The sequence below is a fragment of the Cyclopterus lumpus genome, chromosome 10 (genome assembly GCF_009769545.1).
Source record: "Cyclopterus lumpus isolate fCycLum1 chromosome 10, fCycLum1.pri, whole genome shotgun sequence".
NCBI classification, from domain to species: domain Eukaryota; kingdom Metazoa; phylum Chordata; class Actinopteri; order Perciformes; family Cyclopteridae; genus Cyclopterus; species Cyclopterus lumpus.
Window position 1 is genome coordinate 10,267,210 of NC_046975.1, and position 124,040 is coordinate 10,391,249.

At 42.5% G+C, this 124,040-nt stretch overlaps 12 protein-coding genes across 24 annotated transcripts; 6 read left to right on the forward strand and 6 right to left on the reverse strand.

Moving 5' to 3' along the window:
- The first annotated feature begins 3,512 nt into the window (after positions 1 to 3,512).
- On the forward strand, positions 3,513 to 6,717 carry pcdh20 (protocadherin 20). The gene is given in 3 exon segments (XM_034543565.1): positions 3,513 to 3,563; positions 3,566 to 3,655; positions 4,182 to 6,717. Coding segments are annotated over 3 exon segments (2,673 nt in total). The 3' UTR covers positions 6,714 to 6,717.
- A 2,352-nt stretch (positions 6,718 to 9,069) lies between these two features.
- On the forward strand, positions 9,070 to 15,612 carry plp1a (proteolipid protein 1a). 2 transcript variants are annotated; one of them, XM_034543404.1, is made up of 7 exons: positions 9,070 to 9,439; positions 11,432 to 11,618; positions 11,751 to 11,907; positions 12,222 to 12,390; positions 13,225 to 13,298; positions 13,411 to 13,476; positions 15,308 to 15,612. In XM_034543404.1, the coding sequence occupies exons 1-7, from the start codon at positions 9,436 to 9,438 to the stop codon at positions 15,467 to 15,469; spliced, it is 819 nt and encodes a 272-aa protein (XP_034399295.1). In that variant the 5' UTR covers positions 9,070 to 9,435; the 3' UTR covers positions 15,470 to 15,612. The 2 variants fall into 2 exon arrangements, with proteins under 2 accessions (XP_034399295.1, XP_034399296.1); XM_034543405.1 differs by lacking the exon at positions 15,308 to 15,612 and adding an exon at positions 13,870 to 14,052.
- Positions 15,613 to 16,065: 453 nt separating this feature from the next.
- rab9b (RAB9B, member RAS oncogene family) lies at positions 16,066 to 20,030 on the reverse strand. The gene is made up of 2 exons (XM_034544130.1): positions 19,949 to 20,030; positions 16,066 to 19,123 (listed from the first exon to the last, which is right to left on the reverse strand). The coding sequence occupies exons 1-2, from the start codon at positions 19,994 to 19,996 to the stop codon at positions 18,455 to 18,457; spliced, it is 717 nt and encodes a 238-aa protein (XP_034400021.1). The 5' UTR covers positions 19,997 to 20,030; the 3' UTR covers positions 16,066 to 18,454.
- Positions 20,031 to 20,864: 834 nt separating this feature from the next.
- Positions 20,865 to 24,790, forward strand: fut11 (fucosyltransferase 11 (alpha (1,3) fucosyltransferase)). 2 transcript variants are annotated; one of them, XM_034544118.1, is made up of 5 exons: positions 20,865 to 21,070; positions 21,374 to 21,712; positions 21,849 to 22,229; positions 22,955 to 23,577; positions 23,744 to 24,790. In XM_034544118.1, exons 1-5 carry the CDS (start codon positions 21,068 to 21,070, stop codon positions 23,892 to 23,894), a joined length of 1,497 nt encoding a protein of 498 aa, XP_034400009.1. In that variant the 5' UTR covers positions 20,865 to 21,067; the 3' UTR covers positions 23,895 to 24,790. The 2 variants fall into 2 exon arrangements, with proteins under 2 accessions (XP_034400009.1, XP_034400008.1); XM_034544117.1 differs by having other exon boundaries at positions 20,883 to 21,070; positions 21,374 to 21,775.
- On the reverse strand, positions 24,710 to 37,660 carry znf185 (zinc finger protein 185 with LIM domain). Of its 3 annotated transcripts, XM_034544114.1 has the most exons (36): positions 37,538 to 37,660; positions 37,224 to 37,306; positions 36,429 to 36,494; positions 36,041 to 36,158; positions 35,842 to 35,949; positions 35,725 to 35,751; positions 35,509 to 35,565; positions 35,358 to 35,408; positions 35,193 to 35,264; positions 35,027 to 35,107; positions 34,801 to 34,863; positions 34,606 to 34,713; positions 34,141 to 34,527; positions 33,644 to 34,027; positions 33,148 to 33,546; positions 32,808 to 32,873; positions 32,634 to 32,705; positions 32,319 to 32,387; positions 32,031 to 32,105; positions 31,737 to 31,817; positions 31,330 to 31,386; positions 30,847 to 30,906; positions 30,337 to 30,387; positions 30,185 to 30,229; positions 29,912 to 29,959; positions 29,279 to 29,344; positions 28,909 to 28,980; positions 28,720 to 28,782; positions 28,348 to 28,446; positions 28,038 to 28,079; positions 27,700 to 27,735; positions 26,963 to 27,034; positions 26,781 to 26,855; positions 26,629 to 26,694; positions 25,730 to 25,835; positions 24,710 to 25,231 (listed from the first exon to the last, which is right to left on the reverse strand). In XM_034544114.1, exons 3-36 carry the CDS (start codon positions 36,436 to 36,438, stop codon positions 25,130 to 25,132), a joined length of 3,288 nt encoding a protein of 1,095 aa, XP_034400005.1. In that variant the 5' UTR covers positions 36,439 to 36,494; positions 37,224 to 37,306; positions 37,538 to 37,660; the 3' UTR covers positions 24,710 to 25,129. The 3 variants fall into 3 exon arrangements, with proteins under 3 accessions (XP_034400005.1, XP_034400007.1, XP_034400006.1); XM_034544116.1 differs by lacking the exons at positions 33,148 to 33,546; positions 33,644 to 34,027; positions 37,538 to 37,660 and having other exon boundaries at positions 37,224 to 37,450; XM_034544115.1 differs by lacking the exons at positions 24,710 to 25,231; positions 25,730 to 25,835; positions 26,629 to 26,694; positions 26,781 to 26,855; positions 37,538 to 37,660 and having other exon boundaries at positions 27,030 to 27,117; positions 37,224 to 37,454.
- A 1,482-nt stretch (positions 37,661 to 39,142) lies between these two features.
- On the reverse strand, positions 39,143 to 43,891 carry nsdhl (NAD(P) dependent steroid dehydrogenase-like). Of its 3 annotated transcripts, none has more exons than XM_034544122.1 (8): positions 42,634 to 43,891; positions 42,376 to 42,537; positions 41,887 to 42,033; positions 41,666 to 41,794; positions 41,022 to 41,164; positions 40,449 to 40,551; positions 39,928 to 40,292; positions 39,143 to 39,409 (listed from the first exon to the last, which is right to left on the reverse strand). In XM_034544122.1, exons 1-7 carry the CDS (start codon positions 42,652 to 42,654, stop codon positions 39,960 to 39,962), a joined length of 1,038 nt encoding a protein of 345 aa, XP_034400013.1. In that variant the 5' UTR covers positions 42,655 to 43,891; the 3' UTR covers positions 39,143 to 39,409; positions 39,928 to 39,959. The 3 variants fall into 3 exon arrangements, with proteins under 3 accessions (XP_034400013.1, XP_034400012.1, XP_034400011.1); XM_034544121.1 differs by having other exon boundaries at positions 39,143 to 39,442; XM_034544120.1 differs by having other exon boundaries at positions 39,143 to 40,292.
- Positions 43,892 to 43,942: 51 nt separating this feature from the next.
- Positions 43,943 to 45,661, forward strand: cetn2 (centrin, EF-hand protein, 2). Its single transcript, XM_034544123.1, has 5 exons — positions 43,943 to 44,319; positions 44,531 to 44,695; positions 44,777 to 44,905; positions 45,135 to 45,272; positions 45,457 to 45,661. Exons 1-5 carry the CDS (start codon positions 44,230 to 44,232, stop codon positions 45,544 to 45,546), a joined length of 612 nt encoding a protein of 203 aa, XP_034400014.1. The 5' UTR covers positions 43,943 to 44,229; the 3' UTR covers positions 45,547 to 45,661.
- Positions 45,662 to 46,667: 1,006 nt separating this feature from the next.
- On the reverse strand, positions 46,668 to 48,352 carry LOC117737925 (olfactory receptor 10G4-like). Its single transcript, XM_034544174.1, has 3 exons — positions 48,137 to 48,352; positions 47,938 to 48,039; positions 46,668 to 47,273 (listed from the first exon to the last, which is right to left on the reverse strand). Exons 1-3 carry the CDS (start codon positions 48,350 to 48,352, stop codon positions 46,668 to 46,670), a joined length of 924 nt encoding a protein of 307 aa, XP_034400065.1.
- A 727-nt stretch (positions 48,353 to 49,079) lies between these two features.
- On the reverse strand, positions 49,080 to 53,158 carry gcna (germ cell nuclear acidic peptidase). Of its 3 annotated transcripts, none has more exons than XM_034543257.1 (13): positions 53,049 to 53,158; positions 52,650 to 52,749; positions 51,988 to 52,180; positions 51,816 to 51,888; positions 51,633 to 51,679; positions 51,431 to 51,491; positions 51,259 to 51,323; positions 50,746 to 51,162; positions 50,507 to 50,645; positions 50,254 to 50,398; positions 49,979 to 50,114; positions 49,619 to 49,823; positions 49,080 to 49,492 (listed from the first exon to the last, which is right to left on the reverse strand). In XM_034543257.1, the coding sequence occupies exons 2-13, from the start codon at positions 52,737 to 52,739 to the stop codon at positions 49,261 to 49,263; spliced, it is 1,803 nt and encodes a 600-aa protein (XP_034399148.1). In that variant the 5' UTR covers positions 52,740 to 52,749; positions 53,049 to 53,158; the 3' UTR covers positions 49,080 to 49,260. The 3 variants fall into 3 exon arrangements, with proteins under 3 accessions (XP_034399148.1, XP_034399149.1, XP_034399150.1); XM_034543258.1 differs by having other exon boundaries at positions 52,943 to 53,142; XM_034543259.1 differs by lacking the exons at positions 51,633 to 51,679; positions 51,816 to 51,888.
- A 1,559-nt stretch (positions 53,159 to 54,717) lies between these two features.
- Positions 54,718 to 69,833, reverse strand: ogt.1 (O-linked N-acetylglucosamine (GlcNAc) transferase, tandem duplicate 1). Of its 5 annotated transcripts, none has more exons than XM_034542784.1 (22): positions 69,423 to 69,833; positions 67,358 to 67,538; positions 66,374 to 66,617; positions 65,334 to 65,402; positions 61,938 to 62,054; positions 61,240 to 61,319; positions 60,787 to 60,982; positions 60,516 to 60,656; positions 60,290 to 60,390; positions 59,844 to 59,997; positions 59,400 to 59,501; positions 59,098 to 59,295; positions 58,614 to 58,772; positions 58,369 to 58,458; positions 58,095 to 58,220; positions 57,812 to 57,982; positions 57,568 to 57,684; positions 57,165 to 57,335; positions 56,651 to 56,803; positions 56,321 to 56,573; positions 55,998 to 56,121; positions 54,718 to 55,913 (listed from the first exon to the last, which is right to left on the reverse strand). In XM_034542784.1, the coding sequence occupies exons 1-22, from the start codon at positions 69,457 to 69,459 to the stop codon at positions 55,733 to 55,735; spliced, it is 3,165 nt and encodes a 1,054-aa protein (XP_034398675.1). In that variant the 5' UTR covers positions 69,460 to 69,833; the 3' UTR covers positions 54,718 to 55,732. The 5 variants fall into 5 exon arrangements, with proteins under 5 accessions (XP_034398675.1, XP_034398678.1, XP_034398677.1 ...); XM_034542787.1 differs by having other exon boundaries at positions 59,116 to 59,295; positions 67,358 to 67,508; positions 69,423 to 69,831; XM_034542786.1 differs by having other exon boundaries at positions 67,358 to 67,508; positions 69,423 to 69,831.
- Positions 69,834 to 87,809: 17,976 nt separating this feature from the next.
- On the forward strand, positions 87,810 to 97,598 carry fhdc2 (FH2 domain containing 2). Its single transcript, XM_034543402.1, has 12 exons — positions 87,810 to 87,985; positions 90,448 to 91,029; positions 91,133 to 91,194; positions 92,358 to 92,460; positions 92,727 to 92,812; positions 93,048 to 93,148; positions 93,396 to 93,466; positions 93,671 to 93,778; positions 94,138 to 94,208; positions 94,633 to 94,750; positions 94,831 to 94,995; positions 95,078 to 97,598. Exons 2-12 carry the CDS (start codon positions 90,547 to 90,549, stop codon positions 96,998 to 97,000), a joined length of 3,291 nt encoding a protein of 1,096 aa, XP_034399293.1. The 5' UTR covers positions 87,810 to 87,985; positions 90,448 to 90,546; the 3' UTR covers positions 97,001 to 97,598.
- A 1,768-nt stretch (positions 97,599 to 99,366) lies between these two features.
- On the forward strand, positions 99,367 to 102,884 carry rhogd (ras homolog gene family, member Gd). Its single transcript, XM_034543349.1, has 2 exons — positions 99,367 to 99,450; positions 100,038 to 102,884. Exon 2 carries the CDS (start codon positions 100,067 to 100,069, stop codon positions 100,640 to 100,642), a length of 576 nt encoding a protein of 191 aa, XP_034399240.1. The 5' UTR covers positions 99,367 to 99,450; positions 100,038 to 100,066; the 3' UTR covers positions 100,643 to 102,884.
- The last annotated feature ends 21,156 nt before the right edge of the window (positions 102,885 to 124,040 follow it).

Genomic DNA, 124,040 nt, shown 5'->3' on the forward strand with positions numbered 1-124,040 from the left:
GAGGTTTATGAAACAGAAAAACACAAACTGTTTTAATGAAAATGCTGCAGGCCGACCCAACATAGGGTAGTTAAGACCTTTGAGTTCATACAGCACAGGACGCTGAACGTCGCGGAGAAAATCTGTTTTGTACATATACATTTGTGTATGTGTATATATATATATATATATATATATATATATATATTAGTGCTGGGCAATAATGAAAAAAATTAATCGATTAATCGCATGATTTTTCTGTTATTAACAGCGATTAATCGCATTATGCGCAAAATTCAAGAATGAATTAAAAACTAGTGTATTACACACTTTTATTTTAAAGTAATGTTATCAGAAGTTAACATACAGAATATAAATCTGTTTTAAAAAAAATTCTGAACAGGTCAGGCAAAAAAAAAAAAAAAAACACAGCTGGAATTTACTGTGCAGGAGACTTTTAGTCTGTAAAGCCTCTGAAACAATAAAGCAGTTACACTAACCCCGCCACCATCTTTGTAGTCCGCTCTGTTTCATACAAATCAACGGTGCGTCTTGAGGCTCATACTGCTCTCTCTACTGCTTGCGTGCGTGCCAGAGCACAGCGGGACTGTGCCAGCGCGCAAGCAGTAGAGAGAGGGTGTAGGGAGCAGAGATAAAAGCGTCAGCTAAATGAAATGTAATGTAATGTCATATTATTACATTTGCATTTATAGCATTTATACTATGACTTTTCTTACGACTCTTTCATGGCATACATTGATATTTTATACAACATTTTCTATGGCATATTATATTATGACATTCCTCATGACATTATGATATTTGTGATAACATTTGTATGACACATACAATTATATTCTTATCATATTCTTTTAGATCATTATGGGATTTTCAGATTTTGTTTATGGCATACTATACTTAATCATACTGTAACTATAATGATACTATAATCAAAGTTAAAAGACAACGTTTTGCTTAATGGGTGTTTCCTTAATGTGAGTTCATCCAGCCTGTGCTTGTCTTAGATCTCGTCCACTGAACTGCTTCTGATGAGCCCCCCTGTGGTTCTCCAGCTGCTCCTCCAGCATTGTCATGAGGATACAGACACAAAAAAATACATTGCAGACAAAAAATCTTTCTAATAAAGGAATCATGTCATTTGACTGTTGCAGTTTCCAGCTGTGTTCAGATGGTAAATTACCTATTTCTGTGACATTGTGACTTGGCATCATCTGCCTACAAGGATTTTAGAATAATTTCACACACACACACATGCGAAAGATTATAGCCCACCCAGTCCGTTTTACCTGCTGAAATCCCTCTCAAGGGACAATACATAAAATGTTCCACTTGTCAAATAGTGACTACAAATCCTACCGTGTCACTGAAAGGTTATTTATGCTTCAGTCTAGAAAGTCACTTTAAGGCTCTGTCACTTTGCTTTGCACTGCAGCTTTTTCAACAAGGGCTCCGGTCCGATCGTGTCCCTTTCAGAAGCTTTGTAATTTAATATGGAAGAACAGGGTGTTTTAAAGGAGCTGTATTTAACATTCTGACTATTAATATGGCGGCTAAAAAATTATCTGCCATGTCAGACAATAGGTAATGTCTACCCAAGCAGAGCATGAAGGCACTCTCCGTCTGTGTGTTTTGCTACCAGAGCTTCTCTTGGCTTTGTTTACATATCCTGGCCAGCCGCACCTGCTTATAGTGCATGTTAGTGCATATGAGCGTGTCCACAAATCCGAAGTTGTATTGCCAACTAGGCATGTGTGCGTGACAATGCTGATCTAAGAGGCCACACACAATGGAATATCATAAAATTCACGACTACTATCATGTGGATTTGTGTAGTTTGGGCTTCAACCAAAATAATAAGTAGAATATCGTGTAATAAATAATGTGTGGATTATCCTCAGTGTACTAGGATAATATTGTAAAGCATGCACCAAGGGTGTATTAAGCAATTCATTCATATATATATATATATATATATATATATATATATATATATATATATATATATATATATATATATATATATATATATATATATGTGTGTGTGTGTGTGTGTGTGTGTGATTAAAATAAAAATCTGAGTTTCAATTTCTAGTTTATCTTTATTTATGGTGATATAACCATTTATACCGATTTATACCTGTCATACATATTTTGATTAATGTTTCCTGAAAACAGAGTAACATGATTGTGCATTACAGTGTTGAGGTCACATGCATAATGTGTAATACAAAAAGGAGACAAGGAGGATCAAAAATGGATTTGCATTTATGCAAACGCATAAACGCAAAGTGTGTTTGCATAAAGAAAAACAAATAGCCTCTGTTTCAATATTTTCAGCAAAACACTGTGGAAGGTGATGCTGTTACACTTCCTGTCAGCAACGGCGAGGGAGAATGGTCTTTTCGCAAATGTCCAGGATAAAAAATGAACTAAAAGGATGACACAGACGCCTCAATATGCTGTCACTCATGGTAATTGAATAAGCTCTCATCCGTTGGTTTGACTCTGACGACTTGTTCAATACCTTTTCTTCAAAGAAGTCCAGAAAAAAGACAGTGCTTAGGTCGGAAGATATTTTTCACTGCATTTTTGTACTGTATTCGTATATGGCTCTGTACCATAGACTGCATAGCTCTGTACTTAATTTGATGTTAATTTATGTATTCTTTCACGGTTTGTTTTTGTTTGTTTTATTCAGGTTACGGTTTGTGCTTTCACTCCGAAAGATAAATACTGTGCTGCACACGGCATATAGAGAACAAAACAGGCCGAAAAATGGCAGTAATAAGAAATATCATTTCAAAGTACTAGTTATATTTTATGATGTTATCGCCTTAAAACATGGGGGAAATATGATTTTGTGTTACTGTGGTTATATAAATGTAATTTATTAAGCCGCTATTGTTGCTAGACTGCATCGTTGCGTGCTTCCCTTGGGTTTTTTTAAACTGTTGTTTTTGAAAAGCGCCAGGAAATATGGTCTGAAGCAGAATATTTCAGCAGATGAAATATGTAGTGCATTTTGGAAATGATTTCTATCTTTTGTTTAATACATTTGGACTTTTGATTGAGTTAATTGACTGAGCATTATCTTGTGTGTGAGAAAGAATGAGGCTAACGCGTAATGTTTTAGTAAGTTATAAATAATAACATTATGAATGAAAGTGAGTGCAACAAACATTAAGCATTGTTCACACTGTATTGGTAAGACGTGATTTAGTTCTCTGTGTTTTAGAGGCTTCTGGTAATTTGGACAAAACAAAACAAAAAGCTGATTCAGAGACCACCTGAAGCAGGTGTGCAAATAAAAAACAGGTGTGTTAGCACATTTGGTAATAAAACGTGAATCCTGTCCCGTATAGTTTAGTACCAAGATGTAAACATAAGCCCCCCACACTTGCTCATTGTTTTATTATTGAGTGTGTTCAACTCTTGCAGGTAAACCTGTTGTTCCTCTGACTTCTCCTGTGTCAGTCTGCCTAGCTAGGTAAGTGTTGTAGGCGGGGCATGTAATGAATTCTGCCTTCAGCTGTGCAGGTTTAGGTTGCTGCCTGTCCTCAGCATTCACTCACTGCCGGGGGGAACTCAGGTAGCATGTGTGAGGGCGATGGGCCATGGGACTCCTGATAATATGAACTGGGCTGGACTACTGCAGGTCAGTGAGTCAAAAGCAATGCAAGGATTTTCCATTCTGATGGTTTCTAAATACTGTGTCAGTGCTTCTGAGAAAGGCTGTAACTGGAATGTTATTCCTCTGTGCAATTTGTTTGTGAGTAGCTGAAATGTTTTTCATTTTAAACATTTGACGTTTTTCTTTGTAAACATTAAAAGAAAAACTGATATTATGAATATTTGTGAAAATGCAGATATATATGCTAATGTTATTTTTATTTTTGTGAAGCCAAACTCATGCACATGTGCTGTTTGTGTGTGAGAGTAATTGAATGGAGATAAGTGAGGGATATCACATTACCTTCATTGTACAGTTGCTTGCTTTTAAAAGAGCTCACTGAGGCATTAAGTTTAAACCTTATCACCGCCAAGGAAAGCTTCTATATTCTCCCAGTTTGAAATGCAGCAAAAAGACAAATCAAACAAAGTATGATCAAACCAAAATCAAAAATACTGCTTCTTTTAAAAACAATGAATTACTGCTCACAGTTTGTCTCTTTTCTCGTCAGAATCTGCTGTTTGTGGTCTATCTGCAGCAGGTCATATGTGGTTCAGTCCGATTTTCTATCCCAGAGGAGCAGGAGCCTAATATTCTGGCAGGGTCACTTAGTAAAGACTTTCCACCTCCGTACCAGCTCCTGACCCAGGACTATTTGTGGGTGGACAAAAACACAGGGAATTTCTACACCACTGAGCAAAAGATGGATCGTGAGGCCCTCTGCCCCAAGGAGACAGAAGCTGAGGAATGCCTTATTTTACACAATGCTGTGGTTGGGCCCTCAGGAGACCTTATACAGTTTCTTGTGATCATAGAGGACATCAATGACAATGCACCCCATTTTGAAAACAGTGAAATACACCTGAGGGTGTCTGAGGACATGACTGTGGGGACCAGTTTCTTAGTAGATGACCAGGCTCAGGACAGGGATGCTGGAGAAAACAGCGAGCTGCATTATCACCTAGTAGATTCTGATGGAGTTTTCAGTTTAAAAGTGGAACAAGACGGGCGTCTCATCATGCTGGTTTTGCAAACAGCTTTGGATAGGGAGACTCGTGACATGTATCACATGGCACTTGTGGCCACCGACTGTGGCTCAGGGCCATTGAGTGCGACAGCAACTTTAATAGTCACAGTGACAGATGTTAATGACAACTGTCCAAGCTTTAGCACCGATAGCCCCTGTGATGTTACCATCCTCGGCGACTCCCCGAAGAACATGCTAGTTGCTCAGGTCAGAGCCACAGACCGAGATTCAGGCCTGAATGCTGCCATCGTCTACTCCCTCAGTCCCAAAGTCTCAGAGCGGGCCAAGGAGCTCTTTAGCCTCGACAGCCTCACTGGGTACATCAGACTAACACAGGACCTCCAGAGTGACAAATCCGAGGTGCTGCTGTTAAACGTGTTGGCTAGCGGCCATCACTGCCCCCCAGCAGACACTCAGGTAACCGTATCCATCCTCCCCAAGGCAAACCAAGAGCTGACGATCAAGATTGGGTTCATAGCAGAGCATCACAACCAGACTATGGTGTTACCAGAGAACCAGCCCCCCACCATCTTAGCTGTTTTAGAGCTTGAGGGTGACAGCAGCTTTAAAGGCTCATCTCTTGCCATTGAGAGCGAAGTGCCTTTCACTTTGAGCCCACAGAATGGCAAATATCTGCTTTCCACCATAAAGCCCCTAGACTATGAGATGAAAAGCGAACATTATATTTATGTGGTAGTGCAGGGGAGATCAGCTGAAGGATCTGTGATCATTTCTTCCAGGCGGGTGATCAGGGTGTTAGTGGCAGATGTCAATGATAATGCTCCACATTTCCTCCAGTCTCGCTATCAACTGGAGGTGGAGGAAAACAACCAGCCGGGGAAGTTACTGCTGAGGGTCTCAGCATCAGACGCAGACAGTGGATACAACAGCAGGGTGACCTACAGCCTGGACAAACACACATCTACCATCTTTAACATTGGCCCCGAGACAGGTCAACTGTCCGTGTCAGCCGTTCTGGATAGGGAACAGCAGGGTGTGCACACGCTCACTGTGTTTGCACGAGATAGCGGCTCGCCTCCCTTGGAGTCAGTGGCCACAGTATCCATTCGTGTTCTGGATCAGAATGACAATGCACCTGCGTTTCTAACTCCTCACTTCATCTTTTTTATCCATGAGAATGTACCACCGTTCGCCCAGGTGGGCAGGGTTGGGGTGACGGACCCAGACGAAGGAGAGAATGGGAACACAGAGTTGCATGTTGTAAACAGCAGTGGACCTTTTGTTGTGGATAACACCAAGGGGACACTGCACACCACCAACAACTTGGACCGCGAGACAGACGATCACTATGAACTCTACCTTCTGGCCAGCGATCATGGGCACCCGTTCACTTTGACTTCTGCTGCCAGGGTAACTATCTTTGTGGAGGACATCAATGACAACCAGCCAAAAGTGATCCTTCCAAGCAGCAACTCCTCGTGCCAAACTGTCTCTCCAGCAACCATTGCAGGCACCTTAGTAACAAAGATCTATGCTATCGATGAGGACTTAGGGCTGAATTCGGAGATTACCTACACTGTTGTGGCGCCTGAGTCGGCGCAAAACAGCAGCCCCTTCCGGTTGGATTCAAGGTCAGGGAACATCACCGTAGCTCAGCAACTCCTACAGAAAGACCTTGGAATGCATCACATGTTCATTGTGGTCAGAGATGGGGGGAAACCAGCTCCACTTTATACCACTATCTGGGTTAATCTCTTGGTCAATGAGAGCATGGGACCCTGCAACTTAGACAGAGTGCCCACCTGGACAGGGACATCGGACTTGGATCAAACCCCCTCAAAAGCCCCCATCTGTGAGGTGGAGGACACCAGGTCTGCACAGCTGACGCTGTTAGTAGGCCTGGGCATGATGCTGGTGTCCACATGTTTGCTTATGGTGACAATTGTTTTATACCTGAAACAGAAGAGAAAAAGTCTACAACAAAACAGGGGGGGACACGTTGAGGAGAATGAGATTCCACTCAGGCTGAAAGATAAATATTACTCTGATGATTAACAGAATAAAGCAAGCAATGTGTGTAATCCCCACTCGCACTTTGTCAAGGATGAAATCAGACTGTGAATTGAATACATTCTGAATATTTGTCGAAGGCTTCTTGCATTTTTATAATCAAATGTGTTGAAATGTTCATTCATTGTAAAATACATTGTAAAACTGCAACATTTTGTGGAAATAAAGTTGATCCATTTTCTGATAAGATGCCTGGAAAGCATAACAAGTTGAAGTGCAGTATTTGAAGTTACCAGCAGAGACTTGCAGACAAATGTAAAAGATTTGACATTTGATGTGTACAGTGTGGTCATCGTAAGATGGGGCATATCCCAGTGAGGCATTGCTCAAATACCAGTTATTATTGTCAGGGATTATTCCTCATGACCCCTGCAGTGATGAGAAGACTGAGGTAATGGTTCGCTAAGTTGATTGTGTCTTTCTCAGATTTCCGACTCAAAGTGATGGGGAGTCTAAAGTATTTAGACACACAAAGGGGTTTAATGTTCCAGAAGTGATGAAAGTCTCTCAAGAAGCAGCTCTGAGACCACCAGAGGAGGCGGAGCGTAGCTGTGGACAGGTGAGAGGCGGCAGAGAGAAGGCACACCACCATCTCAAGTCACCACTTCACACCTGTTACCCGATAGCGCTGCTTCTCACCGACAGCACTGGATCGCACCCAAAAGGCAGAAAACCCCTACTGTACTGCACCCAGTAACCCAACAGGCTTGTTGTTTTGATGACAGCTGTTTTGAGTGAAATCACACTGTGTTCAAAGAAATCGTTACAAAAGACAGTTGCTCGCATGTGTGGTATGTGCTGGGGAACAATTGAGATATCAAAACCAGGTTAAGTGATGCATAAAATATAATTGAGTCAGGGTAAAAATGTGTTTACAAATCTGTGAACACGCAATTACATAAAGAGGGTGGAATAATTGTTTTAGCTTTTACAAAAGAAAAATATGTTTTTTTTTATCTTTACGGTATCATAAACTATTGAGCGATGCTTTTAAGATACAGCTGCGTAAGAAGAAAGGAGGAAAGACATGAGTCCATGCCTGTAAAACAATGTACAACAAGCTGGTTAGTGCAGAACAAGGCTTGTATAACATGAGTGGTGTGTCTCTGAGGATTTCTGAGCTAGCAGCTAAAAAATAAATAATCTAATTGGGTTGTACTGTCACACTAACTGTGTTAAATTAGAAGAATTAAAAAGGGCCACATTACAAAGTTACAAATTGAAGAGTCATTTTGACAAAAAGAATTTCAGATCCCATTGGATTTAAAACATGTACAAATTAGTTGGAAACGGTGGTGGTTCAAAAGAGACATTTTTGACCTTGTTGAAAAAAATGTCTAACATCCTTACCGACTGGATTTTAGGACCATCATGTTTATATATGCTTTTTGACTAAACTGAATTTCCTCAAAAAAGAAATAGTATATAGTGGGATAAAACGTGTGTCTGCTAATGGCAAGAGAAAGCCTGCCATCTGCTGGACACAGATGAAGCCAGATCTGGTTCTCTTTATTTCTGGTATTGTGCCAGAGGGTGTAGATGAATCAGAGGGCAGTCTCTCACTCTGCCACAGTCAGGTCACCTGAGATCAGTAATGCTCTCCTGCCGCATGCTACTCTCTACTCACAGCACATCTCATTTTAAACAAATTATTTTTCTTTTACTAAAGCTGAACATTTAATAGTGGGTTATGGGGTTGCATGCGCTGACATGGACAAAGAGCCCCGCTGGCATCGACCCAAAGACCAGTGGATTATTTCCGAGATACACATCAGGGATTTTATGATCACAAATGACATAACAACCCAGTCTAATTAAAATAGCAGTGAGGTTTTTCTTATCAAAGGAACTCTGTAGTGATGATGTGAAATACCCCTCTTTGCCCCTCAACTATCCGGCTTAAAAGGCTTTATCTCAGTTGATTAATCCACATATTCATGGTCTATGAATGCCACTTCAAGCTTTCTTTTAAAAATAAAAAAAGGAACATCCCAGGACTAAATAGACCCATTTAAGAGATAAATGATAAAGCTCATATCAGTTTGGCCAGCTGGGATCTTCTCATGTTCAGTTCTGTATCTCAAACACTGCAGTCAAACTGATAGTATCTGACAATTTCCGAAGCCTGGAGTGCATCGCCTGACCGTCCACGGGCTCATATTGATGGTGTAACTTCAGACAGATCATCCGACCAGACATACAGCATCTCATCATTCCCATAGATCATCTGCATAATCCACAAGCTGTTTCTCATTTAGTTCTCATCAGGCTGAAAACGTTGCTACAGGCTTTTAAAACAGAAGGCCTTGGAGAACCAATGACTGGATGCCCTAGAGTTTGGGATGGTCAACTCACAGAGGAAGAAAAGTGTTTTCAATATGGGGGGAGAGACGTCCCCTCGTCGGTATTTGCATATGCAGTTGCAAGTGGCTCTCTCTATATGCAAATATGCGTCAACAATGAACTAAGGACATTTCAGCAAGCGCAAGAACCTTGACCTCCTCATTATTCTCCGCCTTGAAGTTCATTGAAAAGCGACATTGTTTCTTTAAGATTGCACTCGCAGTCACCAGCGGGTCTGTCCATTGTTGGGGGAACAGAAAGCGAGTCGAGGTTGATATACGGGGGCCGGAGACCAGTTGCGCATATCATCAGTGAACCAGCTGCGGTGCAGTCGCCGACGAGTCTTGAACGCATCCTTCCAGACATGGGTAAGAGCCTCCAGCTCCACTTATTAATTAGCCTTTAACAGACAGAATACGTCACATTATGAAATACTGCATTTTTATTTCACGCGATTGCACGCCGATATATGTGAATGGGGCTGTGGAAGGGCATCAGAAGTTATTAAGTTTCTTTTGTCACTTTTAGAGGTCGGCCACTCAGCGGCTGATGCTCCATTGATATTATGAGATTTATTTCATGCTTGAGGTGGCAGGGCTACTTTCAGAGCAGACTTGTCGCATTTGCTTTCCGTCGCAATCTTTCTCAATTTTTAAAGAGCTGAGCTTGGCCTCGGCTTTGCATTTTCCACCAGAACGAGGCCTGCTTTCACAATCGCGGGACTGCGTGCAGCTCGGGCTCAGAGGGCGCTGTAGCTCTTTGTTTGAACTTGTAATGTCATTAATTAGTTAATTGGCACAAGGTGCGTCTGGGGCTCCTGATGGTGTTTAAAGGGCTGGTCTATGTGCATGCAGAGAGCTACTTGTAGGCTGAACGTTACTCGTGGTGACCCGAGTTCTTTGGGACTTTAATGTCCTTCCTTCCTAATGCAACACTACTAGGGGGGGGGGGGTTGTTAGCTAGTTTTCTGACCTTATCAGTCCGGTTCCCTCGTCCATACCATTGTAAAGTTATGGCATCTGAATGACAGATCAGTTTGTCTCCCACATACTCCGAGCAGTTAAAGAGCCATCTATTTGCCCCTCCTGCCATCTGTGTTTACTGTAATGGTACCAACCACAGTCTGTCTGCCTCCATTGTGCCGGTCTGTGTGGATGCAAGCGTGTAATGGCACACATGCACACAGTAGCATTGTTTGTTTATAGCTTTGCCTTTTTCCATCCTCTTCCAGTACAGACCGCTCCCCACTATCGCGTGTGTGTGTGTGTGTGTGTGTGTGTGTGTGTGTGTGTGTGTGTGTGTGTGTGTGTGTGTGTGTGTAGCATAGAGGTTCCTCTGGCCTTTGTTTGCTTGACATTGGTGGCCCTTGTGCCCCCATGATGCTGCGGGACAAAGACTGTTGTCTCTGCAGTCACAAAAGCTGCCTCTCTCTTTCACTTTGTCTCTCCTCTCCGTCCTCCCCCTTTTCTCACACTCTCCATGCTGGGTAGTGAATGGTGTGAGCTGGGGTCAGAGCAGACAGCCCCATGCCCTTGTGCCTTTGGCATCCATTCAGCGGACACATGACCATTAAAGAGAATGCACCACTTTACCAAAGGAATCAAAGAGTTAACAGCTGCAGCTCTGTCCACAGTGTTGGCGTAGCATCAATTAAGATTTTTAAATGAAATCTTTATGTGGAGAAGGTTTGGGTTTTTTGTGGCCTGTTTTTTTTTTTTTAGACTCATTGATAATATTTCTCCCTCTAGTCCAGTTCAACAGAGTCTGTGTGGCGTTCACATCATTAAAGAATGACGGCGCTCCTCTGGATAATCCAACTCATTGTGCATTACTTGGATCTGTGACTCATCTAGCAAAACAGAAAAAATAAATGGAATAACTGATTTGTGTATAAACAGAAAAGTAATCCCCAATAATTATTCATAATTCCATAACAAGCATCTCTTTGCTTATTTTGAAGATGTCAACATGGGCTCTAAGAAACTCTTGTAGATATTTAATCTAAATGTTTTAGACTAAAGCAACAGATTGGTCAATAATGACAGTACACTTTGGTGAAAACCTGAGGTACAAGCAGCACAAACAAAATTCCCTTCACTGTAACGGGGAGAGAGAGGGGGGGGGTCAGAAAATCACATATCAAATCCATCTGCATGGCCAAAAACTGATGAGCAAATCTTTCTTAAATTTGATTTGGGTGAACTGAACTGAGCACATGTCACAAAAAAGAAAGATTCCGTCTTCACAAAGCACCTCCCCTATATTATGTTGTGCATCATTTGCACATTGGCACAAAGTCAGTCTGTCACGATGTGCTGTTAATGATGTGCCTTTCCCAATGCCATGTCCTGACCATCAAGGTTGCTATGACTGCTGTATGCGCTGTTTGGGTGGAGTGCCGTACTGCTCCTTGGTCGCCACACTGCTGTGTTTTTCTGGCATTGCCCTCTTCTGTGGTTGTGGGCACCAGGCACTCACAGAGACGGAGCGACTCATCGAGACTTACTTTGCCCGTAACCTTCAGGACTACATCACCTTCGCCTACTTGTGAGTGCTAAATTTAAGCATTTCCATCATTAGAGAGACCTTTTTTTAACCCCTGTCAAGGGATTTTCTTTTAGGTTCTTTGTAACCCTGAATTTGTACTGTTTTTTCTTTTCCCTTTTCCCTCCTTCTCAGCATCCAATATTTCCAGTATGTCATCTATGGTTTGGCCTCATTTTTCTTCCTCTACTGCATCATGCTGTTGGCTGAGGGCTTCTACACCACGAGCGCTGCCAAGCAAACCTTTGGAGAGTTCAGGAGCACCATGTGTGGCCGCTGCCTTAGTTCCTCGGTGAGAGAGTAAAAGGGGATTGGATGGGATTAATACACATATCACTCCCTTGTGGGTGCGGAGCAGAAAATCTGAAGGTTGCTAAAAAACCTTTAGGGACATGCAAAGATAAGCATGCAGTGTGTGGTTGGGGGGGGGGGGGGGGGAAGCTAAGTGGTTGGACGAGAACAGAGTGAGATAATAAGTAAAGCTTATCAGAAAAAAAGTGACTGGTCACTAAGTGAGTCACTACTTATAAAAGCCCTCTTTGATTATGTGCATCAGTTTATTATGATGATGCAGCCTAATGTTTATTCTGCTCCCTCCTTGCACAGTTTATAGTGCTGACATATGTACTCGCCGTGCTGTGGCTGTTGGTGTTTGCCTTCTCGGCCCTGCCTGTCTACTTCTTCTACAACATGGATGCCACCTGCCACACCATTGACGTTCTGACTGAGACGCCAGCGAGCATCAACCAGCTCTGTGTTGATGCTCGGCAATACGGTAACGAGACAAGCTTCTATGCCATGTGACACCATTGTTGTCTAAAAAAGACCTCCAGCCATCCCTTAGGCTCAGATGCTAAATGTTGACGTTGGCGTGCATGCAAACGCACTAGCAATGACAAAAACAGAGTAAAGCTGAGACTGATGGGAATGTCAGTAGTTTAAGCAGGTATTTGGTCAAAACTTGGACCAAGATATTGGCCAAATTTAAAATTGTTATGTTTTTGGCAATCCATCCAAGAGCTGAGATGGAAGTCAAAGGATCAACAAAGTTAAATAGGATTCATATTCTGGACACCATCTCTGAAAAAGATCTTTCCGTCTGGACTATGGTGGCGAGCCCGGCCAACAGTGACATCTCTAGAGCTCCTTGAGCCACACAATGACACACAATGCAACACTGTTGCACTGGGTGGCATGTGCTTTCATTACCATGAACATGGGCACGCAGCTGTAGAGTCTATCCCACATTCACTGTACTGATGCCGGAAATATTCACCACCTCTTCAAATGTGTATTAATCCGCAGCTGAAAATATTCCACAAAAAAGGGCACTATTTACTTATGTTTTGCTACATTTGGATAAACTACTGCTTTTTTATTTATGAACCTACAGTGTATGTATAAAAAAAATGCACATCTTCAATAGTAGGAGCTACAGACGAGGCAGGAAAGTCAAATAGTATTGCAAACGAAATGACACATTGATGGTTTTGGTCTTTTCATGGTATTTGTGGAAAGTAAGAAGAATATAGAACAATGCCATCTTCCTTTTTGATGGTCATTGTACTTAAGAGAGTAGACTTGAATGTGGAAATCTTATTTTTAACAGGGCTCCTGCCATGGAACGCTGTGCCAGGGAAGGCTTGTGGTATGACTCTGTCCTCTGTTTGCAAGACCAGAGAAGTAAGAACCACGACATAATTAAAGCTACAGTCACGTTCAACAATTTGCTGCAGTTTTCCTGACACGAAGACGCACGTCATCACCACTAACGCAAATCTCCATCTCCTTTTAGTACCGAATGACCTATGACCTCTACATTGCTGCCTTTGCCGGTGCGGGCATCACTCTCTTGGCTCTGGTGAGTGATTATGCTTCAGATGGGGATAATTTGGCTTCTCTTCCACAGTGGGGCACAGTAGTGGCATGGCTCATGTGACTCAGTGTAGGCGGTGAGGCATCTCAAACCTCCATGACTGATGACTTATTCTATTGCTCTCTGTTCCTCTTTCTCAGCTGACACAAACATCATAATAGTGCCGTAATGTCTGGTGGTTTTCCAGCCAGGCAAATGGTGCACCCATTATACCAGCATGCTCCATTACAGAAGCCGTTATACGGATGGGGATCTTCTGTCAAATGAATGTCATTAGCAGTTAATCACATATCTTTCTTGTTTCTCGAGTTCCTGGATGTTGCAGATTTTTATCCTCTTCTGTTCTGACACTTTCTGTCTCTGCTTGTCCTTCTATAGCTGACCTATACTGTGTCAACCACCTATAACTTTGCGGTTCTTCGGTATCTGGGGAGAAAGGGCATAGGTGCACGGTGTTAGGCTCACCAGCTTCCTGTCCACTCTATCACTACTACTCCACCACCAACATGGGGACGCCAACACTTCTCTCCTTCGACATCCTCTGCACAGAAACCACTTGTGGTCACGGACTTTTAAAAATGTCTTTTTTATATTTTTACTTTTTGGGAAGAATGTTACTTCTTTCTTTAGTGTGGGGTTGTCTACTGTTTTTACATGTTGGTCATCTTATTGGAGTATTTCCTATGCCATGTCACCAAAATATTTGTAAATTATTGTTCTTGTTGCATGCTGAGGTTAATTTCCTAAAATTAATTTCTGGTTCCCGTTGCATACAAATAACATCACTAATTAATTAACATACAGTATGTAAGAAATAACCATCAATTAGCAAAGGTTACAATTGCTACCATCCTTCACATCTGGTTGCCATGGTGGCAGACAAGCATGCATTTGCAGTCTCACGCTGACCTCAGGACTTTTCTCACGGGCTGGAGAAAAGCCTCAACAATGGAGTCATGCCCGTTTTAAAAACAAGCCAATAAGGAGCCAGTTGTAGGGGCCACCTGCGCTACGAGTCTCTGCCAAGGGTTATATTACATGTCAAGGGAGAGGGTCCTCCTGACAAAGAGGGTTAGACTTCTCTAAAGCCTCAATGCAGCTCTTCTGGGACACACACACACACATCATCCACAAGCTGCTGCATGACCCCCCCACCCCTCCCAATAATTGAAGTAATGGATTCAGAGTGAAGGCATTTTTTATGATTTTAAGTTTCTTTCTGACAAAGGGACTTAGGTGTTTAGTTCTGATCTAGAAAGGTCTGAAATTGTTTCTCATAATTTTGAGATGTCAGAAGCACTAGGTGCTAACTTATTGAGGGACCTCACGTTATTAGACCTAAAACGCATTGAGGTGTGACTCCCCCTGCTGTTAATGCATGACTGAGGTACTTTATAGATATAGTACAGCTTTGTTTTGTCTCTAATCCTTTGGGAATTTTGTTGTAGTTATTGTATAACACATCTTTTTACTTACTGTAGCTGTATTTACTTTTCTTTTTTTTACAATTTGGACATTACTAACACTCTTTTGCAGCATAAGTACATTATTCCATTTGGCGTAAACTTTACCAAGCTGTGAATGGATTTGTCAAATGGCAGCTGGCTGTTTGATTGTTGGTAAAATGTGATAATAAAAAGAATATTCTTTTGAAGTATTTTTGCAGTTCCTCTGAAAACATTTGTTCATATTGAAAGTGCCGTGTCTGGTGTTGTGCCACAGCGTATAACTGGAGCTCCAGCTCTGGCTTTCTGCCATATCTAGGGGCCAAGGTATTTTGTAAGGTGTCTTGTATTCTTTCCTCTCGTGTCCACAGGTGCACTGTTCCCTGCACTTGGCTGTGAGCCAGGTGTACCCGAGGAGGCTGGGGCACAGAGAAAAGGAGAGGAGAGACTACGACCTGTATGGGAGGTTGCAGAGGGACAGAGGGGGGACACTGTGCTCTCCGTACCCTGCAAACACATCTGATATCTCCTGACAAGCGCCTTTAGTTTTGCTGCAGGAGCCTCGTGATGACCCTCACGATTGAGCTGGTCATCAACATTATTTTGTTTGGAAAAGTGTACATCTTGATATTATTTTGGTAAATTGATTCCCTTTTATTTTGAAGTGTTTACTAAACAATAGGCTGTGTGTTCATGTCTAATTTTGTAAAATACAGGGAGTCAGAAAATGTTGTGCTTATTTCCTACAATGTGTTTTGTGTATATTTCCTTAAATCAGACATTGTTTTCTTTCTGGCCAGGTCTAAATTTACAGTATGCGGTGCATGCTTGGTTTCCTTTTGTAATGAAGTGGAAATAAACAGTGTTCACTGTCTTCAACACATTCTTGGTCATTCAATGACATTGAGGGAAATTCAAACAAGGTGCATTTTAGGATCAAAATTCAAGACCGGTATTTTACTCACGCTCTTACAGAGAAATATAGTAATGCTTATTACTGCAAATAGTTTTTTTCCCCCTGATGGTAAAATGACTGCTGAAAGGTGGAGTGCTGAGGCATATTGATTAGTGACCTACTTTAGTCATTTTAAAAGGCCCACACGTTCAGGAATTTCAAACGAGATGGTTTCTCCATTTGGTATGTTGCGTGTTTTATTTGTAGCCAAGCACTGGAGAGTATTCACCGCTTTGCCAGCATATTGGCACAACCATTTGTTTCCCCCGTAGTGCAAAAAGAGAGAGGGGGAAGTTGCACATTAGATCGACACATAATCAAGATGAACAGTCTTACTTTCACACGGCTTAAATCACACTCATGGGTTGAGCACTGAGGGTGAGACAGACGTTCAGTGTCATTTTGTACATCACAAAATGAATGCCCTTTGCAATTTACATACACCATTAACATGGACAGCCCAAAGAAATTACTTTTTACATTCATAAATATTACAGCAACATAAAATCTGACATGAAACAGGGTTGCAGTGAAGACGGCATCATGAGACACATGTATGGTTATGCTACCAGCTTCTAAGTACCCACTGGTTCTCATGTAAACACTGATAGGCTACATTATCTTTTTTTGATTATTTCTTTTTAAATGGTTGAGACAAAGTATTCGGCTTAATCCAGAAAACATTAACACTGACAAATGATAAACTAACAGCCCTCATTTTTGCTTTGAATTAATGTAGGCTACCAGCTTGATTTTGTTAAAATGGCCTCAGTTCACAGTTAATTAAGTTTCTCTCGTACTGCTGTGAGTACTAGTACTCAACACCCCTACAGTAACCACATGAACAAGCTATTATGAGCCTACATTAAAGCAAAGAACCATGTAATAAGTAAATATGACAGTACCTGATTAGATTGGGTTCACTTTAACAGTGAAGCGCTTGTAACGTTCACCATTAGTCTGCACACGCATTGAAATATGACACTTTTTACTTGAAAAAGGCAAATCTCAGGCTGAGAGAATACACAAGATCTACAACAACACTCCACAGGTTTGGATGTTTTACTAGATGCAATAAAATACAGATGAGAATGAATTTAGACCATGTTAAACTTAGTTTGCGGCATTGAATATCAGCATATTATTTGTTGGACTACACAGGCTATGGCCCATAGCAATAAAACCCAAGGAAGCCTGTGTGTAAACACATTAAAATGAAGGTAAAGTATCACCACGGTGAGAACAAGTAAACATAGTTAAATTGCTAGAATACTCAGTTGTATGTTTCACTCACACTTTATGAATGGACAGGAGAGGTGATGCCCAATGCATGCATTACTAGTAATGGCCTTTCTCCTTGTGCTCAGGTTAATTCACATTCAGCTGAGACCTAGAATAACCAGACATGTAACGTGTAATGTTATATCAGTACAGCAAAGGAAACTTGCAGAACAGGCAACGCAAAAGGACTGGAATGTAAAGGCAGTCACAGGGTTACGAACATGCCAATATTATGACATTTTTTGATAATTTAGAAAATGATGACCACATCTATGTAGAATAAAATCAACTCTCGATCAAACAGAATATCACACAATGTCTGCAAAAGAAATAACACGTCGGTCTGAGGATCAAAATGTGCTTCACAGAAAAATAAGCAGTTGATCAACAACAGCAGCAAAAGCAGTATTATTTTTGAACTTCGAGTAACACTGAACCGTACTTCGTAAACAGGCCCATGTACATAAATCATGGGAAATGATGAGATAATGCCTAACTTGTACACCTGACTCCTCCAGACAAAGGGATAAGGGCACAACAAAAGCGCATACCCAGTGCTGACAGTAAGAGCTGCAAAAGGTAAAGCTCACAGTTCCCTTCGGACAAGACAAAAAAGGTCATCCTACTTTAGTGAGTAGCAATCATTTTCCTCGTACCTAAAATCATATTGGTCATTTACTGATGTTGGGGGTTCACATGCAGAATATCTGCCTGGGTTAGGAACACTATCTGTGTCCAGAAAATACATTAGCTCTCCACTTCTTCATGGACAGACTGCTGAGCAGATACAAGTTTGACCGTATATTGCTGTGCCAAAGGTAGAGTGTGCTATTCAAGAGAGGAGGGGCGCATTCTCCCGTCCACTGTTTTAACGAGCATATTAATGATTTCATTTAAGATATATGCTCTGAAAGCGCTATTTGATACAACTCCTGCATAGGCAGACCAAGCCGACGCTGGGTGAAAATGTTTTTGTGCAACACAGCCAAAAGTAGATCAGAGTCCAAAGGAAGAGTGTGCCTGTTACAGTGTGCCTGTACCATCGGCCTGTACCTTGGTTACCACAATAATTCAACAACCGTGACTCCAGATGAATCTTTGACACAGCCCTCCACAGAGCAACTGTATCTTATCCACATTATCTTTAGGGGATACCATACTCAGTACCTTGTACCTACAGTACATTTACCATTAAAAATACCTCTCGGTCTTTCAAAACTGCCATGGGCAAGTTTCAGCCAGAGACATTAAGACAAGGTGGAGTCACACCTGACCTGACCAATCAGCAACAAGATGCACGAGAGGTTTTGCGGTTGCCATGGAGATCAATAGTACTACTCAGTAGTGCATGGTCAATCTGGTCCTCAGCAGCCAGAACCTCCCTGACAGCTGCCTCGAATGCAGCGGTGACATTAGTGTCATCCTTAGCACTGGTCTCAAAATAAGGGCAGCAGCCGTTCTCTTCACACCAGGCCCGTGCTTCGTCCTCTCCCACCTCCCTTCGCTCCATGTCTATTTTATTGCCCAGTACCACAAAAGGGAACCGCTCAGGGTCTTTAACATCCGAATAGTACATGAACTCCTTCTTCCAGCAGCCAAGGTTTTGGAAGCTCTGCAGATCGTTCACAGCGAATGTGAGCAGGCAGCAGTCGGCGCCTCGGTAGAAGGGCGTACGCAGAGACTTAAAGCGCTCCTGGCCGGCTGTGTCCCAGATCTGAAGAGTGACCAAGCGCCCGTCCACCTCCAGGTCCCGGTTTAGGAACTCCACGCCAATGGTGTGAAAGGACTGGGAGTCAAAGCGGTCTGTGACATAGCGGTTCATTAGTGAGGACTTGCCCACTCCACCGTCCCCCAGCAGGATCACCTTCAGGAGTAGGCTCTTCCCACTCATCATGTTTCCTTCCACCCAGCAAGGCCTCCACACCAGGTGGCAGACCAGGGTCAATTGAACCTGAAAGAGTAAGAAGCTCAAAAACACTACACATTCAAAAAGGGAAACCAAATCACCATTGGGGTATAGGAAATTAAACATACTGAATTCTCAGGGAACAGTAAACACCCAAACCCATCTATGGGCTTGACTTTGTGGATGATTCAGTAACCTCATCTGGGCGATAATGATGTGTAATGGTTGACTAGTTTCAGGGACACATCAGGGGTGAAGGACCGAGATGTCTGCCTGGGTGAAGATCTGGACTAGTTTACTACATGACACAGTAATACTGACTTGTGATAACCCTACACATGCACTCTGCTAGACAGCCACAGCGTAGGACATGAACATTATCCTACAGCATTTAACACAGTGGTATCCTAGTTATTTTGTTCCTACGCCACAATAACAGAGGCGAGTCCAGATCATGAGCCGACTCTGGAGAAGACCACCGCACATGCGCAGACCACGAGCATGTTGTGACTGGCGGCTAAAACTCTCGATTAAACTGCTTCTCTGTACTTCGAAGGTCCGTGAAGCTGTTCACAGAGTGGTTTAGACCGGAAGTTAACGAGGAACCGAAACGAGTCAGAGGCTTCTCAAAACTGCACCGGAGAGTAACCGTGTGGCGGCTTCGCGAGCATCCCTTCCGCCTAACAAGCTAGCCGGGGCCGGTGGCTTGTTGACATTCCGTCCTGGCCAGGCTAACCATTAGCTTCAGTGCAGACGAGACTCAAAACAAGATGGAAAGCCACAAAAGAACACACGTTGCAACGAGGTGATGCATCTATACGTGAATGCGTCTGATACAAATAGAAACACGGAACATGTACGTGGACTCACCCTGTTCCTAATATTTGATATTGCGTGGTCCTCCCTCCTCCCATACATCGGACCCAGGTTTAGTGTCGTGACGTGCGCGCCCCCATCTAGAAGCTGCACGTGCACATCGCCCACACAAACGAAGGTCCTAAACCCCAAAGATTTCACTTTATTATTTTTATTTGTTTATAAATGATGGCAACAAAGTGTCATTGGGAGGTGTGGTTACTGTACAAAGTGCATGTGGAAGTATTTCACATGAGCATTGTTGTATGATGTGCTACTTTATACATTTCAGATGGAAATATGATTGTACTGTTACTATTCACATTGCAGATTAATAACGGTTTATAGGTCAAATCTACCCAAACACAATTCATAATAATAGGGTACACAACTTACAGAGGCTCATAACAAGTAGCCTACTTTTACTCGTGGTACTTTAAGTATATTTAGCTCCTAATACTTAAGTATGATCCCCACACATGTTTAAAGCAGAGGGAATCTGTCAACTGTGCCTTTTAGAGAAATATAATTGACAATGAAAAAAGGTACCAGAACGCAATTACCGAGTAAAGACATGCAATTGTAATAGTCGAGGATTTTAAAAAAGTATTCGACTGGTATGACATTTATAATTAATACATAAATTAGTCGAACAACTTTCATACATTAACTAATCATATAATTTGCATTATTTGGTTAAAAAAAAAATATTTAAGCAAACAAAGGAACCACATGGATACTTTTTAGAGGCTTTATTCATTTACATGTTGTGAGTCTATCGGTAGTATAAATGTAATTTGAATACATTTAGGGTTGAATGTGTCCAAACTGAACATAAAACAAGGATGTTTGGAGGTTGCAGTGGCCAGACGTGCAGAGAGAAACATGCACTCCGGAGTTGCAGGTGGCGCTGTGCAGCCTGGGTGAGTTCGCCACTCGAAGAAGAAGAAGAAGAAGAAAAAAACTGAAACCTAGAAGAAGAATCCGGCTGTTTTTATTCCCTCTGCACCGTTAGCTCAGCAGACTACACTTTGTCATCACTGCTCCTCAAAACCAACTCATACGGAGACCAGCGGTGTGTTTTCGGTTTGAAGAATCGAGAAAACGCCCCTCCATGTGTTTGCTGCGGCTTCAATGGTAGGAAACAGCGGAGCTGTCATATGTGTCGATATTGGTTCGATAGTTGCTCAGACACCACTGACACGTGTGATTACAATGTTAGAGTCGACATTGCTCATGTTTGGTCACCGACGTCAGCTGCGAGGAGCAATAACTACATGCACAATACTTTAATGTGGGTTGATGAGCACCAAGACAGAGACTTATTGTAAACACATAAACAGCTGGTGGATTCGTTCGTTTGGATGGTGACCTACTTGTATCGGAGTAATGCAAGTCTCTGTAATGTGTGTTGTTTTTTTGATTTTGTCAACCTTGTAGATGGCGGGTAGGGGCAGGCTGGTGCCCTGTGCATGTCTGGGCCTGTTCGGTGTCCTGTGCTGGGTCTGGGTCTCTTTTGCCTCCTTTCCAGATGAACAACTTCCACTGGATGCCTTGGATGCAGTGGACCGAGGAGCCTTTCAGCCTCAGAGTGCTCTGTCCGAGATGGAGTTTGCCTCCATCGGTCCATACAGAGGACCTGGCAACAATGACCGCCGCAACAACAAGGAGCTGCCCATCCTCCTTTGGTGGAGTGGGGGTCTGTTCCCACATTTCCCTGGGGACTCTGAACGCATTGACTGTGCCACATCCTCCTGCCTGGTCACAAGCAACCGCAAGGTACCCAAGATATATGACCTCGTAAAGCCTTTTACGGGAACTCTTGGCTCAGACGGGGAGAAGGTGCATGCTCGCATTAATAATCACGATCTGAAGTTGTTCTGACTGCCAGTAATCTTGAGTTTGATCTTGAAAGGTCCAGCTGTACAAACGGACCGCATCCATCATCTTTTATGGAACAGACTTTCGGGCATATGAGGCGCCACTCCCTCGTCTCCGCCACCAGACCTGGGCACTGTTCCATGAAGAGTCACCTATGAATAACTACTTCCTCTCCCACGGACCGGGAATCAGGCTGTTCAACTACACTGCCACGTTTCGCAGGGAGTCCGACTACCCTCTGACCCTGCAGTGGCTGCCTTCTCTGGATTACTTACTGGAGCCCGTGGTCGTGTCCCTGGAGGAGAAGAACCGGCTGAGGCGGGAGGGCCTGGGTCCTGTGCTCTACATGCAGTCTCACTGCGATGTACCATCAGACAGAAACCGATATGTCCAGGAGCTCATGAAGTATATTCAGGTACAGTACAGAGATGCTCTTGACGGCTATTTTTTACAAAGATGTATTGCTTGAAGAGTGAAGCTGTTTCCAGATAAGTACCTGGTTTGTTAAGACTCGTATATAAAAGCCGTATGCTGCATAGTGAGCAGCAATTTCCCAATTGTTATAACCAAGGAGCATTATAGTTCCACAATTTAAAATTGCTGTACGTAAAATAGTTGGTAGGCACATCTCCTTGGTTATTCCTTCATTAAAAAAGAAGAATGGTACTGAAGTAAACATTGTTAGTATTATTTAAATAACATTTGTTCTCAAATAGAAGACTTTCTCTTCTGTCTTGATTTGCATCTTTCCCTGGAAATGTCAGGAAACATGTCTGCTGTTGAATACCATTTTCAGTAGTGTCCTCAATTATGAACCCTGCCATAGCCATTCTTTACCAGAAAACTCAACTGGTTCACATGCACTGAAAATCTGTAGCTCTACAGTCTTCCTCATTTACACAGGTCGAGAGGTCACAATTATGAGTTCTCACGCATACAACTGCAGTAACACCTTTGTAAATGATTTGTAAATATAGCCTGTGTGTGATGTTTGTGAATCCCCCATCGAGGGATGAAATGTCTCATCAGGATTTGTTTTAAAAATGTAGACCATTAAAAGTGTGAGATTAATAATCTCAAGGTTTCCTGAGTATGGTCCCCATCGCTCCTCTTTCTCACTCATTATTTTTCTCTCTATAGGTGGACTCTTATGGAAAATGCTTGAACAACAAACCTCTGCCTGTTCGTCTGGAGGACACGTCCACAGCTACTGGCGAAGAGGCCAATTTTATGAATTTTGTCGCACGCTATAAATTCCACCTGGCGCTGGAGAACGGCCTGTGTCCAGATTACATGACAGAGAAGCTGTGGCGGCCTCTCCATCAGGGCTGTGTGCCTGTTTATCGAGGCTCCCCCGTGGTGGCCGACTGGATGCCCAACAACCGCTCTGCAATCATCATCGATAACTTCCCCTCACCAAAAGCTCTCGGTGAATTCCTCAAACGTCTTGACGAGAATGATGAGGAGTATGCTAAATATTTAGAGTTCAAAAACCCCGGCCGCATCACTAACCCCCGTTTGTTGGAGGCTCTGGAGACCCGTGAGTGGGGGGTCAATGACATGAGTAAACCCAACTACCTAAATGGATTTGAATGTTACGTGTGTGACCAGGAGAATGCACGACTGGCAGCGGAACGAGCGTATAGGAAATCCCCGAAGAAGAACCAACCGCCTCGGTCTGAAATGGCCAACAACTCTCACATGGGCTGCCCCCTGCCCAGCCCGGGGTACGGAAATGTCAAAGACTTACCAGCAGATGATGGGTGAGTTTGTCTTAAATTATTCCTTGTGCCAGGTGTGAAAGCCTTCTACTTGCTGTGCTTTAATGTGAATAACAACGTCCCAAGGGGAGAGACATCAGTCTATTTTAATGGTCTAATTAAAATATTCTCTGTGATGAGCCTAATCTGTTCGTGTATCTGTCCGCAGATGGTTGCAAATATGGCCTCAGGATTACTGGCAGAGCCTGGACCAAGCAGAGGGGCTGGAGTCTTTGATAAGACATAACGAATCAGACCCTTCGCTGCTGTGGAAGCACATCCAAAACATTGCTGTGAGCAGAGCCAGAGGAAAACACTGACACAGGCCTTGAAACAAACAGGAGGCTGGAGCACTTCCAGGATTAGGGGTTGTGCATCCTCTCTGCTTAAATGAGGGAATGAAGCGGAAATCACAAATACTTTTGCACACGAGCCAACACTTCTTTACCCGTATGAGCAATTTAGTTACACTATAATAGATTTTTATATTTTGTTCAGCTGACATGATACGTTTGTCCTTTATCCCAAGTTCAGTAATGGGAAAATAATGTTCTATATGCTAATATTTTCAAGTCGTTTTATTACTGCCCTTACTCCGCCTTGCATTGTTAACGTTAGCTTCAGCCGTGCAGTTGTTCCACAGAGGCACATTCTCACGGGAGGCCGATTTTCATTGGACTGGGGCAGAGCCAAGGGCACTCTGCCTAACTGTGTGTGAAGACCATCCAGACAATAAAGTGCATGAGTTTCTTTAGTTATTCAGCAGGTAGCTGATGGTTATTAGCGAAAGTCACATTTATGTACACGGCTGTTTTAAGTGTCTATGCAAGGAAAATATTGTTTCACCAAGGAGGGGTGAAAGGCAAAAGGTAAGCTCCCCTGTGGGAATTCACCACTGCTTTCGCAAAGTAGTCCTCAGGAACGGCTCATCTAATGAATTTCTTTGGCAGTTACTTTATAATATTGCCCGAACAGTTTGCTGTTAAATGATGCCAAGATAAGATATTTCTGTGAACGTTTTTTTTAAATGCTTTTCAAAAACATTTAACTGCTCGAGGCTCCATGACAGTCCTGTGTCTGCGTCACATGTTTATAACAGGATTATATAAATCATTATATATTTTTTTAAACAAAGCATCATACATGTGAACACACTATTTTGTATCAAGAGAAAAAGTAAACATTTTTGAATAAAGTCATTTTTTTCCATAACGACTGTGGCTAAATTACATTGTCATTCCCCACTAGCCAGTATTAGTCTGTTCATGACACATATACTTCATAGTTTACAAAGGCAGATACCGCTTTCACCACGAGGGTAAAAAACACAACACAAGCATTTATAACATGATTGATGAATTAGAAATGTAACCTAATTTAAGAATCCACATTCAATAGTCATATTGTTCACTATAACAACCTTTTTGATCAGCCTAAACCACATTATTCCTGAGTTCAAACCAAACAATGAGAAAGATGTGAGTTCCCACTTTATATGCAAATGAACATGAAGGGAACGGTGCGAGGACAAGAGGCTGCAGACGGGCTCTGATAATCAGTCCAAGGCGTTGCTGTAGCAGGTCTCGCAGTGGACTTTCCCACCATGGAGGAACATGCTGTCCAGAAGGTCTCCCATGTGCTTCCCACACACACCGCACTGAAACATTGAGAGAATGTGAAAGAAAATGTACATATGAGAAAGAGCAGTGTTTTAAATCCTTTAAATTCTCTCACACCAATTTACTGCTTCATAATACACAGTATACTGTTACTGCTTTGAAAACACAAAATGGTTATACACTTGATTCATATACTGGAAATATGCAATAGCTAAATATAATTAGTATTTTGGACCGGTAGAGTACTAAACACAACGTAGTACTGATAAATGAAATCCTTGACCAATGGATAGTGTTCACATAAAGTTAGAACTGGCTGTAACATCACATTAACTCGACAGACATTAGAGAGTAGGATCAATCTTCTCATCGAACTCTCAACAAAATAATAAATAAACACATTTACCAAAATGTCAAGCTATTTTTTTTTCAAGGGGAACCAAAGCTCACTTCCTCCAGGTCAGTCCCTTCAAGGACTTGTTATAGTCCAATAAATACCAGATTGCATCTTCAAAAGGAGCAGACAGATGAACTACCTTGAAGCAGTCGGGGTGACAGTTGATATTGAGGTGCTCGATGGTGATCTTGGCATCATTACCCACCGGCTTTTCGCAGAAGTTACAGGTGGATGATGACAGGCCACTGGGGAGACGCAGAGATTGAGACGAGTTACTTTGGCCACCACTCGAGCAGCTCTCATGCAACTGCAGCTCTGGCTGGAAAAATAACCTGTGACCTTTTCTTTCCTGTGCAAGGGAACTGAATAAGTGTAAATAATCCTTTGATGTCCCTGTTCTGCCTCCTAATGTCTGCCCCACAGTGCTGACGCAGAAGTAACAAGGCCGGGGGAGAAAGGGTTTAGGCTTATGGCTGGTTTAAAGCAGGTTGGGGAATTGTGTTGTTACCTGGAGTTAGTGGAGGAGCTGCGTAAGAGAAATGTCAAATAATTTTACTCTGTGCAGAAACACCCTAACAATCTTTTTTAAATGTGTGTATTCTGGCTGAGAATTTGCAGTTGAATTGTGGCAGACAGTCACAATACAAACACTGGAAATAGCTGATTTCACAACAAAAACAAAAGAAATTGAAATGACACTTAAATGTTTGTGCTGAAGAGTAAAGTTTAGTTCACTTTTTATGTTGAAAAGAGCTGAATGTGTCCATGCAAGAAGTGTGGACTTAAGTATAACAGAGCCGTTTAAGTAACTTGTGTATGAACAAAGGCGCTTGTGGAAGTTAGAAGAGTTATTTTTTTTTATTCCAAATGTGAAGATTTAAACAGGTTTGAAGTGCGTATGAAAGTGGAAGCATTAAAAGGAGATAAACTGTCAGTTGATGTGTAATTGGTGAAAGCAGTTGGATTGTCATCTGAAGAGCAAGAGATGAAAGCAGTTGAATGCAGGTATAATAATAATTTAGGGAATTGTGTTATTACCTGGAGTAAGTGGAGGGGCTGCTGTAAGAGTAACTGGCAGAGCTGGATGGAAAATAATCTGACCCTCTATAGAAAAAGGAGCAGTTAGCAAGTCATCACAAGAGCAATTTTTGAATCAATATTGTTATTTGATTGTTCTGCATTGGTCCTACTTATCGGTTGAGTCTCTGGCATTATGCAAGGACAGCTCTGTTGCATTGACATACTCCTTCAAATACACAAAACCCCTTGAGCAGAGAGCAGATTAAAAAGAAAGATTGAGTTATATTATGCATGGTTAAAAAATATTAGCTGTCACTTTCAGTTAAATGTATAGTTTGTTAGAATCTCTCACTTTTTGGCCTCAGGTTCTGGTGTTTGGGCACGCTGGTCTTCTTTTGTCACGCTCCTGGAATAGGTCTCATAACTGGAGACAGTACAGCAGAGTAAGCCTCATCTCTCACTCACTGACGACAGCAGTTGGATGGGTTATACAGAAGGACTCTACATCTGTCAAACGTAACTCAGGAGGTAATCATTTTCTGCCATCGCTTGTTAATGGCGTGCTGTTTAACGGGCTGTGATTTGACAAAAGGACATCCCTAATAGACATCATTAATCTGACATCTGGAGACTGATAATTAGAGGGAAGGAAATGAGGGCAAATTGAAAGACAATAGGAGCACAAATCTTGTCATTTAACTTCAGTAATATTCAGGCGCCTGTCTAAACAGGAATAATGCGGGAGTTGCAGGTAGCATTAGATCCAGACTGCAGTATTAAGCAGATACAGCTGCATTCCCAGAGGGTTTGGCCTAAATCTCTCACTCCCTAACTTACAAACACAAACACAGGGTGGTGAAAGTGTAAAACAAGTCCAGATGGCTAAATATCAGATGGTTCGTGTATTTAAATACAGTTAATGTGCATGCAGTACCACATCCTTGCTTAAACTAAAAGACAAAAAGCTCCGGTCAAAAGAGACTGTCTTTACAAAAGGAGGAAAATCTACAGACCAAAAAGCAGAAAATCACACTCTGGAGAAAGTATCCTCGCAATATGATGTATTTGACATTAAGATCATAAACTTACCGATCCATAGCGAGCTGTTGTTCACTGTGTATCTCCCTGGAAAGTAAAAACTATATTAGACTTAAAGTGTCGGCTGAAGTAGTCAACAAGCTGGACACAATCCAGTAAGCAAGAATTGTGCAGTATGAGGCTGCTCTACTGATCCAGAGGGGTCTGGATTTATTTACCAGGTGTCTTTTCTATTGTACTGCAGCATTGCCTCATTCTGAGCCCTCTCTTCCCCGTGCATTGAACTTGTAAACATCACCCAAATGCTTCTCACGCTGGCAATTCCTTCTTAATTCCCCAATTTTTCATCATAACAAGTGAGTTTTAAGAATCAAATCAATCATTCAAACCTGTTCGTGGTGATGGTTGTGACTGTCTCCGTATACTCTCTGCTACAAAACAGAGGACAATCTTGTTTTATAAACAAGTCTGGCAGTACAGGTAAAGAAGTGACAGTATAAAGTAAAAAAATAACATAAGGAGTTGATTATTCTCAGACTATGCTGTGAAGAAGTTTCAACTTGTATTTAGCTTGCTTTCAATTAAATGGTTGACAGGCCTCGAATATTAAGATGCTGTAATGACTTTCTGCTGAAATTGTGAAAAATAAAGTAATTTAATATGCATTTAATGAGCTCAGCCACCATGGAGATACCTTACCTTTCCTTCTCCTCCTCCTCCTCTTCTTCTTCTTCTGTAGCGAGGGTATAAACAATGGGTGATGTCCACCTGTCCCATGGGGAGTCATTCTCAGAGGACCTTGAGCACAAACAAAGACATCATGTTGTCACATGAGAACATTTAAAATTGACACTCTTTATATTGTGTATAAAAATACAAATAAATAAAAAGCCTTTAGGGGGGCCCATTTACCGAAGTTGTGAAGAAAAGTTGTAACAAATATATGCCTGACCTATTGTCATTGGCACCAGTGCACAATGATTTCTGGCTCAATGAGTAGATGCTGCAAAAGCCTAGTTAGGAGGTTATGGGAATAAAAGAAACAGGCTTTTAATAAAAAAGATGACTTACTTTCTTTCAAACATGACCAGCGTCTCTTGATCTACAGTTTGGCCTCCTGGTACAGCTTCTTGGCTGAGAGGGGACATACATCGAAAGGCTTTTAGCACATAATGAACATGGATGGGTGTGTGTAGATGAATGAAACATAGTGGACCATATTGGGTGGAAGTGTAAGGGCAAATCAATGTGTGTCATCACCTCTCGTCTGAGTTAGCCTGCTGAGGTGGGCTGGTTTCCCATGTGCGTGCCCATGACCGCTCAGTGCCGAGACTGGAGGGAGGGAGGGAGGGAGGGAGGGATGGAGGGAGGGATGGAGGGAGGGAGCAAGGGAGGGAGGGAGGGAGGAAGGGAGGGAGGGAGGGAGGGAGGGATGGAGGGAGGGAGGAAGGGAGGGAGGGAGGGAGGGAGGGAGGGAGGGATGGAGGGAGGGATGGAGGGAGAGGAGAAGTTATGACAGATCAAGCATTTTAGACTGTAATGTGTGCACTTTGAGGGAATCATTTCCATTTCCCTGCATATCTCATTCATACATTCATAACACAAGTATGCACTCAACACAGTTTAATACCTTGTGCTTTCAGTGTTGATAGGGAAGACGTTGTCTGCAAGGGATTCCAACGCATTGCTGCCAATACTGTCAAAAGGGGACAATGCCGTGAAACATTAGAATTTCAGGAAATGGGTTGCCCTGGGCTTTAAGGCACTGACTATGAACCACAATGCCCCGCTGGGGATCTCTGCTGCATGCCATTTCCTGTCATCTCTCAACTCTCTAATTAAAAAGGCATAAAGTGCCCAAACACACTTTAACAAAACGGCAGGTGCACACAGGGAACATGCCATTGCCACACTGAAAATAAAGAAACATTTACTTAGTTGAAGTTATAGTTTACGGTTAGTTGATTAATTAATTAGACAATCAACAGAAAATGAATCACTAGTAATTTAGCTGATTGATTAAAAATGTCAAGTCATTTATCGAGAAAAAAAAACCCCAAAAAAATCTGGGTTACAGATTCCCAAATGTAAGAATGTAATTTGAATACATTTGGGTTTCAGACTGTCAGGCAGACAAAAATAAGCAATTTAAAGAAGTCCCCTTGGCCTTTTTCTTTCTACTTTTTACAATTGTTAGGTGCAGCCCCACTTAACTTAATATTTAGCTGGATCACAGAGAAGGTGTTAGATGAGTGTAACTTACTCGGTTTCTGGACTTGGATCTTTGTTCTCCATGAAAGTAAATGATGCACTGAAGAAATAATAAGAATAAAACAAATGAATCAACATTGGTGTATCAATACGGTGTACCCACAGAGCTCAGTGTGTCTGCTATAACAGCTGCTGATTATGCAATGAACGATAAAGTGAAGCAGTTGTAGTGATTCTAATATCATGTACGCAACGTGATAATATCTGTGCAACAAACAAACATTACGATATAGAAAAGGGGGAATTCTCATTATCATTCCAGTACCTGTTGCTGGAAATACCAGAGTGAGGCTGGAGCAGGTCAGAAGCGCTGCAATAGAGAAAAGTGGCTCATAATCAGAAACTGCTGCATTATGCATGCCGAGATGCTATCTGGCTGTCTGGAAAACAGTCACAGCTCCAAACCAATATGATTACCTGTTAGAGGATGTGGTCCCTATCGGATATGGATCAAACGGATCATCCGAGCTGAAAAACAATTTCACACTGATTTCACTCTCAATTGTCAGCGTGGCCCATCTTGTGTCAGAGGAATTCTGATCACATTGACTCATAATGGAAAGATATTAATGCAGTTAGAATGGTAAACAGAAACACAGAGGAACCCGGGCCAAACGCAATCACAATCAGGATTATGGATGTCTTTGACAAATGGAAAGACGACTCTGCTGCTGAATGGCGAAATCAGTGTCGTTAAGGTTTTCTCCACTCACAGTTTATACCAATTATTGAAAACAAAACTCATTAATAGGATCAAATATGAACAAGAAATGATTTCCTAAACAATTAATTTGGATTAAACCGGTCTTTTTCCACCCAGTGTCAGTAAACTATTCCTAAAATACATTTACATACATATTGCAATCACTTTACCACAGGCATCTAAAAACACCAGCACCATATGTGACATGGCAGTAAATAAACTACCTTGATTCAGTGACTGTGGTCGTCTCACGTGAGCTCCATGGATCTGTGTTGTCCTCTTGGCTGCATGGAGGCGTGACAGAAATGAAAGTGAGTAAGGAGAGTGGTACGGATGAATGGCATGATGGGAAGGGAAAAGAGGGGCAAGTAAAGGTGAGTGTGGTTCTTCTCATACACTATTTACAATGCCAGTCCATTAGAAAAGCTTGGAACCCACTGAACAATTTAACGAGCATGAAAAACATCTGAATATGGGACATAACAGACTTTTTTTCTGTGTGTGTGCGTGTGCGTGTGTGTGCGTGTGTGTGTGTTCTTTTGTCAGTAATGATCACAGTTTTGGTGGTTGTAGTGACTGTCTCTGTGAGGCTGGCGGGAAGAGACACAGCACAGTTGGTATAAATCAGTACAAGAATGCATTTCTTAGTAGGAACAGCTCTGCATAGATAGATAATTGTTTAAGAGCAGCCTGTCATCTCCTTCTACCTTTGTGTTTCTCTGGCTGTTTCATCCGTCTGTTCCTCCTCTCGCTGCATGTTGAGGCTGGTGGAGACAAAACAAAGCAGCAATACTAATCAGTACAGAACATTCTCTTCTATTTCCAGTCGCGCCGCAGATAAGACGTGGCTTTCTGTTTCAAAGCATTGCTCAGTTGCTTCAGGAATCTGCAACTTTGTTTCTGTCTAACACGGTGCATGGGTTAAAATAGAATGCTGGAAGTGGAGGAGCCCTGATTTATGGATCAAACTCGAGGCGGATGGGGTTTATTAAAAATCATACACCTCAGGGAGCTGGTACGCTTGGCTCCTTCATCTGCAGTGATACAAATTAATGGTACACAAGGATGGGAGGGATGGGGAGCATAGGCCATCACAAGCCTGCCTCTTCCTCACCTGCGTGCCTCTGTCTTGATTGGAATGACATCGTCAGCCAGCAGATCCAGGGTGCCACTCGTCTTTGCTGGGATTGACTCACTAAAAATATCAAAACACAGAAGTCATATAAAGAGCAGAGTGTGTGCGCACGCTCCCTTGAAACCGTACCAAACTCTGGCAAAGTAATTTAAGGTAATGCCTCTGCTTGCTACAGACAAGGGACCTATTGATTTTCTACTGATGAAAGGATAACTCTTTGCATAACATCTGTATTTAGGGCTTGGGTGGGAAAGAGCTCTCTTATAGCAATACCTGTTTAGTCCACCTAGCAGATCCTGGCTCCAGCGTCCTGGACTGGGGGGGACGGGGTCTACAGACTCCTCGGGACTGCGGCGGCGGAAGGATGAGAGGAAGAGGAGATTGTGGTGATGAACAAAGGGGGGTTTAGGATACGGGACATTTCAGAGCAAGAACAGGCCAGTTGAGGTAGCGGAGAGGGGGGTCATTAGAAGTACAACAGTGCCACCTTGTGGATAATATTTTAAAACAATGTCTAATGTGAGGCTTTCTTAAAATAGCAAGAAAGTATTTCTAACAAACCCATCGGTGAGAGCCAGGAGATCATCTGTTATTGGTATACAGTTGCTGAGCTCTGCCTCCCGTTCAACACTGCAGACAGGAAGAGGAAACAAATCAGTGCAACTGCTTTGGCACGTACGAGTAAAATGATCTCTAAATGACATTTTTAAGTATCACATTTAAATCAAGTATAATTAGGGAGACCCTCTTGTGGGAGGTAGTTTAAGGCACCTGGATTATTTTGTGATTACTTTAAAGTGAACACAGTGGCAGTTGGCCATTATCTCTTTTCTTGCTTATCCTATGACATGAATGAGGAAGTTGTTTGTTCTATACCCGTTCTCTGTGGTTTGAATGTTTGCTGAACCTGCTTCTTCCTCTGTCATCACTGGCTTATCATCCCAAAAGCTGGAGAGGAAATACACTCATATTATCAGATGCTTGTTGAGGCTGGAATATGATTTTTTCATATTGGTTTCTGCTGCTTTCATCTGTTTCTTTTTCCAGTACCTGGTTGAACTTGAGTCGAAAGCAATGAGAGTGTCGGACAATGTGGCGAGCGTGTCAACACCGGAGCTGTGAAAATAGATGGAGAACAAACACATGACATTCCTGGGGAGCTTTTAATCATACACATGAAAAGAATAAGAGAAAACGCACACAAAGAAAACCACATGAAGGCGAAGCTTGAAGTATTTCCTTAAGAATCATGATATGCATTCATTATAGTATATAAAACATAGCTTAGACATTAAGTTGATGTTTGTATTTATATATATTAATATACAAAGTACTTTATTACTTTCCACCGCTGATACTATGATATGATTTTGTTGAGTGAGAATCTGACCTTGGCTTTAGAGATGGTTTTGGTGCTATTTCTGGTTCGGTCCACACTGGGATCTCTGTTACAGCAGACACTGGGGCAGGTGAAAGAGGGGCAGGTGAAGCCTGGCCAGGGGCTGCTGGAGTTGGTGACACTGGGGCGAGGTCAACCAGAGGGGCGTCAACCAGCCCAGAAATGTCTGAATCCTTGGGTTCTGGCTCCATACAGACTGCTTGAAAACACTTTGGGATGCGCACAGGGAGAGGAGCGGCCAGCTTGGTGCCGCCTGGTTCCATGTCTTCAAATGGGTCATTTACTGTAACAGACACTGGAGGGGGGTCATCCTTCACAGGCTCCACGACCTTTGGTGACACCGGCTCGTTAACAGCAACGTCATAAGATGTCTTAACACTGGTGTTGACTCTGTAAACAACACAGGTAATGAATACGTTTGCACAAAGTACTTGATTACTTTCTACCGCTGATACTATGATATGATTTTGTTGAGTGGAAATCTGACCTTGGCTTTAGAGATGGTTTTGGTGCTATTTCTGGTTCGGTCCACTCTGGGATCTCTGTTACAGCAGACACTGGGGCAGGTGAAAGAGGGGCAGGGGCTGCTGGAGTAGGTGGTAATGGGGTTGGTGATGCTGGGGCGAGGTCAACCAGCCCAGAAATGTCTGAATCCTTGGGTTCTGGCTCCATACAGACTGCTTGAAAACACTTTGGGATGCGCACAGGGAGAGGAGCGGCCAGCTTGGTGCCGCCTGGTTCCATGTCTTCAAATGGGTCATTTACTGTAACAGACACTGGAGGGGGGTCATCCTTCACAGGCTCCACGACCTTTGGTGACACCAGCTCGTTAACAGCAACGTCATAAGCTGTCTTAACACTGGTGTTGACTCTGTAAACAAAACAGGTAATGAATACTTTTGCAGAAAGCACATGGTGCGCTAAGTACTTGATTACTTTCCACCGCTGATACTATGATATGATTTTGTTGAGTGGAAATCTGACCTTGGCTTTAGAGATGGTTTTGGTGCTATTTCTGGTTCGGTCCACTCTGGGATCTCTGTTACAGCAGACACTGGGGCAGGTGAAAGAGGGGCAGGGGCTGCTGGAGTAGGTGGTAATGGGGTTGGTGATGCTGGGGCGAGGTCAACCAGCCCAGAAATGTCTGAATCCTTGGGTTCTGGCTCCATACAGACTGCTTGAAAACACTTTGGGATGCGCACAGGGAGAGGAGCGGCCAGCTTGGTGCCGCCTGGTTCCATGTCTTCAAATGGGTCATTTACTGTAACAGACACTGGAGGGGGGTCATCCTTCACAGGCTCTGGGGCAGGCTCCACGACCGTTGGTGCCACCGGCTCGTTAACCGCAACAGCTTTAACACTGGTGTTGACTCTGTAAACAACACCGGTAATGAATATGTTTGCAGAAGCACTTGTTGCACTGGATGTAGAAATGCGGCACAGGACTTACACTTTGCGTGGTTTGGGCTCGGTTGGGGAGGCAACAACGGGGGAGGGGGGCAGAGCGCTGGCAGGCTCTGGTGTCGCGGCGCTCCCATCGTCATCGATAATCTCCACCCTGCACATTTTTACAGAGTTGACAGACAAAGTTACATTTGAAACTTTGACTCACATGTTTGTCTTTTGGTTTAAAGGGAACATTTACCTTCTAGCCAGAAATGCTGGACTGCTGTTGAGCAAAGAGGGTTCGGGCTCCGCTTCTTGAGACCTGAGGTTTTTCCAACAAACATTTTTCATAAATTCCTCCGTAAAAGCCCAACATTTCATGTGTGAATGAAAAGCACAATTTCTCCACGTCTTTAAAAAAAATGTAACTCACTGCTTTTGAGTGTTAAGATTAACATTGGGAGAATGACATAAGACATACATACTCATATTTCTTAGCAGCAGAAAACACATAAGACCGTTTCCTGACTGAGGATTTCTTCAGAACATTGCTGGCAGCCTCCGTCCTGCAAAATGAGTCATTATGATGTTAGTGTAATCTCTTTTCCGGGGCATGCGAGTTCAAATTGGACGGCGTGGGGACAGTCGTACCGTTTCTCCTGCTCCTCGTTGCTAAGCTGGCTCTCCTGGTTCTCTGAAGTGGGCCTCACAGTGTAGGGGGCTCTAAGGATCAGAAGTGCAAACACACACCTCGTGAAAATACATTCTCACTCATCTGCCAGCAGTCGACAGGGAATCAGATTCATGTGCGCTTACATTTTCTTGTAGCTTTCTGCAGGCTTTTTGGTGAATTGTGTTGTTGATGGACTGTAAAAAAAAAAAGTAAAACACACACACACATCACATTAAAGTGGGACTGTCTAGTCACACAATTAACTTTGCTTGTTCGAGCAGGAGAAGTGCTTACATAACACCGTTAGTTGTTGAAGATGAAGTAGGCTTGTCTAGTTTAGTGAAAATGCCTCTGAAAGAATAACACAAAACGTCACTAAATTAAAAAAAAATGTCATCAATGTGACATACAATTCAATTACAAAACACCCCCTTTGGTCCCATTTGTCAGTGCTCAAAGAAATCTACATTTTGGTTTCCAATTGGATTTCTAAATGTGGAAGAATCTTACCTGATCAGGAATCCTGACGCCGGTGCTCTAAATTCAAAACACAGACTCATTGTCAGCACAGTGGCGCTGTGTTGGGGTAGGTTAGATAACTCGGTGACATTAGAAATCTGTGTTTACCTCTCTGCGTCAGACTTGGTGGGGGGCGGAGTGGATGATGTTGGTGACGATACTGGACTGGTCTCAACAGGGGGTCCGTTCAAACGACAGGCCCTTACTTCCGCTAACCTGCATGTTTTCACAGGAACTTGGTTGTGTCTATTCCAGTGGCAGAGTAATGCATAGCAAGTACAGAACCCGACTTAAACATGTGTCTCACCATGGCTTCTCCTTGTCGGCTTCAGCCTGAGCATCGCTGCTGCGCTGCAACCAGCTGCCGTCTCCCTTCAGCTTGGTCCTCACTTTGGTGGTAATGAACACAGATTCCTTTTCCCCCTCTGAGACACAAACACGTGCATTTCACATACCCACGCACCATCCGAGATATTACACACGCTGCATCTTGAGGACATCTTAATGACTATGCTTGATGGCATGCGCCATAATCAGTCCCCTTTGGGCCTACGCACAAAACATAAACTACTTGTAGTTTTGCATTTACTCAAGGTGACGACAGAAGAGCAGAAATGTCAGTCATCACGCACTCTGCCTTTTATTGGAGGAAACACATCATCTGACATTCAGATCACACCAGTGAGCCTACTCACGTTTTGACATGCTTGTTCCTAGCAGAGTCTCTCTCTCTTCTTTTTTCTGTTATCTCTACAAGCCACCTGAAAAAGATATGGGTAAACCACATTTTTGTAAAAGAAAAATTTTAATTGTGATTTATTGTGACACAGTCCTGTCTCAAAATGGCCCTTCCCACGCCATGAAGGACATGGGCGCTGTAAAGCATTCCTCGGAGTCATCCTTTAGACATGTCGATGATCCTGTCCTACCACCTTCCACAAAAATACTGCCGTTGCCTAAAAACAAATGGACTCACACACCTATATATTTATGATTCTTTGTGTTTGGATACAAAATACATTTACACGGAATGATTTATGTGGTAAAAATAGTTTTAAAAAAGGTAAAAAAGTGAAATACTCAGTGGGAAACCTACTTCCCCTGGGAACTAAAGAAGAAAAGTAGGCACGGACTAGACCTCATGCAAACCAATTTAAAACCAAATACAGAATGCAAATATAACGTGTAAAGCTCCTGCGGTTGTGAATTCACTCTTTCAAAAAAAAAAAAAAGAATAATAAATAAATTGGTGACACTGAGGGCTCAGAAAGCATATTTGGCCCAAATAGGATAAATGATTGAAGAGCAATAGCGTTCAAGACAAACAAGGAGCCTGATAGACAACTCTAATGGCAAGCAATCATGACCGGGAACCACCCAGAGAAAAAGAGAGGGCAAACACCAGTTAAGACTCGCAGCAAACAGTTTATGGTAGCATGATTGATTACTTTTGGTTTGTATGTTCTCACAGCTGTTGAATACTGACGTACCTGCTTATACTTTATATCCAGCAGAGAAATGTCCACCAAGCTCAGCCGAGAGTCTGTGACTAGTGCGTCCCTTTGAGTTTCAGCTGTGAGCAGAGGGAAAGTCTTTTTGTCCGACAGGTGTCTCGGTCACTGTGCTCGCGAACAGGTACGGGCATGAGCACTAACCAGCCAGTCAAGGAAGAGAGGTGTGGGGTGGAGCCGTGTGTGTTCATCTGTGTGTGTGTGCGTGTACGTGTGTGTAATAGAGGTTGCTATGAACTCATTTGTGTTTACTACATGCGCACTTATATTCATGGGAGTTGGCAAGCACATACCTGTCGTACAGGTGTCTGGCATTCAATACTGAGAAGGAGCGAGGCAAAGGGAAGAGGTCGGCGAGGTGCACAGCATGGCAAACAAAGGGAAACTACATCTCCTGTGGGAACACTCCTCTCATGCTCACTGGGTAGGAAAATCCAGGAAGCACACACACACACACACATCATTAAAATTAGATCAAGAACAGCGCACACACATCAATAAAAAAACAAACATCAAAGCCAATCTAATATTGATGGTGTTGAATTTAAGTTTTATACATTTGAAAAAAGGTGTACTTTTATTTGTTTTTGTACAAAGAAAACTGAATCCACCACCTTAAAAGTCAACTATATTACATCATCAGTCTAGTAAAAGTCAATCATTACTTTGTTTAACCTTTTGAAGTTCATAGTCGGGTGAGGACGAGGATTATTACAAACAAAATGCTTGATCAACGTGAGTTTCTATGTTAAGAGAAGGACGAGAAAATGGAGAAGTCTTCACTCCTGCAATTGCCCAACAATTTATTTCATCAAATGCAACAAAAAGGCCACAGTATGCAAACTAGCCGACCATTGTTTCAGTCCAAAAAGCAATCTCACGCACGTACATTCATTCATTTACCAAAATCAGAAAAGAGTGTCAATAGATTTCGCAACATACAAGAGGAGGAGAATTAGCATGTCTGAGAGCCAAAGTTTCACTTGAGCACATTGGCAAGTATAACATCTCAGGTCTACCTGCATCCCTCCCTCCCCAAAACAAGAAACCAGTCAGACGGCCTTGCCTGCGACTGACTCAAGCAGTGAATCATTCGGGTGCTGCTAGCGCGGAATTAAATCGAGAATTCAAACCATCTGAACTTTACCCCCACGTTATCGTCACCACACCAAGACACGGAATGACAACAATGCTTAAATGGAATAGTCAAAATCATCGTGACAGCGAATGAAAATAAGGCACTCTGGTCTTTACAAGTTTGAAAGTTTTATAACTGTGTCATCATTAAAACAAAATGACAGCTGGAATGTAAAAATGAAAGGATTACGGAGGCCTAAGATGCCTTTTCCTTGCCCATCCCATCATTGTATTTGATGACGGTCCTTGAATAGTATTTTAACACAGAGGGTAACTCTGAGAAAAAGCATGCCATTCGGATGATATACAGTATACCAGAGATGCTCCAGTATCGGCGTGGAAGTACAATGCGTTTGGAAAATGTGTGAAAAGAAACACTCAGGACAGAAACCAGTTCCATATGTAAATTGTTAATCACTGCAATCATTCCCTCTGTCCATACCATCAAGGAAGAGACATTGCAATGCAAACACAAGTCCTGATTTAGTCATATCAAGTAGGTAACCTAAACCCTTATTAAAGCGTTTCTTGGAGGGAAAATTATTCACAGAAGGAATGTTGTAATTGTAGGCAGTATGTTTAGATATTACCCGTTGATGCGTGTATCTAAGAAACTACTAATGCCTCATATTAGCTTTGGCTGAACTTTGATATACATTTTTGCATTTAGTGAACGAGGCCTGGATTTGTTGCCCACTTCTTGCATTAGTAATTCCACGAGGAAGAGATCCTTTCATTTTCAGTATGGACAAGAGGAACAGTAACGGTCATCAAAAAAATGTTTTAATGTGAATATATGCATGTATCGTCTTCAGCCAGACTTGAAAAAGGTGAACCTACACTCTAAACTATAAGCAGTAATATCCTGCTCAATATTGCAGCGTCCACTCTTCAAATACGGCTTTCCCCAAGATTTTGAAACCTGGGGAAAAGGCTTGCCTTGTAGTCATCATTCAGATTCATCCTGAGGGTGTTGGATGGGGATGAGGTCAGAGCTTTCTTTATGCATGCAACGGTGGTCACATGTTCTGTTGAAACAATAAAAAAGGGACAACCCCAAACTGTTGCCAAAAGTTGGACAACAATACACACATATTTAGACATAATGTAGAGTCAGTCATTTGAAACAATATTTTCAGGCAAAGTGTTGTGGGAGAATTTTAGTTTAGTGGAATGTATTGAGGCAATTTGATATAAACAGCAGCATCTTAATGTGTACAGCACAAAATGAATACATAAAACAATATTTCTAAGTCTTTACCACTTCCACAGTGTAAGATTAGTATATGTATGTTGTAATAAATGGTGGTTTTAACTGTTCACTCAGTGCTTTAAAACTTTGGATAGGCCATACTGCAGTGTGTGGACTCAAATCAGAATGACTTGCCGCCATCTGCTGGTTGAAAATGGTACATAAACATTGAAAAGGCACAAATATGCTTCACATTGGGAGATTAGGTTAAAGATAAACTTTCCATTCCCTCATATTGAAATTGTCCATTCAGGGTCACCTATTTCTAGAGTGAGTGTAACTGTACAGCCTTACATGTCTCAACAGTCTTCGCCTCCATTCCAGCCTCAAGCTCCTTGTCTGAGGTGAGGGTAGCTCTGCACGGTGCGTTCTATGCCATCCTTCAGACTGACTACCGGTTTATAGCCCAGGTCCCGCTTGGCACGGTCACAGCTGTAGTAGTGATGGGTTCCAGCCAGAGCCACTCTCATTGGTGTAAAGGTGGGTTTAAAGGACACTAGAGGGCGCAGGATCAGGGCCAGTAGCCAGAGGAGCAAGGCCAGGCCATACACCAGAGTGTAGGGGAGGTGGTAGCGGGGGGCGGCATATCCCAGACCCACCAACACCTCAGACATGAAGTCCCAGAATCTAACTGGCTCGTCGTTGGTGATGTGGTATGACTGAAAGTAAAGTGGAAGATACAAGACGTATTAACTCAAAATTTAGTTTGCAATGCATTCACAAATGGAAACTCTAATCCTCAGTAACAAAAGCAACATGATTGTATGGACAGAATTCTTTAAACCGGCTCTGTGTTAGATTTGATTCTGACTCACTTTTCCACATATGGGGGAGTCTGGCCTCAGGCGTTCAGCAGCCAGGATGTGGCCATGAACTACATTCTCCACAAAGGTGAAGTCCACCAGATTGGTCCCATCACTGCAGAAAACAAAGACAGAGCATTAAAGAAAGAAATATACCATTAAGCAGCAGAATACAAATAAATGCCTCAAATACAATTAGTTTCATTCAGCACACTGGTCCATGGGTCTGAGCTCCCGTCTCTAAAGTAATTTTAACATTTTAAGTGGTAGGGAAGAACTGGGTAGACCAGTGAGATAGTGTGGACTCCAGTACAGTGTAAAAACAAACGAATGCAAATATGATTTTAGAGATGTATTATTATGGTAAAAACAAGTTGGCATCAGTAACGCTAGAAAGGTGAGCAGAACAAGCGGCAGCCTCTGAATATTGGTGCCTCACAGGTGGTTGATAAAACTGCAGTGTGCACCACTTAATGCACCTCAATGCATATTTGTATGTCTAACTATTTGATTATTGCTCAAACCAGTCATATATTCTATTTCTATTAGTAGATTTCACTAGTTGGTTAAACCCCTACGACTTACCCAATGATGAACTTCATCTTGCCCCTGCGCGCCGCGTCCACTAGAATAGGAACCAGCTGTGGGTCCCGAGGGCCAAAGATGCCATGAGGCCGGATGGCGACTGTGAGGAAACCCTTCTCCTTGTCACAAGCCTCGAGGACCAGCTGAAACAGAGACAGTGGAAAATATTCAACTTCCTGCAGCACCGTTTGATTATTCTGCTCTTCTTTCTCGTGGGTGTGACTGATTGTGAATTACATGGAGCCGATGGCATGCCAATAACAGAGGAAGTCCTGAAAAGATGTACTCATCACTGCTGGAGGTTATGTTGTGTTGTTGTATGATGCTGATAAAAAAAAAAAAAAAACCTGCTTCTCATGAGTAAGGAGTACATTCCCAAAACTATTAAATCATTGACTTATTCCTTTTCAAACCAGAGCTGAAAACTGTGCCAGCGTCCACTGGGTTCAGTGTATCACAGGGCTAAAACAGACTCAAAATCACAGCTTTGCAATTTAGAGCGCACACTTCAAACGGAATGTGAGGAAGGTCACATATACTAAAGTAGAGAAAACATGCAAACAAATGAACAACCTTCAAACAATCGTGTTTCGGGGAAACAGCATAAACTGGTGAAACCAATATTGAAAAGAGCACTCTGCTACCTTTTCTTGCTCTATCTTGGTCTCTGTGTAATAGTCGATGGGCTTCTTGGCGTATGGTAGATCCTCTCTCCCATTCTTAACATCCTTCCCTTCAAACACCACACTGGCGCTGCTCGTCAGGACCAGTTTCTGGCAACAACAACAATAATCACAAATCAGTTAAGCCACTTCAATTGCATCTTTCATCCGTGATAAAGTTAACAGCAGGCAGGCTGCCTCACCTGTACTCCAGCCTCGAGGCAGGCCTCAATGAGGGTGTGCGTGCCCTGGATGTTGACCCTCTCAAATAGCTTGCGGTCATCGCTGGCAGGAGCTGGGGAGGCACAGTGGAAGACCAGGGACACATCCTTCATAGCCGACAGCAGAGCCTGGAGCAGAATGGGACACATATATACAGTAAATAAACAAACAAACAAACACACACACACACACACACACACACACACACACACACACACACACACACACACACACACACACACACACACACACACACACACACACACACACACACACACACACACACACACACACACACACACACACACACACACACACACACACACACACACACACACACACACACACACACACACACACACACACACACACACACACACACACACACACACACACACACACACACACACACACACACACACACACACACACACACACACACACACACACACACACACACCTTGTCTCACCTGGTTGTCGCAGAGGTCTCCCTGGTGGAAGGTGACACCAGGCAGTTCGTAGCTCTGGCGGATGTCAAACACAGAAACGGAGTAGCCTCGATCCAACAGCTTCTCCACCAGGTGTCTGCCGAGGAAGCCAGACCCCCCGATGACTGCACACCGTTTACTGCTCTGTGTGACACGCAGGCGGGGAATATCGACACATGTCAAGCAAACATCATGACAAGTTCAATCAGATTTGCACCATAGAAAAACGTCTCAACTCACCGGTCGGACGCGCGTGGCCATAGTGATTGAAAAGTGGCAAACAGGTGAGCGAGAGTATCAGGCACCGTGACGAAAATGTTTTTCCTCGCAGGTGAAATAAACGCGGGTCCTAAATGAGACAACTTTTGACATAAGAAGCACGCAATAGGCTCCTGTAGTTATCTGCGGTCGGCGCGTGCAACAAAAACACATATAAACCGTAAACTATCTGAATGAGCCGAGTGAGAAGCGCTCTGTGATTGGTCGAAACAAAGATCAGCACGAAGACGACGTTTAAGACTGGCCAATGGTGTGCAGGGTACGTCAAAGAACGCCACAATTGAAACCAATCGTAGACCGCAAACTAGTTATTTCCGCCTCCTCGCTAAAAGACCACGCCCTCTGGTATGCGTCAGACCAACGATGTGAGAAGTGAGAAACTTGTTTAATGATTAATCTTTTCCCCATAAGCAGCCAACTGATTTTGTTCCGAGAACATTTTCTCTTTCCCTGGCCTTTTTGTTTTAATTTTTGTATTTAGTTTTTTTTTCCAATTGAGGAAAACATTAAGATAATAAACCAATGTCCATATGACAAAATACCAATTGATTTCTACATTAGTTCAAATAGAACCACAGCATTACGGAAAAACGTGTAGGCGAATAGAAGAAAGAAGGGAGAAAGGGATAATAGTAAAATGATAAGAAAAATAAACAGCTATAAAAAGGAAAGAAACAGCTATAGTATCAAACAAGTATTCAAACATATATTTGATAACAGTAATATTTGAGGAGAGTAGCCATAGTACATCTGTACACCGGATCTTACAATAATAGTATGCTTTCTTCAGCAATGACTTGGTCAGAGAAGCCATGGATGTTGGTGAGCAATATTAAGCAATGGACTTTTTGTTTTTTGACTTTACATCATTACATAAAGCCTATATATCGTTAATATGTTGATCCTTTAATTGGCATACTTAGCTATTCCATATGTCTTATTATTATGTCTCAATATCATCTTCTTTGCTGTTAAACGAAGCTCTGATCCGAGGTCTGCTGACACTAGAGGGTGTACTGAGGCAGTGTCACATAGTTGCACGACCAAATGCACCATTTCTACAATGCAAAACGATGTATTTTACAATCAATATGAAACAAATACTTCCCCTTCATATTTTGTCTCCGTGTTTTATATTCCTCCAGAAAATCAAAGGAGTTTTCATTTCAGTCTCCAACAGCTCGGAAATGTTGTCATCGTGCCTTGCGTCACGTGATCTTCCCCAGCCAATCATCGTTTTGCCCGACTGGTGCGTTTGATTTTGACTCCCACTTGTGCCTGACTGTATCCTGCTTTAACTGCTCAACGGAGATAAAATAATCCGCTTGTCCGTTGGCACAAAGGGTGAACAAATCAAACGCACGTGGCTCCATGACGGCAGCTCCTGCACAGCAAACCCTGTGCATGTTAAGCTAGAAACGTACATTCTGCGCGTTTTACCCGCCTGCGAAATAAAAAGAAGGTTTTGAGGAATAGGAGACTATCTTATGGTCAAGATAATTGAACGGGTAATACACGCAACTGATGCCAACCGTTTCATCATCTCCTCCTCCCTAAATGATAGGAAGGCTTCATAGACCCAAAGAAAATATATTGCAAAATAGATCTGCAGCTCCTGTTTGTCAGTTAACTAAACAGCACCTGATGGTGAGTTTAAACGTTTCATTTGAAACTGAAGGTTTGCTATTGTGTTGCATTTGAGTCGCAGGTGATGGGAATATACATGATTCCTTTTTAGGTCTGGGAGGTGCCACTTTTTACCCAGGCGCCTCTCTGATGCTGTTGTCATCTCTTGTGTCTCGTCTGCAACCAGTGAGAATTGTTTCCCCTCTGCCGCCCGTCCTGTGTTCCCCACCAGGCAACCAGTGCCAAGAGACCGTCCCTGCAGGGTCCTGTGCCACCTCCTCGCAAGAAGACAACCCCCAAACCAGAGCTGACCGAGGAGCAGAAGCAGGAGATCCGGGAGGCCTTTGAGCTGTTTGACACCGATGGATCCGGATACATCGATGTCAAGGAGCTCAAGGTAAAAGGTCAACATCTCGTGTGTGTCAGAGATCGTTTTCTACGAGTGCTTCACCCTCTGGCCTTTCTCACTCCGTGCCAGGTTGCAATGAGAGCTCTGGGGTTTGAACCAAAGAAAGAGGAGATCAAGAAGATGATTGGCGACGTGGATAAGGACGGCACAGGGAAAATCTCTTTCGCTGACTTTCTCTCTGTCATGACTCAGAAAATGGTAGATATGTCATGAAATATACTAAATATGCAACCCCAACTGTCTTTAATTGGTCTTTAGTTTTAAAGGAGTCACAGGTTTTCTCCTGCATTATTTACCACATTTAGATTTACTGTTACCTATACTGGTATTGCTTTTCACTGGCCCATTGTCTGTTCTTCGACAACAACATACAACCTGCAGAATGTCCGTTTGTGGCAAAACTACTCTCCATCTTCTCTGATTTTAGGCCGAGAAGGACTCCAAAGAGGAGATCCTGAAAGCTTTCCGCCTGTTTGATGACGACGAAACGGGCAAGATCTCATTCAAGAATCTGAAGAGAGTCGCCAAAGAGCTGGGAGAGAACCTCACAGATGAAGAGCTGCAGGTAAAGCACATCATTATGGAATAAAAACAACATTAAGATATATATGAAGACCCACAGCAGACAACTGTAGCTCACAGGCTGGTTGCGTTTCCAAGACAACGGTTTTGAATCGTATCAACACGCAAGTTTGATTTGCTTCCTACGTTCTTCTCTTCATCCCCTGTTATATTGTGTGTCTCTGAAGGAGATGATAGATGAAGCGGACAGGGATGGAGATGGAGAAGTGAACCAGCAGGAGTTCCTGCGCATTATGAAGAAAACCTGCCTGTACTGAAGGAAGTGCATGACAACGGGTCTGTTCGTGTGGAGGGCTCCACTGGTGGTTTCACATGTAATGCTGCTCATATATCGGTTTTACCTTTCCTTAAATATTATGTTGTGCCATTCACTTCCACATATGAGTCAATCAAAAGGTTTAACTGTCACACATACTGCAGTGAAATAAAGTTGTAAGACTCGTGGTCAGATGCCAAAATATCATCCTTTGACTGACATGATAATCTCCATTGTATTTCCCCAAAAACGAAAGAGAGCACTCTCTTGCTTGGAATGCTGCATATACTTTTATGAAGAATACATTGGTTACATCAATAACATATAGGTTATTCATTGTCCTGAAATCTCAGTGCCTATGTCAATATGGTGACAAACACAGTACATTCCAATGCTTTGATTGATAATACAGTATGCGCATTAAGTTTGGTTTACACTGGGCACTCCAGTGTTTCATGTTTTAGCTCAAGTAACCGCTGACGAGATTATATATATATATATATATATATATATATATATATATATATATATATATATATATATATATATATACATACACACACACACCTGTGGATTTGTGCATGTGCATCTTAAAACTGTTGATCCCACTATCTTTAAAATATGATTGATTGTGTATGTATTTTTATTGTAGCATTGCTTATTTATCCCTCTGTGTATAACTACTGTACAACATACTCTATTCTTGAATGTTTTGTAAGATGCATAGTGACTTTAATGAGTAGATAAACAACATAAGTGTTTACGGTACAAATTAAATATCTTGAAGCAGTTTGTCTTTTATATTTCCTTATTATAAGCATCCCTTATCATTCACGTAGTTATTAGTGTCTGAACAGCGTGACTTTGTTTTTTTTCTTTTTTCGCACATTACTCATTTTACTGCTGCTAAATGGTTGACCTGGAGATGCTACTACGTTACCACAGCATATTGATTCAGCTATCCAACCCTACTATTCCAAACAATCAAGTAAATACAAAGCGCGATGCAATACATGTGGAAAGGCTGCTGTGCTGAACAGGAAGATACGGCTCTTCTCTTTCAGGCAGCACAAATAAAAACAATTACGTATTATTATTCCCAGTTCTGTAAACAAATATTTATTATGACACATTTTGGTTGTGGACTTTGCTCCAGAGTGCAGCTCGTTGTATCCTTTGCTGCAGCTCCCTTGAGCGGTAGCCATAAACAAGAGGGATAAGTGACACCCCGAGGTTGTAGATGATGGTGGCTGCTATATCCAGAGCGTCACTGTGCAGGTATCCAGGGATCAGGTAGCTGTTCATGACCATGGGAACAGAAAAGAGGATGACCTGAGCTACCTGGAGGCTCAGGGTCACGCAGCCTCTCTTGGTGCACAGTGGTCCTGCACGCATGTCCCAGCAAAGCAGACAGAAGCATCCCAGGATGGTCAGCGAGCAGAGAGGCACCAGAACAGCAGTCGCCACCGTGCTGTAAAGTACCAGAGCCGATGTCCCCAACAGGCAGGGTGTAAGGATGAGAGGACGACAGCGGGGAAGGGTGAAATTGATCTGGACCGAGTAGAGGCCGATGCCCAAAGCCACGCTGCTGAGCACAGCCGATAGTGTCCATATGGCTGCAACCGTTGCTCTTTTCCTTTGAGGACACATCAAGAATTCATAGCGCAGGGGCCACTTGACAGCGACAAAGCGGTCAGCAGACAGAGCTGTGGTCAGGAAGAGGTTCACCTACAATAAAAAGTGAGGACATAAAATTAGATGCATTACCTGCCATGTCAAATTTGTTTTGTGTGCAGTTTTCATAATAGGTGAGTCAGAGCAGGAAGACTGTCGGCAGAGCATGAATTTAGGCCACGTGTGTGTCCATCACAGTACTTCTAAAGAGGCCTCCAGGTAAAATGAGTTATGGTCTTCTGTGAATTACCATGCTGCCCTTTGGTCATATATTTTCGCTACTGTGAATAATTCACCCTGTATGGAAATCAAGAAAGAAAAACTCAAAACGAATGCAAATTATTAACTTAAAAGAGAGGGTCATATTTTAAAAACAATAATCACACCATTGTTAAATGTCTTATTGATCGCTGCACACGTGTCTCCTGTCCACACTGGCTATGAGCATCCAAGACGAAGCCACAAAAACACAGCGCTGAAATTTAAATTGACCAGGCAAGACGCCAAGCAGATAAAGCCCGTTCCAAAATGAGGTTGAATCTAGGCTTGTCTTCCACCCGAGGTGAGCCCCTTAACCCTTGTTGAGCCGGGGCCAACTTGTGATTACAAATTCTACTCATTGTGTCTGTAGACCTGAGTACTGCCAATGCATATCCCCATAGCTCAGAGTGAATAAAACAAATATGGATCTCATAAATATAATCAATGTTTTACAAACCAAAGAGCAGGCCTGGATAGCAGAACAGAAGATCATACACTGGGTCAGAGGCATAGCTTCCCTGGATCTTAAGAGAATGGCTTTGATTGTCCAGAGGAGCTGCTGAAAAGGTAATGATAGTGATCATTTAGCTCAAAAGGGCATGTTTTCATCACCGTAGTTTTTTTTTTTTAATGTTAAAACCGAAGTGTAGCTCTACCTGGAGGTTTTCACACAAGAGGAGGTGTGTGAGGAGCAGGAAGCGAGTGTGTCTCAGGAGGGACGGGGAGCGAGTGATGACCAGGAGCAGAGGAACACTGAGTGCCGTGTTCACGGTGCAGCTCACACACATGCTGACCATCTTAACCTGGTGGTAGATGCTGGAGTTTATCCCCGTCTGAGTCTCTATTGAGGTCACATTGCAGGAGATATCCATGACACAAAGCACCCTCTGATCTGCCGCCAGATAGTCTTGTAAAAAAAAAAGTAATACCACAAACAAGTTTTAGCACCTGCTTAGCCTTTAAGACCAAATAACAATCACTCGTACCTCACTTTTCCAGTGCGCGCAGCAGACACATGGTCAACAGTCGGTTTCTTTCTGAGGAATGATTGAGAACGACTCTACCTGTCATGTGCCAGCATCACAGGTGTCCGTTGACTCAGCTCCACCATAGCAACGTGTCAGACCTCAGCCGCACAACCTCACCGCTGTGGACAGTGATGTGTCAACAGCTAGTGTTTGTTACCAGGATCACGTTTGCATATTTACACAAAAGGTCTGGTAATATATCAATGCATTTGTACAGAATTGTATTCTACCTGTCAATATTTGCCCGATTGCAGCGGTAGTCATGGAAAACATAACTCCGACTTCTCTCACATACACATTACCATATTCAGAAAGATGCTTCAAACTTAGACTAGAAAATTAAGAATCTAATTTTAACAACAATCCCTTTTTGTGGAAAGAGCAGAAACTGTCAAGACATAAATGTATTAAGAGTTAATTAAGCAGATTACTATGAACTTCAGAACCAAGGGACTGAATCCGGATTCATAAAATGACGTATTATATCTTCCAAAATCTATAAAGTTTTCTGGGTCAAACAAACAAACAAACAGTTGAGGAAACTAAAAGAAAAATTCAAATGACCATTTAATTCACACATTTCAACTTTATTTATTGAGATCCTAAGAGGAAGATAAAAATAGGGGGAAAGCTCTCTCACTCTCACTCACTCACTCACTCACACTTAGTTGACTGAGGTATTTCAGAATGTGAACAGGTTTTGAACATGTGCATCTCAGTCCATGGCCGCAAGTACAGAGTGTATCAAGATCTCAGCTTTGACTCAGTTTAGTCTTGGAGGCAAAGTCTACACTAAGTTTACGCATCACTTCCCCGTGGCTTTGTCCCGATAGCTCCTGGCGTACGGTCCCATAATTCTCTTTGACAAAGTTGGCAAACGGTGTGGGAGCACGCGGCTTGGCAGCCGTCAGTAAGACAAGTTGCCCGTTGCAGAGGGCACACATGAACCTCTGCGTGTCCAAGGACTTGGAATGCCGTCCGATCCTGTGAATAATCATGCATTATATTACCCAGTGGGAAGTGGAACACAACTCTGTCAATGCAAGGTGGGTAAGTAAAGAACGATAGGCGGTTAATGGTTTGAGTCAATCTGAAAAGAGTCACACGTACAAATTCTGGCAGCGGGTGCACTGGTACTGGAATTTGTACTTGATGTCATAACTGTGGCAGCGGGTGACCATGGGCAGCTCGGGATGCGCCAGAGTGGACTTGCGAGCATACAGCTTCCAGAAGTTCCCGTGCCCGTCCCTCACAGCATTAATCAGCCAGGTCGCAGCGTGACACATCTCATGAATCAGTGTGTCCCTGAGACGATCTAGGGAGGGGCAGCAATTAGACTGTGGTGAAAAGATTAAATCCAATACAAACGGAGGTGACGAGTTCACTATGCACAACATCACATATTTACATTCAGGGACTTTTAAGCAGACAGTTTATTACGTTCATATTTCTGGCTTACTAAAGCATTACCTGCAGAGTCACAGACTTTCTCCGACAGTTCAATGCGGGCGTAGCGGTTCCCTCCACATCGCTCCTGACCCGTGATACAGTAACCGGCGGTTTTCCGCATCTTCTTATTCCAAGTCACTGACATATTAGTGGGCAGCTTGAAGTCATGTCAGACACGGAAAAAGAACATATTCTACATGTTAATGAAGCAATTACACAACGTAAAATATTCAAAATCAAGTGACAATTCTAAGCTATTTGACAGAAAAGGGAGGAAAACACGGTTCTTAAATCACCTTATTGTCAAACACACTGGTATTGTACAGCTGATAAAGTCTAATGGTGAGTGCTTCCTTGTTCTGCTTAAAATTGCGGCCACAGCTGGAGCCGGTGTTTGATAAAGACTGCAAGAAGCACCCGGGGGTCTTACACAGCGGCAACCTAGAAAGGAAAGAACAGGTGAACGAGTGACAAATGTCTGTGTATGAAAGACATACTCGAGTGAGCGACATTCAAGTCGGGATATAAAAACTGCTCAATAGGAGGTACCTGCTGGTGGGGCCGGGTCTGGGCTCCGTCTGACTGACTGTGGGCTTCAAGGTGGTGGATTTTCCAGGTGTCTTCACACTCAGAGGTGTTTCCCCAAATGGTTTAGAGGCTGGTGTTAAAACTCCCTTCACAGGAGGAACTGACACAGGAAAATATTTAAAATCACAAAACATCAGCAACTAGAATAAAAACAAAAGCCAGCAACGGTTTTAATGTGACAATCAAAATAAAACAGTTACCATGGGTGCTCTTCGGTGAGAATGTAGTGCCAGTGAACTTGTTTTTATTCTTCAGTCTCTCCAGTAGGGATGTGAACTCCTCCTCAGAACTGTCAGATTCATGCAGCTTAGAAGGTGCAGATAGAGTGCGCTTTGGAGAGGCCAGTGATGTTAGAGTTTTGTGGGGAAGAAAAGAAAACGGAGAATGGATGGAAGAGAAAGGCAGTGATGGAGAACGGTCCTCTTCATCACACCGTGGAGCATCATTCTTGTTAACCTTTGATTGGGTTTTAGGTTTTGAATGGCGAGTCCTCCAAGTGCTCTTGACCACAACATTATAATCATCATCACTGTCACTAACAAAGACCGGCGAGTCACACTGAGACAGAGGTCTCCTCAGTGGATGATGGGATGCTGGAGTATTGCTCTTCTTAGGCACTTTAAAACAGAGGACACAAAACACCACTGTTATTTATATGTCCATTCTTTGAAATATAACAGAACACCAGTACTAATAAGGTCATTCAAAGTTACCTTTCAAAGTTGATGTCTTAATAAAGTCATCATCTGATGAGTCATCCACTATGAACTTTGTGAGGCTTCAGAATAACAAAAGATAAAATGTATTTTTCAAAACAGAATTTGACAGACATGGACAATGCTTTTTTTTAGGACAAAATACATAATTAAATTTTAAAAAACTCACCTATCTTCACTCCCACTCGCTGATATTTTCTTGACAATAGGAGTTTTCACTCGTTGCAGAACTTCAATGTGAAAAAGGAGAATTAATGAGAGAAAGATGAACTATATCAAGATGTTCTTCTCGTCATCTAACTGATGAAGACTAATCTGTCGTCAGTGGTTAAGATACAGACCACTGAACCCAGTAGAAAAAGGTCCCTTACACGTCTCGAAACAGTTGTCATCGTCCGAGCTCACCACAACATTTGAACTAAAATTTGAGAAAAAAATTGTTTTGAACATAGAACTACCACGACCCAAACGCTGATGAGAGAAATTAGGTAAAATCGAAACCACAAACAACACATAGATGTTGCTTCATGAAAAAAAAAAAAAAAAGTTCACACCCATCTTTCTTTGCAACACTAGATGGTTTCAGTAAGGCAGGTTTAGCTTTCGGTGTAGCCCTTGCCACAAGAACTAAGAAATAAAAAGATCAAATGAACACATTAGTGCATTAGTGTTATTGTAAACAGAGTCGTATAATTCAGCAATATGAATTCATAAAATTAAACTCACATTCGTCAAAATCATCATCACTGGACTCAATCAAGGGCTTGCTTCTGTAATTGCTGGTCTTGGAGTATTGGTTCTCCTTCGGTGGATTATTTTCACAGTCAGAGAGGGAAAGCTGGACTGGAGAGGCGGAGTGATCCACAGATCGATGCCCACGTGTGGCATTATGTCGAGTTTTGCCAATCAAGCTCATCAGCTAGAAACAAAACAGGCAGATCGGCATTACAACTTAAACATGCCCAATATTTAACTAGAGCTGCCACTAACGATTATTTGCATTATCAATAAATCTGCGGATTATTATTCTTGATAAATCAGTTAATCATTATTATCATATTACGTGTGTTATTCAACCAAGAGTCCAACAATAAATAAACATGGCCTTTGGTATGATAAATGACAAAGAAAAGCACAATATCTGGAAACAGCTTTGGCTCGAAAACATACTAAAAAGACTAACCCATTCTCAAAACAGTTACAGATTGAATAGCTTTCACTCTACTTATCAATTAATATCCTTGTAAACGAACATGAATATGTATCCCAGTAACCCCCCAAAAAAGACAAAGCGTATAGTTAGTTCACGAGTTGATAAGAAGAACTACGTTAATCGTCTTATTGTATGAACGTGTGACTGATGCAGGCGAATGACGTGTGCAACGAACCTCTCTCTCCGCCGTGTCCAGGCCTCCTTCACCATCCCAGCCCATCTTTTGAGAAACTCTTTCGAACAGACTGCGGGTTTCGTCGTTCATTGTTCCTGCTCTGTCAAAACAAACCAACGAGACGTTTAACATTTAAAGTCCAGCGCGAACGTCAGACCTTTATACAAACACGGAGTGCGGCTAAATGTTGGTAGAAATGACCAACAACCTGTCAGTTGGTGCAGTTTGTGCAATAAAACTATTGACAAGTGTTCTAAATACACACACGCGCTCACGGTAAGAAGTAACATTACCGTTAGCAACGCTCTAGCTAACTCAATGTTTGGACCCGGGCGGACATTTTGAAAACTAATCCTTTTGCTAATAAAATAATAAACATTTGATTTGACATATGATTACCAAAAGCGCTTCTGCTGTTGTAAATAAAAGACGTAGGTGACAAACGGAGATAAACGACAGTAAAATTCAAATGTTGTGCTCAATGAGACCGGAAGTTGTCGGGAAGACATTCGACGAATCGGATTGGGATCATATATGACGCGGACTTATAAGTACACGCCCACCGACAATCGCATGCAGCGCCGCTGTTTTCGGTCATGTAGCGTAAAAACTACAACAGAAGACACGTTTTGCAGCGTGAGTTTGACTTTACGTCACTTCCCACGCAACCATTGTGATCTATAAAAGCAAATTAACGGGGAAATTAGCGACGCAGACGGTGAGTGGGTCATTGAAGCCGGACTATAGAAATAAATGATGCCTCTCGCATTTAATGTCACTTCATATCACACATAAATATTATCTTTATTATTAACAGTCAAACTAGCAGTATTATAGGTGCTTGTACTAGTGAGCCATAACTATAAGCACATTTAAATGTTTAAAGATATTTAAGATAACCAACTTAAACTTAAAATAAAATGTAGCTTAATACTTTAAAACCGTGCATATATCACAGAGTGCAATCTTAGTTTTCATAGTGTCTGAGTAAAATCACTGCAGTGAACACAACTTTATTAATTTATGGTTTATTCCATAGTGACAAATACAGCATACAAACTGTAAAAAGCTATGCATCAGAGCTCCCTGGAGTCAATGGTGATGTCATACACCTTCTCTACCAATATAAATTAGCAAAGTCGGGAAATAAAGCCAGTGACGGCTCTCTGCCGTGAGAAAAAACAAGTGTATAAATAAATAAGTGTTCACCTATCAGTCTTCCTTTATTAAATGATACAAGGGTTGTGGATACCACTGAGTGTCACAATCAGTCAGATTGCTGTAAATATATAAATACTACGGTGAGACTCTTGCTGGTTAGGACTGGGTAAATGGAAGAACTGGGAGTGAACGGGTGTTCTTCCTCTCCGTGATTCACCGCAAGGACCCAATAATCGACTCATTTCTATGCATAAACATTCATAAAGTGCTTTGCATTGACCGTTGATGTGGGCGTATAGAGCCTGAACACATTAACATTCTTAATACGCACAGTAACATTTTTGATCTGTGATGTATAAAAGGAACTATGCACTGGCAGGCATATGGAAGGTTTTAAAAATCTGATTTTTTTCGGGCCTACGTGCATTTCCTCCATTATACTTACGCAAACATTTAGTGTGGATCTGAGCAGTTTTATAAACGAGAGCCCTGGACCCCAGCAAACACTAAAGTGCCACAAAATTCCAACTTGTTTATGACTGAATGTTGATCGTAGAACTTTACTCATAACTATTGCATTCTGAATTAAAGGATATGAATACATGCTCATTTGGTGGTCTTTTTTTCCTTCCTCACCATGTTTAAGTGCAAGACAAACAGACACAGCAGTTGAAGTATCTTGGTCACCATGGCAAGCAACCCAAGTTTAGATTAAACATCTTTCATATCACTGCAATGCCACAAACAGGTATAAATCTACTTAAATAACTATAAATGTGTCATTTACTTTACAGTCATCGCCACAAACAGCAAAGCATCCTGTTCTGTTAGCCGTCTAAACAACAAAAAGGCTTTTGGCTTTTACTTGTTCCTATACAACTGAATCAAGCAAGTGCAAAAGACAGTATCAGAGTTCTGCCATCTCTTTATTCTTTTTAATTATATTTAGAACCTCGTGGCATCATTGACAGCATACAGTTAACAGACCATACAAAAACAAAAAAACGCTTAGAAAATACTTACCTAGGCCGTTCCTGGTTTGTGTGATTAAAAAACAAGATCAATTTGTGAACAGCTTTGACATCTAAACTGAACTGTAGGCCCTTTCCAATGAATTTAAGCTCTTTTGAGCAGCGTTGTCAAATCATTTTTACAAGCATGGTGTGACATCAAACAGGACAACAGCCATTGAGCATATTCCTCAACTGACACAATGAGTCAAATCTGGCATTTGGTGAAGGGAAGCAGTCTTCATTTAGAGCACATTCCTCAACTTGAACATCTACTCATTGTAATAATTAAACAGTTTAAGACTAACTAAAGAGCAATCTCTGTTGCAATCCAAGTTTTACAATTGCATGTTAAAGCTGATGAAACTTAAAAGTTACAATTTCAATGGTGCAACATTGTCCTTTTAAAACACAACACTCTTAATCCATTTATAAATAGATCAACAAGAAATGACGGCTGGGCATTCTCTCCACAAGCTGCAGATAATCCTGTACACACAGACAGGTGAGAAAAAGAAAAAAAAAAGTCCACTGATCCAAGTACAGAAGGGTTAGCAGGGCATTCACAATCCTCTCATGCACACCAGATATACTGTGTTTTAGGACAAGAGTCTCAGACGCGATTCCCGAAAGTCTCAGGCTCCATCTGGCTCAGGAAATGCAGATGTGTGATGACATAACGGATGTGATGGGGGGGAAAAATGTGTACATCTGTAGGCTCTTTTACAAATAAAGAGTCCCATGTATATTAGAGGAGAGCAATGGAGACAATCATTGAGGGGGAGGGCTGGAGTGGACACAGACCAGTCCAAGCAAGTGTCAATAATGTTTTGTTTTTTTAAAGACGAAGACGGTGAGGAGGGCTGGATATGACTTGGGTATAAAGAGACAACAATTCAGTGTGCTTTCAGTTCAGGCATTCTCACTGGCCTCTACTGAATGGACATTGACCAGGGCTTCAGGCTTTTTGCCATTGCTATGGTGCTCCCACATCTGCAGATAGAGCCTCTCCAGGTCAATTGTGTACTGCTTGGTATTGAAAAGAGGGCTGCAGATTCGCTGCTTCCAAACGCGTGCTCGGACCATCTTCAGGCTGACGGAGACAAATGAAATAGTCAGACTTCAGAGTTTAATAAACCTTTTTTTTCTCGATCAGAGTCGATCACATTCTACTTACAATTCCATGTCCGAGCCCAGTTTGACTGCTATGTCCTCATAATCCTGACGACTCTGTGCTATTAGCTCAGGGCAGCCCAGACAGTTGAGTTGTGAGGCAGCCACACGGGAGGCAAGGGTCTCACCTTGAAAAAGAGGTTTTACAATTAAAAAGGCAGCCTTCACTTGAAATGTGTTCTGCATACTTGGTATTTTGTCACAGGAAATTCACCATTTTCAAATTTGTGAAATGGCTGTATTTGCAGAGTATTGTCGTAAGATTGACTAAAACATTTGTATCAAATAAGTAACAGTTGTCAGTCTGTCCCTTGATAGTTTCCTAACCTGGCATGGTGACCATGGGTGTTCCAGCCCAGAGAACATCCATGCCTGTGGTGTGACCGTTGCACAGAGGAGTGTCGAGGCACACATCAGCAAGCTGGCCCCTTCTCACATGCTCCTCCTTGGGGGCCACAGGAGAGAAGACGATGCGAGAGCCGGGCAGACCCATATTCTGAGCGTACTGCTGGATGTTGGGCTCGCCGACAGCCGGGAATCGAAGAAGCCATAGCACGCTGTTGTGCACACGCTTCAGGATCTGAAGGGAGAGGGGAGTTTTAAAGCAGCACACAGAGGAACACCCAAAGCAGTTATAACAAAGTTCATCCAACTTACGTTGGCCCACATCTGAAGAGTCGGGGGGTCAATCTTGTAGAGCTGGTTAAAGTTGCAGTAGACAATAGAGTCTTCTGGGAGACCATATTGGGAGCGGGTTGTCACAACGATTGTGCGTGGCACCTCCTCCCCAGTGGCAGCTTTGTTGTTGATCTAAAATGGGGGACAAACCATCATTGCTTAGGGGCGGATTCATCTTAAAGCTTTCATCCTGAAAAGTTACCAAGTGGGAAAGATCTTAACCGTTTGAGCCCCTTAATGGCATTGAGGCTACTGGTGATAATATGGTGGTTGGAAGGCCAAGACCGCATCACTTTTTTTAACAGCTAATCCATTTCCCTCACCAACAGCTCTGTGCTCACACTTTATTTTCATGAAGTCATTAGTACCTGAACGACAACAGTCTCAGAGACTAAAAACGTATCTACTGAAACCAGGAAAAGCAGCACGCTAAAGTAAATGGCCTAATCAAGTATTGGATTTACATGGACTAGTCTGTGCAAGTTAAACACACCTGTGTGGTTGCCAGGCCATTGCTGACCGTGAAGCCATTGATTGTGACCTGGATTTGGCCTTGGTTGATCATGTTGATGATTGCTTCAGCTGCTGTGTTCATGGGGATGACGGGCATGGACAGAGCTCCGTTTGTGTCCCCAGTAGTTTCTTGGTTGTTGTCACACTTCATCTGGTCACAGAGAACAGTTTCAACTTAAATGCAAAATCATTCAACAATATAATGAGTCACCTATTGCAAAGATTTTCACCCAGAAAACTTTAACTGAATCAGCTGATATTGGCAAAGATGTTCTCAGTCACATAACCCCATGGATCGAAATTACAACGTGTTGTTTTGTTTTCCTCTAAAATTGTGATTCACTAGTTTGTCATTTACTCGTCAGGAAATTTTCTGAACTCACCTTTATCACTTTCACATCTGGCAGACTGTCCAAGTAAGCCTTGAGATCAATACCATTTAGAACAATGCGGTTGTCAAAGATATGTCCATTAGATTTGAAGTCAATCACAGCCTTTTTCTGTGGGGCCAAAAAGAAAAAAGAATTATTTGATTATACTAGTATTTCCTGTTTTGCTTTTGTTTGGTATATAAACAAGACTCTTAGCTGACAGATGCAAATGGCTGAATTGTGACAATGGACAAACCTTGAGGTGGGGGAACATGTTAGCGTGGTCTCCGATGAAGAAAGTATGGGGCATGTAGGCCAGTTTCTCAGAATACTGGTCAGCTACTTCCAATGGTGACGTTTCCTTGTCAGAGATGATGTAGTCCATGAAGGGAGCCCCACTAGTTCCAGGGTAACCCAGCCACATAGTCTGTTGAAATCACATGAATATGACTGTGAAGATGCAGTTATTTATTTGCACAGGTGACGTTTATCGCAAAGCTACAACTCTGTGTCCATCAGAAATCATATGTCTTGCTCACCTGAACGGGGGCAGGGCGGAGGGCAAACAGCTCATTTCGGGCTCCCTTGGTGTATCCGTTCATGTTGACCAGAACGTGAATTCCATCCTGGTGAATACGATCAGCTGCCTTGCCATTGCAAGGAATCTGCAGGAGAGCGGTACCAGTTTCAGTCAAAATGGTTCCTTGTTGACGTCGCATACAGCGACACTTGTATTCAAATGAAGTCAGTTAAAAATCCCCATCCTTATGGTGAATAGACACACAAGACGCATCTCTAGGGCTTAACAGTTACCTGTGAGAGATCTGTGAAATGATGAGCTTCTGCTACCACTTTCACACGGAAGTTGGTACTATCATCAGGACTGAGCGCATAGCAGAACACCTTGAAGAGGAAAGAAGTATTGACTCGTACACTCATATTGACTTTCATTAACTATTTTAGTAAATTACTGGCAAGACTATACATTGTAAAACATTATATTTAACTTCAGTCAAGTTTTCAATTTCTAGAATCTAAATTACAATAATATCACATACCTCAAATTTCTCAGGATTGTGCATTCCAGGAATGGACTGCATGAGGTGGGAAGTAGGGTGGTTGCCGAAGTCAGAGCTAACGTAGCCAACACGCAGACGACCACCGCTAGCCTTCAGATCCTTTGGATGCTCAAAAGCGGGTTTGTGCAGTGCATTGATCTGTGGAATTAGCAATAGTATAAGAATTCAACTACAGCAGGACAGGCAATTACAGTTTCACTGAGTTACATACCATAGCAATGTTGGACTAATCCATCAATAATCACCATCTACTCTAAACTAATCTAACTTTGTGTCCAACTTTAAACCATTGCACTATCCCTGCAAGCAACCCATTCGCCACCAACTTTCACCTCCTTTTCTACAAAACTTAAATACATCCAGTATCTTGCCCATCCCTTACCTTCCCCATATCCCTGCAGAAAGCCATTGCCATCATCAGCCACCTTAAATCCCCCCCAAAAATGAATTAAAGTTTACTTGCTTTGATCAGTGCGTGTACCTTGTCCTGGCAAAGGTTTCCGTGGCGTTCAGCAATGGCCTTGCGGAAGCCATGAGAGAGTGGATACAGCATGCTGTGGTGTGGGTGCACTGAGGGCAAGCGGTTCTTGTCCAGCTGGTCAGCCACAATGCTCACAAGCTTCTTCATCCGCTCATCATAATCTGTCCAGTCACACACAATCTGGGAGATTGAAAGAAATAAGAGATGTTAGAAAGTTTACTTTAATTCAACAGGAGCAAAAAATAACTATTGTATGTACTGTAAATTCATTGTCATATATAGACCTGCAGACAATGTGCCAAGTTGCAGTAAGCATCAGGGAAGTCCGGCTTGAGTTTCAAGGCTGTTCGGTAAGATGCAATGGCCTCTGGGATGTTTCCAGAATCCTAATAGTCAAGAGAAACATTAGACTACAAAATCAAGATACATTACATCACACATAAACAGATGGTGATATATGCATTAGTGCAGTAACATTGGCATTATCCTTTCCCTAGCAAGAAGTTTATCAGTTGCCTCAACCAGAAATGAAAGTGATATGAATCCATTAGCCAGTCTTATTGACTAATTCCAACTGTACACATATAATTTACATGTAGAGAAAAGTATTGCAATTTCATTGCCGTTTGAGCCGCTGGCTGAACCTGGAGGTAGGTATAGCCCTATGGTGAACTGACACAAATCTGAACACAGTCATCATAACGGAAAACACTAAGAATCATTCCTACCTTGTGGATCGAGGCCAAATTACTGTGAGCATCAGCAAAGGCAGGGTTGATCTGGATGGCACGGGTGTAGCATTGCAGCGCTCCCTGTACATCTTGCATTTCCTTTAGTGTATTGCCCATGTTTGAGTAGGCATCAGCGAATGTAGGGCTGATTCTAAAACCAAACAGGAAATCTGGTTTAGAACACCATCAGTCAACTATATAATGTCTTGTACAAATTGCACTTAGTTTATGACTATCTACTTCTGAAAAGACTGCACATGGGAAAAATTACCCCCAGGTTAAACTGGGGAACATGGAAATTGTACATGTTCACCAATATCTGAGTGACTTGGCCTCACACCAATATAATCAGGTGCACTGAAGGATTTGCGTCAACTATTGTAGAATAATATCACATTAGTCCAAACTAAGTCAGCAGGTATTTATGGGATATATTTACAGACCTGATGGCCTCCTTGTAGTGCATGAGGGCCTCCTGGAGTTTCCCCTGCTGCTGCAGGACACTGGCAAGGTTAGAGTGAGCTGCAGCAAACTCTGGGAACACCTGTTAAAAACAAAAAGGGTTACCAGGAAGAACTGTACAGAAATACCTTGCTCACGTTTAGAGCAAACATTGTTTCGTGAACAGACCTATTCCGAGCAGAACATATTAGCCGACTCCTAACTCACCTCCAGTGCTTTCCTATAGAGCTGAACTGCCTCTTCAATGTTGCCCTGCTCACGCTTGATATTGGCCAAGTTGTTAAGAGAGTCTGCGTGGGTTGGACACAAACGCAAGGCTGTGTTGTAGCACTCTTCTGCTTCAGACACCTAGGAGAGTAATTGACATTTAAAAAATTAAATTAATTAAATGCTTCCTGAATTATAGAGACCTCACAACTATTCAAAATGTTGGTATTTCAGATCGTCTTGAGAGCGGACACACAAAGTACTGCCTTACATTGCCTTTCTCCTTCAGGGCATTTGCCAAATTACAATAAGCATCAGGGAAGTGGGGCTGCAATTCAATAGCGCGGCGGTAGGTGTCAATAGCCAGATCAATGAGGCCTTGCTCGTAGTAGACGCAAGCCAGGTTTCCATGGACAACCGCATGGTTGGGGCTCAGACTCAGGGCTCTCAGGTATCCAGCCACAGCTCTGGAAACATAAAGATACGGTTTGGATAAATTGTCTTTTTAAATAACTTCTCACAAGCCATTCACAGTCCAACTGCAAAAATGCAGACAATTTTATATAATTTCAACTATTAGAGCATATACAAATTTAGTTCAGAAAACACAGCAGTTGAGTTACAGCCATGAAGGCAGTTCTGTAGGTGCAATAAATCTGCCCTGCCTACACAATGGTATGTGAACAATGGTATGCTTTTAAAAAATGTCATGATTTAGACTCACCTGTCAAAGATACGGGCCTCTTTCAAAACATTTCCTAAATTGATGTATGCGTCAAGGAAATTTGGGTCCAGAGTCACTGCCTACAAATTGAAAACAAGCTTAAAAACATGGAACAAGAAAAGAGACAGGATGCAAAAATCAAGGTTCTCACTTTTCTAAAGATCATTTTCCAGGACATTTTACTGATAATCTAGCTGGTATGACAGACGGGGATTTCGACAATATTTTGTACGTTCCTCTCTGTGAAAGTCTGACTTAAAAAGACATGTAGTCTATCACAATAACTTATGAAATTGTCTTACATGCTTAGAAATTATGACAGATATATCCTAGACTAATATAATGATAAAAAAGGAGAGTTTCACCTTTCTAAATTGTAACGTCATCCAACCTGATGTGCCACCATCTGACATGACGTGGTTGTCTGTTTCCACATCATACCGGAGAGCAGACTATTAAAAATACCATCGTCCATAAACTATAAATGTAATGATATGATCCTGGATATAATGTAGCTCTTCCAATTGGCAATGTTATACAGATCGCTGATCAGTAGACTAGAGAATGTTGAAACAATTCTTCAGAGCACAAGATTCTCTGGTACATTTGATGTTTTCTCTCATTTTCCATGTGTTTTCTATGACTACTCAACTGTTTTCCAGGGGCAACTGAGAACCCTGAAAATGTGTGCAACTGACCTTTTCAAAATGATGTATGGCCAGCCATATCTCTCCTTGAGCATTGAATACACAGCCCAGGTTGCTCCAAGCCACTGCAAAGTTGGGCTGAGTCTCAATGGCTTTCAGGTAGCAAGCCTTCAAAGGGTTTACAATGAAAAACCATAGGAAAGGAGAAGAGGTAGAATGGGAGAGGTATAGTGTGTAGAGGGGAGGACAAGGGGTGGTAAAATAAAAACAAATAGAAGATTGAGAATAAAAGTAAGAAAAAACAAAAAGGGCAGAGAAAGTAAAATTAGTGACTATTCTCCATCATGGCAAAAAGTGAGTCTACAGCATGGGCTCGCGTGCGCACAAATCTGCCTTGCTAAGCTGCATAGCTTTTTCCTACGCTGCGCGGATCCAACCAAAACCCACACGTATGCCCTCATCCATCAGTTATGACCACATTCTTACCAAATGAAGTGGTCCCCACATCAGGTACAGTATGCTGTCCTTAATAAAAATCAACGCTGTTTAGTTAAACCCCCAAAGTACACCACACTATATTAAGATCTAAAGAAATCCCAAATTTCATGTGGGTATGATATCTCACAACCTGGGATGTTGGACAGTTCGTGCAAGTGATGGTCCCTGTAATGCATGCGCAACAAACGCGAGCGCGTGGTGTCTATTGCCACCAGCACAATGCCCCATATCATGCCATTTGCGTGACCTTGCGCATGGCAAAGGTAATATCGCTGCTGCGCTCGCTATATGACCAGGTAAGACAGCTGCAGACCAACAACCCCAGAACACCTGAAACACCAGACTAGCATACACTCAGCACCCATAATATCTCAGAATTTAGGGGGATTGAGGGTTCAACCAGTGGCTACACTGGGATGTTAACAAATGGGGCATTTGGAAATAAACAGCCAATAAGAAATACAATGTTATTGAATTGGTAAAATGGTTTACTGTCCATAGTTAAATAAATGTTTTTCAACAGCCAATTAGGTTTGAGATTGAGGGGCATTTGGGAGCGAGGCTGGCTGTGTGTGGGGAGAGGTCCGCAACCAACAGGCCAAAGGGAGTGAGGGTGTCTGGGTCGCACGCGCTTTCCGCCTTTTTGGTAGCTTGGAGGATATCGCTGCGCGGCCCCTGCGCTACTGCAGACTCACAGCGCACTATCTGCATCATCATCAGAATGCTGCAACTCCAAATAAAGAAGGAAAAACAAAACAAAATAGGAAAAATAAACAACACATAAGAGTTAGAGGGTTCTTACTTGTTTTTCACGATTATTGCTTCCAAATCCTAGTTTCTTTTTACTTAATACAGAATTGGGTTATTAGTATAGCATATTTTAAGAAATGCTTACTTTAATTTGTTTTGCTACTTTTTTTTTTCTCTTTTGCTCTTCAAAGGAAGCCACAAGACAGAGGAGCATGAAGTGAGGTGGTTTTTCTTTTGTTGTCAGTTACAAACCCGTTACCATATTTTTGGACTTTGTCAGAGTTGTGGTCGCAGCTGGCTGGAAGAAGAGGAGGACTGAGGGTGCCCTAGTGTTCCTTTCCGCCAGGCACCTACGCAGGAATAGTGTCACCCACCTGAAACCTTCTAAATAACAATATCAGTTGTGGAAAAACCAAAAGAGACAAAATCAGAAAACAAGATCGTTAGTAAAAGTCTTCAAACAATACATTCGCTTTTAAATATGGAAATAAAACAGGTTCCTCCAAAAACACAACAAGCATAAAACGGACTATACTTAGGTTTTCATTCATGCAATGACTGTTTCATTTCAAAGAAAACAAAAGAAATGCTTTTGGGTAAGTGGGAGGGAAGAAAGGCTTTTATATGTTCTTTTATCAGTTAAATATAGGTTGAATTCAAGTTTCATATCAAACTACAGGAGGGCAGTTACTGGCTTGATCTTGGCCAAATGAACTGATCCCATTTCTTTGGGAATAGTATTACATATTTGAAGGAAAAGGGAACAAGTATTAATCATTTAACGCATTTTCACGAAATCCTTAAAAATCTTTGATTTCGTTATCCTGGCTTTCTTTCTTGAATCCTGGCCAATGGGTGGGGAGAAAAGTCTGTGGTTTAATTATTGGCATCTAGAAGCCTCCAAAGCTCTGAAATAAAGAAGTTATCCCTGTTGCTGCGTGTGCCTGTCTTTCTAACCCAGCATCTGACGCAGGTGGTGGAGTGCAGATTGCGAGCTGTCTGCCTGACGACACGTGGAACCATTTTAAGGCACTTGAGAATGAGCACTCATTCATAACCCCAGTTTAACACACTATTCAACAGCAGTGGATATCAGTTAGATAGACAGCTGAGTAAAATGTTTCTTTATCAAGCCTAGTCAAAAGAAGAACTAATGAATGTGTGCATGAAAAGCACTGTCACAGCACTGACAGTGTAAAGCTGAAGGGTCAGGAAGGCAGCTCTCAGCGCGCACACTCCACCAATCCTTAGCGAGCGCGCGGGGGGGTGGAGCGACAGAGCAGGGGAGCTTGTGATTCCCTGATGCTCCTCCCCACTCCTTTACCCCCCTCCAGCAAGAAACAAGATGGCCTGTAACCACCAAAACATCTCCACATCTTTAACTCAACCCAGGAAGCCCCTTTATATAGACCGAAGTCTTAAAATGACAAAGGGAAGTGTAACCCACACTGGCAGCAACTCTGACAGCAAACTGAGACCAAAAGCATGTCACTGGGCACTTGATAAACCATAATGGAGTGTAGTGGTTAGGTTAGAAACCATCTTACTTTTTGCACTGCAAAGATAAACTAGCTTCTCATCAGTTCATATATTCTTCAAAGACCGAGCCAGCATTTTCCCTCCAAAATCTATATGAAAATGCACATGCCGAGGTTCAAAATTGAAAATATAGATCAAATGTTTCAATTTAAAAACTCCAGCCTTTCTTCCTGAAAGGAGAGGGGCTGACCATTGGTAAAAGGTCGGGGCAAAGGACATTGGGACTAAAAGAGATACAGGTCAGAGACAAATGTGATACATATACACTACACTGAAAAACAAAAATGTATCTTGTAGTTTTAAAAGGAGACACCAGAAAGTGTGTACCAGGATTATATATATATTTTTAAATGTTAAATGGCAACATTGGTTTTCCTCATATGGTTGTCCAGTTATTGGAGCCCAAAACCTTCAAAGGTAGGTTAGGGGAGAGAAGCTCACTGCAACTCTGAGAAATGAGATGTGCTGTCCTTCACTGGGCTGCGGGGGTTGAAGGGAAAGGACTTGATTTGGCTTTCAAATTTAAAAGCAGAGGCAGGAACAATATCTATGGCCTTTTTTGTGGTGGAGGGCACTAAAAACAAAAATATAAAAAAACAAAGAAAAAAATCTACAGCAGAATACAAACATGTATACAAAGGCCAATGCGCTGTAACATACCTTGGCCTCTTCCAAACGCCCAAGGGCTTTAAGCAAGTTGCCCAAGTCACTCCGCACACAATAAAGATCCTGTGAGAAAAAAATAAAAAATAACATTTTAATTTTACTACAATAAACTGCAGCTCAAGTGTTTTCAGTCCATACGTTTGCACAATTAGCAAATAGCTTGCTGTAAATTTAAAGAGTAACTCAACACCACATTTTTGCTGTCAGTCAGTAGTTTCACTTTTTACCTTCCTGCAGTAAAATACAGATGTACTCCAGGACTACGGCTGCCGCAATTAGTCGGTTAAGTTAACGTCAAAAATTAGTTGACATTAGTAATTTAAATCGATGATGTTTTTATAGCCGTTGTCCTTGGAAATGCTAAATAGTCAAAAAGCCATAGAATTTCCATTGAAGTGGTTGAAGCGAAAACACAAGCTTCTCATGCACACAGAGCCTCCCCCAGCTCGGCTCTGCCCAGACAACATCTGCAAAGAGAACAGACTTTTACAGAGTGCCTCCGTGTGCTGTGGCAGGAGACCCATGTTGGCCCGGTACTCACGCTGCACTTACATAGAAGTGGTATGTTATGAAGATGTATGTTGCCTTGTCTATTGATTTGATTATAAACAGCAGTAAGTGTACTGGCAGAACATGGGGAGCATATTTTGAAACTCCATAACAATATTTATCTAAGATGTCAGCGGTAGCATATTTGCCAACTACACAATGACAAGTTTGTCAACATAAAAAGAAATGGTTAAAATCATTTGAGATTAATAGAGTAATCTGTAAAATAGTCGATGAATCAGTAGATAGACAATTAGCTGTTAGTGGCAGCTCTATCTAGGACCTTGTGACATCACTGTTGTGTGTGTGTGTGTGTGTGGTTTCAGGTGCAAAAGAACCCATTTCTAACCAAACAATGCCTCACAGTGACAGGTGTGGTCAAAAGTGAAACAGGCTTGAGACAACCAGAGAGGGCAGATAAACACTGCTTTGCAGCCTGTGTTAAGTTACTCTTAATGGATTTCAACAAATGGCACAGCACTTACAGGGTTGTACTGTAAGGCAGACACATAAGCCTGCACTGCTCCCTCCATGTCTCCTGCGGCCACCAGAGCAGCTGCCAAGTTGATGTATCCATCAATAAAATCTGGTTTCAGTCTCAGAGCATGGCGATAATGCTCTATGGCCTCCTGCAGTTGTCCACGCTCCTTGTACACATTCCCCAGGTTGGAGTAGGCCTCTGCCAACATTGGGTTCTGTTTGATGGCCAACGTGCTGAAGTGAGCAGACCTGTAGGACCAGAATGGGTACAGAATGGTCACAATCCTGAAGAGAGTGGCTGGCAGTGTTTTCTGGATGCCTTGTGTAACGGCAGGTGGATAAATATTTAAACAGTACTTCAAGATGAAGAGCCTTAAAATGCTGAAAATATTGATACACAACATAGAATACAACATACAGTTCACGAACTTCCATTCTGAAAGAATCCATTATTTGAGTGCCCATAATACAAAGTTTAGTACCGCAGGCAGTATACTCCTAATTAAACAGTGTATAAAAGACAACTAACCAAACGGTCATTAATTGGTAAATTATCAAAGCACATCCATTAATTATTTTCATTTGTCTGCATATTTTCTGCCTGATCCCTCTTAGTCCTTTGACAATAATACAACGACACTCTAAATTTGAAGGGTAATAATAATAATAATAATAATAATAAGTAATTATTTTTAAAGTATACTGCTGGCATTGGGCACACAGGACAAATAGAAAAGAGTAAACAAAATGTAATGTTTAAACCTGTAACTTGCAAGACCCGAAACCATGGCACCTGTAAATCAAGGGTATTGCCACCACCGAAAGTGTGTTAGAATCACAAGGGAACAGTGAGACCAAATCAAGCAACGGGATTTTAAGAGGACCTCTCAGTTGCTGTAATTGACTCCCCAGACCAGCTGTGTGCACTTAAAGTCCCATTATTTCCTGCCACTGCCCAATGTGCGTCAAGTCCGCTCCCCACACCTCACCTGTCAAGTCTTCGGCACTGGAAGTGGATGGAGGACAGGAGCAGCAGCACGCCTGTGTTATCAGGCTCCTGTCTCCAAAGCTGCATGCAGTGGCGCTCAGCTGCCTCAAAGTCCCCTGACTGATACTCCCGGTGCGCCAGCTCAGCTAACCCTTGGAAGGAAAGCATATTTTTTGTCGGTTCTGGAGCACCAACACATCCCAAGGAGGGGGAAAACAACATGTTAGATGTAATGAAGAAATTAAAGCAGACAAATGAAAACAAAAGTAAATAAAAGAGGTGACGCTAATACTGTCAATGACAAATAACGGCTATCAATTTGAACTCAACAGGAATCAAAGCAATTGGGGAAAATTAAGTGAGCACTGAGATCAAATGTTGCTACAAGACAAATCGTAGAGAATTTACCATTGCAATTTAAATTGTTGGGCCGTAGATTGGATTAAATATCTGTTCAACAAATCTAATTGCAGTGTTACTGTTTTTTGTTGTTGAAGTATGACAAAATACATGGTTATAAGACTGTTGGTAACAACTTTATTGAATTAATCTCTTTTGAAGACAAGAAACTGTATAAACACTATATTGCATTTAGTTTATAAATGTTCAGCGGTATAAAAGAACACTCAGCTGAAAGACCTCAACTAGGGCTGATTAAATCATTTTTCTGAACTGGCTGTTCAAATATGTTGTACTGATGAACAAAAAAAGATTAATGAGATACCATTTCAAAGAGTCAGTCAATGCATGAGAGAGAAAAAACCAACAGGGAGGGTACTGGCAAAAATTCTGGCGACACTTTGGCATTCACATTTAAAAGATAAATCAAAAGCTTGACAGTACAGCCGTTAGTTGCTTTTCAATAACATATAGTCTTAATATAGCAAATATTGATTTACTTTTCATCTTGTATGAGTTTACGATTATCAATCTTTCTGGTATTCATTACTTAGGGTGGAGTATTATATGTCTTTTTCACATAATATATATTTTTAAAAGACTGTGCTCAAAAAGATGGAACAGTCAATGTCAGATGAACCTACAGTGTCACTTTAAATCAAATTATTCAGGGTGTGGCATGAACAACATGCCACAGACACCCAGATGGGTGGAGGAGTTTTGATGTTTATTCCAACTGGTGTATGTTGGAATATGTTATACGTGTGTATATGTTATATTCCAACTGGTGTACAGTGAATGCACACATCTGCACACTAAGATCATGGCAGATCAGGCGCATACATCCATGACCCTTACGTAATAATGCTTGAATGTAGGATGGATAGTTTCGATTACATAAAGCACCCTTTCATAATGCAACATTAACTGTTAAGCTAAATAACGTGAAATACTAGCTACATTTAGTAGCACGACCAGTGAGCTCGTTTAGGATAAATACGAAATTGGCTTCAACATAAAACTCCAGTCATGAACCATGTGACTCTACGACAAGCAGTGACGTCTAGGCGGTCATTTTTAGCAGAATGACTCCGCAGAGCCCGCGCGCGCTGGTTGTTGTGACGGATCCCGTTCTCTCGTGCCTTCAAACAGTTATCAGAACCAATAACCGTTCTCAACAGAAAGACATGTTTTCTTGAACAAATACATTCGTTCGGACTAGCAGACACGTTAGCTAACTTAGCTTCAATGCAAACTGCTTGAGACAAAACCACAGACTGTATACGAGGGAAACCCCTTTATGGTTGCACACTTGTCCGTAATTTAGGTAACTTAGTCAAATAGACACTCATAAACAATTTCAAGATATTTATTTCAGCCTGCTAAGCATTAGCAAAGCCAATTTACGTTAACGTACCCAGGACTATGACTGGAGAGGCATGAACTGGGCCTACGTTGCCAAGACAATTAGTTAGTTATGTCCCGAAATGTGTCGATACATACTGCATTGGTGAACGCATACCCGTTGGTACATTTACGATATTAATCTGAATAATCGTGAGCTACTTTCGAGTAGCTCCAACCCGCTAACGGCCCGTTTTAACACGAGATAACGTCCTCTTCACAGCTTAATTTCGCTAACGTTTAGCTAAATAATATCAACCAACCTGTGCTGTCAGCCACGTTTCCCACGGAGGTCGCCATCTCCTCAGTCTTCGAGTATTTCACGGTGGTCGTCAATGTGTCTTCGGGCAGATTACCGTTTAAGAGAAAGGTGTGCGACGAGCAATCGTCTTTGTCGGCTGCGACCAGCAAACACGTTGCCAGGCGAGCTAAGTAACGTTAGCTGGCGTTCCGTTACACTTCTCTTCTCTTTTCCGTACAGTGCTCGGTGAGGCTCTTGCCGTGGTCTGTGAATAGTTCAGCTGGGATATACTGGATCATCTAACCTCGCTACAATCCCTAACAGCTAGGTAACCCGCTACGGGAAATGTGCTGTTGCTTTATGGTTCAAGGTGATTTCTCCTCACAACAAAGCTGCTGTGGAACATAAAATGGCGGAACGGGTAGAACTCGTTTTTTGAGAGAAACTAGTTCCGCACATCGTCATCACGAAGAGACAAGCATGAAGGATTGTAATAAATGTTGTATTAGCTAAACAATAACTCATAGGATGTGGAATTGAAGTATTGTTTGCTAATCGTGCGTTGTACGTTTAATGGCGGAACATAAAACGGTTAAAAAATGATGTTGCGCGGAAGAACACATTGGTGCAGTGAGCCACACTGCAAGTCGTACCCATATCAGAGTGTTCTTGACAAAATAATCATGACATGGTTTGCTTATCGATTACAACATGGCATGATATCTAAATATGTCTGACATGCCCAAAGTCTGCAGTCAATATAAGTTTTGAGACCGAATAATACGATATACTGATTGTTGGAAAATGTACCTTTACACACTTTTAAGTATACAGCTGTACACATTAAAGTACCAGCTCTGTTGTTGTAGTTCAATAACAAATTCTGCTCTGAGTATTAGAAACAGTACAAGTAATGCAATACAGTACCACATATACATATTGTAACATATTGTAGTGTATACTGTTGTACAACCATGTATTTCTTTACCAAACAGAACAGGTAGAAATTAATTAATTAGAAAATAACTGCATATTTTGCATTGGTAACCATGTGAGGTAATGACATTATTTGATTTTGTTGGGCCATTTTATGTAGCACATGTGCCATTCCAATATCCAGGGGATACTTTCAATTAAATTATGTCTAAGATGTATTTATATAAAAGAAGAACACTAGGCCCAGTTATGCAGAACCCTATTTGAGTGGAACAATGTTGTTGATCTGCTATTTAAGTTATTATAAGGGGGCGTTTCCAAATGTGTATCCAATATAGGCAGCCAGTGAAAGTAGGCCTACTATATGTGGGCCTCTTTACAGATGGTATGCAAGATACAGAATCACCAACAGAGGGCAGCCTATGTAAACCTACATGAAATAAAGTGTTCTGGAGTCATGCAAAGTGGATTTGAACATCATTTTGCATTAAATTTAGTTGTTTTTTTTGCAGGTCCTACATGCATGATATTTAATTGTCTGTCGTTGACAATAAATTACCCTGGGTTGGGTTATAATATGGCGTTTGTATTCAACTATTAAATAGTTGTTGCACATTTCATACCACTGAAGGAGACCTTTCTTTAGTTTGTTAATAACATATGCATTTTGGCCAATGTCACAGTTTTATTACAGACCTCAGTCAATATTAATTTGAAACCTAAATTAAAGGCAACACAGGCCCTCATCGTATTCTTCCACATGCACATTATAGTCTCATTGAATTCATGGTCAACACGTCAGTTTTAAGGATGTGGCCCCTGAAGTGATAGTCATTAACATGCCATTCTGCCCTGAAGATGTTGAAAAGGGGGCTACTGCTTGCTGCACCCCCGTTTTTCCCATAGTCCCTCTATGGGAAAGTCGTTGACATCATTGCCCATGTTGGCTTTGCTCTGTGTGCTCAAAGCATGCCTACGGTGCAGGGTTTGTGTACTCTTCCTTGCGGTCCTCTCTCACTCTTCACACTGCTTAGCAGTCACTTGTGCACAGAATGATGTCATGGGCACTGTGTGTCAATTGCATCTGACATGCTTTATCTTTGTGCAAGCTACAGTCACTAGGAAGGCGGTCAGGGTGAACGCATCTTCCTCTGCCTAAAGGGTCGGTGACAGCTCTCCACAACAGACCCCTGCTTTCACACAAGCTATTTTAGGAAACATGTGAGAGCAAGCGGTTCATTCACTCACGGGTCAATTTAGCCGCTATTAAAATCTCATATTGGGAGTTTGTTGTGCCGTTTAATTGCCAGGCCAGAAAACTCTGCTCCCAAAAGAGTGGCCTAAATTATTTCAGACCATTTAGTTGAGGAAAAGATCCAATGCAAGCTGATGACCCACATTGTTTGTGGTGTTTTGGTATGCTTTCAAAGATACTTGAATAGTGTTGCTTTGGGATACAGAGAGAGTTATTTGTTCATTAGTTAGATATTAGTTGCTCTGTTTGGTGACTCATAACAGAAAGCTGTCTTACATTGCATGAGCTAAGAGAAAACTTATTAACTGTAATGGGGGAATTTTCCCTTGCTGGCACACATCTGGAACAATCATTATGGATCTCAGTGTCTCAGTCAGTATCCATCCACGGTTTCAGGCATACTGATCAATGAGTCCTCCTGATTTTGTGCTGTGTAATTAATGTGTTCCAGAGGTACTATAATACAGAAATGATGCTCCAGCCCTACAGGGATGCTACAAAATACTGGATATACAGTAAATAGACAGAAACCATCAACTAGAAATTCATGAAGAAGTTGAATTTCACTTTATGATGCTTACTTGGCAAGACCTAAGTGACAATGATAACTGACCCAATTGTACCGAGTGCATCTGGGAAGGTCCAGTAGATGGACTATGTGTTTTTCTAATTGTACAGCTGTCTTCACACAGAACTCAGTGAACAAACAAAACATAAATGGCTGTACTTACAAGATTATTAATAAATGGTAAACAAGAAGAAGGATTATATTAAATCAATGGCAGAAAAGTAGACAACCATGACGTCTGCATGAGTGCAACACTTTTTTGCTTTACAGCCAGCAGCAATGCACATATTTGTCACTCGAAGCTTCCCCTCTTTAAGACAGACAGAACAAAGTTATTTCCGCAGGAGCATCTTTGCTGTTGTGGTGACACACTTACACAGTGAGACAAAGTTGAGTCACTTTTAAATGTGTGAAGCTTTAAAAATATCTTGATTGAGGGTATTGGTGTCCCTGTTTTTTTTTAAAGTGTGCTGAGAATGATTGCAATTTGTGGAAAACAGGCCAGCAGATATTGGACTTCTAGCTGCCATCCAGGTTAATCATCAGGTACTAGCAGTTTGATTAATGCTCCTTGCTTTTATTAAGACATTTGTCAGGTGCAGACTGATTTTTTATAGCCACACATTTTGTGGTTGGAAATTGTGTCTCAACAACACAAATATTTAGAAAAACACACAGCTGTAAAAGTTTCTGTTTGAAGTTACGTTTATTCTCTCTGAGGTTATTGATTATGTGCAGGTGGAAAAATACAGATGGGCTCTATTTTAAGTTAGTTTCACTCTGCCAGTTGCATTAGTTTGAAGCTATTGAGCGCAGATGGGGGGAAAACCCAAATTGGAAGATCATCATCATTTGTCATCGTTCAAGTCACATACCAAGGTTTAAACCTGTCTGTTCCTGTGTTTATCAGTGTCAGAGAGCGGGAACCAACCAGACCAGCGCTGGTGTGTGCAGTGAAGGTCCCAGAGCCTGCCTGGAGAACCTTTAAATCTCTGATGCATTCATCATGTTGTCCATTTGTCTCCCTGACCTCTCTCATTTCACCCTGCCCGCTCCTCTTTTTATGTGTCCCTCGAGACTGGCAGTGTGTAGGACCTGGTGACACCTCTCACGACAGCAGCTGTCAGTCTCTGCTATCAATTACACCGACTGACTGACAGCCCTGATCCTGGCTTTTATTCATCCTCTGGAAATCTCTCCCAGTTACGACAGCAACCACCTCTGGCGTAATCACCACGCTACTGCAGACCCCCATTTCTCTCCGAGACATCCTCCTACTGCCCGAGGAGAGCAGTGCATTACTTTTCTTCTGGTAATGTTTTAAGGAAGTCACTGGATAAGTTGAGCACCGCAGTGCGTTTTAATGGTGAATATGAGACGTCTCCGAGGGTTTAGACTAAATCTCTGTAAAAAGTCTCCTTGAATGGAAAACTGCACTGATCCCAGCTTTGCCATATCTAATTTAGATCCACCTGAGGGGGCATCCAGTGGCGTGCAATCCCAGAGACGGGATGTCTGGGGTGGGGAAGGATTAGAGGAGACTCCCCCTGGCTGCCTGTGTGGATGTGTCTTCTGATATTGTATTCTACCCTGAACCAGTGTGCAGCTTTAGATCAGACAGTTTGAGACTAGCAGAATCACTCTCATTTTTAAATTGTTTGTCTTTCATGTCTTTTTCTGTTGTATCTTTTTCATCCTGCAGCTATTTTCTTTAGACTTGCTTCAATGTATTTAATGAGTGTGATGTTTTCTTTCACCTGCTTGTTAAAACTCTTTGTCGACATGAGAAAACGTATCTCCATGATTTAGCTTCAGTTGGTTTTATAGTGTTGTCAAATTGTTCGTTTAGATATTCAGCAGTTTTATTGCTGGTTCTATTCCAAAATGAAGTTGATTTTGCACCAACAGGCGTCTCCACTCTGCAACACTGGAAACGTGCTCACCAGCCTACTCCTCTGTGACGTCTCTCCTCTTTCCCACTGTAAACAGAGCACTTGTTGTGGCCTGTCCCTTTGTTGGTTTAAGATCAAACGGAGGTGGAAACTTACATGAAAAACCCAAATAAGCTGTCAGAGGTTAACCTGTAATTATCAATTGTACATGCACTATAAACACTGTAATCTCAGGTTGATTTCTCTGTGGGCCTGAAGTACTCACACACTGATTCCACCAACTATATGATGGTCCTCTCTCTTTAGATTAATGGAGCTCGTCATTCACCTTGCAGTTTCTGCCTCTTTCCGTTTCACTCTGCATCATTCAAATGGCTCACCAGTGACAGTTACAGCATAATTGACCTGTGGCCAGCCTTGAGCAAATAGGACTTGTTTTGTGCCCCATTCTTACGCAGAAGTCATCCACTTTGTCAAACCTTTTATCCAGAAAAATGGATCATCCATCCCTAACCCCACTACCCTGTTGTAGCCCCTTTCCTCCCACTGGTTGCGTAATCGTCCATACCTTGCAAGTCAGCCATTGTGGGGGGAAAATTTTGTCCGGAAAGAAGGTCTCTGCCGGAGAGTAGAAATCAGCCTCCGACCAGCATCAGGACACAATACACCACTGTTCACCCTAAAGCCAAAGGTCTCGGCTTACTGCCTTCGTATAAACTGCTCAAGAGGAAGCTCCTGTGTTTCAATTTTACTTATTGCACCTGTTTGCTTTATAAGTTGACAGTTCATACTTCGTGACCAACTTACTATGGTCCTCCACTGTGTGTGAGAACTTTTCCCCCTCTACCTTATTGATGCAGTTCCAAGTTATGTAACTGCACACTATGCCACAATAAAGGATTAGACCAACTTTGAGGAGATAAGCTTCATAATAATAATAATCAGTAGCGATGGTGTTCTGAACTCCAGTGTGTTTATGTTTGATCTATAATCTCATTCACCATCATCAGTTGCAGAGCCTAGTCATAATTCACATGTTAAGCAGTTTAGTCTGGAGTCTTCTTCTCATATGTCTCAGTTTATTTGCCCATCTCCCTCGAGGTGACTCACTATCTCTAATCATACAGTAACTGTACAATTATTTTTTCATGCAATTGTTTGAACAGTGTATCTCAAATTTGAGTGTGTCTTTTCCCACCCTGTTCTTTTCCTCTCTATATATCCTGTTTATAGGACACACACAGTTGTAGAAATATTGCGGAAACCGGGACTCATTTCAAGATATAAAACACACTTTGAGTGTGTGTATGAAGCAAGATTTTGACAAGATTTTGTAAATCTTGTCACTCTGATCTAACTTTGCTCGAGGTTGCGTCTTTCCATTTGCCAGTTTGGATCCTAAAAAGATTTTTTCTTTAAGAATATGCATGTTTGTTGCTTTATGCACGTGCAATAGTGTACATGTGTAATTATATCTGGCCAATTTGTATGTTTATTCTGTGTTTCTGTATCTGTGTGTGCACAGCATAGGTCGGAAACGGGTTGGACCACAGCGGTTGTGGAAGGAACAGGGAAAGAGTCGGGAGGAAAAGGCGTAACTGCTGCCTGTCGACCACCAATTTCACAGAGTGCAATAAAACAACCTCCAGACCATTTCACACACACGCACACACACACCCACACGCACACACACACACACACACACACACACACACACACACACACACACACACACACACACACACACACACACATACAGTCAGGGTATTTTTGGCATGACTACAGTGCTGGCTGTGGTTTTACTGTAGATGTGAATACTTAAGTTAAGCGGATAGCTGGAGTAAAACTATGAATCTTTGTGGGACCGGTGTTACTATTATTTAAGTACTTTAAGACTTTTTCTAACGTCACCTCAAATTTGCACTGATCACACCCTATTCTCACCTCAAATTGAGCTATGAGGTACATGCAGTGATTATATCATTATCTATTCTACTAAAAGTCACACACCCTAAATTAAATTGGACATTATGGAACAAACCAAAAGAACATTTACTATTCACCCACAAAAACAAAATAAATAACAACATGTAGACCATATTTAACTTTTTCGGAAAAGTGTGTGAACTATTCTTGTACCAGTCCTCATGGTGTGAAGAGTCATTTTATAAGTAAAGGAAACAGCGTGGAATGAGATGCAGACACAGCTGTGGTGGCAAAGCTGCAAGGTTCAAAATGCCACCAAGAGAGCAAAGGATAGTGCAATGTACTGTCTAATATTACTGTACAGGCAAGGCAAGCTTTTCCTTTTTGTAATGTCCACAAAGAAATAAAGTTATTTTCTGTAATGTCACAATATAAGTTAAGAATTGCTCTATTTATCTGAAAGCTGTTCAGAATTAGATGATTACAACTTCTCTTTTTCCTGTGTTATCTCTTGCAAAACAATGACAGGAATCGTGTGAACTTTTGTCTCGCTGAGCGTATGAATAAAAAGTGAAAGAATTCAAACTGTGTGCAAGATCAGGTACTCTTTTGCATATAAAGATTTACTATGATTTACAATTACACCTTGAGGTGGACAGCCAGTCCACGCCTTTAAGAGTGGACTGGCTTACCCACTTTCTTTGTGTAAACAGTGTCACAGCTTGTTGTCAATCAGTTGTATTTGTCTTTTATTGATCATCTAAATGTCCACTCCACGGTGACTATATAGTGTAACATTTGAAATCTGATGGAAGTGTTGAGAAGTGTACTTCTATCTAACGTTACAGGTGTTGGACTAAAATCTTCCTACAGCAGCTCTGTACTCTTGACTGATCTTTAACCCTCTCCACAGCTCTGGGTCCCTCCCATGCCCCGGGAGAGGGGACCAACTAGGGGGAAATATGGGGGTGAAAGGTCAGGGGTTGCTGATGCAGAAACAAGGGTCAGTGAGGGAGTGGATGAGGTGGTGACCTTTGACATCACAACTGAAAGAGTAACGGTCTCCAAATCTGGAGCCACCAATCATGTTAAAATGACTCACTATGTTTGCATTTCTAGTTTATTACATACCAATATATAAGTAGTTTAAAAGCACTCAATGAACTTTTGGAGGGGCCTAGTTCATCATGTGTGATAATCTATCCTCTGCACAGTAGCATAAAGGCCATCAAGCTAAAATGTAGCGGATTTTTGAGTGGCAGATATGTTTTAGCAGTTACAGCAAATATATCATTAATGATGTCTCTATGTGTACACCACGTAGGTCACATATTTTGACCCTGGAACTGACACAACTATGGAACATTATTATTGTTATGAATTAAACCTGTCCCATTTATGAGCTGTCTTTCACATATCTAATCGCTATGGTTGCAGTCAAAACTAAGGCATGCCTGATCAGATGTGCAGATATTGGAAAAATAATAAAGCAATAATTAAAAATAATAGGGAGGCTGCTCATGTTGTTTTCTTGTGTCAAGACATTACGTTATCACTGTGACATGGACCCTTATGGGAGCTAATGTAAGGCTGTGTTGAATTAAAACCAAGACAAATAATGTATGCGATCAAGAAGATATGATAAAGACTGTGTGTACCTGACATGCACTGTGAATTTAGCAGAACAGCAGCAGGCTGGCTGACTAAAGGTTGCAAGGTAGCTATTAGCTCACTATAGCTACTTGCTAATACAAGTCCAGTTCCTACCCTGAGGCAGCTATTTTCCCAATTATTTAATTTTGTTACACAATTAACAGTAATTTGATGAAGTACACATGTGTAATGGCAATGTGAGGACAATAAAGTGGTTTTGGGCAGGAGGAAAATTGTAATGGTAACTAATAGTTTGGCTAATTAAGCTGTCTAGCAATGTTAGCTAGTCAGCATAGCCATGAAATCTTCACTCGCCTGTTACTGAGGGATTGTCAATTTACCCAGTTGAAACAAAATGTGAGATAAAGGCAGCCATTCAGAAGCAGATTGTCGTGGGCCTGGCCCGACATTACTGTTGGACCAGCAGGCTGTTGGGTGAGGCTTTGAAGGCCCAGAGGTGGGAGAGAGCTGAAGTGCATACAGTATGAAATGAATATTGGCACAGAGCACTGACTCAACTACAAGTGAGCATGTGTGTTCCAGATAAGGGCCATTCTTTTTCGGCTGAAAGTAAGAGAAAATTCACAACAATGTGAAGGATCTGAAGGATGTTGGCTCTTCCAGCAACTCTAAATGAGAACATAATATATCAACAGCAGTGTGAAAAGGACAGATAACAAATGTTGACCCACATGTTCAGTCACTTTGAAGTATGGCAATTTTCAGGCTGAAACTAATTGAGAAACAGCATCATGTTTGCTCCAGTACAGTTGACTGACTTTCTTTCTTTAACTAATTCCTACAGAGAGAGACAGGCTCATAAGGCATATGGATGTAGAGAATAGATATTAGGATACAGATTGAAGATGACAGAGCAGGATGTCAGGATGATATAGGCCTATGGCCATAATATAGACTGGCAATGATTGTTTTAATATACTTTACTATTATCTATCCTAAATAATACATAATAATATATAGTATGTTCTATCTCGAATATGTGCATTGCTTGCATGTTTGACTATAATCTGGCATTGCTTTATTATTTGTAAAGCAATGTTTTTATATATGCTGGCAGTTAGTGTTGTTGTTATTATTATTGTTAAAAGGAGGAACAAAAACATTATGTAGTGACATAACAAGTAATTCAGACATCTCGGCGGCTTATATGCAGTGGGTGCACGCCTGTTTTTTGGCATGGCATTGGTTTGGAGCAAATCCCCTTTGTGTGGGACACAATGCTGAAACCAACTAGCTCATAATTAACATTGCTTGGCAAAGACCTGCCCAGTGCACCTGGGGAAATGGGAGTGGAAGAGGGACAAATGGATGAATGGTTATACAGGAGTCATATACATGAAATGTGCCTGATTGTTACCACCTCACAATATGTTTGTGGTCTTGTACTGAGGATAAAAAAATACTGGACAGCTTGTCCAGTCGGAAATGGTCACGGTTTGGTTATTTAATCTGCTAGACCATATACCACTACTCTGCATCGTAGACTTTATCATTGCTGTCAGCTGTAATAAGTACCCTTATAGCTTATCTGCTATTTTTATGGGAGCACTATGTTATTATGCCTGTGGAGCACTCTAGCTGCACAATTTGTGGCCCTCCCCTATTTTTGCACTGGTGGGAAATAGGCTAAGAATTAACGTTGAGGTGACAACATGTCATTACAATTCCTCGTATATGCCTCTCCACTATAGATTTTACTTTGATCAGTAAAAAACAAACATGGCCTAAAATACTAGGTCATCTGTGGTCATCGAGTTGGAATACAAAGGATCCATTTCAACATGTTAAACCAGCTTTGGAGTTAAGGCCTCACCAAACAGCACTTCAAAGGGATTTCCATGTCAGTTAGGGTTCAAAGGGCCGGTGAAAGACCCACTCTGTGCCCAGATCGGTGCCCCTGGATCCTGCAGCTCTGATGTGCCACATAGTGGCACCCTTCTCTACTTTGATGCCCACATTGTCATTGAGTCCTATGGAAGTAATCATGCATGCTCTGTTTATGCTCGATCACAGCACCGGCGAGAGCTGGACATTGCGACTGCAGTGTTTCATACGCGGCTCCTCTGCGGGTCACTGGAATTGACTGAGATCAGTCTGAGATACACAGAATTCACTGTGGGGTCTCCTGTGCAACAAGAATCAAAACAATGATGACGCCAAGGCGAAGCTGAGACTGATGTCTTACATGGACAGAGCTGCTGTGTGGGTGTGAAGTGACAGCAGTTTTGACAAATTCTGTCAATCGACAAGCATTACTGTGCATGAAAATACAAAAAAACAAGCTTCAGTCAAATGTAGTCAGTATATGAATAAACATCTTTGATTCATGACGAAAACCAAGACAATAAACAAATGAGCGAATTGAATATTCTGTATCTTGGAATTAGACCAGTGGAGGACACAGATTTGAGCCTACGCCTTTTGTTTTTATAGACATTGCCTCTCTCTTTTTTTAACACCCCTTCCTCCCTCCTTCTCTTCTTCCTCCTCCTCTTCCTCCTCCTCCACACCTCTTGCTCAGGTCACAGTTGGAAGACCATTGAGAATGCACCTTTAGTACATCCCCAGCATGCCGAATGAAGGGGGCGTTAAACAAGAACTCTGCCATTACCATTCACATAAGTGTGTGTTTGTGTATTTGTGTGTGTACCAGGGGGTGATTGTTGTGTCTGTCGTGGTTGTGTGTACTCTGTCGATCACTTGGGTCAGTCAAGATGCGTTATTTCCATGCCCCATTTAAGTTATGGTATAATTAAGTGGTTCCTCTCTGTTGAATTTCATTGGTCGCAATACACAAACGCAGCAGCTCTTTACGCTCTCTGGGAACAACAGGCAGGTGTGATCAGTAACAACAGGATGACAGGGTTCAACACCTCAGCTCCCCACTGACTTCCTCTCACACCCCAGATCCACATTCAACCACACCCAGAGCAACAAGCCACACAACTCCCAGTGTGTCTGCCAATGTACAGTATAAGTGCACACCAATGTGTGAGTGTGTATGCTCTGTGTTTGAGTGGATGTGGGCTTGCACTCTGGTTTTAATCCATGAATACCTTCACTGAGTTAATCCATTTAACTGTAGGAGTGTTCATCTATTCAGACAATTGTAGTTAAACCCAAACAGTTGCTGATAACCCCTGAGCCTGACCTGTGACCTCTGACCTTAACCTCTGGACTCTTCAAACAAGACATTGGCCTCTAGGGATACACCACACATATCTTTAACGGGTCTCTTTCTCTCTCTCTCGCTCTCTCTCTCTCTGGTTTGCCTTCTACTTCTTTGGATCACACTCTATCTGCTTCTCCAGTATCCCTCTGGTTTTCGTTTTAAGGCCGGCCCAAGATAATCCTTTGAGCCTGTTTCCTTTCGAGCCCATCCTGAGTTTTCACAACACAGAGCCAGAGGCTGCTGTGGTGTGCGCGTGAGGATTAAACAGCAATGTCTAGATCTTTTTCTCTTAGCTTCTGGGTGCTGGGCGATACTTCTCACATGTACACAGTATAGTATTTTACAACTAATACCTAAAAACCTGATTGTCCCCTATTTCTTGATAGATATCAGCCATTGATGAAATTAAATCGAATAGTTTGATTCGCTTTTCTCCATTGCTGAAAGTGAAAATACCAAAACCAACTATGCGTTATGCAAGAAAAGGATTAGTTTTTACGTTGTGGTTGTCTAATCATGTCAGAAGGCAAATGTGTTGCAAAGGTTATTATATGAGGAAGTAGATGTTATAACCATCTATATATTGACATTCATATGGTTGCACTCGGTCACTTCACATGGAACGTGAAAGAAATAGTCGTGAGAATGAAAAAATAGAGCTTGAGAAAGAAGTTCAAACTCATTTTACGCACATGGTGTTTGTGAATATCGGATTTATGGTTTTAGGAGGTCTTCAAAATGTCCAACACATGTATTTCCATCAATACATATATCTAGTTGGTTTCCAGCTGATTTCCCAGGGAGTGAATAAGAAGAAAATAAATTGTCATGCACAAACCTTTTCCAATCTTTCTTAAAATACTTTCATCAGTCCTCGGTTCTTACAGAGCCAGATTATTAGTTATTCATATGGGGTTTACTCGTGTGATTTATGTTGGCACTCAACTACAGTCAGAATTACCTGCACAAAACATAGGTGTGATTTGTTCTAAGTATGAGTTGTGTTTGTTTTGGTGTGTTGTGCTTTGGTTGTCAAGGACAGATAGGCCATTATACTGACACCCGGATTTTGACCTTTGATTTATCATTTTCAAAATCTGAACCACTGATATGCGGTGCCTTTCCATATATGCATGGCATAGTAAATTTCCATGTTTATTGTTTATTTCCATCATTCACTACTATTTAGGCTGCGTCTCAGGCTCTTGGTAAGTAATTCAGATCCTGTTCATCATGCAAAGTGGTTAATAAAGGCTCAAAGAAAGTGATAGGAGGTAGTAATAGTAATGGGCGGTGATTGAAGTGGTTCTGAAGTGGTATATCTGTGTGAGTAAACAGAAGCATGGTTCTCTTCAATGAGCTCAGCAAGAGTGCTCTCTTTTTCTCACACCACAGCCTAGCAACAGCCCGTCCTTCCATTTTACTGGGTTTTGACCAAATAACTCAGCTGGCCATCGCAACTCTACATTGGTCACTCATCCTTTTGTTCCCTCTCTTTTCTGCTTCTGCCAAACAAGCCAGATCTCCATGTGTCGGCGAGAGAGGAAGGAAGGGAGAGAGGGTTTGCACGTGGTTTCCAGACCGCAGAATAAACCCCATGCTGTCTTCTCCTTTATCTGACCCACATTAAGCCATTTTTCCCTTATTCTGCCACTCTCCATTACCGGCTTTGAGATCGTCTTAAATGCGTCTATAACTGCTGTTTTCTCCAACGATGCCTGATACTGTCACGATTAAGGTGGATGTGGGCCTTTGTGTTCAAGAACAGTTCATACTCTCACTAATACTTAAAGGAATGTTGGGAAAATACACATATTCACTTTTAGAGTTAGATGAGAAGATCGATAAAAATCCCATTTCTTTACATTTCTTTAAATATGTTATCTTAGCTCAAAGACGGGAATCAAGAGGAAACAGTCTGCCTACCAGCACCTCTTTAATATGTTAGATCTTGTTTGTTTAATGTACAAAACAAAAACAACAAAAAAACGTTTGTAGCCATTAAGCTAACCAGCTGATTGCTGTAATTTCATATTAATTAGACAGATATGAGAGTGGTAGTTTATTGATCTAAGTATATTTCCCAAGCTATTTCTTCAAGCTATCACACAGTTTACATGCCATTTATTATTTCCTATCACCACTATAGAGGCAGCCCAAACCGAAGGGGAAAGCGAATCTTGTCAATTCTGTCTGCCAGCAAATAACAGAACTATACCAACAGGAAGAACCCAGAAACATTTTTTATAAACTGCCGAACTGAAAAAAAGTGAGGAAGAGTTAAGTAAGTTAAGATGAAGCATTTTGACAGTATGCAATTTCTTTATTAGAAGAGTGTGCCTCAGTTAACTACAGTAGCTTGGTAACAACTAACTTGTCCCATCATCATTCTCGTTATCATAGTACACCCCTGGTTGACATATGGTGCGAAAATAATCCTTTGACATGCTGAAATCTGATGTTTTTGTTAGCTTTCAGCCCCTTGGTGCATATTGTGGCGTCAGCACTGATTGTTTTTCCCTTTGGTGGGCGTGTTTTTCAGAGTATGATGCACTGCGCTCTGTCTCTATGACGTGTGCCCCGAATGCCCAGTCACTCACACAACTCCAGGCTCAAAAGCTTCCTCGAACCCTCGAGCCAAAGGCTCGAAGTTCTGGGGGCCCAAGGGTGCCTTGTTTTACCAACAGCTCCAGTGCTGCAGCTAAAGGTCGGCTGCATTGTTATGCAACAGTTTAGTGAGGATGAATGGGTTCTAGCACAAGCCCAGTGAATGCCAGGGGAAATGATGGAAAGAGGGTAGCAGCTAGGTTAATCCAAGAGGGAGTCCACTTGGGGCCTGGCCCTCATAATTCCTCTGTGTTTTCCTTTCAGCCTTAAATGTGTTGGTTGAAGGTCCGTCGTAGCCACAGAGATAGCAGAAAGGAGGAGGTTAGGTTCTGTGGGTGCAGCAGCAGAGCATGCTGGTTAATCCCTGCAGCCCCAACACCAGGGCCAGCCAAAACTCTGGGCGCCCTCAGGCACCAAGCCAACAGTTCCACTGTCTCTTTGTGGGTGACATCACTGGTTGGCACCGAGAAGCAGGGGGAGAATAATTAGGTTTAGATGGTTGAAGTAACCATGTGTGTGTGGGTGTGTGTATGTGCATCTTGAACGTGTCTGTGGTGATGTAGAAGGGAATTTGCAAGAGTTTACGCGATATGAAGCACGTAGACGTTACAATCGCTACTCAAACGGAACCCAAAGGAAATATTGCAGTTCATCTGAATGCTCTCGTTGAAAGGCTATAAGCAATACAGTTACAATAAATAATGCAGTTCATATTTAATGAGCAAATGTTGAGTTGAGGCAACAAAATGCAATACATTTGGCACTCTAAGATGTTTAGTGTTGTGGCAATATTTTTAGGAAAATGCATTAAAGCCAGAGTGGCATGGAATGAAGAATGTGTGGTTTGGATGGTGGGGGAGGAAGAGCAGGAGGCCCTGCTTTAATAACTCACTATAGACTCCATACATGACCACCCCAGTAAAGCCCCATCCGTTCACTGCCCTTGGTGCTATATACACAGCCTACTTAGGGAGAAGCCTTTGTTTGTACGACGCGCTTTGTCAACCTCTATTTAGTGGGTTCTTTACAACAGACCTGGCCCTTTGAATATTAACTGTGTGATCACTCTTGCCACACAAGCAGCCGCTCAGGACCCCCTATCAGCGCAGCCCAGCTCCCCTGCACTCTGCTGCAGGGCTTTGTGCCCAACCACAGCTTGGTATACAGACTCTTGTGGTCTCTCATCAGCCGGTTAGGGAGACATTTAGTTTCCAGTGCTTCATTGACATCATTTATGGAGCACGGATCAAATATGAGAGGAGACAAAGAGACTCAAGAAAAGGAGGAGAAGAAAAGGGCTGATTTGTCTATGTCTCTGTATGTCACTGTGTCATTGTGAGCCTCTAGTGGAGTGCGACTGTAGTTCTGGCGAGTGTAATGACCGTAGCAGCTGGGGCAGGAAGGCGACCCAGGGTGGGAGAGTCTGGGCTGGTGTTTTTGCAGGCCAATAATCCCCTTTATTGAGTCTCAGGAAATCCTAATTGGAGTCGGAAGCGGCTCTAGTGGCCAGATGTGCAAAGACAAACACAGTTGACCCAACCCCCAACTGACCACAAGCTCCTCAGCCTCCCTGCCACCCTGCTGAGTTTAATTTAAACACAGCACACACACACACACACACACACACATACACACACACACATGCACGCACACGCACACACACACAATGCAAAAAAAGTGTCATAGTAGACATCTTGGCAAACATGGCAAAGCCTCACTTAGGACAAACACCGAGAGAGGTGTAGATTTCAGCCATGCCTTTCTCAATCGATAATAAAGCAGGAGCTTGAGCCAATACTGTTTCAAAATCACAGTTGAAATTCAGTGAAAAAAAGGAAGCCCTAAAAGAAAAGACAGGAATAAAGAATCTAAAATAAACTTCCCAACACACAGCCCTTCCCTGACCAAGAGAGGAAACGCTCAACAAGGGAACGCTTTCACAGATAGGTTTCCTTTCTCCACAATTTGACTCACAACCCTTTCATCTTTCTGTCTCCATAATGCTTGTATCATGGTCTAATGGCCTGTCTGTGAACCCCTAAGGTCACATTGTGCAGCAGCAGTGTGTGTCTTTTATTATCATGTATAACATATGTATGTGTGGGAGTGGATATACTCAAAGCACTCATGTATGGAGCAGACATGTGTGAGTGCATATGTGTTGTTTGTGTGCCAGAGAATTTGGGGAAAGGAGGGCAAGACGCTGGGAGTGTGTCTGTGTTGTCTGTCTCTTGCTGTCTCTCCTTATCAGGCAGGCAGTCTGACCAAAGCCAGAGATCCTTGTCATGCTGTTCTGGATAACTGCACTTGATCTGAGTGCAGCTGGGAAACCAAGAGAGATCTGAGAAAGCAGATTTTGATTCTCCTCAGAGCTACTGCCCCAGTCTGGGATCAGACCCAGGTGTACATATGCATGCGTTTTGTTTTCACACACACATACACACACATTGTGTTTCATACCCCCGCAGAGCCGCAGTCACACTGACCTATTTACTCCACCATGGAAATGACCAAGACCCAGGGGGCCGACTAGACTACAGTAACACTAAGCCCCCATTCAGTTATATCGATAGTTTCACATGGGACAGTTTTAAAGCCACTTTTACACGCTATATAAATGGGACATCTGGGCAAAAAATCTATTGTATTGATTTCTTTGCATCCGGATTCATTTTCTGCAGTGTGAAAAGCCAATTGCAGTAGAGGCCACCGTGTAGAATTTGATACCCGTAGCCAAAGTACAGCGTCAAACAAATGTGATTGTTGAGTGTTATTGTCAGTGTGAGTCCAGCTCTGATTATGTTTGTGTAAGTCAGGGGTGGAGGGAGCTAATAGCCTTCACCTTTACGTAACCCCTCTTGGACTTCAAAGCGACATTAAGAAGGGCTAACACTTGATGCATGGCTGCAACTACTCCACCAAACTAAGCGCTGAGCTCCTGATGGGGTCTCATCTGTTAAACCTTCTTTTTCCATTGAGAGGAAAAGGTAGCAGGTTTTCTCGGGGGCATTAAACAAATCGCATGCTTAGATTCTCGATCAAGAAAAACTGCTATTTATTACCAACGTACTTCTACGCAGCGCAATTTGACTTGAAAAGATGGATTCCCCCTTCACACAAGTTCACACACAAATCTTACACATGAGCACCCTCATGCACATTCATTGACTAAAGAATGGGCTGAGTGAAGTGCAGGCTCTGAAGCTCACTGTTATGCAAAGGGGGGTACCAGCTGGGAGTGGGCCTGTAAACACATCACAGACTGTTTTGTCTCCTTGCGATGTAAGTGTTTTGGTGAAACAAGTGAGGGTTGCCAAGTTAACTCCTTACCATTCATTAATCAACGTCCGCGTTGCATGAAAGCTGGCATAATATGTGGAATTGTGCAGGGTTGTTCGGAGCCTTTATGGACTACAAAGCTGCCGTCTCTCACCAGTGGCATTTCCTTGTATTCTGAGAAGTGCACTGTACTCAGAGAAGTGACTGAATAGAAAGTGAAGTTTCCTGAGAGAGGTTTATTCTGGCATGGGTACACTATGACATGCCCTGCAGCACAGGCACAATAATAGACAGATCTTTGGGGTCGTAACCCCCTAATTACTGCAGAACCCAGAAGTGATGACGACTGCCTGTCAGCATGGCCTGTGAAATGGGCTACCTGAGCCGGACTCGGGTGCACCAGGTGACATGGGCCAGGAGCGCTCCAGCACCTTGGATGAAAGGTTGGTGTTATGGGTCTACATCCCAGAACCCGGACTATTTCAGCACCCTAGAGGGTCTTCTAGTCTTCTTGGCTTTCACCTGTGCCCCGCTCACGGTACAGGGAGGAGCTGCAGACATCATTTCCTATGTCTGATAGCCATCTGCTCCCTCTCTCAGGTTCTCAATAGCGTACTCCTCTTAGCCTGATCAAGGCCTTCTGCACCAATTACAGATCAGAGTCCTGCCGACGATGATGATTAGCCTGAAATAGAGACATATCATGTTGTCAGTACAGCTACTGACAGCAAGCTCTCATTCGATTACATTATTGTCACAGCACTATATGAGAAATCACTGCCATTAAAACAAGTCCTCCAAAAGATGAAAGAAAAACAGGAAATTAAATTGGTATCGATTGTGTATTTTATTTAATATACTTGTATAATATAATATTAAAATGTACAATAACATTGTAAACATACAGTCCCATCACAACTTCTTCGAAGTCTAAAAGTGGAGTAAAGGGAGTTGAGAGCGAGCATGCTTCCACCTGAAAACCCCTACATTTCGCTCATGGGAAAACTGGGAGGATACGACGAGGCATATGAGCGAGCGGGTGCGCGCGTCTGCGCGTCCCCGCTGGACTGTGTGGAAGTTTCCCTGCGAGTTGAGAAAGACAAGAGAACTGCAGCGGGTGGAGCGGCACAAGTCACTGAGATAAAGGGGACGCAGGAAACGAAAACCTGGGATTGAAGAGTACATTTATCGAAGTCTTCCATAGAATTAGGCCGCGAGCTCTTGTTGCAGTTTGTGGAGTTACCTCGCTGAAGAGTAACGTCAGCCGTATCTGCAGGTAAGTGAAAGAGCTTGATTGGCTGACATGATAATTACTTAAACAATGGTATGTCAAGTCTTAATTGAGGCATCACTTTTATTATGAGATACACTTAAAATGAACAGGGCTATGAGAACCGGTGTTGTAAGCTTAAACTAAATATATTGTAAAAAAAAAAAAAAAGAAGAAATGCCGTGAAAATTCTTTAATTACAAGTTAATTTAATATACGGGTTAATCCCCCCCAGTCTTTTTTTTTTATTGAAAAGTCACTTTCCCGGCAACTTTGTGTACTTCCTTTGAACTCTTCGTCAACATGATTCATCGAATGAATGATTAATTTTTTCCGCTTGTCAAGATGCAGATCTCATGAAATGATGCAGGGCGAGATCACCGGCTGCGGCTTTAGCAGCGCGCTCGTGCGGCGCTCGGTGGAACGGCATTGCAATCACGCGCAAAAGTTTCCCATAAGTTCTGATTCATGTTACGAGCGCGAGACAGGATGAGGTGTGTTTTGGGCCAAACGCTAAGCCATGTCATGATGAAAGACTTTTCCTTAAACCAGACACCTAAAACCTCTGAGTCACACTAATTGCATCACTAATCCGGTTTAAAACTTGCTTGTGCGAGTGTGTGCAACCAGTTTTTAGATGTTAAACACCCATAACGAGGACAAGTCACAGTTGCAGACCCTCCATTTCTCATCTTTGTGGTTAACTGAGCACCTGTCAGGTGTAATCACACCTGTCAGACTTTCCCCATACAAAGTCAACAAGTCAAATAGATCACCACAGCTATGGCTAAATGAATTCACCCAAGAACTCAAGAGGGACGGAGAAAGGAAAGAAAAGGGAAGTCTGCACATATTTTATGAGATTTGGAAAGATGCAAGGAAAAATGATCAAAAGGCAGTTAAAGAATCAAGAACTCTAGATAACCACTCCAACCCCAGAGTTTTATCCAAGGTCGCTGTCATAAACCCCTCCCCCTGTCATTTTAACGAATCCTCACAAGAGATGTGTGACACTTTTTTAAAATGATTTTATTAATAAGGTAAAGGAAATAAGACCATACCGTAGATCACGCCATCGGTCGCCTCAAAACCTGGGCTGGCATCAAAGACTTGGCTGGTTTTATTCTTATCCCTTTTAGAAAGATTCTACTCGGTCACCAGGTAATTACTCGTCTTCCACGACTCATTAACTGTTGTATGGCGCACACTTTCTTCAGCTCAATAACTCTAAAACAGAAGTGATGTTATTCAATTCCCCAAACAACAGTCTCATTGAGAGTGAACTTGGTCCCCTGTCTGTTTATTTAAAACCTAATTGGCTGTAATGTTTGACCCTTAATTAAGCTTTGAATCACAGATTTAAAAAATGGTGCAATTCCTGCTTCCTTCAATTATGAATCATCTCAAAAATTAAACACATACTCTCTCACACTCTGACCTGGAAAAAGTAATTCATGCACTCATTTTCTCTCGACTCGACTACTGTAACTCCCTCCTTTCCGGCGTAAACCAAAAATCCATCTCCCGCCTCCAACTTGTCTAGCATGCTGCAGCTCTGCTTCTGACTTTAACTGACCACATCACATTACTCCAGTCCTGGATTCTCTCCACTGGCTCCCTGTTCGTTTTAGAATTGATTTAAAGATTTTACTGATCACTTTTAAAGCTGGGTCTGGCCCCAAGCAACATTGTTGAAATGTTAGCCCCATATGAGCCAGCTCGCAGCCTTTGATCCAAGCTCGAAGCTTAAAGTAAAGGGTGACCGTGCTTTTGCCATCAGGACCCCTCGACTTTGAAACAACCTACCTGAGGGGATAAGGCTCGCAGAATCAGTAACTTCTTTTAAATCACTTCTTAAAACCCATTTTTATAGAATTGCTCTTAAGTGATGTCGTCCTTTTATGTCCTTTTCTGTTTTTTCTATTCCATTTGTTCTTTTTGGTTGTCTGTGTTTGTGTTTCAAGGCCTTTTTTGCCTCCTGTATTTCTTAAATGTAATTGACGTTATGTATAAATATGCTTTGCTTCTCTGTGGAGTACTCTGTTTTTAATTAAAAGGTGCTATATAAATAAAGTTATTATTACCTTGCATGTGGTGTCAATTTAATTAGAAGGCAGAAGTGTGATTTGCATGCAGTGAGGTGTAGCTGAACATGATGGGACAAGATGTTCAAACAACCTACAGAGCTCATCTAGCTCAGCTCGTACTTTCCCCCAAACACCTTGAACTTCCACCAAAGGTTGAAGGAGGAGTTACATGTTTAGCTCCAACCACTTGTTAGGTCAGTCAATGCACTGGAGTCATGCTAATGAAAGGAGAAGTGAGGGCCAGGTGTCAGACAAGCTCAGGTGATGTCATCAGCCTCAGTTACAGTGGATGTCTTGCTGTTACGTGACTGTGGAACAACACTGATTCCCTGTGTTCAATACTGCCTGAGATAAGATTTATTGTTGTCCTGTTTCCTATAGGCTGGAACTATTGATGAACCGCTGAACTCACTGGAAAAGGCGTCGCTGACTGACTGAGCAGAGACTATCTCCCCTCCCTCTTAAACCCATACAGCCTCTATGCTCATCAACCTGACGGTGGCCATCAAGGAATCTCGTGCCTTTCATGGAACACAGCCTGCCCTCCCCGCCGATGCCCCTGACACTGTGGGAGTGACAGCCATGGAGTCGCGTCCGCTGCTGGTCGCCCCTCCACCGCCTCCTCAAACACCTCCGACACCTCCGCCTCCGCCTCCGCCTCCCCCTCCACCCCCTCCGTTGCCACCACCGCCTGGGTCCTCCTCGCCTTTCAGCCGGTCCGACAGCGCCCGTCGGAGCCGGCTGAGGAAGCTGAACTGGGAGCGCATCCCCAAAGAGAAGGTGGAGGGGAGGAAGAGTGTGTGGAACGGGGCGGCTCCGGGCGAGGACGAGTTCCCCATCGACCTCCATTCTCTGGATGAGCTGTTTGGTCAGAAGGACAGTAAGCCTCAGGACAGAACCAGCACCCTGAGACGCCGGTCTGCTCTGCTGCGCTGCAGGTCCCCACAGGACAGCTCAGAAGAGGTCAGATCATGAGGATGGCGGTGATATTTTTCAGCTCTTCATGAAGACAGGGAGATTTCTTGCACTTTTCTGTCCTTTAATTGTGCAATTTGCCTTTTTACAGATTTCCCTGTTGGACTCCAAACGCAGTATGAACATGGGCATATTTCTACGCCAGTTTAAGATGTAAGCTTCCTTTTCCTAACTAGAGATGAAAGAATGAAATATACCACCATTTTCAGAACAGCCACGTCACTTGAGTGTGTGGCCATAAATCAAAGATGGTATGTGTGTGAGTCAGAAGTGTGAAGTCTCAGGATGTCTGGCGTCAGAGAGGGGCCACATTTATATTGCAGGGGACAGGTGCAGGGGAGGATGCACACTGAGCAGCAGGACCCGGGGACTTGTAGGAGGGTGGTGGGTAAGCACACTCACATGTAGGAATTAACGTTTACAATTTGGAAATCCAAGATGTCTGCAACGTTTGCAGGCCGCAATAATGATACAAAGACATGGAAAAGACGTGCTGCGTTGCCATCGTGTCACGCCTCGCAGAGACCCAACGGAAGAGCGGTTCTTCTTTTGTCCAGATTTGTCAAGACTTGTAGCGAAAGCCATTATGTGAAAAGAGCTTCTTGTGCACACAAACATTTGTCTTGTTGGGAGCTTATTTGCACGCTGTTCGAAACACAGACAGAGCTGCTGCTGAATTGTGAGTGTAGTTTGAACAAAATACGGTTTTGTATTGTAGTCGTCACTTTTTATTATGGGATAGTTCAGTTTATAGGCTTTTTCCTTACAGTTTTGAAAAGGAGTTCTTATTTGAATAATTTATCTAGATCTATCAGGAAATCTATTTAAGTGTTTGTGTCAAAGAATTGAATGAATATGGACGTGAACGTTGAGCTATGAATGAGGAGAGTAAGCCGCACACTAGCATTATGGAGTATGAGCATCTGTGATGGGCCGTAAGATGAGGGGGAGGGGAAAGAATCAGGGAAATCTGCTGGACAGATGTGTCACTCAGAGGAAGTAAGTCAGAGGTCAAACAGTCAGTTCTGTTGCTGCTCTTTCACCTTGACATCCCAAGGGCCTTTCAGACATGTTCCCTGCATGTCTGCCTTGTATTTGCCCAGTGGATATGCCACTTTGTGTCGCCAGTGTGGCGTCGACCTACCCTCTCTCCCCAACCCTTCGACTGATAAGACTGGGATAAGCCAAAACACTGTGTGATCAAGGCCAAACAAAGAGCAGATACTGCTCATAACATGAGTTTTCAGGCTGAAATCCCTATCGCACGTTAACAATGATGTCGTGCCAAAAACATGTCCGTTGTAATTTTTCAACAGGCCAGCTAAGGAGATAGTTGAGGATATCAGGCACGGTGCTGGGGGCCGTTATGGAGCAGAGAAGCTCACAGAGCTCTGCAAATTGTTGCCTGACAATGAGGAGGTAAAGTGCCTTTTTTTGCATACAAATACACCAGTGATAACCCCCTTTCCCTTTCCCTTTCCCTTCCCCACCACTTCTCTTACTCGTCAGCTGGCTCTGGTTAGGATGATCAAAAGTGTGCCATTGCACCATGTTGTATGATGTGGCCTTTCTTTCCGCTGAAAGATATTGGAATTGACTGTTAACGACATGTTTTTTAAATTATTTTTTTTACATTTGAAGCTGCTTTTTTTTTGTTTTGACTTAACATCTGTTCTCTCTTTAAGGAGTCCCGCCTGAAGAGGTTCAGTGGGGAGCGGAGGTGGCTTGGAGAGCCTGATCTTTTCCTGCTGCTTTTGGTAGAAGTCCCCAGGTACACCCTTAGTCCTAGATTGGATGTGACCAGAAATATATATATATATATATATATATATATATATATATATATAAGTGTATATATATATATACATACATGCTTTACTTTGTGATGATGTGTGCTTGTTTACCTGATGATTGAGCATGAGTGCCTTTTTGTCGCCATCATCACTCACCCCTGTCCTTTTATCCATCCATCTATCCGTCCGTCCCTGTCTTTTCTCTTCCATTAGTTTTCGGCTTCGTCTGGATGCCATGATCCTGCAACAAGAGTTTGACCCCGCTGTGACCTCTCTGTGTGTGGCAGCCACATGTCTGAGGGAGGCGGCCAGAGGTAAAGTTAACAGCAGGGAGTTGTGTACACCACCACTATAAAGACCATAGTCCCTCTTAAATGCTCCTATTTAGAATTAGTCTTGAGTGGTAAAAGTTGGAGGCAGAACCAATCAGCTTTAGCGTCAGTTCTTCAAAACAAAGTTGCTGACTCATCTTCAGGCCTTGATGCCAGCTGCCATCCTCTGTTCATCCTCATTATGCCTCAACCTTTAGGCACAATATTGAATCTCTGTCTTCTCTCCCAGAACTGCTGAGCTGTCCTGAATTACACTCCATCCTTCGTTTGGTGCTGAAAGCAGGGAACTACATGAACGCTGTGAGCGCTTCATTATAATTTTTTAACTTAAGCCAGACAAAGCAGACTCAGCCCTTTTTTGTCTGTGTACAATGCAGGTCTGGGTCTGGGTGTGTGTTCAGGGGCGTCACTCTGACTGTGCACCTGGGTTTTGTATCATTGTTTGTTTAAAGTTGTCATATTGTGTGTGTGTGTGTTATTCTGACCTTGTATGTGGCCTCTCAGGGTGGATATGCGGGGAACGCTGCTGGTTTCCGAATTTCATCGCTGCTCAAACTGGCTGACACCAAAGCCAACAAGCCGGGGATGAATCTGCTGCATTTCGTTGCAATGGTAAGATCTGAAAAGAGAATGTGGCATGTAGTATCCAATCAGAGAGGTATTGGAACTATACTGTATGTGCCGATACCTCCTTTTTAGCAAATGTGAACACTATTCCAAATAAAAAGGATGTACATTGTGTGCAAAGGTATTTGTGAAAAGCTTTACAGTAAAAAAGGTGTGAATATTTCTGGTTGAAAACATTTGGGGGAATTTCCTTTTAGCACAGTTTTTGCAAGAAATAATTGTTTTTGAGAACAGTAGCGCCTCAAGCCTTTTCCACCAAGCACATTAATGTGTCCACATTAACAAATGACGTGTTGCTTCTTTTGAAACAATAGCTGGATAATCATTTGTGTTTGTCTCCACAGGAAGCTGTGAAAAAGGACCAGAGTTTACTTTTATTTCCCAGCCAAATAGGCCATGTTGGCTCCGCCTCCAGGTCAGTCTCTTCCCAGAACTCAGATTCTACAGTGAACGTGTCTGAGGGAATCAGTACACCCCAACAAAACAAACATAACGTAAATCTATTGCATTCTTGTATCAGAATAAGGTGCCCACCTGAGAGAAAGTGGGTCATGACAACATTGATAATGTTGCCAATATTTAAACTCTGCTGGGTTTATCTGCAAGGTGCAAAGGAATGACCATCCTTATTCTGTAAATAATTTCCTCCATGCCACTGCAATCTTGTTTTGGGAGCATAGAGTCACTTTTAAAGTACTGAATTCCAGGACACTTTGAATAATGTATCTATTTATTAACAGTTGTTGGTTCCGAGACCACTATTACGATATGTTGCAGAGCCATTTTTCTCCCGTCCTTATTCTATTTGCGTATTATATGTCCTCTCTCTCTCTCTGCAGGTTGAGTGAGGAGTCGGTGCTGGAGGACTTATCCAAGTTAAAAAGCAGGGTGGTGGCCCTCAAAGCAAACACCCAGACTGAGGCAGAGATTCAGCAGCACACTAAACTTTTCCTTGAAGTATGAAACCTAGTGCTTATATTAAAAGAAATGTTGTCTAATGTCTTGATTCCAAAGATGACCGCGTAAACTCTGTGCAGGTGGCTGAGGAGCGTCTGAAGGAGGCAGAGGATGAGGTGGAGGGCATGAGGATGTCTAGCCAGGCTCTGGTGGAATTCTTCTGTGAAGATGACAGCACCTTCAAACTAGAGGAGGCGTGCAGGGTCTTCCATTCGTTTTGCCTCCGCTTCCAAAGAGCTGTGCAGGTTAGATGAAGAAAATACTGGTTGATAAAAACTTGTATATTGTCAAAAACAGTATAGATTTAACTCTTTCCCTTTTCTACAGGAGAATGCGGAGCGGGAACTGAAGGAGCAGAAACGTCTGGAGCGTCAACGTGAGATGGTGGAAAAGCGTCGTTCCCTGGCTGTTTGTACCGGGCTGGACCCGAGCCTCAGCCTCGCCAGAGAGCCTCGGCCTCAGGAGAACCAAGGAGAGCTGGAGAAACTGCTGGAGAAGAACTTGAGCTACACTTGGAGTCGTCGCAGCCTGAGAAGCTCTGAGTCCCGCAGACACTCCCATCACCTCCACAACGACGCCATGCTCGAGAGCTTCCCCGAGCTTGGCAGCAGCCCCACGTCGACCAGTTGTCACTCCAACAGCTCCTCCGACCACGAGACCACCGCTGTGCTTTGTAGTTCCCCAGAGACTGGCGTCACATGCTCCCCCTTTGACCAAGAACCTGTTTTGGGTCAAGGGAGCAGGTATCGGTACAGCCGAGCAAAAAACGAGAACACAGATGACGTTCAGGGCTCGCACGCCGCCATGTTTGGACCCTCTCGGCACGGACGTGGCTTCACAGTCAAGCAGCAAGGGACTGACAGCATTTCGTATGTGCTGCAAGGCCAAACGAAGACAACCAGACTTGAAAAAGAAGCAGAGATTTTAGAAGAGCACGTGGTTTCGATGACCACTGAATCTTGTACAAACTCTGCTGCTAGACCCTCCAATAAACCTGTCCTTTGTGTTAAAAACCAGACCCCCACTCAAAGGCAGATGTTTGGCATGCCAGGTACAGAAAAGACTCAGCCAGTTCAGAGTAAATCTAATGGCTCTCGTGTGAATGAGTCAGCATCTCACTCTCTTCATACTAGTGGAATACTTTCTCACAGTGACACCAGGACTGGATCGTTAAGGTACCAGAGATCTGAGAGTCAATTGCAATCATTTGTAAGTGCTTCGGAGAGTATCCAGTCCCAACCTCAGGCGAGAGAGACGCCCACTGTAACACGTCCTGTGATGCCTTTGCCCGATGGAGGTTTGACAAAGCCCACAAAAACAGAAGTGGCCTCCACACCTGTGGAGGAAAACTGGATGCCCTCGAGTCTACCGGAGTCCAGCCAATCACAGCGACAGGAGTACTCTGACTTGCCAAGTACTGAGAGGGAGTCGGCATGTCCGTACTCCCGCGTGGGCGAAACACTGGAGTGCCACACTCTGGTGAAAGGCCTCCGATCCTATGATGCCATGTCAACCCCAACCTCCCCACTCCCACGACCCGTACCCAGCCTCTGCTCCAAGTGGAGGAAAGAGCGGGAGGGTGACCTGCGAGCGGGGACAACTCCAGGGTCTCCTACATCAAAGGAGGAGACTCGAACCGTGAAGATCCCCTTGCGTAGTGGAATAGGGGCCAAAAGGGGACTTGTGTCACGTGCAGGACCTTCCAATAGCAGAAGCATTCCCAGGGTGCTCTCCAAAACTGAGCCTTCAAATGGAGCCCCAAACCCTGCGAACACATCCACTCCCAGCCGTCTGTCTAGTCCTCGCAGCATATCCATGCGCTCGTCGCCCATCACGCAGCCTGCAGCAGTTCAGACAGATGTGAAGCGCAGTAATAGCACACGGGAGAGGACTATAAGTGAGCCACAGACCACAGGGAAGCCCACCTTAACCCGCAGGACCTCAGACAGATCCGTACCAGAGAAGGTCTCCGGCATCACCCAGCTGGCCTTCGTCAGAGGAATCCCTCTCCGCGTGTCAAAAAGACTCGCCCCAAACTCTGAGACTCAGGCGCCCTATCAGCCTCGCACCGCCCACAGCCCGTCATCCGTCACGGCCAAGACCATACGCACGGCTGTCAATTCTGCCGTCCAAAATAAAACTGCCAAGACAACAAGCACCTCTCCTCCGAGCTCTAAAATCCCTACAGTTTCAAGGATTCCTGGTCCCAAAATGACGCGGGCTACTGCAGCTTCGCCAATGTGGAGGTGATGACGAAGTGCTTATAATGGCTTATAAAAACCCTTTTAACACTGTTTATGCTTTCATGAATTTCAGTCTGATATAAACAGTGTGGGTCTTCATGAAGAGTGTTAAAATTCAACTTTTATGAAGTTTGTATGTGGTTCTGAGTGCTTCCGTTCTACATAAGTGAGAGGACACTGCATTGGGAGCATCGGGGACAATTTATCTTATGTGTTTTACCCAATAGCAGAATAAATCCTACCTCCTTTTTACACCCATGTGTGTCCTTTGCAGGCAATAGGACACCTTACGACCACCCGTCTTACAGTAACTCCTCATATACATAGAACAGCAGTGAAATGGGAGCAAATCGGTCAGTAAAACACAACCAACTGACATTACTCTGCCTAGTCCGTTCAAGTGTGCTTTGAAATAAATTATATTTGGGGAAACAGTTTCAATCTTTTGAAAAAAAGTAGTTTTGTCTAAATGTTTTGATTACTGTCACCCCTTCGCTAAGTGATCTTACTGTACAGTCCGAACTGAACTCAACAAGGAACTCGGTACAATATTGACTTGTTTATCCTCCTGTTGAGAGGCCTCTTTGTTCTGATGCACTTTAAAAAACGGCGAGGAGATATTACTGTAATTTTTGTAATTTCTATTTTTTATCAAAAGATTCTATAACTTAATTGAATAGCATTGGTTGTTATTCACTGTATTATGTAAGATTTATAATGAATAAAAAAAAAGAAAATGAATAAAGATGGTATTCAACGGTTAAATTAAAAAGCACCTATGTGTGTTTTTGATATATCTATTCTTCAGTCTTTTTCACTGAGACAAGCGCTTGCAATGAGAGCTTTCTCTTTCAAGGTCTCCACCCTTCCTCATAAGTTGCTGCTCTTGCATCTTTCAGTCACCCTCCATTTTTCTCTCTCCCTCTCATCTGAACTTCCTCTTGCTGCATCTCTTGACACAGTCACCCCCAACTCTGTCAGTGGCTGTTGTCATGGAAGTGCCACAGACGTCCCGGGGAATCTCCTGGCAGAATAGTGGGGTGCAAGGGTTGGGGTGGAGGCTGACTGGGTGTAGGGTCCCAGTGGGAATTCTCTCTTTATAAGCTGCAGTGACGCCAGAACCTCTTGGGAAAGGCAATAAACCGGTTCCTCTTTGTGTTTTTGAGTGTCCAGTTGTCGGTCAGCGTTGGCCTCTTAACCTGCCAAAGTGTATAGAGGTGACATCATCAACGGGTGTCCAGGGGTGCAGGACAGAGTAGTCCAAAGTGGTCCCTCTTTTAGCTGCCTTTATGTATCCTGTATTAATCTGAAAGCACTGGCTTGGTGAGAATAAAGGTAAATAAGTAATATATAGGCTTCAAGACCAGTGCTCACCAAAAAGACGATGAGGTTCAAGAGACAGGATTTGTTTCATGACCTTTGAATGTGGGCTATGTATGCACACACAGTGACACACGGGCAGAGAAGGTCTTTAGGCATCCATGCATTTAGACTCATTTTTATAGATTGGTAAATTCAGAAACAGTAAGGTTTAGGGACATCCTTTTCCTTTTTTTGAGAGCGGTTATACAGTCTATGGTTTTTGCCAGGCTTAATATAGGTATTTAAAGTCCTAATAATTGTGGTCAAGGGGTCACATTCATGAAAAACAAAGCCAAACTATTTTCATAAATCTGCCAGCTATGACCTTGACGACTTTCAAGGCAAAGGTGTGTTGTGTGTGTGTGTGTGTGTGTGTGTGTCTGGGGACAGGGGTGTATAGTAAGTTTAAGTAAATGTAAGTGTGCTACTTTTGAAGTACATAGCAGCCTATATTTGTTGAGTATCTCCATATTACTTATACCGTAGTATTCATTTTAGGATCATATATTGTACATTTTAAATCACTTTTATTTGACAGCTGTTTGCAGATTTATATTAGAAATACAAAATATAAGATATATGATATATTGTTACAACTACTCAACAGTATATAAAGTAGCTATTAAGAGCTCCACTTCAATCAGCAATAATATGCAGTTTACAATGCATCAGTAAACCTAAATATAACAACCTGAAAGAGGCCATTCTGCAAACATATTACTTAAGTCTCAATACTTCTTCCACCACTGCAAATAAACTACTATGTAATCTACTAGAAATTATACAAACAACTATTTGCTGTTATCCTGATATCATGTCGCCACACTTGCCGTTACTGTCAGATATAAAAGTTGAAGTGTGTCCAACAGTGTTAACGTTCACATACAAGTAAAAATAATAAATCCCAGGAAAACACAACAGTTCAACATCGCCATCTGGCGTCCATAGAGTGTCACGGAAACAGCGACCACAAAATAAAACTACAACTCCCAGTTTGCACTGCTTCCTAACGGCGATTTTCACGTAATGGACAGCTCCCCGGATGCGGCTGTGATTGACTAGACCAGGCAAAAAGAGATCGAAAGCCAAGTGGCGGTAAGTAACAAATTCCTCTGTTACAGCAAGTAACTACTGCTGAGACTCCTATTGGAACAGCATATATTTTTTAGAGTCACTTGTGGGTGGTTATCGGGACCAGACCTTTTTGAGAAGTGGCTTGCAAATAAACTTTGAACTTGTTTGCTAACTAGCTCGCTTGTTAGCCGCTGAACGCGCTAGTTCCTTAGCTTGACGCTAGCCACCGGGGGTGGGGTGTGTGGGGGGGAACGCCTAGTCTGATAAGTGGACCCTGCGACATAATAAACGTCTCACCTTTTGATTCACTCGTTGTCCTCGGTTCAAGGACTACAGTTGGCCCCGCACACTTTCCAGACGATGCTTGTTTGTGGAAGTGAAGCTCACCTATTTAACGTTAATTAACGTTACGTCGACAAGCTAACTTTGGCGGCGGTTAGCTCGTCTGCTAATTGTGTGAAAAGTTGTAATACTGTCAAAAAGCAGCTGTCGAATAAGTTACTGGTGGCAATTTGAGCTGTTGTAACCCTCACTGGTGTTGAGACCTTCAGATATGCATCTCGGTGCGGGAATAATATAAGTTACCCAGGTGCCTTTTTTGTTGTCAGGTGCTGCAGCCCCAGTGGTCGTAGGCAGGATGCAGACCATAAAGTGTGTGGTGGTGGGTGACGGGGCAGTCGGTAAAACCTGCCTACTCATCTCGTACACCACCAATGCCTTCCCAGAAGAGTACATTCCCACAGTGTTTGACAACTACAGCGCTCAGATGAGCGTTGATGGCCGCACCGTCAGCCTCAATTTGTGGGACACAGCAGGCCAAGAGGAGTATGACCGACTGCGCACGCTCTCCTATCCTCAGACCAACGTTTTCATCATCTGCTTTTCCATTGGCAGCCCCTCCTCCCACGCCAATGTCAGGCACAAGTGGCACCCTGAGGTGTCTCACCACTGTCCCAACGTGCCCATCTTGCTGGTGGGCACCAAGAGGGACCTGAGGGGCGATGCAGAAACCGTGAAGAAGCTGAAGGAGCAGAGCCTGGCTCCGACCACCCAGCAGCAGGGAAACGCCTTGGCCAAGCAGATCGGGGCTGTCAAATACATGGAGTGTTCTGCTCTGCTGCAGGATGGTGTTAGGGAGGTCTTTGCTGAAGCTGTGAGGGCGGTGTTGTATCCAGTCACGAAAAAGAACCCCAAGAAGTGTGTGCTGTTGTAATAAACGGTTGCCAGATTTGGACTGTGGAGAGGGATGATGGAGATGCAAAGGCTGAGGAATGAACGTCGTCATCTGGCTGCCTCCATACCAGCAGTTAAGACTTTGATTTCAGCTCCTCTGTTACCCCTCTCTTCCTTATTCATCTCCTGGAGAATTTCACTCCGTTGCCATCATCACCAACGTGACTGCCAAAATGGGGGGCAACAGACCGGATCTCCACTATTTTCCTTACATTTTAACTTTTGATATTTACACTTTTCTCCAATTTTACATCTGTTCTAGATTTATAGCTTATCTGCTTTGCCTTATAAATGCTGATCATGGTTGTCAATAGCCATAATAACATCTACAAAGCTACCCTGATTGACTGGAGAGAAGAGATCTGCCTTACTTCAGGTGGAGAAATAATGACTACCTCATACTCTCACCTAGGTTGCATCTCATAAGTATCAAGCAACATCACCATCAAAATGCTTTGACTTGCTTATTTAGATGTAATAAACAGCCAAGTAGAGGGTGAACAAGTTTTAATTTCAAGCAGTTTGAATCCAGACATTATGTGGTGACTCCAAGACAAATGCCAGTACCCCTTGACCAATATGCACAGATTATAGGTTAAACTCTCGAGCTGCAGTTCTCCTTGTGCTCAGTCTGTTATGTTGGAGCTGTCTGGCAGGCTGCCCTTCCAGCCTCTTGCACTGCTCTCTCACTGCCACGCATGGAAGAGCCAGAAGGCCTTTAAAGATAAGCGGGACCCATTGAAAGCAGCTGGCCATTTGCCCTTTTCAGTAATAGAGGAGCAGGTGTCATAAGGCCACTGCCAAATTAACCCACACTGGTACAGGATTTCTCAAACTGGCATATCAGGAAGTCAGGTTGTAGTACGGCTCTCCTCTGTCTACGTCTTAGCTCTTGAGGTTCACACCAAGTGCCATTTAAAACATGCCTAAGAATTACTTTTTGACAGGGTGAGGTCAAAAAGACTTTGTTGTCTAATTATGTAGAATTTACTCTGTAAATGATTTTTTTTTTTTTCTCAAATGTTTTTAACCCACGAGTGCGGTTATGGCCAAAGTTGAATATATTTTTTGTAATAGTTTATGTTTATTTGATCGGTAAGATGTTTGTGTGTAATAGTTAATACTCATATTTGATAAATCAGAACTCCATTATGCTCCTTTGTCATTTACATTATTGCCTTACATTTAAGGTCAACAGACTATGACCACTGCCTAATAAAAATTCAGTGTAGCATATAATACCAGAATATGTTTTAACTGACATGTGCTAGGCTATATAAATACTTATCTTATACGAGCAGGTTATCTATATATAAGGAGCCCTTTATTTGGTCAGGTGCCTTATCTAAACCGAAGACCACCGCAGAGCTCTTTTGTTAAACCCAAAAGTTCTTATTATTGTGATGCAAGTGCCACGAGACCTTCAATTCTTCAAAATGTACTGAAGCTTTCCGCCCTACTTTCTGCCAGTAAACACACTCCCACCCTTTGTAAGACACAGGTGTTAAACTGACATGTCTGTGCATTTGTCAAACAAAGCACATGAAGCGGAGCGCTCGTGGCCCGCAGCTCTTAACAGATTGTGGTTTAATCGGCACAAGCAGATCTTGCACATACGGTTAGCAAGAGCTGTGTTGGTGGAACGTGCCTTGTCACATCTGAAGATTTGTATACATTTTATAAAATATTTTTTTAGTAATGACTGGTTGCTCATTTGTGCTTTCAGCCGCCAGTAATAACAGCATCCCTTGTAACAGTTCTGTTCACTCACTCTGTGTTTGATAAGTCAACCTAGATTGTGGCCTGTGTTAAGTCGAGCATAACCGAAGCGCATCACGAGCGGGAGATTTTGTGTAACAACGGGGATGTGGTTTGTGATCTGCCGAAATCTTCCCAGTTCGGTGTGTGTGTGTGTGTGTGGAGGGTTGAATGTAAGTGCACAATATGTCAAACTGTCAACTGTGGTGAGCTTGTTTTTTTTTGCCATGTCCTGATTTCACTCAGATAATGCTGTTGAAGTGGAACATACACCTGTGGGCTCTCTGTCTGTGTCCCGGACCTGTATGCTGCCGTGTGCGTGGTACTACACTTTTACACTGGGAACTTGATTTGTAGAAATCCGTTTGTAATTGTTTTATATATAACAAAAGCATATTTGTATAAATGAACTAACAGTGAGATGATTTTAAATTATGCCAAATAAAAAGGTGGTTTAAACCGGACACTGTTTTACTTTTTAAATAAATAATAGTTGTATTTCCTTGCTGTTTTGTGACTTGACGAAAGAGCTCTAGTAATATGCATAATTTGCACATTACTGCACAGCTTTTCAAAAACAATGGAATAATAGTCATGCTGAGAACTGAGTCACACATTTACACACAGCTACTTGTATTTTCACGTTCCTGTAGTGTGCACATAGTAACCTGATTGTCACTGAGCTCATTTTCTCTGTTATTTCAATACCATGACCGACCACTAGATGGACACAGCTCCATATTATCCAGAACGAGTGCCCTTTTTCACAGACCGTTTATTTCTTCTTTCTTTTCCATACATTTGGAGTTAATGGTCTATACCCATCTGGTTTTCAGGGCCATCATTCAACTTGCGACACCCACAAGTCCAATCAGTTGCAGGAGCTTAAAAAGCCAGCGTGTTGCACTCTGAAACATTCCCTTGACCTTTATGGGTGGTGGCGGTGACAAATGACAGATGTGTTGTACTCCACCAAAGGCTCATTACAAAATCACTGCAGCAACAGTGAGAGCCCATTTATTTTGTCTAAATGTTTTACAACCAAGACAACACTGAACGTATATTTTACAGCCTGTAAAAGTTTCGCTACCGCCTGTGTGGGGGCTTGATCTATTGATTCAGTGAACTCTGTGATTGTAAACGTCCAGTAGGGAAAACTGAGGAGTGTGATGGTTAAGATCAGAGGATGAGCTACTGTTGCTGTATGCAACGTGCTTAACTCAGGCCGGCGGGTTAAGGTGATCCATTTTTAAATGAGTGAATTGCAAAAGGAGTTTCCTCCTTCCTTTTGGTTCATACTGGGGAAATGAGACCTGAGCCTCATTCTTTCTGCGTGGATATTTTTAGTCCGCTTGATTGTTGATAATTTGGCACACGCCTGAATTTTCCTGTTCTTCAAAATTGGCGTAAAATGATCTGAAGCTGTTGTCATAGCAACAAGACATTAGCCCAAACCATATTCAGTTATGTGGATCATGGCCAAGACTGTTGAGGGTGAAGCCCAAACATCAACCCCCCTTCAAATAGAGATTACCATGACAATCTATTTGGTGTAATTACCCTTTTTGTTTTCGTAAGACATTTAAATCACTATACATGACAATATACATTTAGTTTTGGATACAAAATAAAGAAGAACATACCCAGCAAACTCACTATTAAAGGACCAATTGAACAAGAAAGAAATGTCATGTAACCATGGCATTATGATGGGACTTTGTCAAATCAATACTAAACTCTATTAAATGTTCATTCACTTGCAGGCTGTATGTTGTTGGACTTAACAATCAATCAATTCATTTTTATACAATTATAATCATAATCAATAGACTTATCTGGATGGGAATACTCAGGCTGAGTAAAGGTGATCAAATACAGCTAATTGAAAGTTTATTGGTTTTTATCATAAATAATCATAAATCATAAATAATGCTGCTTTATTATTTAATGACAGAGAAGCACAAACATCACTCACAGTCTGACGACATTGGCTCACATTAAATAATGATATACCAGTAATGAAAATGTTGGAAACGATGGAAACATTATGGGGTGCATTGAAATTCACAATAATACATTAACACTGCGGGGACACTCATAACATTTGACTTAAGTCCACGAGTTGTTTGCCCTAGAGCATTCTGGGAGGCTTCTCTCCACACACACCTCTTATAAATGCTGAAAATAGGTTTACGTTTCTACTCTTACATGATTTTATATTATTAAGACTGCACTTTTGAAGATAACGTCATCCCAGGTCTATAGATCAAACAGTTCCCAGTGTTGTGACAGTCACTAAACTGAATGGGCGTTTAGTTTACGGTGTAGTTTTAGTATACGATGATTGTGGGTGTTTTTTATGCCGCGTGGTCCCACAGCGAACCTTGTGTTTGAACGTATCGGAAGGTGAGATTGTCCACTGTGCTCCATCTCCGCCCGATTGATAGAAATATACAGCTCAGGGTAAGACGACCAGCAGATATGCTTTCTGTGAGTCATCAGCGTGGAACGAGTGGGAGTGCGGGGCTCCGTCGGGACCTTGATCTCAGCTCTGTCTGATGCTCCTCAACCTCCCTTTATCTCTCCTCCCTCTCACTGTCCGTTTGATGATGTTCTGGGTAAAGCCAAAAGGATGGGCAGCTCTCGGCATTATTCAGTCAAGGAACTGCGGCGATTCCTCTTCTTCTGCTTGTCTAAAGAGGAAAAAGCAAAAGGCCTTGATCTAGTAGACGGCCTGCAGCCAGACAGGGAAAGTTGCAGTTGTGCATTCAAATCAAACTGTTCCAGCGGTCGGAGAGGGGAAATGTGATTGCAAAAGAACACAGAGGCGGGTAAAAGCCGTTAGCTGTGTTTGCAACCAAATAGGACTCAGCGGAGGAGAAACAGGGTTGTGCTGAGACGCCAATGGAAAGACAGAAAATGGGCCTCAATAATGATTGAGTAGAGAAGACGTTGGTCTTCAGATGTAAATGCATGAGAGGGCGAGAGAGATAAAGATTGATGGATAAAGAAAAAAAAGACACTTTTCTACTTCCTGCGGTCCCATGGGCTGAGAGGTTGGTTTCACGGAACAGTTTGACATTTTAGGAGTTAGGCTTGTTCAGTTAGCTAACCCACTGCTGGCTGTAACTGGTTATAGCTTTGCACACATACTGGGAACAGGGGGAACCAGCTAGCCTGGCTCTGTCCAAAGGTAGATGAAAGAAAACCAATAATTGATTTCCTGTCAACCTTACTGTGAAGACAAGACTCCGGAAGTCACTGCGACCGGGTGAGAAATAGCACAGGACCTCCTTTAAAACCATCATGTGTTGTTTTCACGCCTCAGCTTTCAATTGGATTGAAAACAAACAATATAATGTGTTAATTTGTGAGTTTTAGAAGCGCTCATTGGCAGATTTTTTTCCAAAGCCCAGCAAGCTGTTACCCCCGTTCTCCATCATGCTAAGCGAAGCTAACCAGCCGCTGGCTGTAGCTTCAAATTGAACGCACGGTGTAATCGATCTGTTAATCTAATTCTCAGCAAGAAAGTGGATTAACGTATTCCCTAAAATATCAAACTAGTTCTTTAATTGAGCAGTTTATTTGAATATGTACATTAATATTGCATATATAACAGCTCTGGGGACAGAGTGGATCCAACCCGAATGAAGACCTGCAGGCGCTGAACTATTAGGAGCGTGGAAAGAGAGATGCGAACAGAGGAGCAGAAAAGCACAGACAGGTCTACTCAAGAAATAATGATGTTGGTTTGCAGCTCGGAGGTGAGAAACTGCTGTCTGCGAATTACTGAAGTAGCAGCGTTGGGAACAGAAAGTCCTCAAGTGCCCTCTTCACATCACACATTGTTTGCTCAAACCCGTTTTCTGAGAAAACAAACGCAGGATGAAACCCGGCTGATTAGATGTCCTGTGTGTGGCTATTGTGGATGTGCGATCCCTCTAAATACACAAGAGGCTGTTCACACGCTGTCATTCAGCGATGTCTGTATTGCCACAGTGGGGAGAGGCCAGATGGCACGGGGTGCCGGAGCAAGTCCACTCTGACACTTTTCAGAGGCATGCTCACACCACCACTGCGGGGTTGGAGGGATGATGTGAGAAAAGGGAAGAGAAAGAAAAGGAGAGATCTTTTGTGAGACATGCCATGGTTAGATGTGAGTAAAAGCAATCGATTAGCTGAGTATGAGCTTCGCGGTTCTTTATTAAGATTGGATGGGACACATGACAGACTTTTGCCCTTCCCAATTACCAGCTATGACTTTGTTTTTATGCTTTGTCAGAGCTGTCATAACTCTTAAATGACGAGACGGTGTGAAACCAAACACCGTTAAGTCTAAACAAGCCACATTTCCACAGCCTTTTATCCTCTCTCTCTCTCTCTCTCTCTCTCTGTTCTCTTTGTTTTGCTTTCCGGTGTGCGTCAGTGTCAGCTATCCCCGGGATCTGTCAGCAACAGAGCAGAACCTTTCCACAAACTCAAAAGGTCACTCCGCAATATAGGCTGCCCGGTATACTGAACCGACACATAAAAGGTCTCCAACGCTCAACACATCTGCAAACCCTCAGCCAGATGCGCGTGCAACCTGCTGGATGGACGGAGCAATCAGACACTGGCCCTCTGGAGTCGTGATGCTTCATTGCTACAACACGCACTTCAGCCATTCGGAGAGAGATAGTTGGTGTTTCTGGGACTGTGGCCTCAGTGTGTGCCGAGGCAGAACATCCTGTGCTGCCTTGATTACCGCTCTCCTGCAGTGCTGTGCCTGCTTTGATCCTACCCGTCTCGTCTTTGAGGAGCAGATTTTACCGTTCTGCTCACATCGGAGAGGATTGTGTGGTTTAACCAGGTGGAAAATGCTTTCCAGAGGAGAAGGGGAGCTATTTTTCTTCATAGCTGGGCCTTGGAGTTTTTCCCTGGGTCAGAGGCAATCTCTTTTCACTACGGATCTCTGCTCTTTGAAATGCACATTTGTATCTCTCATTGCCTCAGTTTCTTTTTTGTCAGGGTTTGGTTGTAATTGAGGATGACACTGTCACGGCACTTTCAGGTGTTCTAAACTGTGGAGGGAAGAGTCCTCACTGTCCAAGTGTTAATCCAATTGTCTATAGTCCCATGTGAGGAGAAGGGGATTGGGTTCTCAGTGTGCACGTGAGTGTGTTTGTGTTCTCGAAATGTTTATGGATTACTCAGAGGTCAGCCACTGCAGTTGAGCCTCTTCTAGACAGGGCACACGTCATTGCCTTGGAGGCGGTTGTATTTAGCTCTCTATACCTAAACCTCATCTCCTGCTGTTGGTGTAGTGTGGAAGCTGCATTTCGACAAAAAGACTAAATGAAATATGATGTGCTGCTTTAAAAGAAAGAAAAGCTGTTTCCCCTCAAGGAGTAATATCTGACATTGGTCTCATTGTGTTGAGAAACAGCAGCTAGAGCTTCAACTGTGACAATCATTAGTGGCTGCTTAAGCTGCAATTAGGTAGCCAGTGAGGACTAAATCTGATAAAGGGAAAATACAACTCTCCCTGGGGAGAAAGTAAGCATTGAGACGTCCTTTATTCTCTCAACTCTTTTATCCTATTGCCGCCGTCCTCCTTGTTTCTGTCTCCAATAGATCCATGGAGAATTGTTTGCATTTACATCTGGCTCTGTTCATTGTGTTTGTCTCTTGTCCTGATTTTAACTTGGAAACCCAAAAGGATCCAGACATGAATGGATGGATATTTGTATCCTCTTTGGTAGAAGAGGGATTCATGTTTTGAAAAGTTTGGGAGATACAAACTATTGTTTGTGGGCCAAAAAGTAGTTCGGAGCAGAGTTTACAGAAAGATCAGGAATGAACTTTTAAGTCAACATGCGCTCAATGAAAGACTTCAGTTCCATGACAACTGGACAACATCCATCTGCTGATATATATCATGTCATATGATGACTACAAACAGAGCCTTTAGGTGGGATTGTTTTCCCAAAAAGTAACATAACGCCGAAGCGTCAAGTCTTGGACTTAATTCTTGATTGGAGACCTGTTGTTTCAAGATGTGACCTGTTACAATGCCTGAACAAAGAAAAATGTATACGATATCCCCATACTTTAGATATAAAATGATTTGGTGTAATCACTAAATTAACTTGGCGACAGTTATGTAAAAAAGGAAAAGAAAAACAAATGTAATGACAGCTTTTTTTGTTGGTGACTGTGGCTTAGTAGTGCTCAGGGTCGTCCTTCAAGCAGAGGATCGGCGGTTCGATTCCCTGGCTCCGCCATCCCATGTCGATGTGTCCTTGGGCAAGACACTTAACACCAAATTTGCTACGGTGTGTGAATGTTAGTTAGTCCTGATGGGCAGGTGGCTCCTCCCATAAGTGTATGAATGGATGTGAATGGACTACATAAGTACACATCCATTTTAAAAGGAAAATGTTCATGTGCAATGTTATTTTAATGTCATTCTAAAACACAGGATTGCACAAATGCAAGTTGAAGTACCTTTATGCTGCACCAGAAAACAAAAAAAACAAAGCAATGGTGGAGTGAGGAGGATGAGTTATGATACTCATGTCTCTCTTGTCAGACAGCAGCAGAGTGAAAAGGCTCCTTTGGGCTTCTCGGGGCACCTCTTCTCACCAATATCACTGATGCTCGTTATAGATGGGTGCCAATAATGTTCTGGGCACCTTTAATCATTCACTGTGGAGCCCTTTTGTCCTGCATCGTGCACTAACCGGGCCAGTTTGTTGTGCTTCCAGTCGGGATGCTTTCTGTTACTCCTCTGTGAAAGTTGACAAGACGTTAACAGGGGAATTTAGCTTTCTGATGTTTCCTCAAGGAAGAGGCAGACCAGACAAACGTGCACATTTGCTAATAAAGACTTTGACTTGACCTGGACTTATCTGAAATTACTTTAAAACAACTTTAAACTGTAAAAGGTATGTATGTGCACCAACAATCGCAAACTGGCTGCAGTGCTCTCCAATACTGGTCTCTGCTTTCTGAGGTCAACGCTCTGTTGAAAAACATTTATTTCAGAGCTTTATATGAACTTTGCCCCATCGTGTTAGAAAAGATGGTCTAAATGTATTGAATGATGCACAAAAACACATAATACACAAAATGGGGATGTGTTTTGACAGTGAAATCTGCAAGTATCCGTACCAAAGATTTCAGTGGTTTTACAAAGTCCTCATATCCTCAGCATATTGGTTTTATCTGTTCAAAAATAGTGAAATATCATGCACAATTCCATGCTTTCTAGAAATGTGTTTTGTAGATAATGTACTACATATTGTGCACACACACACACCTACACACATACCTACACACACACACACACACACCTACACCACACATACACACACACACCCCGGAAGCGGGAGTTAGATGAATAACTCAACTCAAATACATGAACGTGATATTGAACTGATGTGATATTAAAATAATAAATCATAATAAATTGCACATCTGTTGAAACATTGACTCACAATCAATAAACAGGAAACATCCTAACTTTTCCACCATCTGAGATGAACTGAACGTGTGTTTCTTCTGTGTTGATGTTTGCCCGTGAAGCCGTGTGTCGACAGTGCATGTTTGGGTGCTCTAATAAATGGTTTGCTTTTATAACATCTGACACACTGAGACTGCTTTTTATGTGACCATGGAAACGGGAAATGAGCGCCTTCACAGGCGGACACTTAGACGCTCGCTTCCTGAAGAGCGTAACTGAGAATATGAGAGAAGAGGAGAGGAGAGATCGAGAAAGAGCTCTGAAATGAGAGGTAACGCTTCACGTGTTGACATTTCTGTGCATTTCTCATTTCCCTCAGAAACAAGTTTGAGCCTAACCCTCAATGCTTCAAATCACAGCTAAATTCCTGATCGAGCTCTACTAAAGTCTACCAGAGGTCTGGTTGGCTTGACAAGAGAGATGTCTCCTCCAGATGTGGTGTCTGCAGATTAGTAGTGTGCGGTTAGGCTCCCTCGATGGCTTGGGAAGCAAGCTGTGTGCAGTAATTGAAGCTGGCTTCCCCTCAGGCTCTGCACTAATCGCTAATAAAGTCCACCTCCTCCCCACCACTGCCACCGCCACCCAACCCAACACAGTGGGTTTGACCTCATTGCCTCCTCAGTTTGTTCCCATAATGAAGGTCAGGATGACTATATACACTCAATCACACACACAGCCTTCACTTAGAAAACAAGAGGCCTCACTAAAACAAATCCACAGTGCGTGCTACACACTGTATTTACAGTGTGTAGAATCATCATGCATTAAACGTTCGTTCAGACACAGACATGCTGTTTGTGCATGCATCACTTCACGCAGATGTGCTTACACTCAGAAGGTCAGCCACACATTTCCCCTCAAAGCATTTCTGCGACCCCCTCCAGGTTTATATTTCTTTCCTCCACAGTTTTAATTTCACAGCTGAAGAGAGGAGACAACACCGTCTACTTGGCACAAAGCACATTGGTAAATGAACAAGATTTGTACTGAATAAAACATCAAGTGAGAATCCCTAGTGCCCACAGCGCTGAGTTGAATGCAAGCTTTAGAAGTAAGAAGAGGATCAAGAAAGGATTCTATTAGTCGGTTTCATACCCTTTAAGACATTGGCACTGTGACCTCTGCTCCCATGTATTTAAAAAGTATTATTGGTCTATGCATACATTTTTTACATTTTAGAAATATTATTTTATAGTTATATTATTGATTTCAGCAGTGGCAGCAGTGAGATGAAATAAGGAGAGACAGAGGAGGAATATTGTGCCACAAAGGCTAACTTGACAAAGGGCTGTGGCCTTTAAAACCGGTGACTTTCTAATTTGAGCTAAAGTCAGTAACGTGCTCAAAATGAGAGTGTCAATGCAGTGATGTTTAGCAAGTGTAATGTTTACTGCCAACATGTAAGTTATGTGATAAATTAAATTATGATACATTATAATAAATGATGTGATGCACAGAGAGATATTACAGTCTGGACCAGAGCTGTGGACCTCAGAGAGACTTGGACTGGAGTTGTGAAAATGAGGACTTGCAACTCAACTTGGACTTGAGTGCTATGAGACATGAGCTGCTTGACACTCAGCGGCCCGAAGACTTGACTTGAGACTTGGTGGCAAAACACGGAGGAGACTTGAGTTGATGACCCATGAGCATTGAAAAATCCACAACGGTAATATTGTATAACGTAACCAGGATGCGTACAAAGTCAGCATAATGAATACTTCCAGATGCAGGTCATCAGAATAAAATGGAGGAAAAAAATCTAAATTCAGACGTAAGAAATAAACTGACAAGCTGCTTGCATGGCTAAAGAAAAGAAGTCTCCTCTCCCCTGTAAGTCCCGTCCTACATTATGTATCATATAGTGCCTGGTGCTGGGTTATCCCTGGGAAGAAGCTAAGGCACTTCGAATCAGGGTTTTCAAGGTGAATAATCTAAATTAAGCAACCACAAAAACAGCCTTCCTTCCCATGTGAAATAGCCTGAATTCTCACAGTCTTGTTTCACCAAGGATTAATAATGGGCAAGGCATCTATTGAACCTATTGTGTAAAATGCACTTCAAAAAATGAGTAGTAATTCATCATGAAGCCTCTGGTGTGATGAGGGGAGATGTAGTTCCCTGGAGGGCAAGCCTTGAAGGAGAAGCCAGGATCTCATTTTATTTTCACCTCATGTATCCCGCTGGATTCCCTGGTAACAGAATCTTGAAATGAGTTTGCTCTCCCAGGGTCTTACGCTCTATATTATTGTACACTTGTAGGCCTGTGTTAAAGTTCAGATGTAAGTAATTGCTCAGTGTTTTTCCCCCACAAGTGTGTTTAAATCAACCTGCAAGGCCCATCATGTCCTGGTCTCCAACAGACTTCCTGTCACTGACAGAGATGACTGTAATTATAAGCTCAGCGTTTCTTCTCTCCAATACCAAAATAGATTTATGATTCACCAACCCCCACACACACACACACACACACACACACACAAACAAACATGCGCACACCTCCATAGTAATCAACTCTGATGGAACACAATTAATATCCAATTCCACCAGCCTTTGTTTTCGGGCAGTGGATTTAAAAAGAAATGAGGAGCTCCTGGGGGAATTGACTCATGAAAACCAAAATGTAATGTTGTGACATTGTCTGCTTGAGGTCAGGGATAAATGACTAGAGAGCTCAGGTCTAAATTGTCTTTGTGAGTAAAATGAGTGTAAAAAAAAAAAAACTAGCCCAAAATACTCTCTGGTTTTTAGTATGCCGGAGGCCTCAGGTGTTTGGACAAACAAAAGATTCCAATCTTAAGCTTCCCGTCTGGCTCTTGATGACACACCAATGGATAGCCAGCCGACTCATTCCCCCTGCTAGTCTTCAATCAATAGCAGAAGCAGCAGGGGAGGGAGAGGTATCTTGGCTTCTCTCCGTTTCCCCTTTAATTCAAACTTACTATGCAGGGAAGGAAGACAACGCCTACCTCCTTTATCTTGCTGGAAAGAACAAGGAATGCATCAAGGCAAACAGTGTGCTCTGTACTCTCGTACCTGGCTGCCTCAGCGATAAACTGTATTTATGTATATAACTGTGGAGTTATGTGTGTGTCAGTATTTCTGGCCACTTTGGCCAGGCGTCTAGATAGATCGGTTGACGAGGAAGGACGAGGAGAACGGAGAGGCTATGGCTGTTGTCGTGGTTTGATTGTTGTTGATGTGTCACGTCATCTTTCTTTAATGAGAGCGCTGACATGCTTCCTGAAGAAAAAGGAATCGCAAATGTGGAAAGTAGTTGAAAAGAACAAGCACCAGAGCAACCATTCTCATTTTACAGCTAAACACTTAAATATGTTTCTGGAAACTTTTGGGTGCGAAACAACAACTTTCATTGTTATGCAGATGATACTCAATTATATCTATCGATCAAACCAGAGGAGACCAACCAGCTCGCTAAACTTCAAGCATGTCTTAAAGACATAAAAACATGGATGACCTGCAACTTCCTTAAGTTAAACTCAGACAAAACTGATGCCTGGTGGGCCGGCCTCCTGCCTCCGTGGTCCGGCCTCCTTCCTCCGTGGTCCGGCCTCCTGCCTCCGTGGTCCGGCCTCCTGCCTCCGTGGTCCGGCCTCCTGCCTCCGTGGTCCGGCCTCCTGCCTTGGCCCTGCTGATGCGTTCCGCCCTCCACCTCCTCTCTTTCTCCTTCTGCTTCATGGATTGTGGCAATCTGGATCGTGGTCCATGTCTCCTATATATTCATACATTTCTGTCATATTCATTAAATGTGTTGTAACTCTGAAACACTGTTCATTCTGTACACATGACATCTATTGCGTCTGCCCATCCGGGGAGAGGGATCCTCCTCTGTTGCTCTCCTGAAGGTTTCTTCCATTTTTTTAGGGAGTTTTTTCCTGATCTGATGTGAGGTCCTAGGACAGGGATGTCGTATGTGTACAGATTGTAAAGCCCTTTGTGATTTTGGGATATACAAAATAAACTGAATTAAATATTATATGCAAAATAAACTAAATTGAATATTATATGCAGTGATGACATTTTGAGTCTCATTTGATCATCTTCCCGTGCAGTGATTGACAGCAGCGTTAGAGACTCCTCGGTTCTGGTTGGTTGTTATTCTTCAGCCATGGTGGACATGGTGGAAAAGGCAAATATCGTGACAGTCTGAGCAATTTTTGACAACATTGTTATTATAATATTTGTATTTAAGTTATCAGCTCTAGCATTAAGGACAACCTCACATAGCCACTATGATGTCTGGAGACTATTAATCTTATTCAACCAGCAGGTAGATGGAGATATTTTAATAATGCATATTCTAAAGCAAAGAACTAATGTAGGCAGAACAGAAATGTTGCAACCCAGACTTTTACCCTTGCAGCTTACAGGCATTACATTTTTAGTGGTTCATTACTCCAAAGGGAAATATAGGAAACGGCAAAAATACTCTATTCCACCATCCATTTAACAAGACTGACTTAACAAGACTTTGTCTAGCTTTAAGGTCCACACTTTAGCTCTTCTTCAATATATCTGTCTGCCTTAACATGCTCTATCTACTTGATCGTCCTCCTCCTTCCTCTCCCTTTTGCCAGAGAGATGGATGGCTGCAGATCAGGATGGAGGCGGCTGCCTCGGACAGCCTGATGGGAAGCGTGAGTGAGCCATCACTCTTGTAACGAGTTGTTGGGACACAAACTAGGGTGAGTGGGTCATGGGGAAGAGGAGGAGGATAGGGAGGGATCAGCTCATCAGAGGTCAGCCTGGAGGTCAGAACGGAGAAGTATGACGAGACGAGGAAGAGCATAAACACTGTGGTATTAGTGGGAGACAGAAATAGCTGTTGCAGGGGGCTTGGTATCAGATCGAGGTAAGGTTGTGTGAGTGTGCATCTGTGGGTGTTTAACACAAAGGGGGGGGGGGGGGGGCATCAGTTGAGGCAGTGACAGTGAACAGTTAAGGGCAAAAGTGTTTGGTGTTATTGTGAGGATATGTCAAACTCTTCAGGACCTGCTGTGAGGAGAAGGGTAATGAGAACACTTGTGTGGAGATGTTTGTTTAGGGGGCACCAGGAAGTATCTAATTAATGCCATCCCAGAGGCCTAGGTGAGACCTGACCTTCTGTTCAAAGCCCAAGCTGCCTCCACTGCTTCTCCCTGCCGGGGCCGCCATGAGTGAGGCTTAAATTATTGATAAGACTGAGAGGAAAAGAAGGGAAAACTGGGGGGACGGCTCAGTAGTTCTCCATCGCATGTGTGCAAGCAAACAAGCTCACAGGAAGTTTAACAATCTATAAAGGGTGGGTTAGAGGAGACTAACCCCAACAGCGGGCCTCTCTCAGGCTTACAGGGACAGCAGTATTGTAAATAGCATGTATTCTTGAGCGAAGGTTAAAGGTGATGGGAGAGCAGAGGATGGCGGTGGAAGAGAGGAAAGGAGCATGATGAGTGAGGTCAGAGGATGCATCATGGAAGCAGGAAATAAGATGAAGATACAAACGGAGGAAAAACGAGACAAAGAAAGAAAAATAGACTTAATTTGTCCAAACAGGACTGTGCCTACATGAAATGCAGCAAAGGGAGCCTGAGTACGATGGAGAGTGGAAAAGGGGACGGCGGAGGGAGTGCTGCGACTACTAAATCAGGCTGCTGCTTTTCTCAAATGCACCGCTGGTATTTTGCCACAGCTGGAGTTCGCTCCCAGGAAACAGATGTAGGTAATAAAGCCCGGAGCTGGGTGGATGCTGTTTTCCCACTTGGTTGTCTGTCTGTGAGCAGGACACACTCCATCCTAGCCTTGACACACATAAAGCTGCTGAGGATTGAGGAGGGCACGAATGTCTGGCGGGCAAGTTGGCCAGCGGAGTAGGGATTCAATCTACGGGAAACAGTCTGTGTTTAAAGCATAAGATTTGAGCATGATTCACAAATGGACTCCAGAAGCAATACAAGGTCTGGGTCTTAAATATCAGCTGTGAAGTCACAGAGAACAGAGGCTGGAAATGTGGTGGAGAGCGGGTTTAAGTCACAAACATATTGATAACATTGATAAATCAATACACAGTGCATGAAAAATTGCGATACGTAAACAATTAATAATATCGAAAATACACCTATTGAAGAAATAGTCTGGCACATACCGCACCCTCTAGGAAAATCGGTTTTCCCTGTTTCCAATCTTCATGCCCATAGCTAACATAATTGAACGAACTCTTGATAAGAAAGTAAATCCGTTTATTTCCCAAAATTCCTTTCATTAATTAAATCAAAGACTCAAATACCATTTCACACGTTCAATTAAAATAGTTTCGAGGAATCAGATACAAAAATAATTTGACAGTATTAAACCAAACTGTCATTGCCTGAGTTACATTGAAATCACACAGATTGCATAACATCTCTCCAGACTACGAACCTGAACACTTCTGCATACATTTGAAAGACTAATTAGCCTTTGGTGATTAGCCTCTGCTTGTGCTTTTATTCCCTTCTCCTTTAATCCCAACCCACCCCAACACCTACGCTCTTTTTCAGGCTAAGTCATTAACGGCAAACCTCTCGTGGGAACTGAAGCTACCTGCGTTGAACAAAAACAAATACTAGCTAGTTTCATGCATCAGTCGCCGGAGCCCTGAGACTGGCAGAGTATGAAGTCAGGAGACGACTGCTCCCACTTATATATTTTTAATCACTTGTGTACACTTTTTATTCTCCTATTCAGACAGGAGACAGATGCAGTCCTCATGTCACCTTCCTATTACCTTAAGTATTTTAGTTTTTAAGCCATGCTATTTTTTTTTTTTTTGGGAGGGGGGGGGGCTTTACTATGGTCTGTATAAACATTATATGCAGAATCTGAAAAGTGAAGGAATGCATGTGCTGTTGCATGTTTCTACAGCCCTAAAATAACTGCTCCTTTGAAATCATCCAGTGTGGCCAAGGAAAGAAGGAGGGAAGGACACTTGTCAGCTGTTCATCCACATGCACTGAACAAAGACATATTACATTCGGCTTGAAGGGAGAAACTCTGCCACCTCAGTGAGGTCAGGAGCAATCACATCTCATTAGTATTACATGCAACAAATTCCCTGCACACACACTGACATCAAAGTGCTGGAGGATGCCGCCTTTCTTTTAATTCAATGAACAGAGCCCTTGTGTTATAGAAGCTTTGACTCTGTCCAAAACAATTATCTTCTGCCTTAAGCAACCTCTCTTATTCTGTTTGGCAATGCAAAGGCAATTTCAGTATAAATTCACATCCCTGAATGTGTAAACACTCACACACATGAGGCCTCCGACATCCTGTTTTCGACTCACCTTCTCCACCCCCTGTGGGGCTACAATCACTAATGTTCTCTTGTTCAGGGTTCACCCTGCAGCTCGTGAAACAGAGACAGAAAGACACATCAAGGTGCTAGAAGCAGAGTAGCCGAGAAGCGCATAAAGGAAACAATATGTGATGACTGTGATAACAAAGATGTCTGAGCAAGTTTGAGCTTTTACAGCAGCAGCAGCCAGCGAGCCAGATGTGACAGTCTGCATTATGTCTTCCCTGACAGAGTGGGAGTGATGGCTGCCTTGATCCAGCGCAGGATCTGACATATTCTCAGTTCTTATCTGAGCACTCAACACATCCCCACTGGCATGCAAAAGCCCCCAAACACGCTGGTGTTCGTGAGCGAAGATAGAATGGCAGAGTCCCACAAATCCACCTATCATTGGACGGATGTGATGCGATGTGATGACAAATTGTTCAATTAAGTCTCATCCTCAGTTTCCTATTTTGTCTTTCGTGCAGCATGTTCACATCAAACAGTGTTTCGTTAACACCCCACCTGCAGCAGAGTAAATGTTATCATTGTAGAAATGTGGCTGCCCCCAAGTGGAAATCCACAGTTAAACAGTGAAAAGGCCCTTTTAGTCTCTATAAACTGTGGATAGGTGCTTCAGCCTGTGGTTCGATTTAAGAGCTGCTTTCACCGGATGTTTGTTTGCTGCTCGACAGGAAGTATGAACTTTGTAAGTAAAACAAGAATTAATCCACTTTTTACAGCGAGGTCTGCCATAAAGTGACTTCACTCAGACTCTCTAATCCACAAACTGTGATATGGAGTTAAGAACGTTGCATGGGCTCTGAGGGATTTACCCTCGGACACTCAGCTGTATCCCCATATAATAATGTGCATGTCTATGCATATGTATTAGCATTCCTGTGAGTGTCCAAAACATATTTTGTTTTGACCTGGACAGCTGTGAACAATGTAAATCAAATTACCCAACAGTATGCGGCGTGGATTGGATTGTCAGCAGAGCCAGTTGCAACTCAATCCATGTTGTATCAAACCAATAATATGATAAACAAGTTGTATATTGAGGTTCAAAGTTCATTATTAGTCTTGGGGACAACAGCTAAAAAAACTATTTTACCTCAATTTTTATGACTTAGCTATGTTCTCGTGCTTTCGATCTTATCACATGATCTTCCTCGGCAGATGTCATTTGTGCGGATTTCAACATGGAAGAGAAGTCCTCAAAGTGCTTCAACATCTACAATCCATCAACCGGGCAACATTTTGCTGATAATCAGAATTTATTTTTCAATATATTTTGAATGCAGGCCATCGAGATATTGATAATTTTACTCAAGCAAAAGATCTAAAAGTTTGCTTCATCACTGTCAGCTTTGACACAAGGCTCAAAGACACTCTGGCAGAGAACAAAAGTAGTGAACGGATATACTGTATGTATGTATATATATATATATATATATATATATATATATATATATATATATATATATATATATATGTATCCATATGTATCCATGTATTGGCAGAAGAGTGTCTGGGACTGAGACGACAACAAGGATAAACAAATGACAAGTCAATGAATGAACACCCAAATCATGACAGGTACCTACTTTGTCATTAAATTACTCTAAGATTTAATGTCGCCCCACCATTAATCAGACTATTCTGATCTTTAATCTTTTTTTTTTTCTTCCAGGAACTGCAGTTATATTCTGCTCATGTAGATGCACTTAATCACAACGACTCCAGTTTCAATTTAACAGAAGAGTTAAAGCTGGTTTGACACTAAAAGTCTCTTGTTTTTATAACACACCAGCTCTCCTATTAATTCCCCTGCATACATGTGATACTGGGATACTGAGGCATACAACCTGTGGGCATCTTAAGTGCCTCTTATCAGCAGCATCTGCCCCATAAAGAAACAAATTGGGCAGCTGATGCACACACAGCTGATCCCTAAAGAAAATGTTGCAATCGTGAGCTATGGATTTGGTCTGGGAAGTGTTTATCCACCAATCTGTTTGGATTACCGAATAGCACAAAGGATATTGTTCAGATACGGTTCCCTGTACAACAGGGCTCAGAATAAGATGGGTCTGTCTGCATGCTCAGCCTATGTCAGCCCACAGAGGACAGGAATCCAGATGGAGCCTAATCCAACCATACAAGAAGCAGCAAGGAGCGAGTTTCATGATGGAGTCATTGCTGTCTGAGGCCATGCAAGTTATCAAATGTGAAGAAAATGTGTAAGAAGGTGAGATTTGCACCATTTGGGAGTTTTTTTATTTAAATTAAGAGTGAATATTGACCAATCTCCAATGTAGTAGTGATGGAGAGATGCACAAGAATAATAGTCAACAATTTATATAAATATGATATAAATATCCTTATTTATGACTGTTTTTCACAGATTACAAGTTGCAAACATAGTTGTAAGGATCATAATCAGAGGAAGCTGAAGCTCATTGGCAAGAAAATGTAATCCACAGTGTACACAATCGTCTGCAGAGCAGTGCAGACTCTTCCTTATCCCCATCACTGGATCATGAATAACTCAGAGGATGTTGTGACACCATAAGAGGAAGTGTCTCGTTCCTTCTATCCTGCCCCCAAAGCAAACAGCACTGCCCTCTGCACCCGCCTCCTATTTCCCCAGAACGTATCCAGCCTGTCAGGCGTCAAAGCACACAGATCTTTTCCTGGTTGGACTTTTTCTGTCTCTGCTCTTTCCTGTTGAGCACTGCTCAACAGCTGTGTGTTTGTCTTGAATGTCTCCATGTGAGATGTTATGTTTGCAGGAGTTGGCAAGTGTTGCCTGGAGACAGGAAGAGGTGGGATTGCCATTGATTTATTTCCATGAGCTGGCGCACAAGCATTAAAAATGAAGGGAGAGAGCGGTTCGGCAGAATGGCCAGATGTGTTCATTGCAGCTCATTGGAGCTGAAGCTCTCGTCCTGGAGTTAATTTTTTTTCTGAGGCTGCTGCTCTAACCTCCAACCCCATCCAACCAGCCCGAGGCCACCCTCTTTAATTCTCCAGCTCCATCTCATGAAGACGTCTGTCACTGGTGTTCACAAATTGTTTCCTCATCTTTTCACTTTTATGATTATAGTGGGATTTAGATGACATTTGCTTGCATGACACTGGATAAAGGGTGTTAAAATATGTTAGCTAACACTCTCTAGGATTGCAAACTTAATTGTTGTAAATTTGGAAAGCCGCTTGACCAAGATGCTTTACTACTGTTGGCAGATTGTGTTTGTGGGTCTGTGGATCTTCTGGTGTGAGATAGAAAACTTGTGAATGTCTCCATTCAAGCTGCTTATGTGTTAATTCCTGGCTCAAACAGTCTTGATGAAACACCTCCTTTTAAAAGACAAACTCTCAGCGAACTCTCCACAAGGATACAGAGAGCTAGTTAGCAGCTAACGTCGTAGCAACAGCAACGTGACAGCGTGTGTGTACAGTATATAGATTCAGCATTGCTGGCAGTGAGGTGATGAATCACTGTAATTTGCACAGCCTGCAAAGGAGCCAATACCACCGACTATTAAAGACAGCAGCCCTGCATTGATTACCATAACAGGTAATTGCTTGGCGAAGATAACAATCAGTGCTAATCCTAGGATGTTGTCAGGTTTCGAAACATGAACAACTTTTGATCTTCCCAGAGGGTTCGTAAAAGCATGGCCACGCCAAAACAGATAAACGTGGACCAAATCAATTCCTGCACTGGGTTAATTGCTTTTCTGTGCATGTCTAGCACATTTAAAGAGTGAGTGGGGATTGTTTTTATATTGATTCACTGCACAGGGAAGATTTTAATTTCCCTAAACATCTCTGGAAGTGTCAACAGGCTGAGGTTAGAAAATCCAATTATCTGGGCTCGCCCCAAAAACTCAACTGAAACCACAGGAGAACCATGATATTGAAATAACTGACATGATTCAATGGTCCTTTTGACATTTTGAATGACTCCAGATAAGGATCAACAGATCAAGGTTGCATTCACTGAGATAATGAACGGGTTCAGGGAGACGTGTGTCCTCTGTGAAAGACCTTGTCCTCGGAAAAATGTGGCATGGAAAGCCTGGAACACGCTGTGACTCACGTGTTGCACCAGAATGTAATTGTAAGCCTTTTTTTAGCTATGTCGACACGGGAAGGACCAAAGGAAAAAACAATGAATAATGCAAGCATAATAATATCGCTCTGTTTTTGAGCGTAGTGTTGATGGACACTATTTTCCTACAATACAATGAAAAACCGATACTGTAGAAAAATACATTAAATGTGACAGGGCTCAGGCAACAGCTCAATATATTTCACATCTGCATTAAAAATACTGACTGTGCAAGTATTTTTCCTACTCAGCAAACAATTAATCAAGTCTTTTAAAAAAACTATCTCTCTTGGAAAAGTTTTCAATTTGAAAATTATAAGCCTCGCCGTTTTCTTGATGTCTGTTGGGTCATATCTGTCAACAGTAATACAAGTATAAATGTTGTATTAAAATATTTACATATAGTATGTAACTGGGACAAAGGACTGATGAATAAAGTAAGGAGATATTATATGAAAATAAATTAAACTCCTCAATATTTTGTTTCATGATGGTTTCATAAGCCATGATGAATCTACATTGTGAAACAGCCAACAGCAGACAGGACTGGGCTCCACGGGCCCTGTGGTAACCTAAAACAAAAGAAAGAAATAGCCAAAAAAAGCAAATGAACCTGGAGTTCTTGAGGGCCCCTAAGTCTGGAGAGATGTGTTCAGAAAACGCTTGAAACCCACTTTTTGACAACCGGGTAGTTCGCTAGTTTGACCACAATGTGGTGTGAACCCTCAAATGGTGGCTTTTTTTGTGCTCATTATCTCGAGAAAACTCAGAATTTGTGGGTTTGAATGCAAGCTAAATCTCAAAGGCATTCCTATTTAGAGGTTTACAATTCCTGAGAATATGTGAGGGGTAACAGACAGAAATCTGCATTTTGCGCTTTCAGCTCTCCATTAATCCATCAATTCTTCCTTCCATTAATTGGTTGCATTCAGCAAGAGTGTTCCAGTGCGACAGACTGATTAAATCTCAATAACTCATTTTCTGTTAGTGGTGTTTTTTAATTGAATTCTGTCTGTACATTGTAATAGCCGTGGCTGCAGGGAAGAGCACTCTCTGCTCACCTTGATGTGTTGGAGACAGAGACACGCAGCCACAGGCCATAATAGAGACTTCAGAAAACTCTGGGAGAAGAATACGGCAGTGTGATGATCACTTCAAAGCCATCGGAGGGCCTATACATAATAGATGGCACAAGAGCAGTCCGCTCTGAAGTGCATTGTTCTTCCTCACAATTAATTTAGAGGTAATTATTCCTTAGGCACCTTAATAAGATGAGAGCCCCCCTTGGAGAGGTTGCTGCTGCTGCTTGATTTAGTAGAAACATTCACAAGCAAAACTGTGATCACATGCCAGTCACCTTGACAGTCAGTCTTACTTTTTTGCCGACACATAAATATTTGGCACCCTCAGAGAATTTAGCGTTGCACTACAAGTAAGATACATTTCCCACACTGCAACCGGCCATGCTTGGTGAATGAACAAAGGTCTTGGGCCCCATGTTCTTATCACAGGCATTCTGTATTAAAATGAATCTGCGATAACACTGATGACACCACAATGACATCAGCAAACAGTTGTCTGTTTTCAGCCTTGTCCTGCTGTGTGGTGATCATTTCCATTATATGGCACGACTCACTTTTCTAAAGATGTGGAAAGTACCTGGTACCTGGTACTTTTATGGGACCACCTCAGGTTTCCAAGCGAGCTGAGACAATCGTCGCGGCCGGAGTTAAAACACAAATCACTGATTGGTCGGAGAATTGTATAAAAAATTGTCACTTGTGCGATACAACTTGACATTTGCCAGGATTTCAACAGCCGATGAAAGGATCCTGCGAGAGAACAAACGGTGCTGGTGTGTTTGTGTCGCGTTAAAGATGTTTAACATGATGTTGCCAAGACCATCTGCTAAGAATTCCACCATGTTGGATTCAGTACTATTTTCAATGGAAAATGAAATCGAGAAAAGTAAACCTTACCGAGTCATACTATGTGTAGCCGTATAATTCGGCTTATGAGTGAGCTCTTTCACAAAAGAAGTAATTTGATCCTTTCTTGATAAATATATATTTGATCATAGCCCTTTTACAATTTAAACAAAGCACTGTGTAAAGTATATTTTGTGAGCTGTGGTTTTACTTTTTCCAGGATATGTTTTGAGGTGTGAACTTGTGGTGTCGTGTGTGTAGAGAGAGAGCAGCATCCCTAATGCATAAGGCCCATTTGGATGCAAAGAGTAAGGAAGCCAATGATGTCCCTGCTTTATTCAGGAACAGCGGGGGGACTTGAGGAAGGCTCTGTTGTTGCTGCAGTGTGTTTGTTTGTTGCTCAGGAGTTTGTGGAGTCTCAGGAGAGACTGGCCGACAAGGCACACACACACACACACACACACACACACACACACATAGGGACTGATGATGATGTACAGCCTCAGTGTGTTGAGGAGCCTCCTCAGCAGTACACAATGCCAGGAAAGCACAGTGACTCAGCCTGACACAGCGGGAGTGTTGGGCCAAGGAGACGTCTATCTCCTCCCAGTACACCTCAACTCCTCCTCAGCCAGAAACAGTGCCGCTCTGCAGCTTTCGGAGCCCAGCATTCAAAGCCTCCATGGCCTCATTGTTAATGGTAATGTTGTTTAATGTCGTCTGTCTGATGCCTGAGTCCCTGAATGTTGA

What these genes read in the sequence shown, in the direction of transcription:
- plp1a (XM_034543404.1), top strand. An exon ending in CTGTTTGCAAGACCAGAGAA is followed by an intron (nt 13,299 to 13,410) that starts GTAAGAACCACG and finishes ATCTCCTTTTAG; the next exon opens with TACCGAATGACCTATGACCT. An exon ending in GCATCACTCTCTTGGCTCTG is followed by an intron (nt 13,477 to 15,307) that starts GTGAGTGATTAT and finishes TCGTGTCCACAG; the next exon opens with GTGCACTGTTCCCTGCACTT.
- rab9b (XM_034544130.1), bottom strand. Translation starts at nt 19,996, where the DNA reads ATGTATGGGAGGAGGGAGGACCACGCAATATCAAATATTAGGAACAGG. An exon ending in TATCAAATATTAGGAACAGG is followed by an intron (nt 19,124 to 19,948) that starts GTGAGTCCACGT and finishes TTACTCTTTCAG; the next exon opens with GTTCAATTGACCCTGGTCTG.
- fut11 (XM_034544117.1), top strand. An exon ending in AGCTCATGAAGTATATTCAG is followed by an intron (nt 22,230 to 22,954) that starts GTACAGTACAGA and finishes TTCTCTCTATAG; the next exon opens with GTGGACTCTTATGGAAAATG. An exon ending in GACTTACCAGCAGATGATGG is followed by an intron (nt 23,578 to 23,743) that starts GTGAGTTTGTCT and finishes ATCTGTCCGCAG; the next exon opens with ATGGTTGCAAATATGGCCTC.
- znf185 (XM_034544114.1), bottom strand. An exon ending in ACAACCATCACCACGAACAG is followed by an intron (nt 27,736 to 28,037) that starts GTTTGAATGATT and finishes TTTACTTTCCAG; the next exon opens with GGAGATACACAGTGAACAAC. An exon ending in GCCAGAGACTCAACCGATAA is followed by an intron (nt 26,695 to 26,780) that starts GTAGGACCAATG and finishes CTTTTTCTATAG; the next exon opens with AGGGTCAGATTATTTTCCAT.
- nsdhl (XM_034544122.1), bottom strand. Translation starts at nt 42,654, where the DNA reads ATGGCCACGCGCGTCCGACCG. An exon ending in TGGCCACGCGCGTCCGACCG is followed by an intron (nt 42,538 to 42,633) that starts GTGAGTTGAGAC and finishes CGTGTCACACAG; the next exon opens with AGCAGTAAACGGTGTGCAGT. An exon ending in CCAAGATAGAGCAAGAAAAG is followed by an intron (nt 41,165 to 41,665) that starts GTAGCAGAGTGC and finishes TCTCTGTTTCAG; the next exon opens with CTGGTCCTCGAGGCTTGTGA.
- cetn2 (XM_034544123.1), top strand. Translation starts at nt 44,230, where the DNA reads ATGATAGGAAGGCTTCATAGACCCAAAGAAAATATATTGCAAAATAGA. An exon ending in TAACTAAACAGCACCTGATG is followed by an intron (nt 44,320 to 44,530) that starts GTGAGTTTAAAC and finishes GTTCCCCACCAG; the next exon opens with GCAACCAGTGCCAAGAGACC. An exon ending in CTGTCATGACTCAGAAAATG is followed by an intron (nt 44,906 to 45,134) that starts GTAGATATGTCA and finishes CTCTGATTTTAG; the next exon opens with GCCGAGAAGGACTCCAAAGA.
- LOC117737925 (XM_034544174.1), bottom strand. Translation starts at nt 48,352, where the DNA reads ATGGATATCTCCTGCAATGTGACCTCAATAGAGACTCAGACGGGGATA. An exon ending in TCTTGTGTGAAAACCTCCAG is followed by an intron (nt 48,040 to 48,136) that starts GTAGAGCTACAC and finishes TTACCTTTTCAG; the next exon opens with CAGCTCCTCTGGACAATCAA. An exon ending in CTATCCAGGCCTGCTCTTTG is followed by an intron (nt 47,274 to 47,937) that starts GTTTGTAAAACA and finishes TTTTTATTGTAG; the next exon opens with GTGAACCTCTTCCTGACCAC.
- gcna (XM_034543257.1), bottom strand. Translation starts at nt 52,739, where the DNA reads ATGAACGACGAAACCCGCAGTCTGTTCGAAAGAGTTTCTCAAAAGATG. An exon ending in AGTGTTGCAAAGAAAGATGG is followed by an intron (nt 51,680 to 51,815) that starts GTGTGAACTTTT and finishes CTCAAATTTTAG; the next exon opens with TTCAAATGTTGTGGTGAGCT. An exon ending in CCAGTGTGTTTGACAATAAG is followed by an intron (nt 50,115 to 50,253) that starts GTGATTTAAGAA and finishes CATGACTTCAAG; the next exon opens with CTGCCCACTAATATGTCAGT.
- ogt.1 (XM_034542784.1), bottom strand. Translation starts at nt 69,459, where the DNA reads ATGGCGACCTCCGTGGGAAACGTGGCTGACAGCACAG. An exon ending in AGGTACACGCACTGATCAAA is followed by an intron (nt 58,773 to 59,097) that starts GCAAGTAAACTT and finishes CTAATTCCACAG; the next exon opens with ATCAATGCACTGCACAAACC. An exon ending in ACATGTTCCCCCACCTCAAG is followed by an intron (nt 57,685 to 57,811) that starts GTTTGTCCATTG and finishes TTGGCCCCACAG; the next exon opens with AAAAAGGCTGTGATTGACTT.
- fhdc2 (XM_034543402.1), top strand. Translation starts at nt 90,547, where the DNA reads ATGCTCATCAACCTGACGGTGGCCATCAAGGAATCTCGTGCCTTTCAT. An exon ending in CACAGGACAGCTCAGAAGAG is followed by an intron (nt 91,030 to 91,132) that starts GTCAGATCATGA and finishes GCCTTTTTACAG; the next exon opens with ATTTCCCTGTTGGACTCCAA. An exon ending in CTTTTGGTAGAAGTCCCCAG is followed by an intron (nt 92,813 to 93,047) that starts GTACACCCTTAG and finishes CTCTTCCATTAG; the next exon opens with TTTTCGGCTTCGTCTGGATG.
- rhogd (XM_034543349.1), top strand. Translation starts at nt 100,067, where the DNA reads ATGCAGACCATAAAGTGTGTGGTGGTGGGTGACGGGGCAGTCGGTAAA.